Below are 144,179 nucleotides of genomic sequence, written 5' to 3'. Positions count from 1 at the left end.
TTTAGGTTTTCTATTGTTGGAGCACAACGGGTTTTAAAATCCGATTGCTCCTAAAAATCTTCCTCTCGAGTTCAAGGGCACATTGGACTTTAAAGTCCGATGTGCCCTCGAATCCTTTTGTTTTTCCTCCCCCTCTTCCCTTGCCTGCACGTTGGGTTTAAAAAGCTGACATGCAGGCTATTGAGTGGAGATAACTTGTAATGCCCCGCCAGGAACCCCGAAGGAAAACCCACAACAAGGGTAAAACAATTTTTTTTTAAAAATTATAATCATAATAAGTTCATAACACACAACATGCACAATAACACAAGTAGAAGACTAACACCAGAATTCCTTAAGGGTTACCAATGAATAATTAAAACCAAAAGATAAATTCCACAAATAAGGTTAATCCAATAATCCATCATTAACACAATGATCACAAGAAGCCATATTCAATAACAGATTACACCATTCAAAGATTGAAAGGATACAATATAATTTCTCTTCAATAAGCATGCACACATAACATAAAGGAAACTGATAAATAAAATCCCAATCTTAGAAATACATTGCTCTTTCAATACATGGTTTCTCAATATACATATAAAGATACAACTTAACCAATTACAAGGTTACAAAATATCATGATACAATGACCACATAGGTCTCCAAATAACAATAATCTCCAAACATGAGATAAACATGAGCCACGATGCACAGAAACACCTACAAAGCCAATCCTCGCATGAAGGTATGAAAAAGAACATCCGATGGGAAGTGGCACTACCACTCGACCATGTAATTCCCAAAATGGAATCACCCCACCATGCTAGGAGATAGTTGAGGACCCTCAAGCAAGAAAAAGTATGACATGATCGATAAAACAATACGACTCCATGATAGCACAAAGAGACTCCACAATAATCCAAGTGACTCGACATCACAAATACACAAGTGACTCGATATCACAAAACACAAGTGAATCGACATCACACACACAAGTGAACCTAAAGAGAGAGTGTCATCGCATAGCTTAAGATGGATACCATGGTACAGCCTCCATAGGTCCCAGCTCACTATCCTGGTAACCTCTCCTGAACCTCCGGTTCCAACTAAGTCTCATGTGGACCCTACCAGCATTTCATGAAGATAGGTGGTCGGTTTGCCATTCCAAGCCTTCTCTCTACATTATGAGCCTCAATACAAGCACTCACCTATGCACAAGGTACAATATCTTTATTAATGTTTGAGAACTACCCACCTAATCAATTAATTAGATTATCACTTATTACCTTACTTTTGAAGGTTCATCCTGCCAAACTCTTTGGGCGCAGCCCCCATTCGAAAGCCACTCTCTCAAAGGACACTAAACAAACATGATTACTTCACAAGGACCCTATGGCAAAATAGACAGCCATAACACCACTATCTAAAAACAAGTGGTCAAAATAAGGACATATTGACTCTTGGTTAACCATAGGGCAAAGACACTACATGGTTAAGACAATGAAGTCAACATATATCACTTGGTCAAAGGTATCAAATGCGCCACCATGGGATGACTGAACCACAAACCAGAAATAACACCATATAACTCTTGCAAGGAAAGCTAATTTCACTAAGTCCACACTCAGACAATCTTTGAGAAAATCAGCATCATAAGAACTTGTAACATTATTGATTGAAAATTAAATAAAACACTCTTTTACCATTCTCATCTATTCAATTTCCAAATCAATATTCCATCAAGGATAAAATTCACGTCAAATACTCAACTGAATAAAAACATGAATTCCTAACAGGCATTTAATTCATTTCTAGAATATATCCAAATTAACCAATTTGAATTCCTAATTCATGCCTTGATTTCCATAGATAAATTTATTAAACCACATAATAAAAATCACATGAAAAATCATCATTTTCATTTAACACTAAAAACACTTTAAAATATATTTCATTTTATCAAATTTAAGTTCATAGCATAAACCGGTTTGTACCGATAAGGGTACAAGGTCAAACGATGGCCAAGGCCAACCCACAGTAGTGCTGCTGTCGAGGCAACAAACACTACCTATAGGTAGTACCACTACCACTAGTAAAGGGCCTACCAACGGGTAGTGCCGCTACCAACCGGGAGCGGTACTATCATTTGGTAGAACTGCTACCATCGGTGGCAGTTGCTACCGACTGGTAGTACTGCTACCAACTGGTAGCAATGCTGCTGACTAGTAGTACTACTACCTGCGAGTAGCAGACACTACTGACCTACGTGGTGGAGCTAGCCTACCACGGGTTAAGGTAAGGTCTACGAAACATTTAAAAACATGCTTCCAAAGCATTAAAATCTTTTTTAACATGAACACGATTCATTCTCGGATCATTTCACGAGCACACACATACATAGTGTTAAATCCAAATTTCAAATGGATATTTACCAATAAGGCAAGTGGTGAAATAAAATCCCACAAGAACCCCAAAGCTTGGGCAACTAGATACTAGAAAGCACATAGCAAGCTAAATCTAGTTCATTCTATTCCAAATAGAATAGGTAATTCCAGAAGTTGATTTCCATGAACAAATAGCAAACAGCAAAAAGAGAAATGAACCATTTCTTTCCTAAATGCAAACATATGATATAAATTTCACAAAACCAACAATAATAAACACTCTTTCTTCCATTCCAATCGTTCCACAAGAATCTATAGGAAGATTTGCATTTTTTCAACACACAGGAAGCAACTGAAAAAAAAAATCAAATTTAAATTTCAAAACAAGAAGAGGTTATCCAACATTGAAGCAAACTAGCAAGCAAAATGATGGAAGAATCCCAATCCTTGCAACCCAAATCGAACTCCAGCTCCTCCTTCCAGAATGTTTTTCCAAATTTCTCTTCCCAATTTTCTGCCCCCCTCTTCCCATGAATTTCAGGAATATATGAAAAAAAATATTTTCACCTAAACTTTCTAGGTTGAAAGTTTTCTCCACCAATCAGATTACTTTATTTTTAAAGTAAAAAGCAATCAGATTTACTCCTTTTTCCAAAAACAATTCTTTTCCAACAATTAAAATGCAAAAGTCAAACTGGAAAGGTAAAAAGGAAAAGCTTTTATTTTATTTCCTATTTTCCAAAATACTTTCTTTCAACATAATCATTTATCATTTAAATGGCTAGGCAATTATTTATTTCCTTCCACAAAATATATTATTGCAACTTTACACAATGAAATAAGTCATTTAACCATTTAATCTAGCAAATCATTAATTTAATTAAATCAATAATCTCAGAGAATAATAATTAACTAATTACACCAACATAAGATAGCATCATCCATTATAATCATAAAAATTAATGAAAACACACAAAACAAAGATGATCAAATGATGACTCACAAATGACCAAACCAAACCACTATGACTCTCATACCAACCAGACGAGAAAGACAACCGACTGACAACACTCACACGAGTGTAACTATGGGTCAAGTTAGGGTCCAACAACTATCTCCTCCACTCCCATGGGACATATAAGGCACGCTCAAGCCTATGAAACCAGGTGGAGTCGATACCTCATACCTACCCGATACTTGTACTTGCAATGTCTTGCACCAAAGAACCACATGTATATATATATATATATCGATGAAGGAGAATCATGACGTTCCTTGTCTCACTGGAGTGAGTGAAAGAAAATCATCTCCTCGCATCCCATACACATGAAAACACACAACACATAAATAACGCATTGCACATATAAGGTAAAAGTGTCAGTCCATGATAATGATTCATAAAATAACATAAATCATAAGCACTGAGATACTGCATAAAATCACACACCACAAATCCAGATAAAGCATGAAATGACATTGCATAAAATCTGAATCAATATACAATAATGTTCCGCTGAAGTCCATCAAAAACATACAAAAAGAAAGGTGAAACATCTTAAAGTTCACAATTAAAGGGTCCAAGAAAGGTGAAACGTCTTCAGCAACAACTAAGACAGTCACAAAGGAATCAAAACAACAACCTGCTATAGAAACTGAGAAAGAAAATGAGCCAGAAGAAGGTGAAATTCCTCATCAAGAAGAAGCACAGGATGAAGAGCCAACACATCATGGCGAAATCAATGTCCTTGCCACCTCACAGGAACCTAAACATCCAAAGGTTATTATTCATACCATTGAAACTGACTCGGATCAAGAGGACGAGGGATTTGATGATGAAGAGTTAAATTTGGACATGTCACGGTCAGAAGATGCTCAACAATTTTTTGCATTATCCAATTTTTCCAGTTTGGATGATATTCCTTCAACCACCATTGAATCTTCAATGTTGGATTTTCCTAAAGCTATGGATCAAGCATTTGTGGAACAGTAGATGATGACTTTACCTTCTATGATGGTCATCACAAAAATTCCATCTCTGGTAAGCACTGAAATTATTTCCACTATGGCAGTCATAACATAAATTCCACCTTTGATTAGTACCGAAATTATTTCCACTGCACCTTCCACTCTCCCCTTTGTGGTTGTAACTAAAGAAGGGTCAGGATTAGTAGTTGTTACTACATCAGCAGGCATATCACTCGGTACTTCAACATTGATATCGATAACAACATCTACAACCGCTGCAAGTTCAAGCCAGTTTTCTCCTGAAATACCAAGTGATATTCAGCAAGCACCTACTACTCCACCCGCCAATCCAAAATTACCACCTTGGATGGAGGTAGTAGCACCCAAGAGGAAGAAACAGGTAATTTCACCTAATGAGTTTGATTTTGAGCAGTTGGTTCCACCAAATCCCAAAGGAACAAAGAAGTCGAAGACTGTCTCTCAGGTGTTAGTATATCCAACTACTAAAAGGAAATATGTTGAGGTCATGGTACCATTGTCAGATAAGAGTAAAGATAATATGCAACCTGAAGACTATACCATGCAAACTGTAGAGTTGGGAGTAGACACACATGAGAGCGTTAAGCTCGATTCTCAAATGGCTTTTATTTCTTTGTTATGGAGGTTTGATCAAGAGAAGGATGAGAAGAATGAATTAAAATAGAAGTGCGAGTAATTGACCAATGTTCTTCTTAAAGTTACACAATCTTCCCAGGAGATTGAGCCCATAGGTTCTTCAATGGACACTAAATCTCTTAAGAAAGTTAAATAGGTGGGAACCAAAGGACGAGTGGTGGATGAATGGATTGCACGGTTGAAATAAGAAGGACCTCATCTTCTAAGTTCAACAATTGGGTTATTGACTGATATTGAAGTGATCCAAAGTCACATGCAAAGTATCAAGACCTCATTATCTCAAGAAATTAAAAATATTGAGAAGAGCACAACCCTTTGGAGAAACATGGAGGACTCAAAATAGACATCCTCATTGAAAATAAAGTGATTCCCACAAGAGAAAAATATATCCAAATCTTGTCACTATTGTCTCACAAAAAAGAGACAATAAGATTGACGATTGCGAAGCTGGATCGGGAAAGGAAGGAAGGTGATGATGAGATTGATCTTATTTCTGCCATAATTGTTGACCTTCCTTGTTATCTATATAATGACAATCAGAATCTTGTTACCAACGATGCCATCACTTAGGAGTTTCTTTCCTTAATGGATCATTGCACAAGATAGGATTTCTCACTAAGTGCATTCGACAAGTTACTGGAGATCCAATTCAGTTTTGAAGTCCTTGCATCCATGCTGAAAGATGGGAAAAAGAAATATGTGAAGGTTGAAGATGCAATTTCCTGTGTTCGTGTGATCACAAATTATACCCCAATGCTAGACCAAGCAGGGATGGAGGCCATCCTTACTAAGTTCGAATAATTCCACAAATCAAATGAGGAGGAGAAAGATGAACAAACTGTCCCCTTTTGATATTTTATTTTCATGTAGTTGCATTGTTAGATGCTGCAAGTTTCCTCGCAGCTATATAATTTCTTTATGTTGTAGTTGTAGTCAAGTGAGACTGTGTAGTTGAATTAGTCAACTGTGCCCACATTTTTCTCCACTCTTTTCATATATAAGGAGGACCCTCATTTGTATATTTTATCTTTAATTATGCTAAGAAAAACTCTGTCGAATTTTTGCCTCAACTAAGACTTTGAGATTTTGTTATGAAGATTTGATCAAGCAAATAAAGAAAGCAATTTTATTTGATCCCAAACTTTGTGTTGTGTCAAAAATTGTTTATATGAGTTGATGTTCTTACGTTCATGACTTATATATGTTCTTGAATTTCTTGATATTGGAGGTATTGTTAAGTGGGTAAAAGAGCTCTTGAATTGTGAATGTAGACTTTGTGCTCCTTGAATATTTGGGAAATTTTCTATTGTTAATTGATTAGTAGTAGGATTTGTATTGCTACTATTTCTTATAGTTTTAAGGATTAAGGAATTATATGTGACTTTGAGCTGGAAGTTGAATTCCTTACCATTGTGATAATTAGTTTAAGTTAGTGTTATATTCAAGAAAGACTTTGTGCTTCTTGCTTATAAAATTTTGGTATAGTTTGTTGGATTAATTATTTCATTTCCTTAAGTATCAAAGTGATAGGGAAATTGTAACAAAGTGGAGGGAGAATACATAGACTCTGAAAAAAGAGAGTTATATGCTCAAAACTAACCCACAGATTTTAATTTCTTGTTAATTAGAGAAGAAAATTCAAAGGGAACCTCCCCTAGATGAGAGGAGAGATTAATTTATCGACATAGCTATGTGTGAATCATATATTTTGTCATTGGTATGCTAGTGACAAAGTATTCACCCAACAGTCTTTTGGCGACTCTGCTGGGGAGAAATGTGCAACCAGTATTTTCCCTTTGGGTTGCAGTGTGCTTTTCATTGTAATATCCATTTTGCTGATTTTCTCAAAAATCCTAATCTAGCTGATCGAAGTTACACTCGTGGGCAACGATTAGCGAGAGTTGCCGATCCTACTTTTGAGTTTTTATAGCAACAAAATTTTCCTTTTGTGACACCTCCAGGGATGTGTTCTCCTTTGCAATGGACACGGAGTTTTCCTCCTTCTGCATGACGATCTCCCATACCAAGTGAGGCATCAAGTTTGCAAGTCTTATTTGATCCACTTGCAAGTCATTTTGTAATACCGCCATATAATCCATTAAGGATGGTTGTTGCTGGCCCTTGGGGTACCACTTTTGGTCCATTGCGCTTGACTGCACTTTTGCATTAACTTCCCAAAGGCACGCGGAAAAATTTTCCTAAATTCTTGGGGGATGGTTCTCAACATCCAGATGAACACATTGTTGCCTTCTACATCGCATGTGGGGTCCTAGGTGTTGAGCATGAAGATGTTTCGGTGAGATTGTTCATTGAGACTTTGTATGGAGCCATTGTTGATTCGTTCTATCATCTTCTGAACAATTATATCACAAATTGGGCAACTCTCAGAGCACTGTTTGAAGCAAGGTTCAAGTCTGTCCAAGATGATCATGCACTACTGGCGCAGTTAACTCAAATGAAAAAAGAGCCTCAGGAACCTATACGTGAGCTCGTAGCAAAGTTCAACAGATTGCACAATCACATTCCAGTTGCTTCACAACCCACCACTAGAAATTTGAAATGCTTCTTTATCAACGCTCAATTGCCAGAGGTGAGCTTTCTTTTGCAAAGGGATAATCCTAAAGATTTGACCGTTGTGCAACAGATGGCCATATCAATTGAATATGATCTTATCCTCACTGGAAAGATAAGGAGAGATCCTAACAAGGTTAGGAATAATCAAATTGTTGATTCATATTTTTCTTCAACAAATTTTGTTGATCCCATGATATAAAAGTTAGCAAATGAGTTGTTAGCGCTTAAGAAGCAAATTTCCTCACAAGGAAATACTTCTTATCATGATGACCCAAGAAGGACTTATCCAAATAATGCTTTCAATTGTGCCATGTGTAATCAGAATAAATTTCCTCCCGTTCTAGAGAGGCTTGCATTAGAAGCACCACCCCAAAATTCAGCTAAAGGTTATTATGAAGCTGAACAGAATGATCTTCCCCCTTTTGGTGAAGAAGACACCAATTTGCATCAAGAAGATGATGCAAAGTTGGCTGGTGACTCTAATATCAGGTTTATGCAATATCAAGAAGATGATACACTAGACATACGTGATAGGGATGTCTTTACAGTATTCACCTGCTCGCAAGCATAGGCAGCTCAGCCACCTATCATTGCGAAGAGTGATGATTCTATTCAAATCAAGGATTCTCAATGTTTGCCAGTTTCTATTGCTAAGAGTGGGACTCCCGTACCAAATCCTGCAAAAGATAACTCTATCTCAAAGGATGTCACGAAGGATAAAAGTGTAAGTGCTTCTTCGACTGCTGTCAATTTTTCTGCACCTATCAATTCTTCTACACCTGCATCGAAGACCAATGTACCTAATATTTTTCAAAATGAGAACCCAAATCAATATTTGATGAATTCTTTTCAGTCATTTGATATTTTAGACCATGCTAAGAAAACCAAAATACAAATGTCCGAGGTTGAATTTTTGAGATCTAACCCAAATCAATTTGACCATTTGGTCAAGTTTGTTAAAGAAAAATATACTACTCCTAGTAATCTTCCCAAGTCTAACTCACTTCAAAATAACTTAGTGACTTCCCCTTCTCCTGTATAAAAGATAGAACCATTCTATATCTCTTTGTTGATAAATGGCTACAAGCTTAGTAACTATGTAATCGATTCTGGGGCATTTGGTAATGTTATGTCATCAAAAGATGCCAATTCCCTTTGTTTAACTTTGACCAAAACATTTAGAAGATGTTTCTCTATGGATAATAATCAAGTCCCCTTGTTAGGTTAGATCAAGGATGCACACTTTGCTTTTGCTGCATTCCCAGAAAAGAAAATTAAGATGACAATATTGGTAGCTGATGTGTCAGCTTCCTATGGTCTATTGTTGGGAATAATTTTTTGTAGAGACGTGGGAGGTGAGTTAAACATGGATATGACTGAAGCTCATATTCCTGTTAAAGGAGTTATCCAAAAGCTACTTCCAGAAATAGAATCAAAATACACTATTGTCAAGTCTAGTGATCAGCGGACACAGATTCTTTTCGAGTCATCAGGTATGGGTAATTATTTTGTGCATGTTGATGATGGTTTAGAGGTTGTTCCTGAGATTGAAGATGTAATGCCCCACCAGGAAACCCCAAAGGGATAAGCCAAAACACAAGAATAGAGTGCAATAAAAAAAAAAATTTAAAGTTACACCACATTAAGATACAACAAGATATCAAAGATTCAGATTACATAGCGGAAGACTTCAACTAACACCTAAAGAGTTTCCCAACGTGATTACTTAAATTTCACAATTCACTTAACTCACACAATTAATCCAATAAGCTGATCATCTTAATAACGAGATAATTCTTAAACAAGGATAATTACTTTCAGAAGATGGAAATATAAATCACAATCAAAGATTCATCCATTAAGATCTATTCAATAATCTTCATTCAAGCTTTTCATTAAAATACAAGCCATACCTCTAATATTCTAACACACTAGAATTTCATCATAACATATGAGATCTTTTCAAGCATACTTAATTTCCTTAACAACAACTGAATATAATCCATTACTCTAAGTTACATTCTTTCATATTCCAATTTATTGCATTTAAAAGATGATTGCATAAATGCATCTACGATAAATTTCATCTAAACCACTTATGCATTCGATCAAAATGGCATTCAAGAAGGACTGCATAAAAGCATTTAAAGTTAATTCCATCTTATCCACTTATACATTCTAACATAAGCTATTCATACATGATAAAGTTGAAGGGAAACATAAGAGAATAACATCACATAACACCATAATGATCTTGGAGTTCACCCCTAAAGGGCTACATCTCCGGGTCTGCTCAACTGCAAGACCCCTCTGATAATTAATAAAGTTAAGAATACAAGAGGTTACACCATTTACAATCCTGCCATCAAGGCAAAACATAAACAATATACAAATGACTGCATCGGTCAATTAATACATAAACGATCCTTGAAAAGGAAAGGATCCAGCTAAACAAAATCAAAGCTAAAACAAAAGTCCAGAAGAGCATCCACAAAACTAAGCCATCACCACCCAAGGTCTAACATGAAACCGATACTCATGAGGGCAAGAACAATAGGGCGACCCACAAACGTGCTCCTAACAGGACAAAACGACAACACACTAGTGAACGTAGGGACAAGTGTCATCACACAACCTGGTATGGTTACCATGGCAGGTCTTCATAGGTCTCGGCCCCATACACTGGGTTACCCTGGCAACCTAATTTGAGCCTCCAGCCCATCCAAGCCTCATGTGGACCCACACATCCTCTCGTGAAGACAAGGATGATGGTTTGCCATTTCAGGCCTTCTCACAGCATGTCGGGTCTATGTTAGCACTCGACCCATGTGTGAGGCACATTTATCTTACTTAGAGATTACATCCTAATCTACTATTAGATTATCACTTATTAGACTCACTTTCGAAGGGTTACCCAATAGCCACTTTGGGCGCGGCCCCCAATTGAAAGCCACTTTCCCATACGACACTAGACTAAACTCAGACGAACTCAAAACCAAGGAATAGACATGGTTAGACAAACGGAGTTCAAAATGGAGAAATCCACCATTTGGTCAAACATGACTTCATATGAGGTGCACTGACAGACGGTACTCTAACCAGAGACCTAACCAACCATGGTCAAACACGAATCATCATTCGACACCCACATAGAGGATATGACCAAATATGACACTACCACAAACCAACAGTCAACTCGGAACCGAGGACTAGAACAGGTACCCCAAATCAATCCATACAACAGGGTCCTATCAAACAAAGCACGACTTGCCATTACATAGGCAAAAGCGAATACAGAAATTAAACTCGCAAAGGTAATAAACGGAAAAGACAATATCTTCTCATATTGATTAAACCAATAAAGGTCGATCAAGTTTTCTACATGATCTATGTTTCCAAAAATACACTAGCAGGAAATCATCATTGCAAGGTGAATACAATATCACAATTTGCAATAGTACCATTGTCTATTTCTCAAACAGAGGAAAAATATAAATTAACCATTCATTTTGCTAAATGAGAATATCAGTATCTTAACAATTTTCCCAAATGATACTTAATTAAATTTCCAAAGGCATATCGTTTAAATTCCTAATGTCCAATGGTTAAATATTCATTTCTAACATTTCCAGATGGCTTATACCATTAAAATCTTCAAACAATATATATTCGTGAATAAAGTATGTTTTATCTCAAAAAAAAAATTCCAATAAAACAATATTTCATCTTCCCAAAATATACACAATTAAAATTAAATCTTGCATAATAATCCAATTAAGTATTAATCAACATATATACATTTATACTCATTGATAAATATATATTAATATCAATTAATAATTAATTAACCACTTATTAAAAAACAACTTTTAAATTAATAATTTATTTATTTTTTTCTAACAAAAAAAAAATAATAGAAAAAATTGCGAATTAAAAAGGAGGAGGAGGGGTTTCCACGTGGACCCCACGTGGTCCCCATGGGAAAGTACACGCAGCCCCCAAAGGGGAAGCGCTGCTTCCCAAGGGAGCACGCAGCTCTCCCCAAAGGGAGCGCTGCTATTCCCAAAGGAAAGCACGCAGCTTCCCTTGGGGTGCGCAGCTATCCCAATGGGATACGCAGCTCCCACTTTGGGGTTTCCCCAAAAAATTTCACATTTATATTTTTATTTTTTTTTAATTTATTTATTTTTATTTTTTTGTTCCAAAACAATTTACTGTCAAAAATGCACAGTAAAAAAAAAATTACAGTCCCAGACTTAAAAATAAATATTTTTTTTTTCTTTTCTTCATTTACCAAATATCCAGATTTGAGAAGGGAAATCTTTCCAATACCATACCATTCAAGCAAAAAGAGATGGATTTACACAATTTTAACATCACATCTATCAAACCCCAATCTAAATTCCATTTTTAAACTTATATAAGAGAGAATCATTGGAGTTTTAAACGAATTTTTCTCAAGAACAGCCAAACCCCCAAAACTTGGTTTTAATTTTTTTTTTGAAAATCCATTATACAAACAAAATTGCCATCTTGAGGTTTGGAAAGGAAGTAAGGAGAATTTAAGATCCAGAAATTCAAACTACAATTTCTCTATTTCCCAAAAGCATAAGATTTTTAATCTACAACTAGATTTCTACATAAACACCAAAAATGACTTTCTTTAAGCAAGAACCCAAGAAATAATCAGAGGACTACCTGATTCAGCAATCCTAGCAAGATCAGAGGAAAGCCCAATCCTGAGGCTCAAGAAATTTCTCCTCCTCCAAACCCCCAAATTTTCCTCCAAAATCTTTTTTTTTTTTTTTTTTCTAACAAACATTTTTTTTCAAAAATATCAATCCCCAAAATTTTCCAAAAGTCTAGGTTATAAGAAAGAGTTGACCAAAATTTCATTTTTTTGGAATTAAAATTTTTATTTAAAATAATTCCCAAAAATTACTATTTTCCAACTATATCAACAAATTAAATTGTTTTTCCCATTTAAAATTGATTTTCTCACTCAACTGAAATTTAACCTTTCTATTTCAAAAATGCCAAAAGATTAAATTAATTCTATTGCAATTAAATTTAAATCTTTCTTTTTCAACAGCATATACAAAATGCATTTAATATTAAAATTAACCATTTAATTAAACTTACTCCCAATTTAAGACGAGCAATCCAATATCAACGATAATTCATATAAAGAAATCCTGATTAATTTAGTCCATTAATCTTTAATGCACAAACACATATTTAATCAAATTGAATACTAAGGACTAATTAATCAATTTAACCATACACACCAAGCATGCAAACCAAGAAAGTCAACCAGACAGACGACTCGCAAACCCAAACAAAAAGGGAATACCGACGACGACTGATGATGCTCACTTGAGCACGACTAAGGTCAACTAGGGTCTTATGACCACCTAATCCAACTCTAAGGATTAAAGAGGTACACTCAAACCTGCAAATCCAGGTGAAGACGAACCTCGCACTCATACAGCGTTGTACCTGAAATCACCTGCAACCAAGAGTCATACATGCATACATATATAAACTTAATGAAAGCGTTAGCCCGATATTAATACCACGAAATAGGAACACTAAACAACTTGCATACAACTAGTGTGAAAACCACATCAACGGCTATGCATTAAATCAAACATCTGACTATAACATTATATTAAGATAAACTGACCAAGATTAAACCGAGATTAGAAATTGATTAGGGTAGGGGTACTACATTCTCCCCCCCTAGGTTCCGACTTACTCCTGGAAGTCATAAGGCTAGATGGAGAACATGTCGTACGCATTAGCCCTGAAACTCATTCAACAAAGTTCAAATTGCACATAGAAATCTTTCCATAATCCAATGAAATATTACTGCGAAATCCTCTACAAATGCCATTACCCATTGGCAAGATACATCTAAATCCATACATTTCTTATAACATTCTAGAATTTATCCACAATCATAGCAGAGAAACAAGAATTTTCTCCCTTTCATTACACCAAATTAAAGCATTACAAAGAGGTAAACAACAATTACCATAATCATCTATCAAACATGACAAGAAAACATGCCATCAAGATCAATTTCCTTTACCAATCCATCTTTTTTTGTAAAACTTTATCACATAGGACTAGCTTCAAATATCAATTCCTACAACCAAATTAACTTTCATGAAATAAGAGCAACATAAATAACTCAATTGTTTACACTTGCCAAGCATATAAAAACCTTTCCAAAGACTATGTCCCATAACATAGTGACAAGTTAACACAATTTACTCCATGATACAATTAATAACCATCCACATAACTGGAATACATAACTCAAAAGGCCACATGTGAGCATGTCTAATGCTCAGTCAAAGATAACATGCATGATCAACATCTCTATGCCTGATCTCAGAACAACAATATGATCATAAATATCCAATAGCTCACTCAAGGCTTGATGGTGCTAGGCACACCATAGCGGTGCTACCTTCCATACAAGACCTTCGTGAACATCTCTTGTTGAGCAAGGTGGTTAGCCTCCAAGAGATAGTCACCACACATAGGTAGGTAGTGGGTCCTAGCTGCAACACAGCCTCACATACCCCCATCCTCAAGGTTCCTTATGACCACTTCCTCGTACACACTCTACCAAATCCGTATCATACGTCTTTGGAGAGGAATTTCACATTTCAACACAAGACCAGCATACGAAAACAATAAGGATAAACCAGTTTAGCCACCAAAGTACAGATGAATAAAGATAATAAATCATCAATTCCAACAGTAAGGCAAGAAAATAATCCGGAATTGCAACACCAAATCAAAAGTGCAAAAGATCACAAGATCGTGGCTAAACCTTCAAAGTCAAAGTAAAATAAATTGCTGGTCCCCAAAGAAATAATAAGAATATCACAACTGCACATAACATCACTATGTGACTAACATCTAGCCACCAATGAGGAAGGAAGGAACAACTGACTAGCTATTGCAGGAGCTCATCATGTGGTGCAACATGGTCACACTACCCACATGGCATGGCGGTGTGCACCTCGACATCACCCCGCATCACATCGTCACGCGGCATGGCAATACCCCAAGCAGAGAAAACACGCAATGGGCGTATCCCACATGGTAGTGTACCTCACGGAAAAAAGCACGTGCAGGTCACATCCCGCATAGCGACGTAGCTAGAAGGATACTCGCCGTAAGTCAGAGGTATACATGACTAGGGTCCACCCACATGCCCACCAACATGCACTAACTGGCAGCACATGTGAATAAACCTACCTTTCATGAAGACAAGGCAAAGGATCCTCCAAAACACACCATCACTATACACAAGAATCACCATCGCAATGCTCAAATAAAGGAAAGGAATAGGTTGACACATATAAACCTATAAATAGATTCATCAAAAGGGAAAGTATTGAGTACTCCTTTGATACAGTTTAATAGTACAACTATATCATTCCTCGAAGTAGAGAAGCTAAAGTCGCTTCGTGCTGACATTACTCGTATGCCAATCCATACTATTCAAGGAATGGTTACTTCGAATACTACCCCTTAACATACTGAGTTACCCACAACCCGAGGTTTGGTACTCAGTAGGGAAACAATTAATCAACATCACATAAACAGTGTGGTTTCCCATACTCATAAGCAACATATCCTCCATGGTTGATTACTTCACCAATCCATGGGCACATATAATAAGCACTAGTTTATTACAATACACACAATTACACCAGGACTGGTTTAGTCACATATACGGGGAGTACTTTTCAGTACGCTAACATCTATACAAGGAAGATTTTAATTATGCTTTCTATATAAATGACTGAATCAAGTTTACTCTAGATTTAGGTATTGAAATTATTAACAATTCACAACTACATAATGAAATAACATCATTCTTATAGCTTTCTTGAATCTCACTAAGCATTCATAACTAAATTACTAACTATGCAAATTTATTTCTAAAGCTTAAGACTTTCATCTTTCCATAAGAAGCCCAAAAGCAAACATACAATTCCACATGTTTTACAAACATTCTATTTAAATAAATGCATCCTTCGTAGCATTTCAAAAATAAATCTTATGATTAGGCAAAGAGAAGGGGAAGAGAGTTTGATAACCAAACTATTTCCTACAAAGACACAAGATCAACAAAATCACACTATAATATCAAATTTCTCACTATAAGCCTATCATTTAATTGCACGGTTTTCATTTCACTACCGTTTAGAAGGATGACAACTATCCTAACAAAACACTTCCAATAATTATGGTTGCAACGGGAGGTTCAAGTTTTCCAAACAAACAGAGATCAAGATAGGCAATCTTTTCGATAATACCAGACCTCTTGAGAACACTCTCTTATACTTAATACAATACAGACACATGTCATAATTTGCAACCTATTATAGAAATCACATTACGATCAAAAGTAAGCAAGGAGCTATCAACTAAATAATACATCTTAATGCATGCACATCAAACAAGTTTTTCATTCGCACTTTCTAAACACATTAAGGTAATTACATATACCCAAAAGCGAGTTCAATGGAGCATTTGCTAAAATAAATCTTCAATCAAACTGGTTTAATGAAACACATAAAACAATCTTTCGGGGAACACATTAATACTCTCTCGAAGCTACAATAACATGCTCCTATTAATACTTCTTCTACAAACTGAGCAGTTTCACATAATTCAACTATTCACATAGTAATGCACCTTACTAAGATAGAATTTAATTATACTACTCCTACAAAATACACATGGAGAATTCTTTAAACATACACATACAGTTTTCTCCCAATAACCAAAATAAATTTTTAAAACCCATAGCCCTTTAATAATCTAAAAACATAAGCGTCATAAGGCTCACACAAGGGTTCAAGAAGTCACACAAGGGTTCATGAGTTATCCGCTAAAAGCTCATGAGTTGAAGTACTCAGAAATGGAAACGCATCCATTTGTCGTGGTTAAAGTGGTGAAATGTTTCAAGTTTTATATTCTAAACTCACATGTCATCGCTCTTGTTCCTGATGTTGTTGTCAAGTCAATTTTGATGCAACAAGAGTTTGGAACTAAAAGGGGCAACTGGGTTGTTAAGATTCAGAAATATGACATGGAAATCAAGCCCACTAAGTTGGTTCGTGGAAAAGGTCTATGTTAGTTGATAGCTGACAACAAATCAATTGATGAATTGGTGCTAGAAAATGAAGGTATGAATCAAGATCTTCCCAAGGTTCTATTTGTTATCACCACTAATGAGCGGTATTCTAACTTGGCATATCTCTTAACGTATCGAGACTGTCCTGCGCACTTGTCACCTAATAAAAGGCAAACCCTGAAGCTTAAAGCGGTGAATTTTGTCCTATGAGACAATGGTTTGTATAAGAAATGTTTAGATGGCAATTTTTTGCATTGCGTGGACAAACTGTTGGGGTTCCAATAGATACTGAGAGGGGGGGGGGTGAATCAGTATCTAACCGGTATTAAATTTTCTTAAGATAAAACATGTAGAACATAAAGTAACAGTGTATCAGTATGCAAGAATTAATGTAATAAACAGAATCAAAAAAACATCCACATGAAAAGAACACCATAACACAAGATGTTTAACGAGGAAACCTGATGTGAGAAAAACCTCAGTGGGATTTGTGACCCACAATATTCACTTACTAGCCAATAAGAGAATATTACTTACAATAGGGGCCTGCACATGCAGGAAGGCCAACTGCCTAGAGCACACTGCTCAATGAGAAGTCACACTTACTTACAATGAGGATTAAGCTAATCCAATATTCTGTACTACTTTACAATACCATCTTCAATGCCAGATTCAGTACCGGTTCTTGCTCTATTCTTTACATATACCCTTGACCTACAATTCGCACATTAGGTCTGCCTAATAATTTTCTTTTTGCTCACTACATTCTCCTACAAATGTCTACAATGATCTCCTTTATATACAAGAGTCATTTTACAATTTGCCAAGTCGGCTTACAATAATAAACAAAATATTACATATCAAAAATCATGGCGGCCTCTATGTCGGTATACATCTTTTCTTCTGTGTCGGTGCCGGTGCTGGTGTAGAGTGGTCTTGTTGATGTCGGTGCACTATCTTGCTTGAATAATGCTTTGCCGATAGAATGTCTTGCTGGTGCCATAGGATTGCAAGGTTGCCATCAATGACAAAACCTTCAATCACACACAATGTCTCATTGGAGTGTCCATATGCCAACAATCTCCCCCTTTGGCATTGATGGCAACACTCATGAGAAATTTCAAAAAGATGTCCAAAAATGTGTAGACCAAAAAATTTACCAAAAGAAATGAGGGACTCCCCCTGAGCATATGATCCCTGTGTTTTGAATTTTCTCATCCTACTACTCCCCCTTTGGCATCAATGACAAAGGTTGTCAAGATGTTAGTAGAGTTTGTAGTTATACCGGTCCATAACCTCAACCTTGTTGTTGGGTAGTTATTATCTAAAAAAGATCGCCCAAAATTAAGTTTATACTATCCATAAACTTTTTGCTATCTTTTATTGTTGTTTCAGTTCTCTTCACAGTGTCGGTGAGATGCTGCAATTGCTCTGCCGGTGTTTTACTTCCTGGTGTTAATGCCTCTAAGATTTCCTTCCATAGAGATGCTAGATAATCCAATCTTGGACTCAGTTTAGATCTCAAGTATTTTGCCTTATTTATTATTGTCTCTTTCTCTTTCTCCTATTTAAGTAACTCTGTCTCAAAATTTGCTAACTTATCTTCAAAAATAGATAATGAATCCGGTGAGTTGACAAAATTGTCTGCAAGCTTGTTTATCTCTTCCTATGTCTTGCTTATCTTCTTGTCTATATCTACAGTCAGGAAGTTTGTTTTGCATGTGTCTTTGTACAGGTTTTTGTACTCTTTTAACAAACTACACAGTTTCGGTAGAAGTGTGTCAAAATCTCTGTTACACTTCTTAATTTCTTCCTCAAAGAATTTTTGTTTCTCCTTTTCTACAATGTCCTTTACAGATTCTACCTTTATTTGCTCAATATTTCCAAAAATGTATTTACATATTGTATCTAACTGTCCTAAAGAATCTTTATTATCTATATTACAATTAGGAGCGATTGTTTTCAAAATTGGTATTGAATCATCTATTGCTTTGTAAGCTTGTGAGCTATAATCAGTTATTTTCTTGATGGATTCAAGTAATACCTTAGTCACATTTGTTGACCTTGATGGTGACCCAACAAACTGAGTACCGGTGGAAGTGACCATGCTTGTATTGACCTCTGATAGGTTAGTTTGTGTCTGCATTTCCTTTAGCACTGGTTTTCCTGCTTCATTTCTTACTAGTGGCATCTGTTCTGGAGCCTTTAGCTCTGTTGGTTTCTCTATTTGTGCTTCAGATTCCATCTTTTTCCCTGTATCCACTGCCAATTGCTCTGTATTTCTTGTTACCGGAGGCTCTTTGGCTATATCTGATTTTTTACTTGGGTCTTTATCAACTATTATGTTGATCTTTTGGGTATCAACATTTACAGTGAATAGGACTTCAGGATTTGTATTGCTATCCTCTGTATCCATGCTTTTAGCTGACGGTTGGTTTTCAGGGATTGTAATTTTTACAGGTGGAGGTAGGTTATCTTTAACCTTTATGCTTGGAGGTCCACCAATTTTCCCTTTCCCTTTGTCCTTATCCTTCTAATATACCTTAATAGGCTCGGGATTCCTATATTCTTCTTGTTTTTCTTTTTCAACCAAAAATATGTCCCAACCATCTTCTATTTCCTCTGAAACCTCTGTAACTCTACCTGCCATCAGTGAAATTTGCCAGTGTGCAGTGGAAAAAACTATCTGGTTAGCCTGAGCTATCAGATCATCAATTTCTTTTGGGGAGTTTATCGGATATACTGCAAGTAGTTTTTCTATTTTTATTTTCTTGTCCAGTTCAATTACTCCTTGCCTTTTGGCCTCAAGTCTTTTGTATAAGTCATCAGGAATTTCATTTAAGACTTGCATCAAAAACTTTTTAAACATGTCCATGTGTAATATTACACTCTCCTCAACTTGCCCTTTCTCATCAGCCGATAGGGTGTCATAAATTTTCCCTATGTTCTTTAATTTTCCTTCCTCTATGATCTCATTTAACAAAATGTCTAGAGGTGCCAAGTCAGTTTTTGCCTTTTTCTTTTTCTTAGGGGTCAGCTTCTTTTTAGGTGTGACCTTTCTGACCGGAGATCTCACAGCTTGTTGCTTCTGCCTTGTCCTTCTAGGTGAAGGAGTGGTTGCCGGTGAGGGATCTCTTTTCCTAAAAACTCTTTTAAAATTTGCTGGCATATCTCCTTCTAAGGAAGTACCTACCGGTGATAGATGAGCTTCAGGTTGTGGGGCTGCCAACTCATCTTTAGTTATGCCAGTTTTCTTTAATATATCTTCCTTAATGGCTTTTGCTTGTCTAGATCCTTTTCTCACAAATGCTTCTACCTTCTTCATTCTTTTCTTTGATTGAATTTGGCTTTCTATGGTTTCAGCACTACCAAATATTTCTTCTTTAGGTTCATTGGGGGCTTCCAGAAGTGCTTTGGCATAAGTTTCAACTATGTGGTCATCTGTTTCATAGCCCATTTATGTTACCCAGATTGTCCTGGGGATGACTGCTTCCATCCATATTTCATCCTTTTTGATAACAAAGCATATATCATCTTTGTATTTGTCTACAATCTTCTATGATAACCTTGTCCTTTTCTTCAATTTTGTCTTTAGTCCTTGGAAAAAGTCATGAATGATGTTTTCCTTATTCTCGCCCATGGTATTGAACAGTTCTGTCAGTTGCTTTCCTACCGGTATGTCATATCTGAAATCTTTATATCCTATACCAGGAACTTGTTTTGTTATATGAAGCATTAGACACAATAACAGATTTCCAAATCTGAAGGTTCCTTTCTTATCCTTCTTTATCTTTCCAAGGTTGTCTATCAATTCATCCTTTAGCCATTCACAGATGTCAATTTTTGCATTGTTGGTTATTATGTCATAAGCACTCTTGATGCATAAACTTGAAACTGAGTTGAGTCTATTGGCATGAGTGGCTTTGTAACCTAATATCATGCTTATGAATCTCACATTTGTATCCTTTACATCATTGACCCTTAAAGATCTTTTATCAGATGTTGCACCTGTTAGGTCAATGACTAAATCATTTGAAACTTTCTTGTTTTTATCTGGTCTTTTACCGGTGGTCGGTAACCCTGTGACAGCTTTTACCGCTTGCTTGGTGATCTTATGAATTCTATCTAACCAGAAAAATTCTCCATGAACTCTGCTTAATACTATCCTAATCACATCCTTAGGAAATTTAGGAATACTAAGGATTTTTGTGAATCCTAGGGATTCAATGATTTTGTGTTTAGCTTTGATATTGCTGGTATCATCACATATCTCGGTTTTGTACATGGTTTTGATTTCCTCATCTCCTAGCTCTTCAATATTGCAGTGAATATACATTCTAGGGTCTTCAACATATACAACACCTTTAGGGATTTGAGAGAATGCACCTAAGGTATCATCTTTCTTTGCTATTTCGGGGACCAACTGAAATACGAGCCTAGGTCTTTTAATTACTTCCACAACAGTAGGGTTCGCTATGTATTCAATTGTAGAGGAGGATGCCATGATAAAATACCTTTTTCTGTCTTGGATGAATGATTGCTTGGAGTGTGCTTGCTTCTTGCTCGAAATGCCTTAGCTCGGAAATCTTCGCGCTCTCTGAAAGTTTGAAATCACGGTGAAATGAAATGGAGCCAAAACCTTATTTTATAAAGTCTTTTTTGCTACCTGCCACATTAATTGCTTGTCGGTAATGTATTAACTCAACTTTATTTGCCGGTAATGAGTGATTTTCAACTTCTTTTCTCTAACTGAGGGAATAATAGCACATGTGTCATTAGATTGCCAAACCCTCAAGATAATTTTCTTCAATTAGATGAAGAACTTCCTGCCAATGGAGCACTGCTCTGTCCTGCCGGTGGAGCATCACATTGTCTTGCCAGTGGAGCATTTGTTGGTTCTACTGGTGGAGGAGAATTCCCAATATTTAGATCAGCTTTTCTAATCCATTGCTTTGAGAATTCTTGCTTAACCTCTTCAACCTTTTCTTTACCTTTCAAGCTAGTACTTTTGTTGTCTACCAGTGTACCTTTACTTCTACAAAATTTAGCAATATGACCAATCTTGTTACATGCATAACAAGTTACATTATTTTTCTAAATAGCTTTCCCATAACCTATGCCAGTTTGTGTTCTGCATTGATTTGATAAATGTCCAAATCTTCCACAAACATAACATCTTACATTCATTCTGCAGTTTTCAAAGTTATGACCAAATTTGTTGCATTTGGAGCATTGGCCGGTGGGAGGATTGATATTCTGATAATTCCTAGATCTACATTCGTTTGCCCTATGACCATATTTATTACAGTTAAAGCATTTTCCATTGAATTTATAAGTATTAGGAGGTCTTACTGGTTTGTTGTGATCCTGAGTATTTGCAGTACCGGAGCTTTCTCCAACTTCAAATCCAATTCTAGAAGTGTCACCTTTGGGTTTTTGATTCTTCAATAAGGTACCAAGTTCTTCTAAGCTTTTCTTGAATTTTTCTTTGTGTTGATTTGTAGTTTCCAATTCCCTTTCCAAGATTTCTTTTTGTCTCATTAGTTCATTCGAGTCATTCTGAGTATGCATCAGATCTATCTTCAACATGTCATTTTCATAGCTAAGTCTTGTGTTCTCATTTGCTGCATCACTTAGTCTTCTGGTAAATTCTTCTTCATTCTTCTTTCTGTCCTCGATCTCTTTGCAAAATCTCATAGTCATATCCTGCATTTCATTTTTTGTTGTCATGATCTCTTGTTTCAACTTGCTTATCATATCATTAAGTGATTCCTTTTCATCATTCTCATTTTGCAATTTTTCACAAAGTTATATTCTCTTATTTCTTGTAACAGTAAGATTTTCTTGTAGTGCCTGAATGATATCCTGAGCTTCTTTTAAATCATCTTCTAATTTGATATTTTTCAACTTCTCTGTATCATAGTCAGTAAGAGCTCCTTCAAGTTGCTTCATCAGATTTTCCATTTTTACCAGTGTCAAGATCTTCCTCAAGCTATTAGGCTACTGAAAATAGAGGACCAAGCTCTGATACCAATTGTTGGGGTTCCCACAGATACTGAGAGGGGGGGGGTGAATCAGTATCTGACCGGTATTAAATTTTCTTAAGATAAAACATGCAGAACATAAAGTAACAGTGTATTGGTATGCAAGAATTAATGTAATAAACAGAATCAAAAAAACATCCACATGAAAAGAACACCATAACACAAGATGTTGAATGAGGAAACCCAATGTGGGAAAAACCTCGATGGGATTTGTGACCCACAATATTCACTTACTGTCCAATAAGAGAATATTACTTACAATAGGGGCCTGCACATGCAGGAAGGCCAACTGCCTAGAGCACACTGCTCAGTGAGAAGTCACACTTACTTACAATGAGGATTAAGCTAATCCAATATTTTGTACTGCTTTACAATAGCATCTTCAATGCTAGATTCAGTACCGGTTCTTGCTTTGTTCTTTACATATACCCTTGACCTACAATTCGCACATTAGGTCTACCTAATAATTTTCTTTTTGCTTGCTACATTCTCCTACAAATGTCTACAATGATCTCCTTTATATACAAGAGTCATTTTACAATTTGCCAAGTCGGATTACAATAATAAACAAAATATTACATATCAAAAATCATGTCGGCCTCTGTGCCAGTATACATCTTTTCTTCTGTGCCAGTGCCAGTGTAGAGTGGTCTTGTTGATGTCGGTGCACTATCTTGCCTGAATAATGCTTTGCCAGTAGAATGTGTTGCCGGTGCCATAGGATTGCATGGTTGCCATCAATGACAAAACCTTCAATCACACACAATGTCTCATTGGAGTGTCCATATGCCAACACAAACAACAACAAGATTACTTCAAGCTTTTCATGATCTTGCATGTGGTGGACATTTTTCTGCCCCTGTCACTACACATAAAATCTTACGTGCTAGATACTATTGGCTGACATTTTTTAAGGACACATACAGTTGGGTTCACAAATGTGAGTAGTGTCAGCAATTTGTGGGTAAGCCTAAGCTAGCTGCACTCCCTCTTAAGCCAGTTGTAATTGAAGAGCCCTTTCAACAGAGGGGATTGGATTTCATTGGACCTGTCAATCCGACATCTAGTGCAGGTCACATATATACATTCTCACAACAATAAATTACTTCACTAAGTAGGTGGAGGCAATTCCAACTAAGCAAGCTACTTCAGTGGTGGTTTGTCAATTTTTGAAGGAAAACATCGTTTCAAGGTTTGGTGTTCCTCATAAGATAGTAACCAATAATGCTTCATGTTTTTCATCTTATGAGATCATTGAGTTTTGCTTCAATTATGGTATTACCCTTTCACACTCATCTGACTATTATCTGCAAGGAAATGGCTAGGCGGAGTCAAGCAACAAGAATCTGGTTACTATTATGAGGAAGCTTGTTGATGAGAGACAACGGACTTGGCATAAATCTCTTTATGATGCGCTATGGGCGGATCGTATTACTCCAAAAAAAGTGATCAGTATATCACCTTTTCAACTTCTGTATGGATTGAATGCCAAGATTCCTATCACTGTGGAACTTCTAGCATTAAAGCTCGCCAAGGCCGTTGAAGAGAAATGTAAAAGGAAGTTGTACTTCTTGTAAAATTTGAATAGTTTTTTTCTTTTTAGTCTTTTCGTCGCCTAACTCTATAGACCAATGGATCTAGGCACTCGGAGTTCTAGATTCTACAAGCTTCAAGTGGTGTAGCTTGTTCCCCAGTTAGAGCCAGCTATTGTCCTCGATTTCAGCGTGCCCACAATCATGAGGCAACCCTACGAAACTGGTCTGTTTCATACCTCACGACCTCCGAAATAGCTTGATTGACTCCGTTGGTTAGCTCATTTAGCTTTTTGCTTTCTATTTTTATTGTTTTTAAGTTCTTTTAGATTTGCAGTTTTGCTTACAGATTCTTTCCTTTTGAAGGGATTTGCACATCAAACTTTAAAGTCCGATGTTTAGGTAGTTCTTCTCCTACAGATCAAACTTTAAAGTTTGATCTGCAGGGTCTTTGCATCTGCACATCGGACTTTAAAGTCCAATGTGCAGGTTGATTTGGAAATTTCTTGCATGTCAAACTTTAAAGTCCGACTTGCAAGAGTTTTAGTCCTGCATATTGGACTTTAAATTCTGACATGCACGATGCACTTAACAATTAATGAGCACATTTATTGCTAATTTCGAGGTTATTTATTGATTTTTGGGGATTATTTCTTCATTTCGTTTGGTGATTTCCTCTCTTTGCATGCCCTCCTGCTCCTCTTGTCACATTTTCAACCTCAATCACCTCAACAGTTATCTCATTTTTTTTCTTCGACCATGTGATTGAGGTAGGGTTTTGTTATTTTCGAATTTATTTTTTTCTGCCCTTCCTTTTTTCTTCTCCACTATTTCTTTTGGGTTTTCTGTTGTTGGAGCACATCGGATTTTAAAATCCGATTGCTCCTAAAAATCTTCCTCTCGAGTTCGAGGGCACATCGGACTTTAAATTCTGATGTGCCCTTGGATCCTTTTTTTTCTTCTCCCTCTTCCCTCGCTGCACGTCGGGTTTAAAACCCCGACATGCAGGCTAATGAGTGGAGATAACTCTCTACATATTGGACTTTAAAGTCTGATATGCAGGAGGGTTAAACCTAAAATATTAAACTTTAAAGTCTGATATGTGAAGAGATTGTCTGATTGACATATCGGGTTTTAAAACCTGACATGTCAATTGGTTTCCCTTCCCTTACACATCGGACTTTAAAGTCCGATGTGCTGGTCTTATGAATGATTTTTCACTTGCACATCAGACTTTAAAGTTCGATGTGCCGATGACTTTCCCCCATTTTGCACATCGGACTTTAAAAATATGATATGCAAGTAAAGATTTTTTATCCTTGCACATCGGATTTTAAAGTCCGATGTGAAAATTTTGACTCTTAATGTGCAGATTGGACTTTTTTCCCCAACTTGCTAGTTTTGACAATTTTTCTCCCAAGCCTATTCTGAGTCCGATTTTTTTTATCCGGTTGATAAAATTTGGTTTTATTGATGATGGAAACTATCAAAGAAGGTAATCCTTAATGTTGAATGCAGTAATTTGAAAATGTCAAGACCCCCTCACGACAAATCAGAGCCCTCTTCGAGTCAGTTGGAATCTTCACTAGGTAAATCATCAACGAAGAAGATGAAGTACAAGTATGATACATACTTGAATTTGTACCCAGAGAGCTCAGTAGATTAAAACATCAAGGAGATCAAAGATACAGAAATTGCTCATGTTAGTATGTAGGAATTTATTGATCGAGTTGAGAAAGCTCCTTCCCGCCTAACAAACTTGATCAAATCAAAGTTGTATAAATATGCTTCCTTCCCAGTTGCAATTCATGATCCAGATTTTGTACTTGCAGTGGTAGATCACTTTGATCCAAATACAAGACAAGTTAAGGATGCTGATCAAAATGTGGTCATGACTTTGGATAGTGTTTTCTTAAACAGTTTTTTCAAAGGTTCTTCAGTCAAGGAAGTGGCTGACATTTCTCAAGAAAGTGCTCAAGAGTACTATGAGAAAAATGAGGTCAAATGCAAGAAAGTAATTAATACAGTATACCTCTCTGCTGCTATAAACTCTACCACCTTATGATGGCCTAAATACTTCCACAGAAGTGACTTCAATGAGGAGTATAATGATATAGTCACCATGTCTGCATGGGTGAAGGGTTTAAAAGACTCTCATTATTTCCAAACCTGGATGTGCTATTACATGAATATAATCAGGAAAGGGTCTACTAGGATTGATTGGGGTGAACAGATCAATGATGCACTCTGTGCGCAGTTGAAGGAAGTCAAAGTGACATTAAAATTCTATATGACTTCTTACCTAGTATATGAAGTTGCTTCTATGAAACAATATCTAGGTTTATCTACCAAAGGTGACAGGAGGTTAGTACCTATTTGGGAATACTATGATCAACTCACAATCAAGAATCAAGGTAGCCATTTTAGAAGAGTCAATGATGCCTTCTTTGTTGTGTTGAAGTGCATGTTTGATAAAAGCCTGCAGAAGAAAAGATTATCAGAGGCTGCATATAACAGGGTGTCTTATTTTGGATGCATTTTTCTTCAGTTTCCAACATTCACTTACATCTGGATAGGATGTTTCTCAAGTGAACCCTTCATTTTACCAAGGTATCCTTCTGATAAGATCATCCTCATGGAGTTGTGTTGGCAACTGATCTATGTGCATGAAAAGAAATTGCAAGCACATAAGACCGGATTGAAGTTCCCAGAATCTATTGGCAGGTACTCAGTTTTAACTAACCCCAAAGCAAAGAACATGGAGGAAGAGATACAATGGAATATTATGAGAAGATTCAAGGCATAAAATAATTTTGATTTTCTTGGCATGAAGAATAAGCTCAAGAGAAACTCCACCCATGTTTTTAGATTCGAGGATGTGTGGCCAGATTGCCAACATGATGAAGACATAAGAAAAATGGATTTCAGTCGTCTTACCCTAGAGTAGATTGAAAATCAGGATTTGGCAAAAATCCCAATGACCATGGAAGACACTAATGACATAATAGACCTAGTCTATTACGAAAAGAAGATTGCCAACTCTCCACTTCCTCCGGTGCAATGGTCAAAAAAAGGAGAGTAAGTCTAGAACTCAAAGAATCTCTCCCATTCTGGCAAATACCAATGCATGGTTATTGAAAAAGAATCTTAGAATGAAACAGCTTCCTACTAGTTTTGGAGATGATGATAATACTGATGGCCATGTTGGTAAGATAGCTATGGCTGAAACAAGAACCAAGGGTAGAGAAAATCCACAAGTATCATCCTCGGCTCCTGTAATGCAATGTAAGGGGAAATGACCCAAAATCAAGTTCACAATTAAAGGGTCCAAGAAAGGTGAATCATCTTCAGAAGCACCTGAGACAGTCACAAAGGAATCAGAATAGCAGCCTATTATAGAAATTGAGAAAGAAAATGAGTCGGAACAAGGTGAAATTCCTCATCGAGAGGAAGCACAGGATTAAGAGCCAGCACATCATCATGAAATCAATGTCCCTGCCACCTCACAGACACCTACACATCCAGAGGTTATTATTCATTTCATTGAAATTGACTCAAATCAAGAGGATGAGGCATTTGATGATGAAGAGTTAAATTTGGACATGTCACAGTTAGAAGTTGCTCAATAATATTTCGCATTATCCATTTTTTACAGTTTGGATGATATTCCTTCAACCACCATTGAATCTTCCATGTTGGATTTTCCTGAAGCTATGGAGCAAGCATTTGCAGAATAGCAGATGATGACTTTACCTTCTACAGTGGTCATAAAAGAAATTCCATCAATGGTAAGCACTGAAATTATTTCCACTACGACAGTCATAAAAAAAATTCCACTGCACCTTCCACTCTCCCCTCTATGGCTATAACTGAAGAAGGGTCAGCATCAGCAGCTGTTACTACATCAACAGGCATATCTTTGGATACTTCAGCATTGATATCGATAACAACATCTACAACCACTGCAAGTTCAAGCCAGTTTGCTCCTAAAATACCAAGTGATGTTCAGCAAGCAGCTACTACTCCACCCGCCAATCCAAAATTACCACCTTGGATGGAGGTAGTAGCACCCAAGAGGAAGAAACATGTAATTTCACCTGGTGAGTTTTATTTTGAGCAGTTGGTTCCTCCAAAGCCCAAAGGAACAAAGAAGTCAAAGACTATCTCTCAAGTGTTAGTAGATCTTGCTACTAAAAGGAAATATGCTAAGGTCACGATACTGTCATTAGATAAGAGTAAAGATAATATACAACCTAAAGACTAAACCATGCAAACTGTAGAGTTGGGAGTAGAGACACATGAGAGCGTTAAGCTTGATTCTTAAATGACTTTTAATTATTTGTTATGGAGGTTTGATCAAGAGAAGGATGAGAAGAATGAATTAAAATAGAAGTGTGAGCAATTGACCAATGTTCATCTTAAAGTTACATAATCTTCCGAAGAGATTGAGCCCATAGGTTCTTCAATGGACACTGAAGCTCTTAAGAAAGTTGAATAGGTGGGAACCAAAGGACGAGTGGTGGATGAATGGATTGCACAGTTGAAATCAGAAGGATCTCATCTTGTAAGTTTAACAACTGGTATATTGACTTATTTTGAAGTGATCCAAAGTCACATGCAAAGTATCAAGACCTCATGATCTCAAGAAATTGAAAATATTGAGAAGAGTATAACCCTTTGGAGAAAAATGGAGGACTTTAGAATAGACATCCTTGTTGAAAATAAAGTGATTCCCACAAGAAAAAAATATATCCAAATCTTGTCACTATTGTCTCACAAAAAAGAGACAATAAGATTGATGATTGTGGAGCTAGATTGATAAAGGAAGGAAGGTGATGATGAGATTGATCTCATTTCTGTGAGAATTATTGACCTTCCTTGTTATCTATATAATGACAATTAGAATCTCATTACTAGTGATGCCATCATGCAGGAGTTTCTTTCCTTAATGGATCATTGCACGGGACAAGATTTCTCACTAAGTGCATTCAACAAGTTACTGGAGATCCAAGTCAGTTTTGAAGTCCTTGCATTCATGCTGAAAGATGGAAAAAAGAAATATGTGAAGGCTGAAGATGCAATTTCTCGTGTTCGTGTGATCATAGATTATACCCTAATGTCAGACCAAGCAGGGATGGAGGCCATCCTTACTAAGTTTGAAGAATTCCACAAATCAAATGAGGAGGAGAAAGATGAATAAAGTGTCATATTTTGACATTTTCTTTTCATGTAGTTGCATTGTTAGATGCTGCAAGTTTTCTTGCAGCTATATAATTTCTTTCTATTGTAGTTGTAGTCAAGTGGGACTGTGCAGTTGAATTAGTCAACTGTGCCCACATTTTTCTCCACTCTTTTCATATATAAGGAGGACCCTCATTTGTATATTTTATCTTTAATTGTGCTAAGCAAAACTCTGTCGAATTTTTGCCTTCACTGAGACTTTGAGATTTTGTTGTGAAGATTTGATCAAGCAAATAAAGAAAGAAATTTTATTTGATCCCAAACTTTGTGTTGTGTCAAAAATTGTTTATATGAGTTGATGTTCTTACGTTCATGACTTATATATGTTCTTGAATTTCTTGATATGGGAGGTATTGTTAAGTGGGTAAAAGAGCTCTTGAATTGTGAATGTAGACTTTGTGCTCCTTGAATATTTGGGAAATTTTATATTGTTAAGTGATTAGTAGTAGGCTTTGTATTGTTACTATTTCTTATAGTTTTAAGGATTAAGGAGTTATACGTGAAGACTTTGAACTAGAAGTTGAATTCCTTACCATTGTGATAATTAGTTTAAGTTAGTGTTATATTCAAGAAAGACTTTGTGCTTCTTGCTTATAAAATTTTGGTATAGTTTGTTGGATTAATTTGTTCATTTCCTTAAGTATCAAAGTGATAGGGAAATTGTAACAAAGTGGAGGGAGAATACATAGACTTTGAAAAAAGAGAGTTATATGCCCGAAACTAACCCACAGATTTTAATTTCTTGTTAATTAGAGAAGAAATTTCAAAGGGAACCTCCCCTTGATGAGAGGAGAGATTAATTTATTGACATAGTTGTGTGTGAATCATATATTTTGTCATTGGTACGCTAGTGACAAAATATTCACCCAACAGTGTGCATGCCCCCTCGGGAGATTAATCAGAGAAATTTTTGCATAGAATTTTGATATTTTTATGATTTTTTATTTTTTGAATTTTTTTGAATTTTTTGAAGATTTTTCAATTTTTAGGATTTTGAACGATTTATCTCTTGATAAAATGAAGGAATGATGTTGTGCAAAAAATGAATGTGGCAAGTGGAAAATAAAATCCCACTTAAATACCCTTCTTTCCATCCATTAATAGGGTGAATTGAAAAAGTAAATCATTTGGAGTTCACTTGTGCATTTTGATTCTAGAAGTAATTTTAGAGGCAAGATGGTGATCCCCTGCCACAATCACATATTCGAGCGGGTTTGGCGATTCAAGCATCCTCCAATGTATGGACCACCGATATGTACTTTGATACTCTCTCTTCTTATTTAAATTTTGTTAATTTTCGTACTTTTTATTCAATTTTTAGCAATTTTTAGACGTTTTGGCGCATACAATGTTTGTTTTAGCGCATTGGTAGATTGTTTTAGCACATAGGATTTAGGGTTTTTTTAGCACATAGAGCATTTTTTGTAGCAGATAGGATGAGTTTTTCAGAGCATATCTTGTTTTAGAGCATACAATGCGCACATTAGCGCATAGGTTTTTTTTTGTGCATGCATGCATTCTTGTAGCGCATATATAATACATATTAGCGCATGTGTTCTTTTTAGTGCATAGATTGCACAGTTTAGCGCATCTACACCAGAAAGTCAAGAATTTGATTTTTCTTCCTCCTTTTTGAGATTTTTCGATCATTTTTTACTTTTGTCATGTTAATGTATGATAGGATAGATGATTATTAACCTCATGATTAATTAGAGTCAATGATAGGTGCTCAACAAGATTGATTGAAATCTCACATGAGCTGATTAAATTGATAGATAAGTTGATTGATCGAATGTTGAAACATGATATGTCATGATTATAGGAGGATTTGTGAGTACTGCAGTCTCAAGAGTGATACCCAAAGACTTGGCAGATGATACCCCATCTAGTGCAGGCGGATATTGATATTATCAGTGCATGTGGATTGTCTTCCCTATTAGATATGCCCCAGTATAGGATAAATAGGAGTTTATTGACTGCGCTAACTAAGAGGTGGCACAACAACCACAACACATTTCACTTACCCATCGGCGAGATGACATTGACACCTGAGGATGTCTATAGGATTTTGTGGATTCTTGTGATAAGAGAGTTAGTTATGTATGATCAAGCAAAGCAAGGAGGTACTGAGGCCCTTCAGAGAATCTTTCTGGATGCAGAGACTAGTGGATATGAGATCCCTTGTCTGTAGATGCTTCATCGTTACGAGCCATTTCCTTTTTGTTAGTTGGATTTGTTGGAGGTTTTCTATCTCCTGACCATAGGTTGAAGGGACTGTCAGTTGGTTGGGGTCGAGTGCTGGAGAACATGATCATAGAGGGTACTCGATATGCATGGACCTCTTACATGTTAGTGCACTTAATTTGTGACTTACATCAAGTGGTGTACCTTTGTGCTTCTAGTGTATCAGTTGGAGTAACACTGCTTCAGATATGGACATGGGAGCACATAGTTATTACTTGCCCCTTGAATGAGAGGGATAAACCAGTTGGGAGACCCTATGTCTTTGCATATGCAAGTATTGTTGTCCAACATAAGCTAAGCAAATTGGAAAACTAGAGATGGGTCTTGGACGATTTGGACACAATCACATGGAGATCCTACCTGGATTGTGAGCCTTGGCCAAAGGATGATATTGAGATGCCATATATTTTTACTTCTTTCTATCTAATTGGATGGACACCATTTGCTATTTAACGGCTTATTCATACTAGAGTGTTCTGGCAATATGGATGGGTCCAAGGGTTCCCACATGGTGCTACATTGTATGCGTGAAGACAACATGATGTAGCAGACTAGAGTCCCACGATCTCTTATTAGACAACATGTACTAAGTATTTTTCACTTGCAACCCAGGTATGGGATTACTTTCCAGGTATTACACATGGAGGGATGACTCTAGAGTACTCCCATTATTTCACGATGCATCTAGTTCCAAGGTTGTCTTGTCTTGATCTGTCGATGCCTCCATTTAAGGATCATGATAGAACACAACAGAGGGGACCTAGATGGAGGAGGGGTGGAGACGATGGTGGAGATAGTGGAGATAATGGGGGTGATGGTGGGAATGGTGTCAATAGCTCTGGTTAGTATATATAATAGGGGGGCAGCTGAGTGGGTGGGAGACTAGAGTTTGGCGGAGGAGGATATCTTGGAGACCTCCTACACAAGATACAAGTAGGGTAGATGCCCCTAGTAAGGATCCAGTGTAGCAGCAGCCAGCCTAGTAGTAGATTCCTATTAGAGTGCCTTCGCATCAGCAGTAAGCATAGATAGTTTCCTTACAGTCTCTAGTACAATAGTTACAGGGATAGCTTACACAAGCACATGCTCAACTTTCTCAAACATAGGATCATCTCACTCAAGCACAAGCCTAGAGAGATTTAGTGAGGCCCTTACCAATAGATTAGAGAGGATCGTTGTTGGGACAATTACAAGAGAGACTATTCAAGAGATCTAGTACTCAACCAAGGAGTTTGAGTATTATCAGAAGTTATATGAGGATATCATTCATATTGGTCAATGTGCCCCTAGATATGCATAGGTTTCTGGAACAAGATCTGGATGGAGTTGGTCGTGTACAAAGAGAATGGGTGTTATTGGGCCACCTCCCAGAGATCCCTCAGGTAGAGATCCTAATATTGGGCCATCCAAGGGAGCAGTAAGAGGTTCAGCTAGACCGACAGTGTTTGGAGGGACAACTTAGATTCGTGTGTTCTATTTTTTATGTATACACATACTCATTCAGAGACCATATTATTCTTTGTCTTTTTTCATGTATCTCTCATATTATGCGATATCATTATACATTAGACAATGATTATTTTTTGAGTATATGAGATGCAAATGAGACTATTGATGGATGTCCTCTAAATGCTTTATGATGTGGTTGTGCATTATTTACATGATGGATGCATTTACTTTACATGTTTTATTTGACATATTTGATGGTCCTATGATGTGTTGTTTATGATCTTGGATTATGAAATGTATGATGTTCATGCAACCTATGATACCATATGTGATGCACACTTGATGATGAGATGCATGATGATAATTTTTACAATAATGATGATGTAATGATGCAATGTTAATAACCTAATATATGATACATTTTATGATGTGATGATATCATGTATGATATGAGATGTCTCTTAACACTTGATGTTTGATGTTTATGCGTGTATTATTTCATTATATACAATGAGAATAATATGAAATTAATTAAAATATGATGCAATATGATATAATGATTAATTGAATACAATGCCTAATGAATGAAATGTGAAGTGATCTAACGATGTGCATGGTACAATGATAAATGAAATGCAATGTTTTACAAAAATCTGATGATGTATTGGAATGATGTATGAAATATATGGATTAACTGAATGAATGACATAATATACAATGATGAGAGAATATAATGATTTAATGACCTGAAATGAATTAAAATGCAATGATGAGATGATACAATGTAACTAAATGCAACAATTAAATGAATGTGACTATACACAAAAATGATTGATGCAATGTTTAATTAAATGCAACTATATGCAAAGAGAACCTAGTAAAATGATGAATGAAAATGATGATTAATGAAATAAAACACCTATCGTGAATAATTACAATGATGAAATGCAATGGACTAGAAATAAAGTCATATGAAATGGAATGCAATGAAGTGAACACGTTGTTTTTGTTAACGTCCAATGTACTCAATCCCTTAATAAGAGAGACAAAATCATTTTAAAATATCAAGCCTTGGAAAAGTAATGCAAGATATGAATGGCATGCTTATGCAAGACATGATATGAATGCAATCTATCTTAAACATGCAAAAGCTATTAATGCAATGTTGTCATTTGGTCGATCATTTTGTCATACTTTTTTATCATCATTGAACTTTTAAAATGTTGTAAGTTAGTACAAACATTGATGGTATAATTATACCATGATGACCTAAGTACTACCTACATGGATTTGGATATTGCAAGTTAACATAAGCATCGAGGTATAATTGAATCAAGATGACATGAGTATTGCTTGCATAGAATAGACAAGAGTTAATCCTTTTCCTATGCAAATCTTAAATATCCTCGATGATACTTTGTCGATCACATCCTATGACAAATTTTCATAGTACTAATTATAAACTCACAGATAGAAGACAAAGAAAATACCATGCTCCATCATTGCTCCTCTAGTTCAAGACATCCTCAAGTCACTTAGGAGACATGATAACAAAAGTCAAGATACAATAGTTGAACATTCATGCTAAAGTGATCAACCCATGATTCAGAAGAAATCATCCATTGATTTTTGTTTATTGATCTTGATGTTGAGTTTGACAATTATTTTCCCAAAATTTTGATCGATGTTCAATACTGAATTTCGTTATCGTTGTTTTGCGATTGATGTCTTATTGTTATTTGTTTGTTATTTCGAGCTCAATGTAGATTGTCCTAACTAGGTTTAGGATTTTACCCTCAATCCAAAAATCAATCTTTTATTATGGATATATACAATGAACACCAAGCCATGGTGAGGATTTATGTATGATGCCTGAATATGTACAAAAAGGCTTTATTGTGGACATATACAATGATGGTGGATTTGGATGAAAGTGAAAAGATGCATTCACTAATAGATGGAAGAGCTAGTTTACAAATAGAACATGTTTCCAGGTTCTCACTATTAGTTTTATTGCACTTTTTCTCATATTTCAATTTTTTTTGTTTTTTGCTTCTTTTTTTTGTATTTTTTTGCTTTTTTTATTTTTTTGTATTTTTGTGCTTTTTTATTTTTTTTGTATTTTTCTACTAGACATAAAAAAATTTGAGATGCAAGCTATTGATAGGCTCTTTGATCAGATCACCTTCTAGTGTTGATAGTTGGTAAGCACCAGACCCATATGCAGACACAATAAGAAAAGGACCCAGCCAATTCAGTTCAAACTTCCCTTTTTTCTCATAATCTTGTTGATTGCATGGATTTTCCTTCAATACTAGATCTCCAACCTGAAAAATGCTTGGCCTTACTTCATGGTTGTAGCTTCTTGACATCCTTTGTTGATAAGCTTTTAGGTGATCAAAAGCATGCTAATGACGTTCATCTAGCAACTCCAACTCTTGTAGTCTAGATACCTAATATTCTTCATCTAGGATGAGTCATTTCAATGACACTCAGAGTGAAGGTAGCTCGACCTCAATGGATAAGATGGCTTATTATCCACACACAAGGGAATATGGTGTGGGTCCAGTAGGTGTGTGGATGTTGGTACAATAGGCCCACAAAGCAGGATTTAACTAAACATGCAAATCTCGGCCAACATCATTGACTGTCTTTTCAAGATTTTCAAGATAGTTTTATTAGATGCCTCAACTTGACCATTTCCTTGGGGATAGTATGGTGTGGAAACTTTGTGTTGGATATGGAATTTGTCACAAAGTTCTTTTACATCTTGATTCTTGAAACTTCTCTCATTATCAGTGATAATGGTGATAGGAATGCCATAGAGACAAAAGATGTAATTTAGGATAAAAGAGGAAATTTTTTTCCTATGACAATAGTTAAAGGAATGGATTCAATCCATTTTATGAAATATTATGTGGTTGTGATGATGAACTTGTGACTATTATAAGGAGGATGAATCTTGCCCACGAGATCAAGACCCCACTAACAAAAAGGCCGAGAATTTGCAAGTGTTTGCAGCTCCTGAGCTGGTGCATGTATGAGATTACTGTGAATTTGACATTGTTTATATTTCTTAGTAAACTGAAAAGAGTCTTTCTCCATAATTGGCCAATAATATCCCAATCACGTGAGTTTCTTTGCAAGAGTAGGACCACTTTTATGAGTGCCACAAATACATTCATGAATTTCTTGCAAGGCCTTCTTAGATTATTCACGTTCAAGATATCTAAGGAGAGTACCATCCACACCTCGTCGATAAAGTGTATCAGCAATGATGGTATAATGAGAGGATTGTCTAATAAAGTTTCATTTTTTATTTTTTGATAGGTCAAGGGAAGGGTATTGTCTTTCAAGTAGGTATAAATTTGCATATAACAAGAGGAATCGGGTCCCACTAGGTGGCAAATGATTTCAGTATCGGGGCAATCATAGGTAGGATGAAACAATTCTTCCACCAGGAATTCTTAATGAGCTTGGTGTTCCTGGCTCTATAGAAGAGAAGCAATTGTCGCCATAGCATCTGCAGCTTTTTTTTCAGACCTTGAAATTTGTTAAAATGTGATTTTGACAAAGTACTTCTTGAAATCATCAATCATCCTTTTGTAAGGCATCAGCTTGTCATATTTTGTTTGATAATCTTTGTTGACTTGATTAAGTCCCAATTGAGAATCCCCATAAACATGTAGCTCTGTGATATTACATTCAGTAGCCATTTTGATCCCAGTAACTAATGCCTCATATTCTGCCATGTTGTTGGTACAAGGAAACCTCGATGTGTATGACTTTAGGATTATATGTCCTTGTAGTGTTATGAACAATATGCTAGCTCCTGATCCATGTTGAGTATAAGAGCCATCAAAATACAATTTTCATGTCTACTTTATGATTGTGAGAACATCTGCATTTGAAAATTCGTGCAAAGGATTGTTATTATGCAATGGTGCTTCCGCTAGTTGATCCATTATTATCTAACCCTTGATAGCTTTTTTGTCTACATACTCAATATCAATTCACTCAAGATCATAACCCACTTTGCTAATCTCCTTGTTAGCATTTTTTTACTGAGAATATATTTCAATGGATCTATCTTAGCTATCATCTTGACTGAATGTGTCAGCATATAGTATCACATTTTTTGAGATGTGAACACTACAGCTAACATGCTTTTTCAATAAATATATAGTTGAGCTCATACCCAACTAAGATCATGCTGATGTAATAGATAGCTCTTTATTTTCCTTCATGGTCTTGTTGTGCTAAAAGAGCTCCCAATGACACCTTTGTGGTCGATATGTAGAGAAATAGTGGTTTGTCTATGATTGGTGACATTAAAATAGGTAGATTCATCAATATTCTTTCAGTTTGTTGAAAGATTCTTCACACTTGTCATCCCATCTGAATGGAACATTCTTGTATAGTAGATAAGTAAATGGATAACATTGATCTGCTAATTAAGAAATGAATCTTCTAATAGACTATATCTTTCTTTATAGAGACCTTAGTTGATTGATATTCTTGGGTGATTCCATTTCCATAATTGCTTTCACCTTTGTTGGATCCACTTCTATGTTGAGATCTGAAATGATGTATCCTAAAAGTTTGCTAGATGTGACTCCAAAAGCACACTTTATTGGATTGAGACACAACTTGGTTTTTTCTAGATGTTGAAAGATCTTATCTAGAATCTCAAGATGTCCTTCTCTAGCGAATGATTTTTCTAACAGGCCATCAACATAATTATCCATGAATGAATGCATCATGTCATGAAAAATTATCGGCATTGCTCTTTTATATGTTGCACCTATGTTCTTTAGTCCAAAAGGCATGATGTTCTAGCAAAATGTACCCCAAGGACATGTGAAATTTGTCTTCTCCTCATCCTCAAGTGCTATCTTGATTTGATTATATCCCAAAAAACCTTCCACTAAAGAAAACATGGCATGTCCAGTTGTTAAATCCATAATAATGTCTATGTTAGGCAAAGGAAAGTCATCCTTTAGACACGCTTTGTTATGATCCCTAAAATCTGTACATATCCCGAAACTTTTATCTAGCTTAGAGATAGGTATGATGTTTGACACCCATTCTAGATAGGCAACTGATCTTATGAACCCCACATCTAACAATTTCTTTAATTCTACTTTTACAAGTAGAGCTATGTGAGGATGCATTTTTATTAATTTCTACTTCATTGGTTTAACTCCAAGAGAGACATCTAAATGATGCATTATTAGATCGGGATCCAACCCTAGCATATATGCATATGACCAGACAAAGTTTATTTGTCTCTTTCTGAAAAGTTCAATGAAATCTTGTTTCTCTTATTCTGACAATGATTTTGTTGGGTGTAGGCTCTTTGGATTTTCTTTCATGCCAATGTTGACAGGTTATATTGGCTTGATAAATATTGAAGACCTCTCCTAATAATACTCAAGAAGAGTGTCAAGTCTCTCATCCTCTAGCGCCTCAAGGAGGTTTTCACCATTGGATGCATCCTTTCTTTTTACATTTTATTGATCTATTGTTTCCATTAAATGGTTTTCAGCATTAGATCTGATATTTGATTTATTTGTTTTAATTTTGCAACTCAGTGACTTGGCACCCTCTCGACTAGGAGCTACATCATTAAATTCACTAGTGGAAATTTTTTTAGGTACTACGACATTGAGATATTGAGCAATAGAATAGTCATAAGGTATCTATCTCAATGGATTCATTTTGTTCCCAATCAATAAGCTCTCAATGTATCAAAGGTAAAGGATCATTTGATTGGTTAGTCTCAAAGGCGGTAAGGGTCATAATGAAAAGGTTAAAGTTTTATGTGTGAAGGGATCTTCTAAAATTTCCATTTGGAGTTTTTTTGGCTCTGCTAGGGTTTGAGGTTGCATATTCCGTCTTGTGTGTTTCAAACTACATTTACTATGGGATCTTTTGTGTTTATTATGGCTCTGGCCAACTTTAGCCCAGCAATTGATGCTGGTGTTGGAGTTGCTGCAATGGAACCTCATGGCACCTCTGAGAAAATGCCCTCGCAAGTTTGTCTCGAAAGTGTTTCACGAGGTATGTCCTCACCTGATGTTGTACTTCTTGTTTAAGACTTTGACAATGCCTGTGACTGGCTTGAAAAATGTACTCTGATAGGATATTTTGTGGGTAGGATCCCTCCTGAAAGCATGCTTCAGGACTAGGTCACCAAATCCTAGTCTCCTCATGGAGTCAGGATTGATGGTGTCCAAAGTCTCATGAAAGGTTTCTTTTTGTTTCACTTTTCAAACCCTTCCCATGTCGAGGCTATTCTCTCTCATGGTCTGTGGACTATTAGGTCACCCCTTCTGGTCTTCTAGTGCTAGTCTCATGATTTTTCTATTTCAGATGATGAAAAATTGCAAGTTCCAGTCTGGGTTGAGTTCCCTGGTCTTCCTTTGCCTTGTTGGCCCTTCATGCAAACCATTTCTCAATTTGTTGGCAAAGTTGTTTGCCTCGAGCCAGACCATTTTTTTAATGCTCGCCCTCAAAAGAGGGTATGTATTGAGGTCGACCTTTCTCATGACCTAAAAGAAACTATTGATATTCAAGTGGGTGGTACCACCTTCTCCCAGAAGGTGCTTTCTCCGAACCTACCCAACACTTGTTATCGATGCCAATCAGTAGAACACAAGATCAGGGATTGTCCCTTGGCAACTCCAAAATTAAAAAACCCTTACTAAGGAATCTGGCTCTCGGCCAGTGGAGGGAGTCAAGAGAGATGAATGGACCACAGTGGTTCGTAAAGGAAAAACCCATGCGGTTTTGGCCTAAAAGACTCCCGTCAGTTCTAGTTCTCAACTGACAACGGATCCTCCTGTGCAGTCTTTGTCTTTCTAGACAGCTCCCACTCTGATTTCAACCCCTTCTCAACAAGGGAATACTTCTTCTGAGGGTGTTGCTTTCCCTCCTTGGGTGCGCACTCCTTAGGTTGTGTCTATGATTTATGCTCCACACTCTCTACACCGCTCTTGTAGCCCCTCATGACATGCAAAGACTATAGATGGTGGTTCAGAAAAATGGTGAATCATCTCCAATGGTGAACAGGATTTTTTACGCAATAGTTTCTCCTCTCTTGGGGACAAAAATGATATGTTGGTTTTATCATGAATTACATCTCATGGAATGTTTGAGGTCTCACAGACCTCGCCAGAAAGTATTTTGTCCGAGATGTTCATCAACGTATTGTAGGCCTGGATGTTCTTTGCCTCCAGGAAGTTAAAATTGTAGGTTTCATGCTTAATGATGCATGTCATTTTATTTGGCCGGATAGCCTTGTTTTTTCATCCCAGCATGAAGCTAGTTGAGGGGGATTTGTCACTCTCCTTTCACCTCAGTGGTGCTCTATAGTTATTTCTCATAGGATTGATCCCATGCAGCATGTCGTCTGGGTTTTTCTTTCTATTGATAATCATTCCATTGGGATTGTTAATGTTTATGCTCTCAATGATGCGGTTGAAAGATCATACCTCTGGCAATGGATTGCAAATAATCTTACTCCTACCACTTGGGTCATGTGTGGGGACTTCAATAGGGTTGAGGTTCCTTCTGATAAGAAAATTTTTTTGCCTTTCCATTGGACAGCTAGAGAGTGGGAAGTGTGGTATTATATGCACAATCAATTGGATCTTTTTGACCTCAACACCAACCTTTGTCATCCTGGTGGGGTCTAGTGCACTTGGTCAAATTTCAGAGTTGGCTCTGACAAAATTCTTAAAAGGTTTGATCATGCTATGATATCTGCGCAATCTTTTTTCTCTTTTTCTGAAGATCTTGATCTGCCCGTCACTCCTCTTGTTGATGTAACATTGTCAAACCACTTCCCCATAAAGTTTAGCATTGAATGGTGGACAACTAGGCATTGTCCTTCCAAAATGCAATGTTACCTCAACACGTCTCTTCTGCACCATTAGTCCACGATGGCCCACATTCAAAGAGTGTGGAATCTTGAGCCAAGGCCCCGTCATCATACTGGTTGGATTGAGTGGTGGCATGACGCCATTTCCCATTTTGCGAGGTTTCTACGCATTTATGGTAGGCAAATTGCCATCTACCACAAGCGATCGTATGATGTGACCACCAAAGCTCTATGTGCCACCACAGAAGCTTTGGCTTTGAATTCGTTTCATTCTACCCTGCAACTCCGTTTAGCCCAACTCGGACATCAGACACAAGTTGTTGATAGTCACTCTACCAAAGGAGCTCAAATCAAAGCCAGATTACGCTGGCTTAAGGTGGGCGATAGAGCTTCTAAGGAGTTCTTCCTGGCTCTACATACCCACCACACCTCTGTTTGGATTAAGAAAATAAAAGAGGGAGAGACTCTTCTCATCGACTTGTCTGACATTTTGTAAGCCTTTGTCTATCATTATGAGAAGGTGTTCATAGCGCAAGGAGATTCTCCGACCAGAACCCAGGCCTTACAAGATTGCTTAGCTGTTATTCCCAAATGGCTCTCTAACTCGCAATAGGACTTTTGTGATCTCTTACTGACCATTGATGATCTCAAAGAAGCTGGTTTTTCTATGGCAGATGACAAAGCCCCGGGCTATGATGGATTCCCCTGTGAATTCTACAAAGCTCTTTGGCCTTGTGTTGGTCCTTACTTGCATAAGGTCTATCTGGAAGCTTTTTATTCCCGCTCTTTGGGGAAAATGATTAATCAGGGTAACATCAAGTTTATCCCTAAGACTGGGGACCCAGAGGACATTTGCAATTAGCGGCCTATCACCTTGCTTAATGTCTCTTATAAAATCATTGCCAAAGCTTTGGCCCTTAAGATTCGACATCTCCTTCCACTTATTGTCCACCTAGAACAGATTGGATTTATTAAATCCAGGTTTATTCTAGACAACATTATTGTTGTTTGGGAAGGTCTGGATTGGGTCAGACACTCTCAACAGTCGGCAATCTTTCTTAAGATTGACTTTTCTAAAGCATATGATCACATTGAATGGCCTTTTATCTTGGCTATGCTCAAATCCCTAGGCTTTGATCCCCGATTCATCCAGTCTATGCAGATGCCTTTCAGGGATGCCTCATCTTGCATTACCGTCACTAATACATTTGCCCTAAAATTTCGACGATGGTTTCCAACGGAGAAGGTATATTGTGAATAAATTTGATTATTTTTTGAAACATTGCTCACATTCATCGAAATTCCAATGATCATTCAATATATGTTTATGGAAGAGAAGGAATTGGCAATGACGTTTGTGTTTTTTACAAAAAGTGCCCGCATTCGTCGAAATTCCGACAACAGTGGGCATTACTTAAAAAAAAAAAAAGACCAAGACATTTCAAATGATTTCTGTGGCCTCTTCCCATTCTCTTGTTGCCACCCTAGTAGCATATTCCCGCCCATAGTTCCACCTCTATTTGCTATAATCCCCTAGTGTTGCCTCTGCCAATACTCATTTCTTGTTCCTTGTCATAGCTGTTTAGGCAAGAATCACTCATGGTCAAGCGGTTAACTGGTTTTTGTTCGATTTTATGGTGGACTTTTCCTGCAGGAACTGGAACAAAGCATCGCGAAAGGAACTAGTTTTTGTTTGATCTTTCACTCGATCGTCAAAGGAACTCAAACAAGGATTGAAGGCCCCCCACTTTGTGGCCGCAGAAGGAACAATATAGTGACAAACCCCAGCCACGGCCAGTCTTTTCTAAGTAGAGGAAGCAGCATAATATATCATGAATAAGTTGGTCGTCAAAGCATTGTTGGGGGTAATTGCCGAGTCTGAACCCAGCATTCCCCACCCCCCCCCCACTCCCAAGTGGTGGGCATTAGCATTTACCAATAGTGATCATCTAGGCCGACCTCAAAGTGAACATGCAGGGAGAGGTTTTTTCTAATCTTAACACTTTTTGTTTTCATGACATTTGAGTGAAGTAGACCACAGCTGCAATTGTTATGGAACCTGAGAAGCTGCTTGAAATTTCATATTGATCAACCTTGTGAGTAAACCATGGCTCCATTGGGTTTGTCGTAACAATTTCAGCACTATCCATGATTAGTCCATCATCTTTCATGATTAACAGTAGCGAACTTATCCAATGTCACATAACACCATGCAATGAAACTTAAGACATAACTCATTATTCTTTTGTATGAGATTTTTTAACCAAGATTATCATATTTCAGCTTGTGTGATAAGTTTTGGCATGGGAATCAACTAATAGACAACATAGATATTTATCATCAACCTCCTTTTTTTTCACCAAAGGGATAAAAATTTATTAAACACGACGAGAATTACAGAGCAAGAAAGTAGATACATAACCTAATATAATCTCCATTTGCATAACCTAAGAAGGTAGATACAACTAAATAATCTTGAAAGAATTGCATATGAAGGGCACTATTAGAAAAGAACTTATGTACCATGCTAGTCTATGTAGCTACTACTAATTATTACATAGAAATAGATATATGTGTTAGAATGTGTTGAAATAGTAGCTAGCTCGAATAGGACATGCCCTATAAATGTAACTTGTAATTTGGTCTGACCCTAATTGGGTGATGTAACTTGTGGTTTTATATTGAATGTAACTTGTAATTTGGTCTGAATGTAACTAAGGATAAATATTCAAAAAGTATAATAATTACACTAATACATATATGACTCTCATGCCTTCCCTAATTTGATATAAGGTCCCTCTATCTTGTTAATGCATGATAGGCTCAGTAAGATAAATGATTGAATGAGAGATAAATGAAGTCTCTCATTCAATCATCTATCCTATCGATAAACTATGATTAAGACTTCAAGCTATTGTTCCTTCATTTGATCGATGATCATTCTTAAATTTGTATATATTCAACCATACTTGAAAAGTTCAATCAATTCTTAACTACTGATAATCATCAGTTGTAAATCTCATAGCATAGAATACTGATTGGTATCAGTTTACATTAAAACCAATGCACTTTGATTAATATCGGTTAACATATTAACTATGAACACCGATTGTTATCGGGCTTAACCAATGCACTCTGATTAATATCGGTTAATATATTAACTGTGAACATTGATTGTTATCGGGCTTAACTAATACATACTGATTAGTATCGGTTGTCTTGCATATGATAGACACGTCGATTAAGTATCAGGTGGTTTGTTAAGTGATATACACTAATTAGGTTTCTATCCTCCTCCTTTGTTGACATCCCCTCCCCCATCGTCTAATATATCTATGACTTTTCCAACAACTTCTAATATCACAAAAAGAGATAATTTTGTATGAGTTTCTTAAAGACAGATTTATTACTCTCCCCTTGAAAAATTGAAGAAAAAACCATAAACAAAATTAGGACAATCCTTTTTTCAAGCATCATCAACTATTCCAATAATGAATGTCATGAATTGGAGATTAAAATTCAACAACTTATTGTAGTTCTAGTAACATTTAAATAATAGGTGACAATGAGTTATACACTCATCATATCCCTTCTAAATGAAATTTAAATAATAGGTGACAACGAGTAATAGGATCCATCATTGGATCCATTCTTCCTTGTGGATGTTAGTACAGCCTATGTTTGATAAGATTTTGGAATAGTTCCTCTTGAGAACCCAATTGGGTGAGTATTGTTACAAAACAAAGTTGAAGAAATGACATTGTGTCATGGTGAATGATGTGCTTCCCTGTGAGCTCTACATCAATACTCCAGTGACTAAGAACCTCTAATCAGTTTCTTAATTCCCCAAAACTCACCTTCAACAATGAGATGGATAGATAGAGACACAACTAGCTTTAAAAAAAAAAATCCCTCCTCCCCAAAATTGCTTGTTTCCGAGCAATTTCAACTTTTGATGTTGCAAAGGTTGCTCACTCTCTCAAGTAGTATCCTCAACTGGTAAGTTCTTTCACTTCACTAAGTACTCTTTGATAGTCCTCCTCCTAAGAGTATGCTCCTTGACATCAATAATAGCCTCAAGAATAAGAATAAGTTTTCCTTCCTCGCCCAATAGTGGTAACTCAAAAGATGGAACTACATAGTGTTCCAACACTCTCTTGAGGTGAGATACATGAAAAATATTATGCACCTTACTATTTGCTAGTAGCTCCAACTTATAGGACACTTCTCTAATCCTCTTGGAAATCCTAAATGAGCCATAAAACCATGGCTTCAACTTTTTCGATCCACTCTTAAAATTCAACAACTTATTGTAGTTCTAGTAACATTTAAATAATAGGTGACAATGAGTTATACACTCATCATATCCCTTCTAAATGACATTTATAACCTATTATGTTTTTATCTTTCTATATGACATTGGTAGCTTAATTACCTATTAGGGGCTCATTGTCATTCATGTTACTATGATTTCATGTGCAATCATACTTGGGAGGCAACGTAATAGCCTAGTTCTTCTTGTCTCTACATTGTGGAGCAAGAATAATAGTTGTCAATTGTTCCTCTTTTTTAAGGATCCACTTTACCTTTGTTGATTGTTATCTTTTATAACTTGATATCCTTTCTTGCATAGAATTGTCCTGAATCCAAATTCTCTTGTTGCTTGGACACAAAATAGCTAATTGAAACCACTTCATATACACAAAATGTCTCCTTCCACTGATTGAGCCTCAAAAATGTGACACCCTTGTTCAAAAAGGGTTGATACTCTACAACATGATGCCTATCATTCATGAGCTCAAGGTGGTTTCTTTCATGCTCAATAAAAATATGATCAAAACTTTTTGTAGTTTCACCACCATCATAATATCATTTCGCTATTGTTGACATCATACATCCTCATGCTACACTAGAAATTCATTGGACTCTTCAATTTATTCACTCTTTATATGTTAGTGACTACCTTTAACTTATGAACCTTAAAATAAATCATCATAATGACCCCTTCACTATCTTGTGTTGAATGAAAATCCTTCAACTGGACTGCATTGTATAAGAATTTGGTGTGGATCTTTCATTCTTTCCTTGATTTGCCATTTTTTATTGTTCCACCCTACAATCTTGTATTTGAGGTATGTAAAATAGTTGCTCTATAGAGTTTTTTTATCTCTTTGCATTCTTTTGGTTGCCTTCATTTAAATTATGTTTAATGTTTCCATAATATCTCTTTTACAACTATCTCTTCCTTTCTTATAGCAATGAGGCATGTACAAGGATCTTTCTTCCTAGCTTGGAATGCATGTATGTTTATTAAGGGTATCTTCTTGGTGTTGAAGGTGCTTATAGGCCTTGATCGCTATCTACCTTAAGATATCAACCTAGAGGTATGTTGACATCTTAAGGGGAGGAATATGATCTCTCCTCTTTTCTCATGTTAATTCATTTATGTTATATCCTCAAACTAGAAGTGTTGTGGTACATAGCGCCTCCTAGGGCATGGTTATTATTTTTTTGAGATTTGTTACTTGGAATAGCATGGATTAATTCTAGTGTGAGCATTGTTGTTGTTTACACCTTTGCAAGTGTTGATTATTATTGTTGTTTGTGTTTTGTGTCACTACAACAAACATTTTGTAGTAGAGTTTTTGGATTGCCTTGCGAACAAATGGTTTTGTTTGTTAATCTTCTCTATCACAGATCACCTAGCATAACACAACTTGCTAGCCAATGAAATCCATGATGTAACATGAATCACCCAACATTACACAACTTGTTAGCTAGTAGTATTCACGTTTCTTCTATTTTCTCTTATCATATGACTAATAGTAAGCATCTCCTTAGTAGACCTAGAAGACATGTCTCTTCTCCCGTGACAGAGTGTTCAAGTAGAATTGATGGGACTAGGAGGTGCGGATCAACCAGATCCTCCACCTATCAGATGTAGACAAAATGAATGCTTATGATTTTTATGCCATCAAAATTTGAGTTTGATTGTCATCATTTACTTTTCCAAATTCTTCACATGTAACTCCTGAATCAATTTTGTACACACAAAATGATGAAAAAATAGGTTTGTTGATGGGGGCTTTCCTAGGTCAAACCTTGAGTTGTGAATTAACCTTGAAGTATAATGTTTTCCTTTTGAGGGAAAGGATGGATCTAATCTAAAAATGCTTAAAATTGAACATGATACCTTGATGAATCTTTCTTGAATCCTCACACAATGTTTTAGGATGTCATGCAGAATGGTGTGCTTTAACTTGATTCTCCTTCAATTCTTGATGAATTCTTGATTGCTTGTTCACTTGGAATTGAATTGATATTATAATTAAGAGATCACTTGAATTGTAGGTAAACCACTTCAAATGACAGGGTAGGATTCCTTTTATACCTAATATATGTCTTAAAAGCGTTTTATCCTGATGGCTTTAAATTAAAGTACTTTCTCTTCTATCTGGTATTGGTGGAGCAGAGGTTGCATTGCATCGACCTAGGATGCATATTTCCGCAGATACAACACAAGTTAAATGTATCCCAGGTCAATGCAAAGCAACCTCTGCTCCAGAGATCACCAGAAAATAGAGAAATAACTTTAATTTAATGCCATTAGGATAAAAGGCTTTCAAAATAGATAAATGGTATGCAACTATATCTATTTGGAATGCATTACCCAAATAGTGCAATCGATCAGTCGCCTTTGAAAATAAAGTGGTATGATGAAATATTTGGGCATAAAATAGATGAAATGCACTCCATACTACTGCTGCACAATATTTTGGTCAATGATATTTTTAAAATAGTAAAGGAAGGTGTATGGAACTGCCCTACTCTTCTTCTTTTTATGCCATCGAAATTTGAGTTTGATTGTCATCATTTACTTTGCCAAATTCTTCACACGTAACTCCAGAATCAATTTCCTACACACAAAATGACAAAAACAGGTTTGTTGATGGGGGCTATCCTAGGTCAAATAGGTTTGAATATACCTTGAAATGTGCAATATGGAAGGTTTGTATTCTTAATCTCCTGCCCATTTCTTAATTTAAAAGATGATATCTTTATTAAATATCTCCTCTATTTTTGGAGGTAATTTAATGTTCTTTCATATTTTTGTATAGATTCTTTATAATAGCCTATTATAGTGATTTGTTCTATTATGGATAATGTTGTGGGTCAGACGGCTTTGTCGTTGGTGCATGAAAGCATTGTATGAGTTCTACTTTTAAAAATTACATGAAACATTTGTAAATTATTTGATTCAGTGTTATTTGAAAAAAAGTTTATCAATGATGTTTCCTTTCTCCAAGAATTGGATCTAGGATCTTTCCGACAGATAATATGTAACATCCAATGACTAAATATTTTCTTTACAAATGCTTATTTTAATTAATTATCATCTAAGCGTGAATTAAAATTTATATCTGTGCAGAAGCAGAAGATACAAGCTGAAGACTCATGCCCATGTAAATTTTGTAAAAGAAAGCAAGCAAGTATTATCTTGAATGACATGGAAACAAGCTCATCAGTTGCCTAGAAGAGAGCAATTGGAGAAAAGAAGAGGAAAGTGTTAAAGGGTGATAAATACATAGAGAGTATGCAATACAAACAAACAATGTCTGGAGCGTGTGATGTGACGTCTCTAATTTATGTCCGGAGGGACTAACTGGTTTTGGAGTTCCTGGGAAACCTATTGGGCCACGCTTGGAGGAAATCAATGTGTTCATGCAAGGGCCACCTTTTTTCTATTATGAGAATGATGCTTTTCCATCGAAGGATATTTGGAAGGCAATATTTGACAATTTCTATAGTGTGGAATACTTTTGCAAATAAACAAAAAATAACATTGAAACAAATAAATAAAAAATGTTTTATGCAATTTTTAAAAGTAGAACTCGTTCAATGCTTTCATGCACCGACGGAAAAGCCGTCAGACCCACAGTATCTGATACTGTTGGAATTCTACCGACAACTAAATAACATCTGACAAGGATGTTGTATATCCGATGTTACTTCCATGTTGGACTGTCATCGAGGAGAAAATAGGGTATCTGTCAAAATTCCGATGGTAATCTGTGTAATTTTTTGGCCGGGGGAGCAAATATAGCCGTCGTTGGAAGAGTTCATAAAGTCGTCTTAATTTTGATGCCAATGGCATTGTCGGAAAGACCAACGATGATTTTTTGACGGTTAAATTTGTCGAAAGCCTGACGTTTTATCGTTAGACTACCGACAATTGTCCGTCGAAAATTAGGCCCAAATGTACTAGTGCATTAATGGCCAGCAATCTGAGGCTTTTGGCCTTTTCAGATCCATTTGATAGGGGTTCTCTCTGGCTCCCACCTTATATGTTCTTGTAGCTAAATGGTTTGGTTACTTACTTGCTATTGCTATCGTTGTTGGGCGTGTCTGTGGTATCTCCCTACCTGAGTCACCTTCCCAGCTTGTCAATGGCCACTTCGCCAATTATTCCTTTATCACTCTCACTGAGGATGAAGATAATGTGCAGTCCACTCTTCAATGTCCTAACACTTTTTTCTTGGCTTCTAGTTCGGCCATTCAGTGGCACAAGATGCAATGTTACAGCCAGTCCTTTCTTCCTGCTCCACCTTGGATCCTTCAGTATTACTAGAAATGGCTTCAGCATGGCAAAAAAATTGCTTTCTAGGCATTCCTTTCACCTTCGGATCTCTAGCAGGCGGTCTTAAACAGAATCGAGAGAAAACTTGCCAACTGGATCACCAAGCCTCTCTCTTTGGCTGGTAAATTCCAATTATGTTCCAAAGTGTTGGTCGTCACCCATGTTTACTATTCTTCATGTTGGGCTCCTTCAAAGGCCTCTTACAGAAAGTTGGAAAGACTTATGCGGGTCTTTCTTTGGGCCTCAGAGGCTAACCATCATGGTTTTCACAGGGTTTCTTGGGAGTATTGTTGTCTCCCTAAGGAATCTGGAGGACTCGGCCTTATTTCCACCCAGAACCAAGGGCTGGCCTTATGTGATAAATGGGTTATTAGAGCCTTATCTGGAGATGAGGCCTGGAAAATTCTTCTCTGACGTTGCATTTCTTCAAGCTTTCCTTCTAAAAGGCCAGCCTGGAAGGGGATAGGCTTGCAAACCTTTCTCACCGTGACAGACCTTGTTCAGATGCAGGGTTCTTTTGTGGTCAAAAGTATCTAGCGTGCTTGGGAAGCTATCAATCCTTGGCTGCGGTGGGCCAATGATGGCTTTCAAGATGGATTGTCCATGAATCAGCACAACCTCTAGTGGTCCCCTCTTTTTCAGGTGCAAGGGTTACCTTTGGCCAAAATTCAAGGTATCAGTGCTCTATGCTTTCACAAGCGCAGCATTCATACCCCTAAGGATATTTTTTCTAGATCTACTATGAGCCTCTAGTCTTGGGAGGACCTCCAGGTCTAGTTTCGCTTGTCTCAGCCAGATCGGCAGACTTATGACCTTTTGGTTTCGGCCCTTCCCTCAAATTTGCTTCATAATCTCGGTATTTGGTCTATTAGACCTTGGTGGAAAAACTAGAAATGGTATCCTTGGACTCCTTTTACCAACTACAAACCCAAAATGGGTTATCTCTGGTTGGTTCCTCATTTTCCTATGGCTCATACTCTCAATCGACAGTGGCACTTGCAGTCTTCCTGGACTGCCTGGAGATTCAAGTTTTTGGTTGTCTGGTCCACCATCATTGAGCCTAAGATTGCTCACTTTGCTTGGTGTGTTCTCTTTCAAGGTCTCCCTTTGGGTTCCAGAATCAAGCACTTGGGAGTGCCTGACCCTCGATGCCCTTTTTGTGGTTACCCATAAACTTTTATGCACATCTTTTGGTTTTGTAGAAGAGCTCAATAGTATTGGAGTTGGATTCATGACTTTTCCAGCCTTTTCGGCTAGAGCCATTTTCCTGGCACATGGCTCTTCTGGGTGATTCGCCTAGAATCCCCTTTAAATTCTCCCATATATGGTATGCTTTCAGACTAGAGATCCTGTTCACTCTTTGGAAGTATAGAAATGTTGTTATTTTTTCTCACAGCTCCTTGGGTATTAATGTTTCACTTTATGCTAAAGCTTGCCTTTGTAACAATGTTTTAATGCAGATTCAGGTTCAAGCTAACAAGGTGGCCCTTGAGATGGACCACCTTCAGGAACTCCTTCAACATTGGGGTAATGCCCCTTGTGCGATTGCTCGAGTACCGTCGGACTCTGTCTTTGTTGACCGTACTCCACCCCGTTGTTGTCGATGTGGTCGCAGAACCTTTGTCGGCCACTCTCAGACACCGCGGTCCCAACCTCCTCGCCTCCCCATGGGTGGGAGAGATGTTCCTTGGCACCGTCGCTCGCCTTCCCCACCGCAGCATGGCTTGGGCTTAGGGTGGCCCTCTGATGCTCCTGTGGCCTTTTCTCCTCCTACTGCTAATTCTGGGTGGCCCTCTTCCACCACCTCCAAGTTTCCTCATCTGGCCTTGGTGATCTCGCCTCCTAGGCAGGAGGAAGGAGAAATTGAAAGAGATCCTGAAGATGGGTGGTCTATGCCAAACCTGACTCCTAGCCTCACTGATGTATGGGGCAAAAAAGATGACCCTGATCCTCCTCCCTTAGTTGCCACTGCTTTGGTTGCCTTAGGATGTTTTTGATGAATAGCTTGTTGTCATGTTTTTTGTATCCATTCATTGGTCGAGTGACTCTCATGGGGTGATCTTGTATCTCCCGACCTTTTTTGTGAATATGTACGTTAATATTTCTTATTAATAAAGAAGGCCTATTCATAAAAAATATTAAAGTTTTCAATGGTTACTCCTAGGTCTATGATGTTACTCTCCTCATAATGATCTATCTTGATTAGTCTTTGATTGTCCTCACTATAGTCATAATCGATACATTGTGATTATAATTCAAGTGGTCTATACTCTGACGTTTGTCCTACATACGAGTGAACTACATCAACATCGACATATTTTGCATAACACAATTGAGACACAACTTGAATTTTTCTAGACGTTGAAAGATCTTACCAGGATCTCAAGATGTCCTTCTCTAGTGAATTATTTTGCTAATAGGTCATCAACATAGTCCTTCATGAATGAATGCATCATGTCATGAAAAATTGTCATCATTTCTCATTGATATGTTGCACCTGCATTCTTTAGCCCAAAAGGCATGACATTCCAACAAAATGTTCCCCAAGGATATCTGAAAGCTATCTTCTTTTGATCCTCAGGTGCTATCTTTATTTTATTATATCCCAAAAAACCATCCATTAAAGAAAACATAGCATGTTCAACTATTAAAACTACAATAATTTCTATGTTTGGCAAAGGGAAGTCATCCTTTGGACACGCTTTGTTGAGATCCCTAAAATCTGAACATGCCATCTTACTCTTATCTGGCTTAGAGATAGGTACAATGTTTGACACCCATTCTGGATAGGCAACTGATCTTATGAACCCCACATCTAACAGTTTCTTCAATTCTACTTTTATAAGTAGAGCTATGTGGGGGTGCATTTTTCTCAATTTTTGCTTCACTGGTTTAACTCCAAGAGAGACATTTATATGATGCATTATTAGATCAAGATCTAAACCTGGCATATCTACATATGACCACACAAAGTTTATTTGTCTCTTTCTAAAAAATTCAATGAAATCTTTCTTCTCTTGTTCTGACAGTGATGTTGCTAGGTGTATGATCTTTTGATTATCTTTTGTACCAATTTTGATTGATTTTGTTGGCTCGATCAATATTGAAGACCTCTCTTGATAATACTTAGGAAGAGTGTTAAGTCTCTCATTTTCTGGCACCTCAAGGAGGTTTTCACCATCGAATATGTCCTTTCTTTTTACTTTTTCTTAATTTAATGTTGCCATCAACTAGTTTTCAGCATTAGATCTGATATTTGATTTATTTATTTTACTTTTGCGACTAAGAAGCTTGGCACCCCCTTGAATAGGAGTTGTGTCATTAAATTCACTATTGGAAGATGTTTTGGGTTCTACATCATTGAGATATTGAGCAATAGAATAGTCATAAGGAAAGGTATCTATCTCAATGGATTCATTTTGTTCCCAATAGATAAGCTCTAGATATATCAAAGGTAAGGGGTCATTTGATTGATTAGTTTCAAAGGCGGTAAGGGTCATAATGGAAATGTCAAAGTTTTCAATGGTTACTTCTAGGTCTATGATGTTACTCTCCTCAGAATGACCTCTCTCGATTAGTCTCTGATTGTCCTCTCTATAGTCATAATCAATATGATGTGATTCTAATTCAAGTGGTATATACTCTGACGTTTGTCCTACATGCGAGTGAACTACATCAACATCGACATCTTTTGCATAACAGGATGTTTCAAATGATTCTTCAGAATGATAGGAGTCCCACTCCCACTCATTGGAGTCGGTTTCACTAGAAGCTTGTAATCTAAAGATTTGTTCATAGAGATTATTTGTAGCTTCGTCTCTTTTGCGGGAAAGTTCTTCTTGTTTTTTACTATTCTCCTCCTCTTGTTTCTTGTGGACTGCTTCTTCTTCTTGTTTATTGCGGACTGATTCATCTTGTTGTTGTTTCTTGTGAACTTCTTGTTGTTGTTGTTGTTTAGGTGTTGTTTTCCTTTCTTGTTTATGATCCGGTTTGTTCTATCTAAAACCTACTCCCTTCTTATCCTTGACATGTTGGGAAGAAAGTTGTATAGGTTATAGAATGCCATCTTTTCTTTTGCGTTTTGGACCACTGCCATCATATCCCTTTTTCTGTAGGATATGAAATCATTTTCCATATTGTTCTATTGGTATGCTGACATTATTTACTTCTTTTTGGGATTCCTTTTCATCTTTGTATAGCCACGGTAGGATGTCTTTATCTTCAATTTTTTTAGATAGAGTCCCTACTCTAACAAATGATCCATCAAATATTTTAAGTGGTTTTTAAATCAGTTGTTGTTTTAATGTTGATTGTTTCCCATATGATCTAGGAGAAGGTGAAAAATCTGATAGAGAATATTCTCCTATTCCTTTATCCTTCAGCTGCAACTTTTTCTCAAAATTTGCCAAAGTAGATGTAAATGAACTCTCCTTAGATGGTGAACTAGAAGAAGATGCTTCTCTGTTATGTGGAACAATGGCATCTGTTGCGAGTTTGACCATGTTACAATATTGAAAAGGGTTTGAATCTCTAGCAATCGTGAATTATTGGCTATTGAAAGGAAACTTCAAACATTGATGATAAGTTGATGGAATAGCTTGCATATCATGTATCCATGGTCTACCCAAAAGTATTTTGTAAGATAAATTTAAGTCTAAGACTTGACACATTGTATCCTTTTGCATGGGTCCCACTTTGATTGGCAACACCACTATTCATTTAGAAGAACGTTCTTCTTCATCATATGCCTTTATTATGATCCTTTTCTGAAGATCGAATATATTTTCAAAAAATCCTAAAGCATGCACAAGACTTAATTAACAAATGTTTAAACCAACTCCTCCATCTATTAGGACCCCTTTGACTCATGTTTTATGAATGAGGACTTCAATACGAAGAGGAGCATTATGTGGATGTTGTAGAGACATGTCATCATCTTTTGTAAAGGATAAACAATGAGGCATTTTTAAATATCCCACCATGGCTTGGAATTGATCAACACCCAAATCATTAGGGATGATGGTATCCAATAGAGATTTTTCAAGAATTTCTTTATGTGTCAGTGAAAGTTTTAAAATCTCTAATATGGATATTTGCATGGGCGTCTTTTGCAATTGATCCACTATGTTGTATTGTTTAGATATGGATGGTGCATCAATTGTTGGATCCCGCAAAGTTACCTTAGCTTTACTTCTTGTAATTGCATTTGCAGGTTGAGGTTCTTGTTTCTCTTTAACTAAAATGACATTGACCACATTGTCATAAGTGTGAGCATAATTGACATTTTATTTTCCTTTATTATCTTTTGATGTTGATGCTTCACCCTTTTAATAATTTGGAAGTGTAGTTTTAAATGCAACATGTGCCTCATTTGTTTTAGGTCCATCCACAATTATTACTTCATTATCTATCAAGTCCTGAATAACATGTTTCAATCTTTGACAATCATCCATTTTATGCCCCTTACTTCTATGGTAATCACAATAATGATTTTATTTCCACCATGCTAGTTTGACTTAAGGTTTGAAGTCTCTTGCTTCTGGTAATATGATCAATTTATGTGAAAGTGTTTTAAAAGATGAATCAATTAGTTCACCAATAGGTGTAAATTTTCTACAAAAGTTAGTGGAAGGTTGTTTAGGTTTTTTGTTGTCTTGATTAACCACCATTATATGACTTGATAGATTGAAGATGGGTTGTTTTGGTTTTACGTTATTGGCATCAACCACTCCATCATTGACAATACTCCTATTTCTTGACCAAAACTTTCATTTATCATTGTTGTTATTATTGTTGGAAGAATTTTCTCCCTCTTTATAGAGTTTAAATACTCTTCTTTTAACCAAAGCTTCTTCGATATTGATTGCATTTTCGATTAGTTTTTCAAAACTTGATCGACATTGTAATTTGAGTCTATAATTAATTTCACTATTTAGATTATCAATGAAATTGTCCATATTTTCCTTCTTACAGTACGAGGATACCTACCAAACAATTTCCTCCATCTTTGCAAGAATGTAATGAAAGATTCTCCATTTTTCTATTTCGTGTTACATAGATCAAGTATGGTTATTTCATGTTCAATGTTATATGAATACTGAGAGACAAATTTCTCTACCAGTTCTTCGAATGATCTAATACCCGGTGGAAGTTTTGAAAACCATTGCATGGCTTGTCCACCCAAGCTCCTTGGAAATAACATCATTAGATAGGTCTCATTATGTGCAAATTTCATTCTCATTGTACAAAATTCTCTCACATGATCTTATGGATCTGTTTTACCATTATATTTATCATATTTTGGAACTTCACAATTTGGTGAAAAAGGTACTATGTTTAAACTTTTGTCGAATGGATATGGGAAAATATCTTCCAATGAGTATCTCTTTATTGTTCCCCTTTTCATATCTTGGATTTTTTGTTGAAGTGTTTATATTTTTTGTGTGATTGTTAAGAGAGGATTATCTATATTCATTGTTTCTAGTGTTCTTGATCTTATCATCATGAGTTCGAGTGCCATTAGGTTAATTAGTATTGTTTCAAGATTCACTTATCACTTTGGTTTGTCTCAATGTTGTCACATCAAATTCATGAGGTAATTTGACACCCAAGTTTTCTAACATTAGAAAGTATTTTTCTTTGTCAAGTTCCAACAACTTTTCCATGAATTTACCAAACCTAGGATCTTGTTGTGCTTCTTTGATTTTTTCCTCAGATATTTCCTCATCATCATCATCATTTTGATCATGTGGTCTATTTCGGTGAAACATAGGATTTTCTTCCTCCATTGTGGATTTTTGTTTTTGTTTTTGTTTTTGTTGTTTTAGTCTTCTCTTCTGATTTATAGTCAAAACTAGCATACAAGTGGCTAAGGTTTTTAAGCTTTGATATTTATTTCAAGTGCTAATTTGATGTGAGTTAACCAAGTCAAATAGGAAAGATCCTATTGATTAGATTGAGTTGATCTAATTTAAAGCCCTTATTTCATGATAAAGGATGATAGATCTTAATAATGAAACTGTGGTGAAAAATCAGAGATCAAAAATGATAATTATGCACTTAAAATATTTTGATCTAAGCTGTGTTAAAAATATTTCACTTGCAAAGCCAGACTTTCCTAATTTTGAAACTGGTCTTATGAAGATGAACATGACCTCAATTCTAAAAAGGATATTCGAATCTGACTTTTGTTTTTTGTCAAATGTTGGAATTTTCTCTCTGTCTGATATATGAATACATATATGCGCTAAATCAGATTGTGTATGCGCTAAAATTTTTGATCTATGCGCTACTCTATGCTCTAGATGAGCTAATATGTACCTTGGATGTGCTAATTTTTCTAGTCTATGTGTTGTTTTGTGCCTCCAATGCGCTACTTTGTTTGGTATATGTGTTACTATGTAACCTATTATGAGCCAAAATGATGGCTCTATTTTGTCATATTTTGTCATAAAAACTCTTGCTTTGGTCATGTTGTTCACCAAATCTGGTTAACCCAAGTTCACCTGCAATCCTTCTATGAAATGGCCAATTTCAATCTATGAAATACATTAGGACTTGGATAACATAACATAGGACCCTAATTGATCCTCCTACACTTCAAGTTCTGCTAGACCTAGGGGGGACACCCTTTTGATGCATTAAATACAACCAGTTACAAACATATGGCAGCATCAAACAATAAGCAGATAGATCATTCCACAAACCCAACCAATTAGAAACACATTACAAATTAGCTAAATCTGTGTAAATAATAGATGAAACAGAGCTTGGAATGAATATAACACAACCCCTAAACCAAAATGTCTCTTCGCCCAGCCAATGTGGGATAATAGCCTTTTGCCTGGCACTGTATTTTCTTGAAAGTTTCCTGCTGATTGCATCCGCCTGGAAGTTTCTAATGTCTTTCTTTCTTGTTGCATGGGAGGAGAGGATGGTTATACACCTGCCATTTACATTTTCTCTAAGAGATTTTAATTCCCTTCTCCAACACCACGACAGGGAGGACATTTCTTTGCCTGGAGTTTTTAATTCTTTTTCCATCATCACGTTGCCTGCTGCAAACCTACTAATTGCATTTGTTTAAAAGATTTTTTTACCTTTAACGCAACATTTCATTAATTTTAAATTTTAATGGACTTTACCCATAGCGCAAAGGAGGAGAATGGCTGGTTTACACCTATAAGCTTGAAACATTTGATAACTCCCCTCCTCCACCTTCTACGCCACACTCTAGGAGATCTGCACAGGGAGGAGAATATTGGTTCTAAACCAGCCAATTGCATTTACTTTGGAGTGTCTCTGCCATTTCATTTACCATGTAGGTGGGGAGATATTTGTCAGTTTTACTTATGGCAAATACATTTTTAGAAGACTTTAACGCACTTTCAACCACGCAAGGGAGGACATGGGCATTAAAGTTGCCATGTTGCACTTGCTGAGAGTCTACAAAACCTGCTCCATTTCCATCCTGGCATAAAGGGAGGATTATCAATTTACAACATGCCAAAAGCATTTGCTACTAGTTTCAATTTGTTGAAAGTTTCTAATATCTTCCCTCAGTCTACAACCACACAAGGGGATTTCATTTTTTGGCATAGAAAGTCGAAACCAGTGCAAACTATCGGCAATTACAACTTTGGCACATGAATTGCAAAGAGGAGTTGCTGAAGTAATTTGGATGATTGGATTTGCCGGTAGTCTTGGTTAATCAATTTCACCAGCATCAAGTTTCAGATTCCATTCTTATACAACCTCAAATACTATCTTTCCTTGATCATGAATACACCTTCTTATTATATCATGTTCAATGGTATTGCCTCCATGGGTTTTCTCCCACAAACAATGAATGCCTTCTCCAATAGAACCTTGAAAAGGAATACACTTTGGACATTGAGCTCCCATTTTCAAAGGCAATTTGTTCATCTTTTCCCAGCAATTGCCCATCAATAAGCACCTCAGAAGAACTTAGATTTTGAAGCTTTACAATCCTCGAGGCCACATTTCTATATATTCTACAAGAATTTAAAGTAGCGTCATCTTATTTAATCTCCATACCTTTATGCATCATGATGCCACGTACCAAGAACATTTTTGACATAGAACCAACACTGCAAGGGCATGAGCCAGGTCGGGACCCAAAGTGGGTCCGACTAAAAAAAAATTGTTTTCATGCAACTGATCATTGAAAACACCTCAAGAACCTTGAACATGCCTCTGAAATTGATTGGCATGGTTTTCTGATCATTAAACTGAGTTTTGCAACTTTCAAGCACTTGTGCCACATTTTTGCATTTAATCAAAAAGATGTAATTTTTAAACTGGTCAAAACATCTTTCTGGACTTCGCAAACTGACAGGCGTACTGTCTGATATATAAGCATTCACTCTGCCAAGCTATTTCTCAAGATGAATCCCGAGAAGAAATATTAATGGTCAAAGATGACCAACTGGCTCTGTCAACACTGTGAACCTGATAAAATCAATGCACATGGACTTCAAAATGCCTTTCTTAAAAATATCAAATGATCTACGTAGACCTCCAAATCGAGGGCATAGGTACCTTGAAGTAAAGAGAAAACTGTGGAATGCTCAGTTTGGCTGAGAAGCTGATAGGGTGCAAATAGTGTGCTCATAAAAATAGCCACTTAAACTGATGTAGCAATGAAAGTGCAAAAAACTGAATAAAGTGGCTCAAGAAATCATCTTGGAAAACCGATCCAACGGATTGGCAGGAGCTTCAAACTGGAAACATAGCTCATCTTTTATACTAGAAATAGCTCAGAATAAATATTCTAATATGACACTCACTGGGGCATATTTTACACGTGCAAAGCGAGGCTCTGACTAGCTATTGAAACAGGGACTTGTGAAAACAACACAAACTGCAAATGGATTGGGCTTGCCAAACTGAGCAAATGAATTCATACGGACTTGAAATTTTGTATGAAGGCACACTTATATGCATATAATTCAAAGCACTTTGAATTTAAATATGACAATCAACTGGTCAAATTTAATAGGCGCTCAAAGTAAGCCACTTAATAAAATCTGCATTTGCACCTATGATGCACTTTCAGCTCACCCCTTGAAATGGGTAACTGATAAACCGATCCAAACTAAAGTTTGAAAGTTGAAAAACACTTCATAGGTTGAATGAAAGGTGTAGGACACAATTCCCTAGCCTTACCCTTTGATGATTAACTGGCTCCATTTTGCATGCCCTCAAAGTAGGCCTATTAGGTTGATTCATTAGGTGTCATTCTGAAATGCAGAGAAAAATTTTGAAATGGGCCTCTCAAATTGACTCAAAATTTATGAGTCCCAATAGGTCATGTATTTGGATAATGTTTAGGACATAGACCTTCCATGGTTGATGTATTTTTGGTATTATTAGATCTGATTAATCCTAGACCTAAGGTTGTTAACTGATGATCTTTATACTGTCAAACAATGCAAATTATCTGAATTAATCTTAAAATATGGTTTAATTTATGTTATGTTAGCATCAATGGATAAACATGCTTTTGTGCACATTAACGCCATGATGCAGGAATAGCCAAGATGAGAAGATGATTAAGCTGGCAGTTAAGGAGACACATCACTATGTTGATGGATGCAGACCCAATCAAAGTGGAGCAGTATTGAAGGAGTCCATAACCAATTGACCGCTTCCTCAGTAGAGCAATTAGTGGATCATTCATGATTGTTCTTGATGAAGCATAAATCTAGGAAAAGAGGTTGCACTATACTTTCTCAATAGTAGGATAGTTGTTTGTCTTGGCATTTTGATGATGTTGTGATTGTCATTAATGGACACACACTTGCTTTGTGTACACTTTCTTGATGTATGAGTTATGCTCAACTGGTATTTGTTCCAACTGGTATTATGTATTATAGTCTTTAAACTATCGATGTTTTGCAGAAGATGTTTCTCAGTCACAAACTGACTGAAGACCTAAAGCAGTATGAAGACCTCAAGTAGTTCGAGGATCTCAAGCAGTACAAAGGAACAAATTGGTAGTTAACATTTTTCCAGTCTTCACTTTTGACAACCGGTAATCAATAAATTGTATGAATCGGTATTACTCTGTGATGAGTTACCAACCGGTATTTCTGTGATGAGTTATCATCCACCGACACTTTGGCGGTTATTTTTTGTCATGTTACCAAATGTGTCTAGATGCACTAAACCTAGGAACTTGTAATGTAATCCTATTGGAAAGACATGAAATCAGACTCCTTTATAAGGACATCATGTCTAGGGTTTTAGTGGATGAGGTTTTGTATGTGCGATCATAGAAGAGAAGATTAGGTCTGTGTGAAGAGTAGGAGTGTGGAGATATTGAAGACTGAAGTAATGTTGAAATGCATTAACAATGAGCTATCATGGATCTAACCAAGAATACTATACTAGTATCTAGATCACTCACTTGTTGATTACTCACATCTTCGACAAGTCTGAAACCCTTAATCAGGTAGGCCTAGCAAATCCTTTGTAAATCCTCTAACAAGGTGGTTCACAACTATGAATTTGAAATCCTCTCACAAGGTAGTCTCTAACAGGACTTATCTCCTAACAAAGATCTAGATTCCTAATAGGATCTGTTCTGGTGAAGAACATTGTATGACCTTAACCGGTCTGGTTTCTATTCTACAGATAGTTACTTGTGAGTTTCTTCTCACCATGGTTTTTCCCATTTGGGTTTCCATGTCAAAACTTCTTGTGTTATGGTGATTGTGCTCTTGTGGGTGAATGCTTTGTTTTCTATTTGGTTTGCATTTATCTTAACCAGTTTATTTGTAAATATGTCATACCGTTTATCTGCTAAACTATTTAAGTGTTTGAGTTCAATGTTTTTTGGTATACTAATTCACCCCCCCCCCTAGTATTCATCAATTGGTATCAGAGCCAACCTTTCTATAAGTCTAACCACTTGGAAGGAGATATGGGGGAATACACTGTGAGGGAACTTACTCATTGTCTCACTCAGACTGAGAAAGCCTATGATGAACTCAAAGTCAAGTATAAATCCTCTCTGGCAAAAAGAAGAGAGCATGCTGAGAAACTAATGGAGCTTACTGAAAATAGTTCTTCTGATCAAGCAGACATGGATGCCCTAGTTGAAGAAGTTGAAAAATTGAATGAATCCAATGCCAACCTGAGAAGGGAACTGGAAGAACTGACTATCAGAATGTGTCAAGAGCTTGAGAATCAAAGGAAAGCTAAAGATCTGGTAAAAGACAAAGATCATGAGATCTCCAAGATGAAGCAAGAAATTAGTGCCCTTATCACTCATCTCCGAGAGAGTAAAGTGGAAAAATAAGAAATGCAAGGTGAACTAAACATAGCTATTTATGAGAATGCAACCTTTAAGGAATCCAATGCTTCTATTTCCAAGGAACTCACTGAGTCAAAGGAAATACTTGCCAAATTCAATCAGAGTACTGATAAGCTAGAGCAAAAGCTTCAATCAGCAAAACCGGTAAAGAATACCACTGGACTTGGTTTTTTTGATTATGAGGAAGGTGACGTTGGCATTTTTTATGTTTATATTGTGATTGTCATTGATGGACACACACTTGTATTGAGATCCTCTTTATATGTATGAGTTAGAGCACAACCGGTATTTGTTCCAACCGATATGTTGTATTATAGTCTTTAGACTATTGGTGTTCTGCAGAATGTGTTTCCCAGTCTGAAGTGGCATGTTGACCCCAAGTGGTTGGTGGATACCAAGCGGTACGAGGGATTAAAGCGGCATAACACATTTTTACCAGTCTTCATTTTTGTCAAACTGGCAACCGGCATTTTGTATGAACCGGTAATACTCTGTGATGAGTTACCAACCGACATTTTGTGATGAGTTACCATCCACCGATTGTTTAACGGTGCTAACACATTAACGGTGTTTTTTGTGTTGTGTCACCAAGTATGTCCAGGTTCATTGAACCTAGGAAATTATAATGTAATCCTATTGGACCGACATGAAATCAGATTCCTTTATAAGGACATCATGTCTAGGGTTTTAGGTTGTTGATATGGTTGTAGCAAAAGTTTATGTTATGGCTAGGGTTTAAGGTGGTTGAGGAGTTGGAGAGAATATGAATGTGTAGAAGACTGAAGTAATGCAGGAGTGCATTAGGAATGAGCTATCAAGGATCTAACCAAGCAGTTTGTGCTACTAGCTAGATCAAACACTTGTTGATTACTCACATCTTTGACAAGTCTGTAGCCGTTAACTAGGTAGGCCCAAAAGCCTTTTGTAAATCCTCTAACAAGGTGATTCACATCTGTGGATATAAAATCCTCTAGCAAGGTAGTCTTTAATCGAACTTATCTCCTAACAGAGATTGAGATTCCTAATAGGATCTGTTCTAGTAAAGAACATTGTAAGACCTTAACCGGTTTGACCTTTACTAGTCTGGTTCCTATTCTACAGATAGTTACTTGTGAGTTCCATCTCACTGTGGTTTTTCCCATTTGGGTTTCCATGTCAAAATCTCTTGTGTTATGGTGTTTTTGCTTCTATGGGTGAATGCATTATTAGCTATTTGGTTTGCATGTGTGTTAATCAGTTTGTCTGCTAAACTGTTTTATCGGTTTACTATTAGTCTTGCAAAGTGTTTAAGTGTTGAGATTTTTGGCATACTAATTCACCCCCACTCTTAGTATTCATCAATTGGTATCAGAGCCTACCTTTCTATAAGTTTAACCACTTGGAAAGAGATATGGGGGAATACTCTATAAGGGAACTCACTCATCGGCTCACTCAGTCTGAGCAAGTCTATGATGATCTTATGATCAAATACAAGGCATCTCTAGCAAAAAGGAGAGAACATGCAGAAAATTTGATGGAGCTATCTAAAAATAGTTCTTTAGATGAAGTAGACATGGAAGCCCTAATTTCAGAAGTAAATAAGTTGAATGAATCAAACTCCAACCTGAGAAAGGAGTTGGAAGGACTGACTATCCAGATGTGTCAAGAGCTTGAGAACTGGAGGAAAGCTGAAGATCTAATGAAAGAAAGAGATCATGAGATCTCCAAGCTGAAACAAGATATCAGTGCCCTAACTGCTCAACTGCATGCAAGCAAAGTGGAAAAGGAAAACATGCAAGGAGAACTAAACATTGCCATCTCTGAGAATGAAAACCTATTGGAAACAAATGCTACTATTTCCAAAGAACTCTCTGAGTCAAAGGAAATACTTGCTAAGTTCAACAAAAGTACTGTCAAGCTAGAGCAAAAGCTTGAATCTGCCAAACCAGTCAAGAATACCAATGGACTTGGTTATTCCGGTCATGAGGAAGGTGAGACCTCTGGTACAAATGTTGGAACATCAAAGAAACAACTGGCATCAAAGGATAAAGGTAAGCAAAAGTTTAAACCTATTTGCTTTAACTGTCTTAAAGAAGGACATACTGCAAATGTGTGTAGGACTAAGGCTTACAACAATTTTCCTTATTTCCTAAATGATAAGCCTAGATCATATAGATTCAATGGTAACTGTTATGCATGCAACAAGTATGGGCATAGAGCATCTAAATGCAGGTCAGTTATGAAAAACATTAATAGATATCCTTTGAGGACCCAAGGAGCTGGTCTTGAACCTTTTGTGAATCGGAATCACAACCGGTTTAATGACTTCAATCATTAGCAAAGAAGCGGTGGCTATCAAGCGGCAATCAGATGGAGAGAAAACTATATAGTCTATCATGGTCATGGTCACACTGCTACAACATGCAAAAGGAAGAATGGAAACATGAAAAATGGACCTTGGAGAGCACCTGGATTGGTCTGCTATCACTGCAACAAACCGGATCACATTGCCAGATTCTGTAGATCAAGAAAGAAAATATCTGATGATATACCGGTCACTCCAGAAGGAGACATTGATGTTGACACTGTTCAAGCGGACATGAACAAAATCTGGAAGAAGAAACCAATGGTGTTACAAGAGGAACCAGTTTCTGCACCTAGTGTGGAAATCACGGAACCGGCAAACTAAGCTTCAGAAAAGCTTAGGGGAAGCAAACAGTGAAATGTTTCGAACCCCCGGTTTACACCGGTAAAAGACCTTAACCGGTATGTGATACCTATCATTTGGCAGAAGAGTGGAAATGGTTAAAAAAAAAGGCAAATTAGGGTTTACGCCCTAATGGAGGAGCATTAATTATAGTAGGTGAGAAATATGCTTAAAAGGATTTTTCAAATCATTTCTCACTATCATTTTTCGAGTGAAGAAAAGTTTTTTCAAAGAGCAGAGCGACGAAAAGTCGATTTGAGCTGAGATTTTGAGAAATTGAGAAACTGCGAAGGAGATTCAAATTCAAACTGCAAACGGTCAAGTGGAGAACACAAAGCGGTGGTTCAGCAACCGATGGAGTGTGAAGTAAAGGATAATTTGCAAGCCCTAAATTCGCATGTTTTAAAAGGTATTTCTTGAGTTCTTAAAATTTATATCATGGCTTCCGCATCTGATACCAGTTCTAGTGCATCTGTCGAATCTACAAGTTTTATTCAACGAAAGTCTAAGTATAATGCCCTATCACAAGTCCCGACTAGTGTGATAGTAGAAGAGGGAATTTTTGACTACATAGATTGCAAGATTGAAGACCTAGGGTCTCTAGCCATCCACTCCCAGTTAGGTTTATTTTGTGGAAAGGATAAGAAGATCAAACCAGAGTATGATATTTTGGAGAAGAAGAAGCTCCACAATGTTGTTTACTTCCTGGAGGATTTCACAGAGGATCATATAAAGATCATTCTGAGCAGAGTCCATGGTGACAAGATGTACCTAGAAAGAACACATGATATCATGCCGCAGGTAATTCATGTAGTCACTGGTTTCTACAACACAAGGGAAGTTCCAGCCCTAAGGATGGTAAGAAAAACTGAAATGTCCAAGCTCACCGGTTCAATGAGCGACTCACGAGGCATGACAGTCAATTCTATCAAGGATGATCTAGTTAAGTATGCCTACATGGTGATAGGTTACCGGATATTCTCTGCCAGCAGAATTAACTCTATATCTGTTGCAACAGTAAATGTCGCTTACCAGATGATAATGGAGGATGCATCATTTGACCTGTGCACCGGTATGTAGAGACAACTCCTGTTGAATCTGAAGTTGATCAAATAGGATAATGCACTAAGGTTCAAGTTTGGGCAACTACTAGTTGGGTTGTTCTTCTATTTCCAAGGCTACTTTCCAGGAGTAGGAGATGTCCAGTGGTCTGCTGACGAACTGGTGACTAAGCAAATTAAGGAAAGCATTCAAGCAATTGGAACTGGTTACCCAAATGTTCTGAACAAGTATTTTGATGAGTTCAGACAAAAAATGAGCCAAAGAATGAGAATATCTGGTGACATCATCAAGAAATATGAGGACAATATCTGTTTCACCATCAAGGTGGATCAATGGATAATGGAGGTTGTTAAGCCTAGAATGGAAGAAGTAGAGCCAATGGGCTATGAGGTGATGAATGATATGCTGGAAGGGTATGCCTCTACCCTTATTGCCTCACCGCTTGATCCTAAGGCAAAGAGGACCGGAACCTATCTGGAAAGGGTTACACCGATTGAGGAACCCACTGCAAAGAAAGGAAAAGAACCTGTAGTGAAGAAGGCAAAGGCAGTGCCTACACCATCTACACTGGTTACAACAGCGAGTCCAAAAGTGACCAAATGGTCACCGGCCAAGAAGAAACTGAAAGAAGCACCGGCTAAACTCTTCGAGAGGAAAAGGAAGACAAAAAGCACTACACCAGATTCAGAGGAAACTGTGTCTGAGGAGCAGCCCAAGAAGGTGAGACAGACAAGAAAGAAGACAAATAATGAACCAATATCATCTGCACCGGTAAATATTGATATCTCCTCCTATAAACCTTTGACACATTGTCAAAGAACAATAAAGAATATTAGGAGAAAATTGCTTCATGATTTAGTTGAATATTCTGATGACTTTAATGATGATGAAAAGGAAGCGGTCGAAAAGGAAATAATTCAGTATTTATGTGTTAATGACCGGTCACCTTCAAAAATTAGATCTGAAACACCGGATTCTTTATATAAGTCCTTAGACAATAAATGGCGCATTGCCATAGAGCAGGAATAGGAAATGAGAGAAAAAGTTTTTGCTGAACATTTTCCTGATGTATCAAATTCGGAACTATTCGATGTATTGAACAAATACAAAGGTCTTTTCTTCATGAGAAGAAGAAGACTCTTGTTAGTGGAAGGGAAGGATAAGGAAGTGCTCAAAGATACACACACTCATGCTCTACAAGCTCTGAAAATGCATCGAGTGGTTGAAGCCAACTGGCAAGCTAAGAAAGAACCGGTTATAACAAAACCGGATGAAGCGTTTGATGGTGAAGGAAACCCAGTTGATGAACCGGTAGACACTATTGATGTTGATGCCCTGGACGTAGAAGATGTTACTCAGGAAACACCATCTAAGACAACAGGACAGGAGCAACAGGCTGAACAGGTTGATAAGCAAGCCAAGGACAGACAGGAAGTGGCAAAGGAAGAGGCCAAGAAGAAGAAAAAGGATGAAGAAGAGAAGCAAAAAAAGGATGAAGAAGAGCAGAAGAAAAAGGATGAAGAAGAGAAGAAGAAGAAAGATGAAGAGAAGAAAAGGAAAGAAGTAGAGGAGGATAAGGAAGCGGAGAAGAGGAGAGAAGTAGAGAAGAAGAAAGCAGGAGAAGCAGAGAAGAGCACCCAGATGGAGACTCCGAAGGCAACTGGGAGTCAAGCCAAACTGGTTGATCTCACCAGTCCTATCAATCTCCAATCTGCAAGTGAAATGGAGCTAATGCAGAGCATCAAGGTTGCTCAAGAGCACCTTGAAATTATTTGAAGGAAAAAGGAGTAGGATGTAATTCGAGCGGCTGTGGAAACTCTTACCGGTTTGATACCCGGTACAAATCTTCCCAACACCAATTCATCACTAGCTAAACTTAAGCTCCTATGCACAGTAGTGGATGATCAGGTGCAGAGCCTAGAAGAGGCAGCAGAGGCAAATGTCAAGAAGGAGCATCAAAAAGCTCTTAATATAGCTCTGGTGAAGAAGTTGAATGAGCTCTGGTCTGAACTGAAGAAAGAACAAAATGATATAAGGGACACTCTAGATGAGGGGAATCTACTACTCAGCAAGATCTGCCAACCCCATCTATTCTGTGATGATGTGATAGCGCAGAAGCAAAAGCTTCAAACAGACTTGTAGTCCTACATGAGCACATTCAAGCCACCTTATGATTCCTTTACAACTTATGGGCAAACCGTTCACCAATTTCACATCCAGTCAGCCAAAATGGAGCAAGAGATTAGCACCTGATCTAGAGATTTGTAGGAGCTACAACTGGTTCTACTCCCAGGATTGCAAATTCTTCAGAAGTGTTATCTGAACCTGGATGCCTTGATCATTACATAGGAGATGAGCACAATTGATGCCATGGAAGAACAGGTCTCCCAGATGAAGACAGAAAAAGAAGTAGCCACCTCCCTACTTGAGTCCTAGTCTTTGTCGATGAAACAATTCTTGCAGGACTTTAAATCTATTTTTGACAAGTATTATTTCTTATTGTCATAAACTTTTATTATTTTAATATCCAATGAAAACAAGGTTGTTCAGCTGTACTTTGTCATTGTTGGCAAAGGGGGGGGAGAATTCTATTTGGGAGAAGTTTCTGGTAATCAAAATTTTGATATATGCTCTAAATATCTCAATGTTTATGCTCTTTATGCAAAATTGTTATACATTGTATTGCCAAAGGGATAGTGTATATGCTTAGGGGGAGCAATTTTGCTAATGGCATGGTTTTGTTGTAAAACACTTAGATGTCAAAATTTTATTTTCCTAAGTGTTGCCATCAATTCCAAAGGGGGAGATTGTTGGCATTTTTTATGTTTATGTTATGATTATCATTGATGGACACACACTTGCATTGAGATCCTCTTTATATGTATGAGTTAGAGCACAACCGGTATTTGTTCCAACTGGTATGTTGTATTATAGTCTTTAGACTATTGTTGTTCTCTAGAATGTGTTTCTCGATCTGAAGTAGCATGTTGACCCCAAGCGGTTCGTGGATACCAAGCGGTATGAGGGATTAAAGCGGCATAACAAATTTTTACCAGTCTTCATTTTTGTCAAACTGGCAACCGGCATTTTGTATGAACCGGTAATACTCTGTGATGAGTTACCAACCGGAATTTTGTGATGAGTTACCATCCACCGATTGTTTAATAGTGCCGACACATTAACGGTGCTTTTTTGTGTCGTGTTACCAAGTATGTCCAGGTTCATTGAACCTAGGAAATTGTAATGTAATCCTATTGAACCGACATGAAATCAGATTCCTTTATAAGGACATCATGTCTAGGGTTTTAGGTTGTTGATATGGTTGTAGCAAAAGTTTATGTTGTGGCTAGGGTTTAAGGTGGTTGAGGAGTTGGAGAGAATATGAATGTGTAGAAGACTGAAGTAATGCTAGAGTGCATTAGGAATGAGCTATCAAGGATCTAACCAAGCAGTTTGTGCTACTAGCTAGATCAAACACCTGTTGATTACTCACATCTTTGACAAGTATGTAGCCCTTAACCGGTTAGGCCCAAAAGCCTTTTGTAAATCCTATAACAAGGTGATTCACATATGTGGATATAAAATCCTCTAGCAAGGTAGTCTTTAATCAAACTTATCTCCTAACAGAGATTGAGATTCCTAATAGGATCTGTTCTCGTAAAGAACATTGTAAGACCTTAACCAGACTGACCTTAACCGGTATGGTTCCTATTCTGCAGATAGTTACTTGTGAGTTCCATCTCACCATGGTTTTTTCCATTTGGGTTTCCATGTCAAAATCTCTTGTGTTATGGTTTTTTTGCTTCTGTGGGTGAATGCATTATTAGCTATTTGGTTTGCATGTGTGTTAACCGGTTTGTCTGCTAAACTATTTTACCGATTTACTATTAGTCTTGCAAAGTGTTTAAGTGCTGAGATTTTGGGCATACTAATTCACCCCCCCCTCTTAGTATTCATCAGGTGAGACCTCTGGAACAAAAGATGTAGCATCAAAGAAGCAACCAACATCAAAGGATAAAGGTAAGCAAAAGTTTAAACATGTTTGCTTTAATTGTCTCAAGGAAGGATAGACTGCTAATGTGTGTAGAAATAAGGCCTACAATAATTTTTCTTATTTTCTAAACAATAAGCCTAGATCCAATAGATTCAATGGAAACTATTATGCATGCAACAAGTTTGGGAATAGAGCATTTGAATGCAGGTCTGTTGTGCACAACACTGGGAGATACCCTCCAAGGACTCAAGGAGTTATCGCGGAACCCACTGTGAACTGGAATCCAAACTGGTACAATTCCTATGACCATCAGTCAGGTGGTGGTGGCTATCAAGCGGCAACTAGTTGGAGAGCAACCTATTTGATCTGTTATGGTAGTGGTCACACTACTGCAACATGCAGAAGAAAGAATGGTAGAATAAACAATGGACCATGGAGAACACCTAGAATGATATGCTATCATTGCAACGAACTGAGACACCCTACTAGAACGTGCAGAATGAGAAAGAACCTATCAGATGATATACCAATCACTCCAGAAGGGAAGATTGATATTGAAACTATTCAAGCAAGAATGAATAAAACATGGAAAAAGAAACCTGAAGAAGTGTCACAAGATAAACCGGTTTCTGCACCTAGTGTGGAAGTCTTGAAATAGGCAAACTGAGCTTTAAAAAAGCTTAGGGGGAGAATATCAGTGAAATATTTGAACCCCCGGTTTATATCGGTAAAGACCTTAACCGGTATATGTTACCTATCAATTGGCAGAAGATTGTGAAGTGGTAAAAGGTTAAATTAGGGTTTGTACCCTAGCGATGGAGCATTTATTATGGTAGGTGAAGAATTCGTTTAAAAGGAATTTCAAAGTCATTTTCACTTATCAGTTTTTGAGGAAATAATTTTTCAAGTGCAGAGCCATAAAGTGCGATTCAACTTGCGATTTCAAGAGAATTCAAATCTTGTAAGAGAATCCAGAGATATTTTCAAGCTATCAGTGAAGAACTCTAAGCGGTAACCATGCAACCAAAGTGGTGTGTCGTGAGCTACATTGGCAAACCCTAAATTTCAAAATTGTGAAGGTATTTCTCAAAATTCCTGTTAATCATGGCTTCTGCATCGCACTCCAGCTCTAGTGTACCAATGGACTCAGCTGAATTTATTCAAAGGAAAATGAAATACAATGCCCTATCCCAAATACCTACCTGATTCATTGTTGAAGAAGATATTTCAGGGTACATTGACTATAAATTGGAAGGCCTAGGATCCCTAGCAATTCACTCCCAGCTAGGTCATTTCTGCGGGGATGACAAGAAAATCAAACCGGAATACAACATCCTAGAGAGGAAGAAACTACATAATGTTGTTTATTTTCTTGAAGAGTTCACAGAATATCACATCTGCATCATCTTGAGCAGAGTACACGGTGATAAAATGTACCTGGAGCAGACGCATGACATAACACCAGAAGCAATTCATGTAGTCACCGGTTTTTGTAACATTGGTGAGGTGCCTGCTCTTAGGAAAGGCATCAAGGCTGAAATGACTAAGCTCACTAGTTCTCTAAGTGACCAAAGGCGAATGACTATCAATCCCATCAAGGATGACTTGGTTAAGTATGCATGTATGGTGATCTGCTACAGAGTGTTTTATGTGAGCTGAATAAACGCTATCCCTGTTGTTGCAGTGAATGTTTGATACAGAATGATTTAGGAAGATGCCTCTTTTGATTTGTGTACCTGTTTGCAAAAACAACTTCTACTGAGCCTAAAGTCCATCAAATAGGACAGTACTTTGAGGTTTAGATTTGGAAAACTTTTCGTCGGCCTATTTTTCTACTTCCAAGGCTATTTCCCAAGAGTTGGTGATATTCAATGGTCTGCTGACCAACCGGTCACTAAATAAATTAGGGAAAGTCTCCAAGCAGTGGGAACCAGATATCCTGAAGTCTTGAATAAATACTTTGATGAATTCAAGTGGAAGATGAGTCAGAGGATGAGGATATCTAGAGATATTGTTAAGAAATATGAAGAGGACATCTGCTTTACCATAAAAGTAGATGAATGTATAATGGAAGTAGTAGAACCCAGAAAGGAAAAAGTAGAACCTATGGGATATGAGGTGATGTATGACATGTTGGATGGGTATGCCTCTACCCTGATTGCCTCTCCTTTAGATGCAAAGAAAACGTGAACCAGCACCTACTTGGAAAGGGTAACACCGGTTGAAGAACCTTCAGTAAAAAAGGGAAAGGCAATGCCATCGGTATCTGCACCGGTTACCTCAGCCAGCCCAAAAGTGACCAAGCGGTCACCTGCCAAGAAGAAACTGGAAGTTGCACCCGTTAAAGTATTTGAGAGGAAGCGGAAGACCAAAAACAACTCACCAGAGTCCGAGGATACCGAACCAGAAGTGCAACCTAAGAAAACTAGACAATCAAGCAAGAAGGCTAAGTCTACCAGTACTGCACCTGCATCATCAACACCGGTAAATATAGACATCTCTTCTTACAAGCCTCTAACACATTGTCAAAGGGCTTTAAATAATATTAAGAGAAAGGTGCTTGATGACTTGAAAGAGTATTTTGATGATTTTTTTGATAATGAGAAGGAAGAAGTAGAACAGGAAATGATAAAATATATGTGTATGAATGACCGGTCATCATCTAAAATTAGATCGATGACACCTGATTCTTTGTACAATTCTTTGGACAATAAATGGTGCATTTCCATTGAGAAAGAATAGGAAATAAGGGAGAAATTATTTGCTCAGTACTTTCCTAAAGCCTCCAATTTTAAATTATTTAAGATTATGGACAAAAATAAAGGTCTCTTCTTCATGAGAACAAGAAGACTCAGGCTACTAGAAGGTAGAACCTCTGAAGTGGAGAAGGACACTCATCTTCATTCCAAAGTCACTATCCAGTTGCATCAAGTGTCTGAGGCCAACAAGAAGGCCAAACAAGAACCTGACCAATCCTCAGCCAAACCAGATGAGGTATTTGATGGTGAAGGAGAAAGAGTTATAGAATAGGTGGACACTATTGATGTTGATACATTGGATGGTGAAGATGTCACTCTGAATGCAGAGAAGGAAAAACTTGACAAAGAAAAGACTGATGAGGAGAAAGTGGAGAAAGGGGTAGAGAAAAAGAAAGTGAAAGAGAAAGCGAAAGAGGTAGAGAAAAAGAAAGAGGAAGAGAAAAAGAAAGAGGAGGAGAAAAAGAAAGTGAAAGACAAGAGGAAATAAGAAGAGGAGAAGAGGAAAGAAGAGGAGAATAGGAAACAAGAAGAGGAGAAGAGGAAAGAAGAGGAGAAGAGAAAAGAAGAAGAGAAGAAGAAAGAAGAGGAGAAGAGGAAAGAAGAGGAGAAGAAGAAAAAGGAGGAAGAAAAGAAGAAGCGGGAAGAAGAAAAGAAGAAGGAAGAACAAAGGAAAGAAGAAGTAGAATAGAAAAGAGCCGCAGAGAAGGAGGCAACAGAGAAATCAAAACAAGTGGAGACTCCAAAGGCAACCGATGGTCAAGCCAAACCGGTTGACATCACCAGCCCTATCGACCTCCAATTTGCAAATGAATCAGAGTTGTTGCAAAGCATAAAGCTTGCACAAGAAAGATTGGAAACATTGAGGAGGAAAAAGGAACAGGATGTTATTCAAACTGCGGTTGACACTCTCACCAGTTTGATTCCAGGTACTAACCTTCCCAGTACCGATTCCTCTATGTCAAAGTTGAAACTTCTATGTACTATTGTAGAGGACCAGGTTCAATGTCTGGAAGATGTTGCTAAAGAAAATGCTAAGAAGAAGCATCAAAAGGCACTAAACACTACCTTGGTCAAGAAACTAAATGAGCTCCGGTCTCAACTTCAGAAACAACAAAAGGATATAAGAGATGCTATGGATGAGGGCAAACTACTATTGAGCAAAATCAGCCAGCCCCATCTATTTTGCAATGATGTGCTCACACAAAAGGATAAAATCCAATCAGATCTACAGACGCTCATAAGCAACTTCAAGATGCCATATGATTCTTTCACTACATGTGGGAAAATTGTCCACTGGTACCAGCTTCAGTCTTACCAGGATAGAGTTAGAGATTAGCAATCGGTCAAGAGATTTGCAGAAACTTCAACTGGTCTTTTTTCCCAGAATGCAAATTCTTCAGAAGTGTTTTCTCAATATGGGAGCCCTAACGGTAACTCAAGAGATGAGTACTATTGATGCCATGGAAGAACAGGTATCTAAGATGCAAATAGAAAGTAAGGTTGCTACCTCATTACTTGAGTCATGGTCATTAGACATGAAGACTTTTTTGTAGGATTTTAAATCAGTTTTTGACAAGTTTCATTCCTTATTGTCATAAACATTTACTCCATTTTTATGTAATGAGAAACAAGGGTTATTTTGTAGTACTTTATCATTGTTGGCAAAGGGGGAGTAGTCTTTAAACTTTTGGTGAATGTTATGTATACTTTCATGTTACCACTTGAAGGGAGTAGTATACATTGTAATTTCTGCAAAAGGGATAGTGTATATGCTTAGGGGGAGTAATTTTGCATATGGCATATTTTTGTTGTAAAAACACTTAGATGTCAAAATTTTCCTAAGTGTTGCCATCAATGCCAAAGGGGGAGATTGTTGTCATTTTGATGATGTTGTGATTGTCACTGATGGACACACACTTTCTTTGTGTACACTTTCTTGATGTATGAGTTATGCTCAACCGGTATTTGTTCCAACCGGTATTATGTATTATAGTCTTTAAACTATTGGTGTTTTGCAGAAGATTTTTCCCAGTCACAAACTCACTGAAGACCTAAAGTAGTATGTAGACCTCAAGCGGTTCAAGGATCTCAAGTGGTGTGAAGGAACAAAGCGGTAGTTAGCATTTGTCCAGTCTTCACTTTTGACAACCGGTAATCGGTAAATTGTATGAACCGGTATTACTCTGTGATGAGTTACCAACCAATATTTCTATGATGAATTATCATCCGCCGACACTTTGGCGGTGATTTTGTGTTGTGTTACCAAATGTGTCTAGATGCACTGAACCTAGGAACTTGTAATGTAATCCTATTGGACCGACATGAAATCAGACTCCTTTATAAGGACATCATGTCTAGGGTTTTAGTGGATGAGGTTTTGTATGTGCGATCATAGAAGAGAAGATTATGTCTGTGTGAAGAGTAGGACTGTGGAGATATTGAAGACTGAAGGAATGCTGAAATACATTAACAATGAGCTATCATGGATCTAACCAAGCATACTATGCTAGTATATAGATCACTCACTTGTTGATTACTCACATCTTCAAAAAGTCTGAAACCCTTAACCGAGTAAGCCTAGCAAAGCCTTTGTAAATCCTCTAACAAGGTGGTTCACAACTGTGAATCTTAAATCCTCTCACAAGGTAGTCTTTAATAGGACTTATCTCCTAACAGAGATCTAGATTCCTAACAGGATCTATTCTGGTGAAGAACATTGTATGACCATAACCGGTCAGACTAGTTTGGTTTCTATTCTGCAGATAGTTACTTGTGAGTTTCTGCTCACTGTGGTTTTTCCCATTTGGGATTCCATGTCAAAACTTCTTGTGTTATGGTGATTGTGCTCTTGTGGGTGAATGCTTTATTTTCTATTTGGTTTGCATTTATCTTAACTGGTTTATTTGTAAATTTGTCATACCAGTTATCTGCTAAATTGTTTAAGTGTTTGAGTTCAGTGATTTTTGGTATACTAATTCACCCCCCCAATCTTAGTATTCATCAGTTTGTTCTAAATTTATGCGCTAACTTCTTTTAATGTAATAAATCATGCTCGCCTATTCCTTTGGGATGTGGGCTGATTAGTTGAAAGATTGTTATAAGTTTTTATTATAAATAAAGGTCTCTACTTCCTTGCAGGGGTAGAAAATGCAACCATAGGGTTAGTAATATTCTGGTTTTTAAACTTATGTGTACTGAAATCAACTTCTAGTTCATGTGTATTTGTTATATAATTTCCATTTTGTTATAGTTGTTGTTTTGGTGTTTGATTGTTCCTATGTCTGTTCCTACAGCCAAAGCAGACAGAGTAGTTCTTGTCTGCTAACTAGAGTATTGTCATTAGTAGTAGTTTCTTAAGTTGCTTTAAATTGTGAGTTTTGATAAATTGTTAAGTCATTATGATTCTACATATTTCTTTCAAAAACTTTCCTTTTCTTGCAGTAAGATAAAATGGCTTTGACTCGAGCTTAGTGCACATACAATGCCGGCCTATTTCAAGTTTACATCCTTGGTCGATAAAGTAAATAAATATTTTCTATAGGAAAGGTAGCTACTCAGTAAGGATGTCCAATCCCTGAGCTAAGGTTTTAGAACCCAGTTACTACTCCAATTGTGAGGACCAATATTTTTGGCGTCGTTGTCGGGGATGGTGCCAAACTAAGAACCTGTTGTAGCTATTAGTTTTAAGTCTTTCAGTTTGTTTTATGTTTAAAAATAGTTGTTGGAATTCATTCACAAAATTTGCATGTATAGAAGAAGAAGAGATGCATTAGGAATATTTCTTCCCTCATATTCTTCTCATGAAGTAAGTCCAGATCAGGCCCTAGATATAAATCATTTTGTTGATGTTTTTGTGGAAGCTAGAAACCAAGGTGTTTTTTATTTATCGGAAGGAGACCTTGATTTCTTAAAAGAACCCCCTGAACAGAATACTTTACCTTTGGTTCCTTATCAACCATAAATGGCAGCTCCCAGTGGAGGAGGCCCACCTCCTAATCCCACCTTTGAATTCCCTATTCCTGACCAGCAAGATAATGCAAATTTAAAGAATATACCAGCCTCCTCTCCTCCAAAGTTACATGGATTGATCACAGAATATCCAGATACTTTTCTGTTTGAATTTGATATTCTCTGTAGAAGCTATGATTAAACTATTGATTCCCATAAACTCAATCTATTCCCTACTACTCTAAAAGAAGCTTCTATTAGGTGGTTTATGAGTTTAGAGAGAGATACAGTAACTACCTGGGATGAGATGAAGGAAAAATTCTTGGAGAAGTATAAATATTACTACAGAGGAATTGATTGACATGGTGATGATATCTTTTGCATGACAAAAAAAGAAGATGAAAGTCTAGAAGACTATCTTGAGAAGTTTGTGTTCAGTGCCAGGAAATCTAATCATAGCACCTTGAGTGAAGAATCCTTGAAATTGATTTTCCTAAGGGGAATCAATGAGGACTGTATTGAATTGCTCAATCTCATGGGAGGAGGATACATCACTCAAGCTCAATGGGATGAAATCAGGAAGATCTGTCAAAAATACTCCAGGGATTATGCCAAGAAAGGCAGATACTATAGGCCAAGATCTTTAGCAGCAAAGGCATCTTCAACAGTTTCAAGGATGAAGATAACTTATCTGCTAAAGGATTTCAAGGAGGACATTATTTATAACATGGCCATTCAGTTAGATACACTTCAAGAAAAGAAGAAGCATGAAGAAGCAGAAGCAATGTTTGTTAAATTTTGTCCCCATTGTAGGCAAAAGAAAAAGGACTACAAATGTATGCTTCTTGCTAAAATTGGTAGTCACCAAGCTCCTCCAAATTTCAAGCCAATTTATGGAGATGATGAACAACTCTTCTATGTCGCACAATGAAGGCCATGGCCCCCAAGACAAACTAGGACACAAGATCCTTTTTTTTTTGGTCCTTATATGAATTCTTATGCACAAAATATTCAAGGGCAACCTTCATATTCCCAAAACTTTGGGAACTATATACCTCAATCTTGGAATAATTCTCCAAATTCTTGGCCCAATTATCAATTTTTTTCCTTTCAGTGGAAGAAACCACAAGGGAATTGGTCACAAACATAGGGTCCTTGGCAGCCATCCCAGAGTAACTCATAGTAGTCACCTCAATGGAGAGGAGGTCAACAATGGCCAATTCAACCCTCTGGTTTCCTACAGCCACCACAACAGTCCTAATAGCCAGCCTTAATGCCACTAGCTACTAATGCTAATCCACCTAAGTCCACTCAATTCCCAACTTAGCCTATGCCAAATCCTAATAATAAACCTCCACAACAGCAGCAAGTTTATTCGGTTGATCCTAATCAATACCCAGCATATTCTCTTAGTGTAAGTGACATTCCCTTGTGGTCGGGAACAAATTTACCTGCCCCATCTCCTCCAGTTATAACTGAATTACCATCAGAGGATTTTGCATAAGATACTATACCTGACCAGCTTGAAGATCCTAAACAAGTACCTCAATCTGAAACTTCAGGCACACCTCTTGAAACACCCCCATTTCCTCAATGATTGTAGGTAGAAGTGACTAGGCAGCAAGATGACATAGCTTTTGATCTCATTCATTAGTTAAAACATATATGTGTAAAGATTTCACTATTCCAAGCTATTAAGGATATTCTCATATATGGTAAAGCTATTAAGGATATTCTCATATATGGTAAAGCTATTAAGGAGGCATGTCTAAAGAAACCTAGATGAAAGAAAAAGGATCCACAAACAATCCATGTAATGGGGTAATTAGCTGATATTATGTTAGGAAAAGTTATTGTCCCTCAGTATGTTAACCCTAGCAGTCTTGTTGTGAAAGTGGTTATCAATGGAAATCAAATTAATAATTCCCTAATAGATTTAGGAGAAGCTATAAATGTTATGACCAAGGATGTCATGCAGCAACTCAATATTACTAGTCTTAGGTCCACCCCAATAGTCCTACAGCTTGCAGATAGTTCTATTGCCCGACCTGATGGGATGGTTGAGGATATTCTTGTCACCTTAGACTCTTTGGAATATCTAGCTGACTTTAAGATACTCTCTCCTAAAGCAACATTGGGAGGATATCCAATTATTTTGGGAATTCCTTGGCTTGCTACAATTGATGCATACATAGGGTGTAGATCAAGGGATATGACCATTTCATATGGTATCACAACTTAAACACTTGCACTTTATTCACCTGTACAACCTCAACTTGATTGAGAGAAAATAGTGTGGCCAAATGTAGGGGAAGAAGCAGAGGAACTTAATTTTGTTCAACAGCTTATGATGCTAGCCAAGGAACTGTTCATTGAACTCCAGGAGGATGATAAGGTACTTTCTCACATAATGAAAAATCATTATGGGTCAACCCAACAGTTACCTGGTCTACCATCATATCCTTTGTATACTCTTCTTCCATCTACCAATTTTTTGAGTTCTCCTTCAGCCACACATATGCTTCATACCTTGTTGCCACAGGAAATCCAAACCTCTTATTTAAATGAAGTGTCTAAGATTCAGTCAATTACTCAAGTATAAGTTGCTCCAGGAAAATACCCATATATCAATAGTCGGCTTACAACAAATCAAAGATTGCCTTTGATAGAACTACTCAAGACCCATAAATAGGATTTTAGATGGGATTATCATGATATGAAGGGATTAGATCCTAAATTGTGCACTCATAGAATATATATCAATGAAAATTGTAAGCCAGTTAGACAACCTCAGCAAAGGATCAATCATGTATTAAGGGAAATAGTCAAGGAGGAATTGAAAAAGTTTCTCAATGCAAGGTTTATTTATCCTATTTTAGACAATTTATGGGTATCTCCTCCGGTCATAGTTCCTAAGAAGGGAGGTAAATGGAGAGTTTGTGTAGACTATAAGGAGCTCAACATTGCCACTAAAAAGGATCATTTCCCACTTCCTTTCAATGATCAGGTGTTGGATTCTTTAGCAAGAAAATAGTACTTCTCATTTTTGGATGGGTTTAGTGGTTATAATCATATTAGAATTTCTCCAGAAGATCAGGAAAAGACAACCTTCACCTACCCTTGGGGAACATGTGCCTATTCAATTCTTGCATTTGGTTTGTGTAATGCTCCTGCAACCTTTCAGAGGGTGGTCCTTGGTATGTTTTCAGATATTGCCCATGATTGTATGGAAATATATATGGATGACTTTACTGCTTATGGAATTACTTTTGAGAAAGCATTGCACAATCTTGGCAAAGTGTTGCAGCAGTGTGAGGATCATAATTTTTCCCTAAATAGTGAAAAATGCTTCATGATGATGCAAGAGGGGATAGTATTGGGGAATCATATTTCTAAAAAAGGAATTCAAGTCGACGCTACCAAGGTTGAGGTAATAATCAACCTCTCGGCCCCTACAAAACAAAAGGATGACAGGAGTTTCTTTGGCCATGCAGGGTACAATAGAAAGATTTATAAAGGACTTTAGTAAGATGGCAAGCCCTTTGTATTTTGTTTTGACAGAGGATGTTGAGTTTGAATGGACACCAACATGTGAAGAGGCATTTTCCAAACTCAAAGAAGCTTTAACCAAAGCTATGGTGCTCAAAGGACTTGATTGGTTTCTCCCTTTCCACAATCACACTGATGCATCAGATTTTGAAATTGGAGAAGTCTTGGAACAAAAACAAGAAACTCTAGAGAATGTAATTTATTATATCAGAAAAAATTTGCAGGGACCTGAGCTAAACTATATGTGTGAGCTTTAATTTCATCCTCAGAATGTTACCTGTAATAAGTTAGTTTCACAAAATACAATGAAAATGCATACAGGAAATCCAAAATCCACCAATGAAACTACATGAAATACATACTAAAATAAAACATTATTTTACCTTCATGGCTTATGTCTCATTGTGTCCTAACTCCATTGTTCTTGGTTGCAGATGGTGTGCTCTCAGACAATGCATTGTTGGCTTCCAAGATGGCATATGAAGAATGGATCGATAACTTGTAGTTAACTGCCACTATAATATGCAAGTACTACATGATTTATGCTAAAATGATTATGCTAAAATGCTATATGATATTTTCTATTACTATTTGCTATTTGCTTCAAAGACTCACAGATGCATATGATCAATTTGAAGACTAACTTGAAGATTAACTTGAAGATTCTTGAAGATTTTTGAAGATTAACTCTCTCAACTGAAGCTCTTGATTTTATAGACTTTGAGAGGATAAGATGATGTGGCTTAGATCAACGGTCGTGATCAGATCTGCAGATTTGGATGGTTGTCAGCAAAGGTGAAGGTTGAGAGAAAGGGGGAAGGAGAAGACAAGTGTCATTCATCTCACCTTGACTGGGTTGCTGACTGAGGCAATCTAGGGATGGTTGGAGGAAATTTAGGCATGAGAGGACAAGTGGACTCAAGTCCTTCCTAAGATGTAGGGGGTGTTGGAGAGAATATAGGAAATGGTTATGAAATATGTGTATGTACACAATTTTCATTAAATTTGGAAGTTGGAGATAAATGATGAATTAATATTAAGAAATATTAATTTCCTTAGCCATATGTTTGATGATTTGGCAAAGGGAAGATGAAGTGGAGATGGAAGAATGAGTTGGATAAGGGATTAAATGATTTAGGAATTATTTAATATTTGAGACTATAGGATAGGAGAATAACTATTAAATATTGGATATTTAATTGTTTGGAGGAGATAATTAAATATTAGATATTTAATTAACTTGGTTAGAGGAATAATTAAATATTAGATATTTAATTAATTAGAAGAAAAGGATAAATGAGTTAATTAATAAAATATTAATTAATAGAAAGACATGAAAATGAATTAAATTAATTAATCTTTTCAAATTAACTATTTAATAGAAGAATAATTATTAAATAAATATAAAATATTTATTTAATTGCTCATAGCCAATTTTATGTGTATACACTATATTTTTATAAAGAAGGAAATGTTACATGTTATCTATGTTCTCAACAAATTTCGGCACTACGTCATTGGCTATCAGATATTTCTACACACTGATCATGCAACCATCAAATACCTTATGAATAAAAGTTCCATTTCTGGCAAATTGGCACGATGATTGTTGCTTATGCAAGATTTTGATTGTCATGGCAAGAGAGTCTAATGTTTGGATGATAGTGGGGAGAGTGTGGAGATAGTAGGTGTTCAGAGACCTATTTTCCTTCACATGATTTCCACTATGCAGTTGAAGCAATGTGTGTAGCAAGGATGTCAGTTATTTGCAGTTAGAGTGAATGAGTTGGATGAGGAAGGTAATCATGATGATCTCCTTCATTAGCATCCCATTTTTCAAGAGTTTGCAGATGTCTTTCCTAGTGAGATTCCAGGTTTTCCAATGAAGTGAGATTGATTTTTGAAAAGACTTGGTTCCAAGTGCAAAGCCCATATCGAAGTCTCCTTATCAAATGACCATTTAGGAGTTGAGTGAGTTGAGGTTGCAACTTGAGGATTTATTAGCTAAGGGATTTATTCGCCCCAATGTCTCACCATGGGGTGTACCAGTATTGTTTGTGAAGAAGAAGGTGTTGCCAATTTGGAGGAATTGATTATGTTTTGCATTGATGTTTATCATTGATGTCAACACTAGTTGCTTTGGCTATTTACCAGTATCTAGTTGGTCCTGGTAGGATGTTTGGTTTCTGGTTAGTATGATCATGTTAAGCCGGTATGCTCTGGTATAGTTTGGTCTGTGGAATTGGTTTGGATTGGTTATTCATGTGTTCCTGATGTGTATCACATTTAGTTGGTTCAGTATTTGATGATCCAGAAGCTATCACTTGTTCTAGTAAGCCTTTTTGTTACTGGTGAGGGTTTCACTGGCAGAGCTTTATTGAAGATCTTTTGATACTATGCATAAGTGGTGTTGGTGTGGCTTCTAGAAGGTTATCCATATGTTGATGGTTATCATGTTTGTGTTCCAGTTGATCGGTGGTATTTTAGTTAGCACCAGACCTATTCTATTCTAGATTATTCTGCTATCTAGGTTATGGACCAGTTTCTATAACGTGTTGGAGGATGTGCCTAATGCGTTATCGGTGGGATTTAAGGATTGGTTTAAATTGTTTTCAGCCTAAGATGACTTGGTTGATCATTAGATTGCGAGTTTAAGTTATGAATTTATTGTATTATCTTTTAGGTAGCTGACCTAATTGTTTGGGTCTCAGGTTGGTATAAATATGATGTAAGATCTCTTTGTAGATTAGAGGAGATAATGTATGGTATGGGATTATGCGAACAATGTTGTAATCATATGCAGAGGATTTGGTCAATCATAGGTGATCGAGTTGGATTTGTAGAAGAATTTTTAGGCCTCCAGTATTGAGCTTAACCAGAACTGTACTCAAGCATGGGAGATGCTATACTTGTAGTTCAATCTTCATTATAGATTGTTGTCCTATGTTTTTTATAGTCAGTGAGACTCCTTTCTTGATGAGGAGTGTGCTCTAGGTTGTTGGTCTTCCTGCATGTGCGGGCCCCTTATTGTAATATTTATTCATCTGATCAGTGGATAGATATTGTGGGTCTCCAATCCCACCATGGTTTTTCCTCTTTGAGGTTTTCCACATATAAATTTGTGGTGTTATGGTGTTCATCTTTGTGGTTGTATTGTTGCTTATTGTTATATGCTTTTATGTTTACCGGTTTCTTAGTTGTGGTATTAATAAGGTTAAATTTATCTATTTCGATAGAACACTGATTCACCCCCCCCCCCCCCCCGTCCCCCCCCCGCCTCTCAGTGTTATTGAATCCCAACAATTGGTATTAGAGCCTGGTGCCTTAGAGGAAGTCTAACAGCTTGAGGAAGATCATGTATCTAAAATCAATGGAGATAAATTTAAGGAAGGAACTTCAAGTAGCTCTTGAAGATTATGATGATGAAAGATTGAGGAACATGAATATGCAAGATGAGTTGAGATCTATTAAGGAATTCATTTTTACCCTGAAAGAGAGGTTGTCATTTTCTCAAGCTAAAAGGAAGGAACTTTTAAAAAGTTGAGATGATGAAGAGAAGGATGCCCTTAAGGATCAATGTCAGAAGCCGAGTCAAGAGAATATGGTCATGAAGAATGAAATGCAAGCCCTAACTATGAGGATGTCAAAGGAGATTGAAGATCGGAAGAAGAATGAATAAAATCTTGCTATATCTCTGAAAGACAACTCTAACGAATGCATTAGGTTGCTTCATGAGAATGATATGTTAAGAACTGAATTGGTGCAATCACAGAATAATGAGCAAGAATTGGAAAGAATGGTAACAATCCTAAGAGATGATTTGACTATTGCAAATGAATACAAAGATAAGTTCAAGGTTAGTTGTGCTAAGCTTGATGAATTATTGAAGGATTAAAGGGACACTGGAGACACTAGAGGTCTTGGATTTGAGCATGGAGAAAGCTCTGGTACTGCAAATAAAGATCAGAAGAACAATCGGAATCAGAGGACACCAGTAAGGCAGCCCAATGCACATAACTTTAATGGTAAATTATTTGTTTGTAATATATTTGGTCATATGGCTAGACATTGTAGAAATAGAGCAAATCAGAATAATAATGCAATTCTCAGTCAATGTTCAAATTGTAAGAAGTATGGTCATAGGACAAAATATTGTAGAATGAATGTGAAATATCATGCATGTGAAAAATTTGGACATATGGCTAATCAATGCAAGTAAAGGAATGGTCAAGGTTACAATAAGGCAATCTAGAAGAAGAATATCACTTGTTATGCATGCAACAAAGTGGGACAAATTGCTAAATTTTGTAGAAGAAAGAACCCACAGGTAGGAAGTGATAAATCTATTGAGAAGGGAAAGCAGAATGTTGATGACACTTGGAAGGAGCATGAGAAAAAGTGGGTTATGAAGTTTGAGGCTCAACCGGTAGAATCAATTGCCCCAGATGTTCATTTGGTTGAAGGATATAACCCAGTTACTCAACCAGCAGAGAAGAATATTCCTCCACCGGCAAGAAACTCATCTGGCAACTAAGGCATTCGCCTTAGGGGGAGGCAAATTGATGACAGATCTTGCATTGCCCTTGGTAGTGGTCTGAAAGCCTATTTTAAATATTTGGAAGTCAGTTTGAAGGTTAACTGGCAAAGATTTGTTGGATCTTGGATCTAATTTGGTTTATCGATAAGTCACTTTATGAGTTATGGTTTGGTCATACATCTACAATTAAGTATTTCAGAATCCTTGGTAGTAAATGTTATATCAAGAGAGATGATTTCGTTGGCAAGTTTGATCCTAGATGTGATGAAGGAATATTTCTTGTTTATTCTAATGAAAGAAAAGCATATAGATGTTATAACAAAAGATTGCAGAGAATTGTGGAGAGCACTAATGTCAAGGTGGATGAGCAAAATAGAAGTCAAACCGGAGTTTATGAGCAAGAACTGGGAGTGGAAATGATCATAACTGAATCGGTAACACCTTCACTAGAACAGAATGTTGAATCAGTTACTCCAGAAGTATCATAAAGTTCAATAGTAACTGAAGATCGGGGAAGTGGAATAGAAAATCAGAAGACTCCTAGGTATCTAAGGCTAAATCATTAAGTAGATCGGATAATTGGACAAGAAGAAGGTTGGCAGTTGATGAGGTATGCTTAATTTCTTTAATTGTAGCGGCATCAATAACTGAAGCTTGTAAGGTTGAATGTTGGATGAAAGTTATGGAAGAGGAAATGGATTAGTTAGAAAAGGACGACACATGGTCTTGGATGTTATTGGAACTTGGATTGATTGGTTTGCAATGGATATTCTTAGAAGGAAGGAATTGATTATGTTGAATCCTTGCTCCGGTAGCTAGGATTTTTTAGATATTTTCAAGGATTATCTAGTCTAGTTTTTATTTTATGATGACTTTACACTTTGAGCATGCTCATATGCGGATAGGGATAGAGATATAGGTAACTGGATAGGCTCATCTAGTGAAGCCTTCATTCTTGTAAATAATCTTGTTTCATGGATCAGCAGAAGCGGTCATGTACTTTCATATCTACTATTGAAGTTGAGTATGTTGTTGCTGCTACTAAATATACACAAGTTCTATGGATGGGGAATATGCTAAAGAATATAGTGTTGGGTTGTAATGTACTGGTAGTTATTCATTGTAATAACTCTAATTCTATTGACATATCAAAGAATCTGGTATTTCCATCAAGTATAATTTTCTGAAGGAGTGGGTAGAAGCAAATGAAGTTAGATTGGTTTGTGGAATCATTTTGATGCTATTTGGTATTAGTCTAGTATGCATTATTAGAGCTATCATTCATTTTGGATTGATGTGGTGATGCTACTACTCTAGGGGAGTAGTTAGTCTTGTGATTCAGTGGTTTTATGATTTTACTTTGATATTTATGTCAAATTTCTCACATTGATGTCAAAGGGGGAGAGATATTCATGTGAAAAACATAAGAAGTTATATACATTAGGGGGAGAGATATTTATGTAGAAAATAGAGTTTAACAGAGATATTTGTCTAAGGGGGAGATTATTGGCAAAAGGAGGAGGAACTGAATTTCAAATTGGTTGTATCCCATTGGGGGAGTTTGGTTCAGGTCTATGGATGGTTAATTGGTACAGAGTTATTTGATTCAAAATCTCATTGTCATATCATGTTGTGGGAGATTGTTGGTTGTCTTCTATTAGGGGAGACTTGTTTGGCACTTCTTGGCACTTGGATGTTTTTCACATCTAGTATTTCCATCAATGCCAAAGGGGGAGATTGTTGGAAATTTGGAGGAATTGATTATGTGTTGCATTGATGTTTGTCATTGTTGTCAACACTAGCTACTTTGGTTGTTTACTGGTATCTAGTTGGTCCCGGTAGGATGTTTGGTTTCTGGTTGGTATGATCATGTTAATCCAGTATGCTCTGGAATGCTTTGGTCTGTGGAATTCATTTGGATTGGTCATTCATGTGTTCCTGATGTGTATCACATTTAGTTGGTTCAAGATTTGATGATTTGGAAGCTATCACTTGTTCTAGTAAGCCTTTTTTTTACTGGTGAGAGTTTCACCGATAGAGATTTATTGAAGATATTTTGATACTACGTATAAGTGGTGTTGGTGCAGCTTCTAGAAGGTTATCTAGATGCTTATGGTTATCATGTTTGTGGTCTAGTTGATCAGTGGTGTTGCAGTTAGCACCAGACCTATTATATTATAGGTTATTCTGCTATCTAGGTTATGGACCAGTTTCTGTAATGTGTTGGAGGATGTTCCTGATCTGTTATCGGTGAGATTTAAGGATTGGTTTACATTGTTTTCGGCCTAAGATGACTTGGTTGATAATTAGATTGTGAGTATAAGTTATGAATTTATTGTATTGTCTTTTAGGTGGCCGACCTATCCTGGGTTGGTATAAATATGATGTAAGATCTCTTTGTCAATCATAGGAGATAATGTATGGTATGGGATTATGCGAACAATGTTGTAATCATATGCAGAGGATTTGGTCGATCATAAGTGATTGAGTTGGATTTATGGAAGAGGTTTTAGGCCTCCAGTATTGAGCTTAACCGAAACTATACTCAGGCATGGGAGAAGCTATACTTGTAGTTGAATCTTCATTCTGGATTGTTGTCTGATGTTTTCTATAGTTAGTGAGACTCCTTTTATGATGAGCAGTGTGCTCTAGGTTGTTGGCCTTCCTGCATCTGCAGGCCCCTTATTGTAATATTTATTCATCTGATCAGTGGATAGATATTGTGGGTCCCCAATCCCATCGTGCTTTTTCTTATTTGAGGTTTTCCACGTATAAATTTGTGGTGTTATGGTATTTATCATTGTGGTTGAATTGTTGCTTATCATTATATGCTTTTATGTTTGCCGGTTTCTGAGAAGTTGTATTAATAAGCTTAAATTTCTCCATTTCGGTAGAACACTGATTCACCCCCCCTCCCCACTCTTAGTGTTCTTGAATCCCAAAAGAAGGATGGATCTCTTAGGCTATGCATTGATTATAGGAAGCTTAATAATGTGATGGAGAGGAACCGATATCCCTTGCCCAGGATTGATAATTTGTTTGATCAGATTAAGGATGCAAAGGTCTTCTCCAAGATAGACCTTGAGTCAGGGTATCACCAACTGAGGATTCAAGAGGTGAATATTCATTGTACAACTTTTCGCACTAGATATGGTCACTATGAGTTTACAGTGGTGCCTTTTGGTCTTACTAATGTTCCATAAGTTTTTATGAGCTTGATGAAAGGGTTTTTTAGGACATATCTCAACACATTGATTTTCTTGAGGTCAGTAGAAGAGCATGAGCAGCACATGAGATAGGTTTTATAATGTTTGTGAGATAATCAGTTGTATGCCAATGTAGCAAAGAGTGAGTTCTTCCAGTGTGTTGAGCATTGATATTAAATCAATAGAATTCCATGGTTTTAATTGAAGCTATGGAAGTTTTCTATAAAAAAAAAAATCAAGCATGCCCTTAAGAACCCTTAAGAATTTTGATAGAACCCTTGAAACTTCCACCGACATTAGAATCCTAAAAGTTATCGCCCAAACCAAAACCATCATATATACACACTAACCTCTCACCGAAATGTCTAGTTTGACCAAAATGGTACACCTATTGTATCGAAGAAACCTATCGATGTTTCATCGATAAGATGATTTATTGAATAGACTTGGGCCTCGATGAACTTCAAAAAGGACTTATCGAAAGCATTATTTTTCATTGATAGAAGGTATATCGAAGAAACCAAAGGAGGTTTCATCGATGAAACAAGGCTGCCGAAGAAACTATGGTATCGATAGGACATGTAAACAATTCACCGAAGAAGATAGTTCTATCAAAATGATGAGATCGAATAAATTGGGGAATGTTTCATCAATAGGATTTTTTGAGAAAAGAAGGGTGTCGAAGAGATACTAAATTTATTGGCCGACAGTGACAGTTTTATTGAAAGACAAAAGGTCGATAAAACATAAGAGATTTTCATCGATAACATGCCATCGGTAAAAACAAAAGGTCAAAGGAAGATATTCTTCTTTCATCGACATTATGATTTTCATCGATGCCAATGCAAAAGCTGGATAATGAGGAACCATTATTGATAAACTTAAAGATCGATAAGACGGTTGTGAAACGCAGCGACAAAAGGATTCCTATCGAAAATAAGGTTTCGATGAACCGATCAAGGATTACATAGAGACGAACACGTAAGGTAAATCTTTTGATGAAAATGAGGAGATCAATGAAACCACAAGGCTCATTGATGATACTGATGGTTTCATTGAAACAAAGGTAATGTCAATCAAACATGACATTTCAAAGGAAGATAAAGTGATGCCACTGAAGTGAATGATTCCATCAAAACAACAGTGCAGCTATAAAATTAATGAGCGTTGATAGAAAATATGAAGTACTGCTAGATAAATGATTACTTTCTACCATGAATATCAATACAATTCTTAATGAATTCACCTCATCATAAATTCAAATAAATGCCTATGTGATCGTTGTGCAACCGGTAATGTTAACTGATAAGTTCGCCATGAATGCTTGATAAATTGACAAGAAAGGAAACACTTTTGGGCAACGCTTGAAAAATTCACAGTGAACCTCGGAAAGCCAGACGATTCAAAATCAGATTCACAAGAGGTCTACCCAGAATTCAAGTAAGTTTCTCATTCTCAGAGCTCTGTAGTGATAATGGAGGTGTCATCTTCTAAAAAGAGTAGGGTTAGAAAAGCTAAAGAGACCCAGCCCGTAGAGGATAAACCTAAAAGGTATAAAAAGGAAGGGCACTCACTAGCCCAAGACCTAATTGACCAATGTCCTTTTTCAAGCCTTAGATCTAAGAAAATTAAAATAGACGAGGAAGATTTGGAGGATAGGTTTGAGGACCTAGGAGATGTATGGACATAAATAAGAGGTCATGAACTATTTATTTTTGGATATATACGAAGGAATGCACCTGAGCGTATGAATAATTTGTGGAGATTAAATTTGGGGAAACTAGCAGTGGCTAATGTCTTTGTGAATGTTGAACTCATGAAATCCCTAGCCAACAATTATGATCCCAGACCAGGACCATATATGATTATATGGGGAAACCAATATTATCAATTACTAAAGAAATTATCGACACTGTGTTTGATTTGGATTGGGGATTCGAGGAACAGATTGATACCAATAAGTTGGCACAAGAATATTTCAACATAGAAGATATCTATAAGAGATGGAGACTTCCCATCGATAGGCCTAGAGTTGCAGGGTTGATAGTGCCATTGGGCAAAGAAGACAAAGTTCCTTATGATGTGAATTATTTCCATCCTTACTTCAGATATACAAACTATTGTGTTGCTCGGGTTCTGGGAATAGAGGCTCATCCTTTGATAGATATAGAAGCCATGGTTATTTGTGTAGACTTGCAGTCTAAGGATCCCAGGTTATTTGATTTTGCTACTTTTCTTGCTGAAGTCATTAATCACAGTTTAGAGAAACTAAAAGAAGATTTGATTAATGTACATTTTAAGTATTATTCTATTCTTATGCATATGTTGTTGTATGTTGGACAAGACAAAGGGTTGTGGCCAGATGAGTTATGCATCAGGGCATATGATAAGGCTGGGATGAGAAAACCTGTGCAACTGTGGATATCTTCATGGGACTAGAGATATAGTAATAACCGGTACTGGCATTTTGAGGATTTTTTTGTTAAGACATTGTACAAATTGTTGCGATATCCATGTGACCATGCCTTGTCTCCTAAAATTCAAAGATTTTTGAGACCAAAAGAGTATGGCGAAGACACCTCAATTGAACACAATTGGGGAGACTAGTATTGCTTTCTAGATTACACTCAAATAAGAGTTTATGGGTTTCAAGGAAAACCCTATCTATTTCCTGTCATAGTGCCTAATAAAGTGGTGTGCCTTGAGATTGTCAGACAGTTGTCAATAGCAAGTTCCCAACACTTAACAGATCATGGAAAACAATCCATTCTACCTGGGTTGTTGGTGTTCTTAGATTTTATTGTTAAGAGCTCTAAGAGTTATGGATTGTTGTAGAACAAATTAAACTATTATAAAATGGTGGAAGGTGACCCTAGACCAAAATTTGACCCTGGGGGTTACATAAGAGAAGCAAAGGCATCAAAGAAGCTAGGAGCAGGTGATGATGAGCCATTCATGCCAGATGACTTTATAAGAAATTTGGATAGAGAAACAGCCATTGCTAAGACAACACAACATGATAAGGTCTCAAAGGCCTATGCATGGAAACTAAATAGAGGAAAAATTAATGATGATGTCCTATAGGGGATAAATTTCCCCTTGGCTAAAGTGAACAAGCTCATGGAGCATGAACTTGAGATCTTAGAAGGTGTCCCTGCATATGTTTTCAGAGACATAACACAACACATTAGGGATACAGAGCCCTTGCTTCAAATGTCTCCCCAATCCACCTCTGATTTTATTCCAATTGATTCACCTAGGGAAGATTACCCACCTAGTTTTGAAAGTGATGTGCAATTGAATTTGATAACAGGACAATACAATGTCCAGGAGATTGGAGATATAAGACTATTAGAACATGAGGATTTTATTATTGATAATGATTTTATTTCTTCTAAGGAATTCAATACATTTTTGTGCCAACATAAAGGAATGTAAATCAGGGATGTTATGAAGGGAAAAACAAAAGAAGAAAAGATCCATAAATTGCAAGAAGAGGTAGATAGGGCCACGAGGGAGATGACACCTGAAAAGGGGAGACAATTACTCAAGGATGTCAGTGTGTTGATTTATCCTGGAGGGGACATGAGATCCGCATTATTATTTGATAGCTTTCTCAAAAAATAGGATCCAACTAGGCAAGTCATGTCTGATGAAGTTGACAAAATCTTTATGGGTTTGGGGTATGACCTGGATCAAAAGGCTCTCATGTTGTGGGCCTTGTATCCAAAGGAAAAGAGACCTATACTTGTTGACACAGATCAAGATTTTGGCCATTTGATGATCTAGCAAGCTGGAAAGAGTGATCATAGGATCACAGCCAGATTGAACTTGGATGTAGCGAAGTTGAATCAAGATCAAATAGAGTTCTTGGTCAGATAAAATAACACTTACAAGGGTTTGTATGAGAAGGCCACTGAAGAAATCCAAAAGTTACAAAGAATAATTGGTACAACATGCTCCTATTATTTAGAATGATGAATTGGATACGATGCTCCAGACTAACCAAAAGGTTATAGATTCTTTAACAGATGCCATTTATTGGAGAACAAAAAGTAAAAAGCTTGCAAAACAAGTAGATAATGCTAATGTGAGAATTAACAAACTTGCTAATGACATTGTCGAACATAGGTTTAAAGCTATGATGGTACACACAAACCAATATTGGAAGGCCTATACAGGGACTAGAAAATCCTTGGAGGAGCATGAAAGGTTGAAGAAAAGGTTGCAGGATGTAATGAACAATCACGAAGCCATGTCACTAGAAGAGAAAGCTCAAGGAGATCTATATTTAGAAGAATATGACACATATGCAGATGTACTTAATAAACATCTCCAAGCATTGGATGAAGATGGCATTGAAAAAGTGCCAATAATCTACAAGGAAGAAGAGATGATATCATTAGAACAGTGGAAAAATGAGTTTTCTTGTGTTAAGGGAAAAGCTATTGCTGAAATAAACTGAGATGAAGACATGGCGTCATGCATAAATCGGGCAGTGTTTGATTTCTTTTTACTAAAAATAGAGTTGAAGATGAGGATCATTGCCACCAGATGTTACAAGAGTGATAATTACATAATTCGCCTTGGAATGCTTAATTTGTTTATCTTTCACTTTATTAAATAAACACAATCTAGTGTTAGTGTGGAAGAGACATGACTCTTCGTAGGATAGATTTTGCTCTCATATATATATGAGAAGTTTTTTGTAAGAATTAAAAAAAAAAGAAATTATTATAGACTATGGCATAATACTGTACTATTTTGGACCTTTAATACAATCAGTTGTTTTCCTTCGCATATGTGTTGTGAGTTATTTCATTTTCTATAGGCAGTTGTTTGTGATATTATCTCTGAGAAGATAAGGTTACTTATATTCTTGCAATGAAGTTTATGTTCTTATGTTATAAATCTGAATCAAAAGATCTACTAGTGAATTGTCATTGTTCCTTGTAGCTCTTTCTTGAATGGTCCCTTAAGGTTAGGGTTAAATTCATTCAGGCTATCTATAACATAAACATTTGGCATATCTCTTTTAAGAAAAAGTAATTGACAGATTTACCAAAGGGGTAAGTTTAATAGTTATCTCATAAATCATACATTAAGTCCTAGAAGAATATAAGACTTTGTAGCTTGAATAACAGGGAAGACACTGATCATTTACAAATCACAATCTTTACCATATTAATTACCTTTATATTAAAGCAATAGGACTAGTTGAGTAGGACACATAAAACCAATTAGAAATATTATACATACATATAAATTTCAAGTACAAAGATCGAATAGCTTTCACAACAACAATCTTGAACTCATCTAAAAGCCACCTATCCTAGGAACCTATGACATTCTGAGATAGGTAAAAATTTAGATCAAGATACTCAATCTGCTATAAAAAGCATTAGTCATCAAAAGCCACTAGTGAATAGGTATACCCGCCTAGGTGTTGCAGAGCCTAAAGTGAGGGAGTTAGTAACCAAATTGGTTCACTCTATAAGTTGGCCAAGTCAAATTGGAGGGTTTGATCATAGGAGTTGGCATTTCCTTAGAACCTATCCAATCTGTTGATTTGAGCACAAATAGATTGGCGACTCTACTGGGGAGAACATTCATCTAAAATGACTCTATTGTGGGAAAGAACTCATATAAAAAAATATAGAAAAATCCTCTCTAAAGAGAGGTGGCAACTTTGAAGTAAAGAAAAGAAGTTTTATGTGTGGGAGAAGGTCACTAACACAAGGTCATCCTATAGTGCAATTAAACTTTGACCAGAAAATAAATAAGAACAATCCAAAGAAAGAATTAATAGACAATCCAATGGAACACATGAATGACTTCATGAATGAGAGATATAATCAGTATTACTATAAAAAATAACCCACATTCGGTTTGGAACAAACAGAACCATAAAATTCCTTCATGCTCAAGAAGTGAGGACTTGGCAATTGTAGATAAAGAAAGAAAAGGAAAATTCCCTCCTGGTTTTGAAAATCACCGCCCAAATTCAAGAGCAAATACACCAAGTTCCTCAGGCTCAAGAAGGATGGATGCACCAAACTGTTTGGAAAATTTGATGAAACAAATGTTGGATGTAGCTACATAAATGAAAGATACTGGAAGAACATGGGAGTGTATAGAATTATGTGCTAGGCTGGGCATTAACGTCAATGAAAATTATATTGATCATGACCTGAATAAGTACAAAGAGATATGTGAACATGCAATTCAAGGATTAAATAAAGGGAGAACTCATAAAGATGAAACCAATGCAAAGGATAATACCTATAAGATATCTGGAAATCCCTTGTATGATTATGGAAATAACAACTTTGCATACACCAATATACCTCCCGAACATTAGTACAATCATTTTAACAACTTTGCATATCAAAATCAGTTCCAACCCCAAAATCAATTTCCCCCTTATAATAATATGAGTCAGAACTATGGAAATTTCTTCCAGGGAAGATATGGATTGATGAATACATAATGTATCAGACAATTTCACTTTTTCAGGAATGATGGTGTATCCTCGTCCCATTCCAAATGAGATCTGAACTGCAATACCAAAGTTCACTGGGAGCAATGCAATCACAAGAGAGGTACACTACAAAGCCTTTGATATAGTTATGGAAGACTTCTGCCTGCCATATGAGGATGTCAAGATGAAATTATTCATCCAATCTTTTATAGAGGATGTAAGAGATTGGTTAAAAACATTGCCTGATGCCTCAATAAGTAGCCTTGCAGAATTTAAAAGACTCTTCCTCAAACAGTACGGAGATCATAATAGCCCTAAGTTTGCGCTACATGAAATCATAAGTATCAAAAAAGAATCTAATAAAACAATGGTTGACTTCAATAAGAGATTCAACAAAGTTCTGAACAAAATCTTCAACAGGATAAAACTAGTCCCTGAAGTGAGTGTCATGTACTAAATAAATGCTTTTGACAGCAAAACAAATTATGAACTCGGTAACCAGAAGCCCTGCAACTCTCCAAGATGTCATGAAGGCTTCCATAACCATAGAAAATAATAGGAAAGCCGCTGGGAGAATTGGAAAAAGGGATGATGCAAAACTGTTTAACCCAAGGGCACCTAAGAAAATCAAGGACGAAGATAAATTGGATAAAGTGATAAATTTTTTGAAGGATTTGTCTGTGAGGGTGAAAAAAATAGAAAAAAAAAACAATTCTTTCACCATGATAGACTCGAATTACATGATATGCCCTACAACACTGCATGGAAAGACAGAAAACCAGTAGAAAAGAACCAAAAGGACAACACACAACCACCTGATCCCTTGAAGAGAACTATGAATTAAGTGATAGAAGATGATATGTGGTGTTTTGCTTGTGACATGCCACATTCCCCTTACCAATGTGTGGTAGCAAATAAGTTATTGGAAGAAGAAGAAGAAGAAGATTATGAAGGGTATTAGAACAGGAGAATTGAAGATGTTATGAAGTGTTCGATTTCTTTTCACTAGAAACAAAGTTACACTACCAAAGTTCACTGGGAGCAATGCAATCACAGGAGAGGTACACTACAAAGCCTTTGATACAGTTATGGAAGACTTCTGCCTGCCATATGAGGATGTCAAGATGAAATTATTCATGCAATCTTTTATAGAGGATGCAAGAGATTGGTTAAAAACATTGCTTGATGCCTCAATAAGTAGCCTTGCAGAAATATAAAAGACTCTTCCTCGAACAGTATGGAGATCATAATAGCCCTGAGTTTGTGCTACATGAAATCATAAGTATCAAAATAGAAGCTAATGAAATAGTGGTTGATTTTAATAAGAGATTCAACAAAGTTTTGAACAAAATCCTCAACAGTATAAAACCAATCCCTGAAGTGAGTGTCATGTACTAAATAAATGCTTTTGACAGCAAAACAAATTATGAACTCAGTAACTAGAAGCCCTGCAACTCTCCAAGATGTCATGAAGGCTGCTATAACCATAGAAAACAATAGGAAATCCACTGGGAGAATTAGAAAAAGGGATGATGCAAAACTGTTTAACCCAAGGGCACCTAAGAAAATAAAGGACAAAGATAAATTAGATAAAGTGTTAAATTTTTTGAAGGATTTGTCTGTGAGGGTGAAAAAAATAGAAAAACAACAATTCTTTCACCATGGTAGACTCATATTACATGATATGCCCTACAACACTGCATGGAAAGATGGAAAACCAGTAGAAAAGAACTAAAAGGACAACACACAGCCACCAAATCCCTTGAAGAGAACTATGAATCAAGTGATAGAAGATGATATGTGGTGTTTTGCTTGTGACATGCCACATTCCCCTTACCAATGTGTGGTAGCAAATAAGTTATAGGAAGAAGAAGAAGATTATGAAGGGTATTAGAACCTGGTTTTGAAAGTGATGTGCAATTGAATTTGATAACAGGACAATACAATGTCCAGGAGATTGGAGATATAAGACTATTAGAACATGATGATTTTATTGCTGATAATGATTTTATTTCTTCTAAGGAATTCAATACATTTTTGTGCCAACATAAAGGAATGCAAATTAGGGATGTTATGAAGGGAAAAAAAGAAGAAGAAAAGATCCAAAAATTGCAAGAAGAGGTAGATCTGGCCATGAGGGAAATGACACCTGAAAAGGGGAGACAATTACTCAAGGATGTCGGTGTGTTGATTTATTTTGGATGGGACATGAGATCCGCATTATTATTTGATAGATTTCTCAGAAAACAAGATCCAACTAGGCAAGTCATGTCTGATGAAGTTGACAAAATCTTTATGGGTTCGGGGTAAGACCCGAATCAAAAGGCTCTCATGTTGTGGGCCTTGTATGCAAAGGAAAAGAGACCTATACTTGTTGACACAGATCAAGCTTTTGGCCATTTGATGATCCAGCCAGCTGGAAAGACTAATCCTAGGATCACAACCAGATTGAACTTGGATGTAGTGAAGTTGAATCAAGATCAAATAGAGTTCTTGGTCAGAGAAAATAACACTTACAAGGGTTTGTATGAGAAGGCCACTAAAGAAATCCAGAAGTTACAAGAACAATTGCTATAGAAGGCTCCTGTTATTGAGAATGATGAATTGGATACGATGCTCTAGATTGACCGAAAGGTTATAGATGCTTTAACAAATGTCATTTATTGGAGAACAAAATGTAAAAAGCTTGAAAAACAAGTAGATAATGCTAATGTGAGAATTAACAAACTTGCTAATGACATTGTTGAACATAGGTTTAAAGCTATGATGGTATACATAAACGAGTATTGGAAGTCCTATATAAGGACTATAAAAAACTTGGAGGAGAATGAAAGTTTGAAGAAAAGGTTGCAGGATGTAATGAACAATCACGAAGCCATGTCACTAGAAGAGAAAGCTCAAGGAGATCTATATTTAGAAGAACATGATAAATATGTAGATGTACTTAATAAAGATCTCCAAGTATTGGATGAAGATGTCATTGCAAAAGTGCCAACAATCTGCAAGGAAGGAGAGATGATATCATTAGAACAGTGACAAAATGAGTTTGCATGTGTTAAGGGAAAAGCTATTGCTGAAATGAACCGAGATGAAGACATGCCGCCATGCATAAATCGGGTGGTGTTTGATTTCTTTTCACTAGAAACAGAGTTGAAGACGATGATCATTGCCGCCATATGTTACAAGAGTGATAATTACATAAATCACCTTGGAATGCTTAATTTGTTTATCTTTCACTTGTTAAACAAGCACAATCTAGTGTTAGTGTGGAAGAGACATGACTCTTCGTAGGATAGATTTTGCTCTCATATATATATGAGAAGTTTTTGTAAGAATTAAAAAAGGAAGAAATTATTATAGACTCTGGCATAATACTATACTATTTTGGACCTTTAATAGAATCAGTTGTTTTCCTTCGCATGTGTGTTGTGAGTTATTTCATTTTCTATAGGCAATTGTTTGTGATATTATCTCTGAGAAGATAAGGTTACTTGTATTCTTGTAGTGAAGTTTATGTTCTTATGTTATAAATTTGAATCAAAAGATCTACTAGTGTTTTGTCATTGTTCCTTGTAGCTCTTATTTGAATGGTCCCTTAAGGTTAGGGTTAAATTCATTCAGGCTATCTATAACATAAACATTTGACATAACTCTGTTAAGAAATAGTAATTGATAGATTTACCAAAGGGGTAAGTTTAAGAATTGTCTCATAAATCATACATTAAGTCCTAGAAGAATATAAGACTCTGTAGCCCGAATAAAAGGGAAGACATTGGTCATTTACAAATCACAATCTTTACCATATTAAATACCTTTACATTAAAGCAATAGGACTAGTTGAGTAGGACACATAAAACCAATTATAAATAGTATACATACATATAAATTTCAAGTACAAAGATCGAATAGCTTTCACAACAACAATCTTGAACTCATCTAAAAGCTACCTATCTTAGGAACCTTTGCCATTCTTGTGTGTGTGGAAAAGTGAACCTGTAGCTGCAAGCACAACACTTCAATTAAGTCATTATATGCATGGTTAGTAATCAATAATCAATAAGTAATAAACCATAGCAAAGCGACCAATTTCCTTCTAAAAGATGCGAGTATAAGATTGCTCTTAGATTTTTATAAGCAATACCAGTGACTAGACTACACCAAGATGAAGGATTTAATCTATATGATATTAACTATATGGATGCATGATGGACGAATAATTCAAGCAATAATCAATTCAAGCAACAATGGATGCAAGCAATAATGAATGGAAAATGGATGCAAACAATTTTAAAAGCACAATAATCTTCAATGACTCCAGAGCGAAATTAGTGTGATAATAATCTCCAAGCGTGTTCTCAAAAATCTCTGGGGTGAATTGGAATGAGAGCTGAAGACTGAATGTATAGAGAATTGCAAGACAAAAAGCTCAATTTAGGATTAATTGAAAATAATTGAGAAATCATGTTCAGTTAACCTTGAGATAGATTCCAAATATAGTTTAATTGAAATGCATTCAAATTAGAAGTCCAAGTTGCATTGGAAAATAATAATAAATTAATTCCATGCATATCTGATAAAAATAGATAATTCTTTAATTTATTCAAGAAAACGGTCGTTTCAATGCAACTGAACTTCTTTTTCTGAAAAGCTTTGAGTTCCAATTTTAGAGAATAATTCAATAATTCAATTAAATTGCTTTTCTGATTTCAAGTTCTAAATTTAGAAAAAGAAATAATATCTCAAGTTTGATTTCTCTCTCAATTCAATTCTTTTTGTTTTATTTTCAATTCAACTCTTTGTAATAAATTAATTCATCTTTTGTAATAAATTTATCCTTTTTGCATGATTGAATAGCAAATTTATTAATTAATTAAATATGCAAGGATATTCTATAAATTAAAATGGGATAATTGATCAAAATGATATTATTGGAAATGATTTGATTAATTAAATAAATATTTAATTAATATCAAGTATTTGATTTGTGATATTTGATTATTTGAAGAATTAATAATGTGCTCAAGATTGATTTAATTGCCTTTGGTTAGGACCTTGGTGATGTTGTCAAGATTAGGGGCCCATGGTTTAGATGACCATTTTTAGGGTATTACATTTGCCCCTCTTTGAATTAACGTGTGAGCAGCACATTGGTTCAAAGAATGTGTGATGTCTAGGAGACGCCAGTTCTGAACTTGATTGATCACGAACTAGATGAAAAGCAAGGTGTTTAGCTTGATTCAAAGTGACAAAGCTGAATGAAGTCTGATTAAAGCGATACTGATCCTGAACTTGATTGAACTGAGGAACGATAGAAGACAAAAGATACCGAACTTGAACTTGATTTATCAAGAAGCGGATCTTACTGATCTAGAACTTGATTGATCTTAGATGCAGTGAGTGATGATAAAAATCGATCTTGAACTTGATTTATCAAGACACGATGAGTGAAGAATAAACTGTCCAGCTTGATCAAGAAAGGAATACTGAACACCTGCTTAGATTAAGTGTGATCAAAGAAACTCTTTAAACTTTTGATTGAGTTTAAACGAATAATCAGTTTAATTTGAAGCGATGAAACTAATTAATGTTAAGAGATTAATTCAGATGAAAGACAAATATCAGGTTGATTTGAAGCGATGAAACTGATATGCCCCTAGCGATTGATTTGATTCAGATGATCGAGAGATCTCAACTTGATGTGAAGCGATGAAGCTGAGATGCCCCTTAGCAATAAGAATTGATTTTCTTTAGTTGAAAAGATTTTGCTCAACTTTTGATGAAGATTTGAAAAAATTTCTCGACTATGAGGATGTGAGGTCACAAGGTCACAAATATGCCCCCTCAAGAGCGAAATTGAAAGATAATGAGGGTACTTGATTATAGGCGATTTGGTGGCAAAATTAAGTTATTTGAGCACAAATTGATTCTGAGGAATTTTTTTAAAATGTAGGTGTTGATTAATGAGAAATTGAGCGTAGAGTTGATCGAAATGTTGATGTGTAGAATGAAATTGAATTAAGATTCAGCGTTGAAATTGAGCGCAATTTGAAGAAAGAATGACCATTTGATGAAAAGAGCACTAAGTGGTCAAAATTATGAAATTGACTAGCAAAATGATCTCGAATTTCGATTTTGATCCTGAAAATGGAATCAGAGCAGGCAAATTAGCTAAGGGTACAATTTTCATGACCATTGGAGCAAGTTGAAAAATTAGGTTTTAGGCTATATATGGGACGAAAGTGTCATTTTCAAATCATTTTAACCCTCCAAGTTTGAAAATTCAAAAAGCCTTCTGCGAGAAAAATGGTGGTCCCTACTCGTCAGCATCGATTTGAACACCAAAGATGTCACAATCGACCCCGAAACTACGAGCCAACGGTAAGTGATCGATCTTAAGCCTGTTTATGTTTTCAATTTTGAAATTTTGTGTTCATTTTTCACGTTTTTTGCATATTTGGGGTCGAGCATCATGTTTTATCATGCGAGACAGGATCCTGTCTCATACAAGAAACTGGTAAAAAGTCTTTTGTCATGTGAAGCCATTTAAATTGTCGTACAAAGCCCACCCTTGTGTCATACGACAAGTTGGTTAGAAAACCATTTTGTCGTGCGAAGTCTGTTAAATTATCGTTTGAGGCTGTTTTCTCATACAAGAGCCATTCCTGACTCGTACGAGATGTTGCTTGCCTATGTTTTATCATTCGAAAGACCATGATCATTTTTGAAAGTGTAAACATTAAATTTTGGTTTTGCATTTGACTTAGTTGGATTTGTGTGTTGTTTAACTTCTATTGTAGGCTCATTTGGAATGTTTTATGATGCTTGTTGTTGGTTTTTTTTGCAGGTTCGATTACCTCCTGTGCTGTTTAGATGTGTTTATCCTCCCACGATGGCATTAGTGCGCCATTTATCTAAGATTGAGTAGGCTCATGTTGATTTATGCGGCTTGACTCATCTATTGCGATTACCTGATATCCATGTGAACCATGGAATGCTCATGGCATTGGTTGAGCGTTTTCATTCGGAGCAGAATACATTTCATTTGCCAGTTGGGGAGTTGACTATCACTCCCGAGGATGTGTACAGGATCCTTCATATCCCTTTTGCTGGGGATAAGGTGGATTATGATACCACGTTGTTACCTGGACTACAGGCACTTAGGAACGTATTCAGGGACCCAGACATTTTGAATCATTCCATGAGTTGGGACATACTTATGAGCAGGTATAGTGAGGAGTATCCCCTGGCATGTGTTCTAGCAGGGTTCATTGGTTGCTTCTTGATGCCGGATAGAGGGCAGTAGGGTTTCCAAAGCGGATGGGGCCGGATGCTAGAGAGGTTGATAGAGACCCCTCAGAGACTTGGTTGGGGCTCTTGTTTATTGGCCCACATGTATCGGGAGATGCATGAGATTGTTTACAGAGATGGGCGAAGTATGGCTTTGGGTGTATACATTTTACAGGTGTGGGCTTGGGAGCACCTTCTCGTTTGTCATTCGGTTGTAGATGATAGTAGAGAGCTCAGACAGCCGATCATTTACAGGTATGCCGGATATATCATACAGCCCCATATGGGCAAGATAGATTTTGGGCGATGACAGCTCGACGACCTTATAGCAGTTGTTTGGAGACCATATAGAGGCTTGGAGCCCTGGGATGACTGGAAGCTAGTTTGAAAGGATCTGTTTGTTACACACCCACTAATTGGGAGGTCATAGACTGTTGTGGAGTGATTCATCATTTCATGAGTGATGAGGCAGTACGGTCAACGTAAGGGGATCTCACAGGAGTATACAGCCTATGTATGCTATGCTGATGAGGAGAGGCAGGGATTGTCTCCACAGTTGTCATATGCTTTGGCTATGCATGAGCTGACAGGTTTACATCACCTGAGATGGGATTACTTGGAGGATGTAGCGGATGCAGAGGTATTGCCCCAGTATAGGGATTACTTTCAGCAGCATCTGTTCCCTCGATTGTAGATTCGGGAGAGCAAGCTCCTCATATTGAGGATGTGGAGGATGATGCCCCTGCACCAGCATAGGGATAGGGCCATAGGCAGGGATAGGCACAGAGATCAGAGGCTCCACGATGGACTGGTGATGATCCTGGTGCTAGCAGCAGCAGGGTGCCAGCTGATATTGGACAGCAGAGGGATGAGGGTGGATCCCTTGGGAGAGTAGGCATGAGGTTGGGTGGTGGAGAGGGGGTGCGAGCAGCTCCAAGGCAGGTTCAGCAGCGACAGGATGAGCAGGGTGGAGCCACAGGTGGAGATGGTGGTGGAGATGGTGGCGGAGAGCCTGCGAGAGAGTAGGGGCCTAACACGGGATGGTTGATGAGAGCACGTCTTGCAGAGCTGCAGTCATAGTTGACAGTGGCTCAGACTCAGCTGGCAGAGCGAGACTGACAGCAGGCCGAGGTGAGGGCCGAGCGTGATCAGTATATCACAGCATTGAGAGAAAAGTCGAGAGTAGAGATAGAGTCTCTATGATAGGAGGTCCTCCTCCAGAGTAGTAGGGCAGCATATTATGTGGCGGCATATAGTGTCGCAGTTCCTGTTGCACAGCAGGTACAACCCTATTCGCAGTATATGGCACGATCGGAGGGAGCTCGGGCACCGTGCCAGGATCCTGGACATCAGGCTCCTCCTCCTCCACCAGGCAATGAGGGAGAGGGTGCCAGCTAGATGATTCATTTGTAGCTTGGATATTTTTTTTGTAGACACACCCATTTTTTGTGGCCTATACGATTCTTGCTCCGATGGGAGTTTGTATATGTCATTGGACATCATTGTGTACTCTTATACTTCACATTATATATATACACAAGATCCAATTTGACTTCATCGTACGTGTGTTGATTCATTTATGAGATGTCTCTTATATGCTTTATTCTATATGTATCCATTTCTCTTCCATATGAATGTATGTAATGCAAATGATTATGAATGTATATTTTTGTTTCTTTTATATGCAAATAAATGATAATGCAAATGAGTAATAATGAAATGTATGAAGCTATATGAAATGTTATGTATGCAGCTAAAACATCTCAAAACACAAGTACTCAATCGAAGAAATGATGATAAATAGACCACTTAGCATAAGGAATGATGATGCTTTCAGCTCTCATTCAGAAGATAAAGAGATTATTACCATACTAAAATCACTGTAGATTCACAAAAATGCAAAATGATATGCAAAATGATGTGCAAAATGCAACCTAAACCTAGTCATTGGATTTAAAATACTTAAGATTCATCACTGAGCACAACAAACACAACAGGCAGGTTAGAGTTCCTTTCTTTTTCAATGTGCAATATTGATTATCTTGTCCGCAATGACCCTTTTTTCGTTCATATCCTTGGATAGATTTCGCAGGGACCCGAATTGCATCATAAAGAAATTCCCTCAAAACAAAAAAAGAAATGATATGGACCTCCCTGTAGCATACAAATAAGCGGAGTCGAGGTATGTGAGGCAATTTCACCTTGATGTGAAGGCTCTTATCATAGACACCCAGCTAATTTATATGTTTCCAGATCATCGGGATCATTCCTACAAGCAGAAAACAAAGAAAATATTATGCCCCCAATCCTTGCTCCTCTTAGTCACAATAGACTTTCTCGAGTTACTCAGAGGGACAATAATCAAAAATCAATATAAAAGACAGCATACAAAGAAAATTTTCATTCATAGCTCAAATTGTTTAGTGATTGTTTTCTGTTATGTTGTTTTGCTTGTGAACTCAGTGATAAACTCTTTGGTAGTTAGGAGACAAGTGACTAACTCAGAGTGGACGACCAGGTTTCACTGACGAAAGAATGACTTGGTTGACACTGCTTAGCATATGTAATGTGCTATGTCGAGTAACCTAAGACTAGGACATTGATCAATTTCAAGTCATGAGGGTTCCAACAAACTAAGATGTCACAAAAGTGACTGAAAATATGTACAAGTGAAAGAAAAAGATGCATGAAAGCAGGAAATGCCAACATTGCATTGATTTCTTCAAGACTTTTTCTAATTGTTAGGATTTTTCAGGACCTTTTCTGATTTTTAGGATTTCTTCAGGACATTTTCTGATTTTTATGATTTCTTCTCAGCTATACCCATTGATGGTATAGAGAATGCTAAGCAAAGAATTTCTTCAAGTGGATGGTGTTAATCAGTTCACGGAATTGTTCTCCTTCCGAGTTTGAGAGTTGATAGGCACCTGAGCCATATGTTGCAGTAACAATGTAGGGACCCAGCCAATTGGGTTCAAACTTCCCTTTATTATCGCGAAATTGTTGATTTTTTGGATTCTCTTAGAACTAGGTCACCAACTTGAAATTCTCTTTGTCAAACTTTCTTGTTATATCCTCTGGACATTCTCTTCTGATACACTCTAAGATGATCAAATGCGACTTGTCGACGCTCATCCAGCAATTCGAGTTCTTGCAATCTAGATATTCTATGATCTTCATTAGTAACAAGACCTTGCAAAGAAACTCTGAGAGATGGAATTTCTACTTCAATAGGTAATACTGCTTCGGACCCATACACCAAAGAAAAAGGTGTAGCTCCAGTAGGTGTTCTGATACTTGTTCTGTAAGCCCATAGTGTAGGATTGAGCTGCAAATGCCAATCCTTCCCAAACTTGTTCACTATTCTATGCAAGATAGTCAGTAGGTTTTTGTTAGATGCCTCAACTTGTCCATTACCTTGAGGGTAATATACTGATGACCAGTGTTGCGCTATTTTGAATTTCTCACAAAGCTCGTCCAGATCTTTATTCTTGAATTGTCCTCCATTATCAATCACGATGGATGAAGGTATCCCATGCCTACAAATGATATAGTTTAGGATGAACAAGGCGACTTGTTTACCAATTGCTTTGATGAGCGGAACTGCCTCTACCCACTTGGTGAAATGCTCAATGGCAGTTATGATGAATTTATGTCCGTTGGATGAAGTCGAATATATCTGACCAATGAGATCAAAGGCCCATTGCTGAAAAGGCCAGTGTGTTATAAATGGTATGAGGTCCCTTGCTGGGGCATGTATGAGATTTCCATGAAGCTGACATTTCTCACAAGTCTTAGCAAATTTAATGGCATCTTTTTCCATGTCTGGCCAATAGTAGTCAGCCCATAATAGTTTCCAAGCTAAAGTAAAACCATTTGAATGAGATCCACAAATACCTTCATGAACCTCTGATAATGCACGTTTAGATTCTTCAGTTTCTAGATAGCTAAGCAATGTACTGTCCAAACCTCATCTAAATAAATCGTTAGCTATGATAACATACCGCGAAGCATTTTGAGTTAGGTTTCTTTTCTCGTTATGAGTAAGGTTTTCAGGGATAATTTGATCGCATAGATAGGAATAGATGTGGATGTATCGGGATGAGTCATGTCCAATAATAGAACAGACTATTTGGGTCTCAGGAGAATTATAAGCAGGGTAGTATAACTCTTCCACCAGGAAATCAAAGCAAAAATTGGACTCCTGTAGCTTAGGTATACATGCCAAGGTGGCCATAGCATCTGCTGCTCTATTCACTAATCTAGGAATCTGTTGGAATGATACAAAAGCAAAGTACTTCTTGATATCGACCACCATCCTCTTGTAAGGCATCAATTTCTCATCTCGATTCTGATATGTATCATTGATTTGATTGATGACCAGCTGAGAATCTCCATAGATATGTAATTCAGCAACCTTCCATTCAATAGCTAGTTTTATTCCATTTACCAAAGCTTCATATTTTGCAATATTATTTGTGCAAGGAAACAGAATCTTGTAAGACATTGGGATTGAATACTTCTGAGGAGTAATGAATAATATGCCAACACCTGAACCATTTTGAGTAAAGGAACCATCAAAGAACATCTTCCAGGGTTGTTGAGTAAGATGCATTATTAATTCATCTAGGAACTCAATGTGTAGTGGTTGAGTATCCTCAAGTAGAGCTTTAGCAAGTTGATCAGCAATTACCTATCCTTTTATGGCTTTGTGTTCCACATATTCAATGTCAAACTCTGTAAGGATCATGACCCATTTCATCAATCTTCCAGTGAGTGTTGCTTTATTAAGAAGATACTTGAGTGGATCGATTTTGGCCACCAGCTTGACTGAATGTGCTAGCATATAGTGCCTCAGTTTCTGTGATGCAAAGACTAATGCCAAGCATTCTTTTTCTATTATACTGTAGTTCATTTCATAAGACACCAATGTCCTATTGATGTAATAAATAGCCCGTTCCTTTTTGTTGTCATCTTGTTGCGCCAGAAGTGCCCCCAATGATGAATTAGTTGCTGATATGTATAAGATGAATGGTTTACCCTAAATAGGTGGCATCAATATTGGTGGATTAGACAGGTACTCTTTTATCTGTTGAAGATGTTGTTCACACTGCTGATCCCAGTTGTATATTATTCCTTTCCTCAATACCTTCGTGAAACGTTGAGCTTTGTCTGCTAGTTGAGAAATGAATCTTCTAATGGATTGGAGATGTCCCTGTAGACTTCTCATTTGATTGATGTTCTTCGGAGGTGCCATTTCCATTATAGCTTGGACCTTCTCAGGATCAACCTTGATTCCCTTCTTCGAAATGATGTAGCCAAGTAGTTTACCAGATGTCACTCTAAATGCACACTTCTTTGGATTTAATCGGAGCTTGAACTTTTCCATTCTGTCAAGTATAGGAACTAACTCGTGAATATGCGTTGATCTTTTCATAGTCTTCACTAAGGTGTCATCAACATAATCTTCCATAATCTTCCATATTCTTATGCATCATGTCATGAAATATAGTTGTAACTGCTCTTTGATAGGTCGCCCCTACGTTCTTTAACCCAAATGGCATAACATTCTACCAAAAGGTTCCCCACGCACAGGTGAAAGTTGTCTTTTCTTGATCTCCAGGAGTGATTTTAATCTGATTGTAGCCATAAAATCCATCCATTAGTGAGTACATCTCATACCCAGCTATCATGTCGACTATCATATCAATATTTGGCAATGGAAAGTCGTCTTTTGGAGATGCTTTGTTGAGATCTCTAAAATATGTACAAACTTTGATAAATTTATCTGCCTTCGACACAAGCACTATGTTGGAAATCCATTCAGCATAATCTATTACTCTGATAAATTCAGCTTTGACTAGTTTCTCTAGTTTGGCTTTGACCAATAACACTACATGTGGGTGCATCTTGCGGAGTTTTTGCTTAACTGGTTTTACTCCTGGTGTGATTGAAAGGTGATGCATTATGAGATCAAGATCTAAGCCTGGCATATCAGAGTATGTCCATGCAAAGTTTATTTTCTTTTCTAGGAATAGCTGAGTGAAATCCTTCAATTCTTCTGCTGATAGTGATTGAGCTACGTGAATGATTTGTGGTGTCTCTTGACTCCCAATATTCACTGGCTAAGTTGGCTCAATCAATATGGAAGACCACTCCTAGAAATGACTGGGTAGTATACCAAGTATCTCACCTCCAGGTGCCTCAAAGAGGTTTTCACCTTTAGGTAGTTTCCTTTATTTTCTCTTTTTTAGATTCTGATACTGCCACAATGTGGTTTTCGCCATCAGATCTTTTATTTTTATTTTTCCTATATTTGAAACTAAGATACTTGATATCCACTTCAGAAATATTTTCACTCCGTTCAATGGTGGAAGAGTCTATAGGTTCGACTGCATTGAGATAATAAGCTAATGTATAATCATTGGAAAAATTAGGTATATTCATGGGTTGGTTCTGTAAAGTACAGTCAATCAATTTGGGATGTACTAAGGATAAATTTTGGATAGGTTCAAGAGCATTCACAGTATTGTTATCACAGCTGTGGATTGAAAAGTCGAGTTCCAGAATGATATCTTGCGTAAGTGTCTCGAGACTAGGAAGAGTCAAATCATGATTATTAAAGTTCATGTTAATATTTAATCGATCTAATCCAATAGACATACTTGTAACATCGTTCACTACACCAGACTGGACTTCATATCATGGTTTAACCATAATAAGACTAGTAGACAATTTTTTATTGTTTGTATCTGATGATTCAGAATTTGAAGTTGAGTAGATATTGTCTTGAATAGGACTATCATCAGAGGCATCAGATGAAGTTTCCAAACCTTTTACAGGTGATTTAGTAAGCATATGTATGGTATCAATACCAACATCTTTAATACTACAAGTTCCTTCATGTTATGGTTCATTTGTCATTGGTATCTAACACACCTGTTGACATGATCTTGCTTTTTCTGTGACTTGCTATCATCTACTCCATTCAGCTTCTTCTAGACTGATAACTGGCTCTTGTTCTGTAGCTTCTAACTCTTCCTGTGTAGTGCTATAACTGATTTGTTCTATTTTAGGATAAGGGCACATAGATGAGAAGCTTTCTGGTATTCTTCCTTCTTTCAATCCTCGTTCATAATTTGCTTGCCTCTTTTGTCTAATTTCTTGTATTTCCTTCTCTAGTTTTATGTGCATCAGCTCTTGAGTATCATCTACAACACCACTAGATTCTTCTGGAGTTTCTGTAGTGGATGTGTCTGAAAGATAGTCAGGACCCCATTCATACTTGTTTGAATCAGTCTCTGAATCATCTACTTGTTGCCTGCTAGTATATGTGACTGGAACTTTTAATGGTGCAAACAATTCTCTTATTCTTACGACTTCATCTCTTATATCCTCAGGAACCTCAACTTCTTGTATTATCATAGCTGATACCATCAAAGCCTGGGCACTGACTATTTCTTCTTTCTTGACTGTTGATTCCTCTTTCTCTTTTCTACACTCTACTTTTGTTTGTTTAGTGTTTGCTTCATGTAATGTTAAAGGCGATATCTTTTTCGAGCACTTAGACTTAGAAACATGTTTTTAATCTGATGTCTTTTTCAGATTGTATCCCAGTCTAGCCTTATCATTTGTGGATTTGGTTTGTAGCTGAATTGGTTCAGTAATACCTTCCTTTTGTTTACCCAGAGGACCAGTACCTGGGTATCCCATACGTTGAATTATTTTATAGCCAAGACCATATTGGTTTGAGGAAATCTCATAGTGTTGTACCTCCTCATTTGGACTATCTTCCTTAAAGAGCCAGTTAAGCACAGCATCCTCTTCTATTTCATCTGCCAAGGAGGTAGAAGACTGTACAAAGAGACCATCATATATGGTATTTGGAGCCGAAGTTTGTGTTCTCATAGCCTCTGATGGCTTGCCCAACTGTTTTGGTGATGGAGGGAGAGAAACTAATGATAGTATCGGTTCTATCTTGTAGCCATCCATGCTGATATCTGTAATCTTCAATCTCTTTTCTATGTCTTTCATCAATGTTTCTAGATCTTCATTTGGAGAAGCTGCCCTATTACGAGGCACAAAACTATCTGCACCTTTTGTCAATGCATTACAGATGACATTTGTATCAGCAGGAATACTAACTTCAGCTCCGTTATAGGGAAACTATTGGTGATACATTGACGGTACTGCCTTCATTTCATGAATCCACGGCCTGCCCAGTAAAATATTGTATGACAATGGAATATCAAGAACCTGGAAAAGGACTTCTCTCTCTACCGGTCCCACTCTGATTGGTAATGATACCAGACCTTTGGAGGTCCTCTCTTCCTCATTATAGGCTTTAATTGTAATTTTTTTGCCTAGATCAATGATATTTTCAGAGAATCCTAGTTGTGTAAGCAAATGATAAGTACAGATATTCAACCCCGCGCCTCCATCTATCAAAACATGTTTGACTCCGTGTTTGTGGATCACGGCTTCAATATGCAATGGTTGGTTATGTGGATGATTTAATGAGTTGTCATCTTCTTCAGAGAACGTCAAATAATGAGGTGAAGTCAGATGACCCACGATAGACTGAAACCAATCAATATCTAAATCTTTTGGAATGTTGGTAGTGAGCAATGCTTTGTCTAGGATTTCCTTGTGAGCAAATGAGAGTTGTAGCAATTCAAAAATTGAAATTTGAGCATTTTTCCTTTTTAACTATTCAACTACATTGTATCCAGAGAATGATGATGAAGTTAACCTTTTAAATTTGTCCAAGGTTGATTCCTTTTGTTTGTTTGGCAAGGCTGTTGGGTTTGATGTTTCTTGGGCCGGAGTGGAAGAACTAGCTCCTTGGAGAGTGACTTTCTTTTGAGATCGGGTCAGAGCTCTTGCATATCATGATTCATTTGGTTTATCTTGAACTATAATCACATTGCAATATTCTGAGTGTGAAGGCTCAATCATGTTGATAACGTTGTCCTGGTTGGCATAAGTATAATTTACCTTAGCACCTCCTTTGGTCTTTGAGGAATCACCTTGTTCGTAAATAGGCAAAGGGTCCTTAAATGCTTTATGATCAGCATTGGTTGGATGATTCCCAACAACAACTTTACTAGCGTCTATGAGATCTTGAATCTCATGTTTTAACTTCATGCAATTGTTTATGTTATGACCCTTATTCTGATGGAAGTCACAGTATTCATTTTCTCTCCACCATCTTGGTTTGACATCTGGATCATATGGTCTAGAGTTATCTGGTAGTGTTATCAAGTTGTTTGCCAATAGAGTTTTGAAAGCAGATTCATATGATTTTTCAAGAGGAGTAAAATCACGTTTAGGTTTGGAAAGCCAAGGCTTTTCTTTGAACCATTCCTTTGCTTTCTTTGGTGAATTCTCTACGGTAGCCTCAGCAGCTTTAAGTGCTCGTGTACCACTAGCCAAGTTGAATATTGTGGATTTTGAGTTGGTTTTAACAGTGTCTACTACTCCATCGTTAACAACATTCTTATTGGTGTCTTTGCCAAATTTTCAATACTTGTTCTTCTCTTTAGAGCTAGATCCTGTTTGTGTTTCTTTCCAAGGCGTGATATCTCCTTTCTTTATGAGCACATCTTCCATTCGAATGGCATTATCTACCATTTTGTTAAATGATGGGTAAACTTGCATTTTTATACTATATTTCAGTTTGGGGACCAAGTTATTGACAAATATATCCATTTTCTCATAATCTGGAATAGGTCATGGGTACCTAGAGAACATCTTTCTCAAGCGTTGGAGAAAAGTAAGAAGAGGTTCCCCTATTTTCTGTTAAGTATTACAAAGATCGATCATAGTCACAGGATGTCGAATGTTGTATGAGTATTGTTGTTAAAATAGCTAGATTAGTTTTTCAAATGTTTCTATTCCTTTGGGTGGACTTGAGAACCATTCCATTGCTTGACCCCCTAAACTCCTTGGGAAGAGACGCATGAGGTATGTTTGATCATGCATGAACTCCATACAAGCAGCACTAAATTCCCTAACATGATCTTGAGGATCTGAGGTACCATCATATTTGTCAGATTTTGGGATTTCCACTCGTTGAGGAAATGGAGGCATGTGTAGATTCTTGTCAAATGGAAAGGGACGTATTGTTTCCAGAGAATATTGTTTTGGGAACTTGTCCTTATTCTTTAGTTCCTGTGACCTCCATCTGCAAGGCTAGTAATTATTTGTGTACCATGAGTATAGGTGAGTCTTCCTTTTTAGTAACAAGTATCTAGACATCATATCCAAGAGGAAGTTTGGCACCTTGTTTTGCTAGTTCTAAGAAATAGTCTTCCTTCTCTTGGATCATGATAGTTTTCATCATTTTTCTAAAGTCTTTGTCTTTTTTACAGTCAAGGATTTCTTTCTCTGGAGGTTCAGTGTCTTCGTCGGTCTCACTTGATGATGAGGAGTCATTATGATTTTTGGGAATATTACGGTCATTTTTGTTTCCATCATTGTATTATGTCTCATGTATAGTGGGAGATTTCGGTTCATCAAAAATTGGTTTGCCTGATGACGATGACATGTCAGTGAGTGGATCCTTCACATAGAATGGATTATCTTGATAGGTGAAGGTTTGTCCTTTTCCTTTGGCTTCTTTCTTACGATAACTCCTGGTTTGAAAAGGCATTTTTATGGATTAGTGTGACCTAAAGCTGTTTTGTGATGTAGAGGTCAAGATCAATTTCAAAGCTAGTTGTTTTGTTTGGAGTATTTGTTTGGGAGAAACAACTGAGATTCAGTCTGGTTTCAGGAACGATCTATCCTGTATAAGACATTTAGCTAAGTTGATTCTAAGTGTAGTGTAAGATTCGGTCTGGTTTCAGGAACGATCTATCTTGTATAAGACGTTATCTAAGTGACTAAAATTTGATAGGTAGTTGATTGAACTAGCTGAAAGGTGATCGACCAAATCGTGCAACGCAAATGGCAAAGGTATATTGTCTTGGTCTATTTAAGCTCAAGAAAATTGATAACCAGTATTATGTTTGATGTAAGTTGTTTTTAGGCAAGTTTGACTATTCTGTTCTGACAAAACCAGAGACTCGTACGACAGGATTTTCTGGACCGAACGATAATTTAGCAGCTATAGGATGACAATAGTTCTATTTCGTACGAGTTGCTTCCTCATACCGTATGACAAATGGGTATGTGCCAGATGACAAAAGACTTAGAGCAATTTTGTTTCGTACGACACAGGATTTAGAGTCAGACGACAGGATAAAATGACTCATACAACACAGGATGTGATATAGGACGATAAATTATCAGACTTGTACGACTGCTCCCAGGACAGAGACTAGAAATTTTGAGTTTTTCCGATTGCTAAGTATGATAACTGAGTATGACCGATTCTGAGATGGACTGATTTTTTACCAGGATAGACTAGTTTCCGACACGGACAGAGTTTTGACTTGGGATGGACTAGTTTCTGACACGGACAGAGTTTTGACTTAAAATGGACTAGTTTCTAACATGGACAGAGTTTTGACTTAAATGGACTAGTTTCTGACACGTACAGAGTTTCAAAACACTGAGTTGTTTCTGGTCTTCTCCAATTTCGGTATTTCCAATTTTTGTTTCAAGGATGAAAAACACAACAACCAAGTAGTATGTAATAGTGACTCCAATCACAGCATGCAACCCTAAGGAATTTGGTGAGGAAAGAAAACCTTTGCTTGTAGACTCGGGTACACACCCAATAGCTAATCAGAATATGGCCGCTGAGTCTCACGCAATGGATTCTCAACACCGTATTATCTTACTCCAAACGCTAATGGGGGCACGAAATGACAAGTATCTTGGGAGAGTTACTATCTCTCTTGCACAAAGATTATCTCCCTTTCGGAGGTGAACTGGGTAGCTTCTAATTTTGAATTGGATTTAGTCAGCGATCCATTCGATGTGTCGAGGTATAAACTCAATTAAGAGGTCTCCCAACCTTGAAAACCAAGGTTTAATATACCCGAAGGTACGGAGGAGAGCTATTCCTAAGCACTGTCGTTGACTTGATTTTCATCAAAATCATATTTATTTTATAGTGGGTTGGAGTACTTGGCGTTTAGTCGTTCCCACTTAGGTCATTCCCCTCACACCAATCGTAATGGCTTTAAGAGTTTTTCCACCCCTCGAGAGGGCAGGCCTGCTAAAGATGTACAAATCTCAAACAAAGAAAAAGCTTCAAGGGTATGGATTTCTGATTGTCTAGAAAAAGACGAGCATACTCTCCTACCTCTCAGAATCTTCTTAAAGCACAAAAGACAAATTTTTTCTTTAACCAAATAGCAAGTTAGGTTCCTAAAAATGAATTTAAAGAATACACGTTGTTTGGTCGATTCTCCTTAGGCAACCTGCAAAGACAACGAATCAGTAGTCATATTGTCTTTGTGCGACAAGCATTCTGCAAAAACTGATTAGGTTGTGAAAAATTCTAAGATAGACAGATAAATAGTCAGGGTTAGTCGTCAGAATAATCAATAAAAATCATGAAACTTGCCCTTTTTTTTTAACCAGAAAATACAGAGTTGTACGACAGTATAAAAACTCATAATATATAGGATCCTAACTCATACGAGATAGGATTCCCATTCGTTCGACACCTGCAGTTTATCGTACGAGATGTACAGATGAAAAATCAAAAAATCTGAAACCTGGAAAATAACAAAAAAAAAAAAAACAAAGCAGTCAATCTTGGAGGCCGAAAAAATGTAGTCTTCTGCCCCACGGTGGGCGCCAGAAATTTGTGTGTGGAAAAGTGAACCTGTAGCTGCAAGCACAACACTTCAATTAAGTCATTATATGCATGGTTAGTAATCAATAATTAATAAGTAATAAACCATAGCAAAGCGACCAATTGCCTTCTAAAAGATGCGAGTATAAGATTGCTCTCAGATTTTTATAAGCAATACCAGTGACTAGACTACACCAAGATGAAGGATTTAATCTATATGATATTAACTATATGGATGCAAGATGGATGAATAATTCAAGCAATAATCAATTCAAGCAACAATGGATGCAAGCAATAATGATTGGAAAATGGATGCAAACAATCTAAAAAGCACAATAATCTCCAATGACTCCAGAGCGAAATTAGCGTGATAATAATCTCCAAGCGTGTTCTCAAAAATCTATGGGGTGAATTGGAATAAGAGCTGAAGACTGAATTTATAGAGAATTGCAAGAGAAAAAGCTCAATTTAGGATTAATTGAAAATAATTGAGAAATCATGTTCAGTTAACCTTGAGATAGATTCCAATTATAGTTTAATTGAAATGCATTCAAATTAGAAGTCCAAGTTGCATTGAAAAATAATAATAAATTAATTTCATGCATATCTAATAAAAATAGATAATTCTTTAATTTATTCAAGAAAAAGGTGTTTTCAATGCAACTGAACTTCTTTTTCTAAAAAACTTTGAGTTCCAATTTTAGAGAATAATTCAATAATTCAATTAAATTGCTTTTCTGATTTCAAGTTCTAAATTTAGAAAAAGAAATAATATCTCAAGTTTGATTTCTCTCTCAATTCAATTCTTTTTGTTTTATTTACAATTCAACTCTTTGTAATAAATTAATTCATCTTTTGTAATAAATTAATCCTTTTTGCATGATTGAATGGCAAATTTATTAATTAATTAAATATGCAAGGATATTTAATAAATTAAAATGGGATAATTGATCAAAATGATATTATTGGAAATGATTTGATTAATTAAATAAATATTTAATTAATATCAAGTAGTTGATTTGTGATATTTGATGATTTGAAGAATTAATAATGTGCTCAAGATTGATTTAATTGTCTTTGGTTAGGACCTTGGTGATGTTGTCGAGATTAGAGGCCCATGGTTTAGATGACCATTTTTAGGGTATTACAATTTTGAGATAGGTAAAAATTTAGATCAAGATACTCAATCTGCTATAAAAAGCATTAGTCATCGAAAGCCACTAGTGAATAGGTATACCCGTCTAGGTCTAGCAGAGCCTAAAGTAAGGGAGTTAGTAACCAAATTTGTTCACTCTATAAGTTGGGAAAGTCAAATTGGAGGGTTTGATCATAGGAGTTGGCATTTCCTTAGAACCTATCCAATCTATTGATTTGAGCACCAACACAATCAAAAGTGGGATATCTTAAACATGTCATTTTGGGAGAGGGCATTGCAATGGATCCTTCTAAGGTCCAGGCTATTATGGATTGGCTCGCACCCACTAATGTGGGAGAGGTCCGTAGTTTCATGCGTCTAGCAAGATATTATCGCAGATTTGTGCAAGATTTTTCAAGGATTGCTCATCCCATCACTTCTCTTCAGAGTAAAGGGAGAAAATTTGTATGGTCAGATCAGCGTGAGATAGCTTTCAGGATCCTTAAGGAGCATCTGACTAGTGCACCTATTCTTGCAATACTAGATCCTTTAGGTGATTTTGTGGTGTGCACAGATGCGTCCTTGGAGGGTATTAGAGCGATTCTTATGCAGGATGGAAAATTGATAGCATATGAGTCACACAAGCTTAAAAATCATGAGTTGAATTACCCTACTCATGATTTAGAGCTAGCGGTTGTGGTTCATGCTTTGGTTTGTTGGAGGCACTTTCTCCTTGGGCATTGATTAGAGCTGCACAATAATCATCATAGCTTGCATTAAATTTTCACGTAGCCAAATTTGAATGCTAGGCAATGATGTTGGATGGAGTTCTTATGTGAGTATGATTTTCAGGTACATCCAGGGTAAGGAGAATGTGGTGGTAGATGCCTTGAGTCACAGGAGGTACGAGGTTTCAATGGTGTCTCTCAATATTGATTTGAGGAGCATGATTCTTAGTGCCCTTCCTTTAGATAGTTGGTATCAAGAGGTCAGTGTAGAGATTGCATCAGGGAGATACTTGGATGTTAGATATGCATGTTATTCCTTTGAGTTAAATGGTCTTGTTTGACATTTGGGATGCATATATGTTCCACCTTCAGATGATCTTCGAGCCTTGATCTTATCTGAGGCCCATTATGCACCTTACTCAGCACACCCAGGTGTCAAGAATATGCATGCATGTTTGTGATAGTTGTATCATTAGGAAGGTATGAGGAGAGACATAGCTGATTATGTGGCATGTTGCTTAGAGTGTCAGCACGTGAAGATAGAGCACCAGCATCGAACAGCTTTGTTGCAGTCAAACCTACTTCCAGAGTAGAAATGGGACATTATATCTATAGATTTCATTATTGGTTCACCTATGTCTTCATGTCTGCATGAAGTTATTAAGGTCGTCATTGATAGGTTGACCAAGAGTGCACATTTCTTACCAATCAGATCATCCTATATAGAAACGTCAGCATCTCGTATTTTCATGGACCAGATTGTGAGGTTGCATGGTATTCCTTGACGGATCATTACAGATCGTGATCTAGTGTTCACCTCAGTATTGTGGACGGCTCTTCTGCATGATTTGGGAGTATAGCTGAACTTTAGTTTGGCATATCATCTAGAGATAGATGGTCAGACAAAGAGGGTGAATCAGGTGTTGGAGGATATGTTGAGGATGTACATCATGGATCAATAGTCTAGATGGGAGGAGTATATTCATTTAGTGGAGTTTTCTTATAATAATGGGTATCATAGTTTGATTAGCATGTCTCCTTTCTAGGCATTATATGGTAGGCCTTGTCGTACACCCTTGACTTGGGACAGATTGGAGGACAGAGTACTACTTGGTTCAGAGATGTTGTAGGACATGGAGCAATAGGTGATGGGTACCAGAGAGCATTTGGCAGTGGCACGGGATAGACAAAAGAAATATACAAATGCTCACTGTGTGGATAGGCAGTTTATGGTTGGGGATAAGGTGTTTTTGAGAGTGCATCCACAAAAGAGTCCAATCTGTTATAGAAAAGGCTCTAAGTTGGCACCTTGATTTGTAGGACCTGTCCTGTATCCATGATGTATTTCATGTGCCTATTTTGAGGCTTTATCATCATGATATGTCGCATGTTTTGGATTGGCATGCATTGCAAGTTGAGAATGGGAAAATTTCTTCGGAGCTCGTGCGCATTCTTCAGTGTCGAGGTTTGACCCTTTGGGGTCGATTCGTGGAGCAAGTAAGGGTCCAATGGGACCCAAGTGATGATTCTTCAATGACATGAGAGGATGTAGCGTGGATGAGAGAGTTTTACCCCTATTTGTTCTTAGGCTTCCAAGAGTAAGCCTAGGCAAAGTGGGGGAGGATGTAGTGTCCCTCCTAGACTTACATTTTGATTCATGATTCAAAAGACTTATCTAGAGTTATAATGATATTTTGATGGTGAATATGGCCTTATTCCTATGCAGTAGACATTTATGATGTTATATGGACATATGCTATATTGATGACTTTTGATGATCTATGTGATGGATGATATGTTATCATTATTCGATGGATGGTATATCATGATAGACTTATATGTATTCAAGATTTTTATGTGATTTATATGATTTCATGATATATGATGATACTTGTTGATGGGTGTTTTAACACACTCACCAACAGTTAGGTAGTGTATGTGACTACTCACCACCTCTCCTGAAAAGAAATAAGTTTCGAGAAACTAACTACTCCAAGGTCTTTATAGTCGGGTATCGACGCTGATGGGCAACTCAATGGTTGATGCAGCTATACCTGTTAAGGGGCCTGTTGGTTAAACGAATCCCAATAACTTCACTTTTTTTGTATTTTATGATTTGAAACTCTTTTAAAATAAATTGTGAAGGATAGATCAAGGAAACAAGAAAATAACGATGAAACTAATTCAATCACAACTTAATGAACTACTCAATTAGTACCCTACAATCCAACAATCATCAATATTATTCAAACAAGCATTCAATAACAGACCTCCAATAAACCTTGCAAAGTCAGCAGCCTCAAAAATTCATGGCAAGAATATCACCACAATATCGTCTATCTCAGTAATTCTCATACACCACTTACATGCACAGTATGATTCATAAAGCAATAACCATAAGACCAGAACAACTTGTTGATTTCAAACAATAGACATAACCAGACTGCAAAGAACAAATTAATAGAACATGCACATAGATCAGGAAATCTACAAGTTGTTTCTTGTATTAACCTCAAAGAATGTATTACAAAACTATTCTAATTCATAACAATCTACATAAAATAATCTAAAATCTCTAAGTGGACCTCAAATCATCAATTTGTGGACCCTTACAAATGAATCAAACTCTCTAATTTAAGAACTAAAAAGCAAAGAGTTGCAGCTGACATGCAAGTCTTTTCCTTAGACTCCAGTTAACTATTACGAAACTGGGACTGAGAGAGCACTACAAAAAATGGTGCTGCATGAGCTAAGCTTTCATAGTCATGCAAAATTTTCTCAAAACTAAAGTGTAAGTTGGAGGTGCAGTTGAAGTCCTAATGTAGTGTTATGAAAAATTCCTTCAAAAAGTCATGTTATCATTAGCAACCATATGTTTATCTTTCACTTCTTTTTATAGGTCTTGTAGTTTCTAATGATACATGCAATCACTTCAGTAGGAGGGTCAGCAACATGTTTGATTCTGAAATTGTACTTCCTCAAAATCTCCTCTGCATTATTTCTTCCACCTTCCAACTCTTCTACTATTTACGTGGCCTGTTGACACTGAGTTATCAAATACGTATACCTATCCATTAGCGCAACATCAAACTAAGTAGGAGCTGCAAAGTAATATGCCTCATATGCATCCCATTGGCGGAGCACCTTTTCCTCCTCCATATGTCCAGCACTGGTTATATCAAGCCGAAAAACTCCTAACAACTACCCTACAAACTTCTCGTACTTATCTACTACACTGAGAAGGGCAGACCAAATACCTATTATATCCTTCCCATACTATTAAAGCATTTCAACCTTCAAATCCAAAATGTATGTGTAGGATTGAAATTTTTTACAACTATCTCCACCTAAGAGGTTTTCTCTTACTATAACCTCTTCCTTGAGATTCAAAACTTTCTTCAAAACTTGAAGTTATTTTCCAAAAATGTTGAGCTTTCGCTCCCACTACTGAGAACAAGAAGCTAATGCTCCTCCAACCTGCATGGCCTTTTCATATTCTCTCTTGGTGTTTTACAAGAATAATCTAATTTTAGAGGCATTTGTTCGTGCACATGCCTTTGTTGTAGCTACCACCTATCTTACTTCAACCAGTGCTTTTATATCTCCTTCTAGGAGTGATGAGATTGAAGGTAGGTAGTCATATATACATGTATCTAGGGGCTTACCTATCTCTACCAATAGTTTCTTATATTGTTCCAGTTGTGCCTTGACCTTTGAATGGGAGATGTGCTCCTTCTCTATTCGGCCCCAGATGACACTAGTAGCAAGTTCCAATGTATCTATATCTCCCCACTTGGTTTGTTTACCCAATTTGACCTCTAACACTTGGTATTTTAGGGGATCTTGACCTTCAGCTTGTGTTGGAACTGCTACACCAACAATCACTTCACCAAAACCTTTCCTTGACAAATGGTGCACTGTCTTTGCCTTCTTAGTTTTTCATGGTTCCTCAGTGATGGCCTATTGTAGTGTAACCTTTGGTAGCACAAATTTATTCTTCTTCAAGAAGGTGAAGTTTAGCCATTGTGGCATATCCTTATCCTTTTCGCCTTCATGTGGCACGATGTCAGAAGTCACCACATGCACGTTTGATTGCTCTTCTGCCTCATCTTTCTCCTCTCCTTCTTGCTCCTAGGTTTGAATTGATAGTGCTGATACTAAATGTAAGTACAGATGCCAAGCTAATAAGATGAGAGGGGGGGTGAATCATACAAACTTAATCTTCAATATATTCAACAGATTCAACCTCGGTAACATATACTTTAGTAATATACCAAAACTGCTAAACATGCAAACTCATAAACATATAAGATCACAAAACATATAACACCAGATTTAACGTGGAAACCCAAATAGGGAAAAACCACTGTGGGATTTCGAACCCACTAAGAAATATACTCTTCTAGAGTATGCTCGGTTAAAAGCAAATCCTGCTAAAGATTACAAACACATTGCTAGATGTGACCCGGTTAAGGGATTTCCCTCAGATCTGTTAGGATCTTCACCTTGTTAGAAGTGACCTTGTCAAAGGATTTCAAACACTCAATCAGAATGTCACCTTGCTAGAGGGTTTTACAAATAAGATTGTTAAGTCCACTCGGTTAAGAGATTTTCTGTCACTTTACAAAATAACAGTAATAAAAATCTATCTGCAACTTCACATCTAAAATGCTAAAGCAGATTCTTATTTGCTCAATACAATCTAGTCATAGGACTTATCTTGTCCTTCTACTGGGCTTTATACTCTGTTATCAAAATAGGTCTTCAAGCTTCAGTGCGCGGTAATCACTATGTAGCATCCCTGTGCTTACACTTGCCCGCATGCATTGTTTATCAACAGTTCCTTATTTATAAACAATTTGCCAACCGCTTAATCTCCTTGATCACATTTCCCATCATTAATCATAGCCATCAGATCTTCAACCTTGACCAGGTTTAATGTATTCTTTGATCTGAAAATGTTTTACCCTGCCTTGGAACTTGCATACATTTCTTGGAACTTGTGTTAGGGTATTGCGGTTCAATCTAAGCTGTAGATCTTCCTATCGATTTTCCTTTGCCATAGATTCTTTAACAACCTTTATACACGTTGTAATAATCATTTAATCATAACCAACTCATCAGCTTCCTTCATTAAATAATGCTTTTATTCATTCAATGCATTATGTTATTACTCGGTTGCAACTCAATAAATACTAAACTTCACTCGGTAGACATTCCGCCTTCATTAACCGATAGCTATAACCTTAGGGTTTACCGACTAGGTTCCTTAGGGTTTACCGACTAGGTTCTTTGCTCGGTAACATAGTATAGTATTAACCTTACAAACAATAACATATGTAGAATATCAAAACAAGCTAAACATCATGATCTCATCATTGTCTAACTCGGTAATAGTTACCCATTGAATAACTTATTCCTCCCCTTATTCATCACATTCTTTCTGTGTATTTTACCGACATCTTTATACTCGCCAAATCATACTTCTTAAGATATGGCAACATCATACTAAATTAGAAAATCAATTTCTTGACATCAATGACAAAATAATAATATTAAGACAGTGAACATCCTTAATCAGTTATATCCATGATCATCAACAACCTTCTCAATATCCTTATTGAAATTCCAACAGTCTCTCATTGTACTTGGAATGCCAACAATCTCCCTTTGTCTGTTATAACGCCAACAATCTCCCCCTTTGGCATTGATGGAAAAACCAATTGATTTGACCTAATTGATTTGGATTCAGATTACTGTGAGGTTCTGAAATGCTCTCCTCCTGTCATCAGATTTCTCCCCCATGCATTAGTCTTCTCCCCTTTTCTTCACTCTTCTCCCCCTTTGACAACAATGCCAAAAAGTAAAGAACTAAAACATGATTTCTTCCACTGAGAAGTGAATTCCTTGTTGTTATGTGTCAACTCTGTCTCGGTCAGAGCATTTTGTCTACAATTCCTATTCCATGTATTGTTTCCTGTACACCTTTAGAAAACCTCCTAAAGTGTGTAAATCGGCATCAACTCCTAAAAGATATTCTGTCTCGAATTGATGCTTTCACCGAACTCGGTCAGTGAATGGAAGATAGGGGAAGGACCCCTAACTTGCTTCTGAGATACTCAAAAGTGTCCCTTGGTAGTGGCTTGGTGAAGATATCTGCTATTTATTCCTTTGTGCTAACATACTCCAACACCACTTTCTTCTCTTGAACTTCTTCTCTAAGATAATGATATTTGATAGAGATGTGCTTTGTCTTAGAGTGCATAACAGGATTCTTTGAAATGTTAATGGCACTAGTATTGTCACAGAATATAGTTACTAGCTCGGTAACTTTCTCATTTATACCTTCCAATAGTTGTTTAATCCATGCTATATTGGTACAATTCAATGTTGTAGCAACATATTTAGCTTCTGTTGTTGACTATGAAACACATCCTTGTTTCTTGCTAAGCCAACTTACTAGTCTTTCTCCTAAAAAGAAAGCTCCTCCACTTGTGCTTTTCCTATCATCAATGTTGCCTGCCCAATCAGCATGAGTATAAACTTTTAAATCAAAGTCATTTCCTTTCTGATATACTAAGCCATAATCTTCAGTGCCTTTCGGGTATCTGAAAATTCTCTTGATTGCAGTCATGTGTGTTTCCTTGGGATCTGCAGAAAATCTTGCAACTATACCTACTGCATGTGCTATGTTTGGTCTGTTGTGAATAGCATATTGTAGCTTTCCAATCATAAATCGGTAAAGTGTATCATCAACAGATGCAGATTCATCATTCTTTGATAGTTTACAGTTGGTAGTCATAGGAGTACTTACTGGTTTTGAATCCTCCATTCCAAATTTCTTCAAGATTTCCTTTATGTACTTGGATTGAGTAATGAAAATCTCATCTTTCATTCATAGTATTTGTAAACCTATAAAGTACTTTATCTCACTGATTAATGACATCTCAAATTCTTTTCTCATTTCATTTCCAAAATTCTCGCATAAAGAGTCACTTCCACAAAAGATAATATCATCAACAAATATGGTTGAGATCAATATTCCATTTTCATCATTCTTCATGTACATATTGTTATTTTCACTTGTCCTTATAAAACCAATCTTGATTAAATAAGAGTGCAATCTTTCATACCATGCTCTAGGTGCTTGTTTCAAACCATATAAAGCTTTGTTCAATTTGCATACCTGATCTTTATTCTTGTCTTCAACAAATCCTTCAGGTTGTTCAATAAAAACTTCTTCTTCTAATATACCATTCAGAAATGCAGATTTGACATCCATTTGATATACCTTGAAATTTTTGAAAGCAGCATATGCCAACAATGTTCTTACTCCTTCAAGTCTTGCCATAGGTGCAAAAGTCTCACCATAATAAATTCCTTCTTCTTAAGCATAACCTTTGCAAACTAGTCTTGCTTTATTTCGAATGACCTCACCATTTTCATTCAGCTTGTTTCTGAAAATCCACTTAGTACCGATTACATTTTTGTCCTTCGGTCTTGGGACCAGTGTCCATGTGTCATTCTTCTTGATTTGATCAATCTCTTCTATCATAGCATTTATCCAATCTTTATTGTTAAATGCCTCTTTCACTATTCTCGGTTCAAATTCAGATATCAGACATGTGTTCTGTCTCAGTTTGTTCATTGTCATCACTGGATCATCTTTATCTCCTATAATCTAACTTGATGCATGATTCCTTCTGACATACTTGGCTAACACAAGCTCAGTAGTCTCTGTATGATCTTCTTCATCACTCGGTAACTTGATATTCTCTTCATTTCCTTCAGCAGTCTTCTTGGTTGAACATAGACAAATTCTTCATAATCTTCTAGTTCTTTGGAGTTTCCTTCATCATTTCTTTCTGCAAATTCATCAATTTTCACATTTGCACTTTCTACTATTTTGTTAGATGATTTGATCAGACATTTAAATGCTTTACTTCTAGAAGAATAACCTAGAAATGTTCCTTCTTCACTTTTCTGATCAAACTTTCCATTTCTATCATTTTGTGTACATAGCATCTACTCCCAAAGATTTTGAAGTAACTTATATTAGGTTTCTTGTCATACTAGATTTCATATGGTGTCTTCAAAGTTCCTTTCTTCAGTTGTACTCAGTTTAGGGTGTAAACTATTGTGCTTATTACTTCTCTCCAAAATGTTTGTGGCACTTTCTTTTCAATCATCAGGGTTCTGGCACAATCCACAATAGATCTGTTTCTTCTCTTAGCTATCCCATTTTGTTGTGGAGTTCTCGGTGTAGAGACTTGTCTTTTTATACCATGGTCATTGCAAAATAAGTTAAATTCATCAGATGTGAACTCTCCTCCTCTATCTGATCTAAGACATTTCAGTTGTCTTCCTGTTTCATTTTCAACTCTTGCCTTGTACCATTTAAACATTTGAAAAGCTTCTGATTTTTCTTTTAAAAACATAACTGACATCATCCTTGAATAATCATCCACAAATAATATGAAATATTTATCACCATAATAACTTTGAACTTTCATAGGACCACAAAGATCAGTGTGCACAAGATCTAAAATTCCCTTAGAAGTGTAGGACTTACTTGTAAAGCTTGATCTTGTCATCTTTCCCATCCAGCATCCTCGGCACATAGCATTGTCAGGTTTTTCAAGACTCGGTAGACCTCTTACTCGGTGCTTCTTACTTATTTTGATCAGATTATCAAAATTTACATGACAAAAACTTTTATGCCATAACCAGGTATCATCTATACTTGCATAAAGACACTTGTTCCGAGTTGAGTCAAGGTGTAATGTGTTACCTTTTGTTTGTGTCCCGGTAGCAGCTAACTTTCCATGCTTGTCATGAACTTTGGCAATTCCTTTCTGAAATTCTATTCAGTAACCTGTGTTGTTTAGCTGTGCTACACTCAACAAATTGTATTTCAATCCTTCAACCCAATAAACATCATTACATTTAGCATTATCAAGAAGTGTTATGGATCCTTTACCTTTTACCAGACATGGTGCATCATTACCAAATCTTACATAGCCTCCATCATAATCTTCTAACATAACAAACTTGTGTTTATCACCTGTCATGTGATGTGAGCATCCACTATCTATGATCCATGAATCATTTGTATTTATGTGAGATATTAGGGCTTTTTCTTCATACCTTTCTTCATCTTATCCATCTTTGATAGCCACATAAAGTACTTCCTCTGTATCAGTTTCATCTGATTTATCATCATTGGATTCCTCATCAGCTATTAGGCATGACTTTCTATCTCTTCTTCTTAAGTCTCGGTATCCTCTGTAATGATTATTTTTTTGTCTATCATCTTGGTAATCTCTCTTTTCAGTAGAATCTTTGTCAGGATAGTTAGAAGCCATATGTCCTATCTTATCACAATTGAAACATTTCAAAGGTAGTTTTCCTTTATACTTACCTTTGCCTCTCGGTAACCTTCTGGCTAATAGTGCTTCAAACTCTTCTTGCTTTCTGATTTCTTCATAAAGTTTGTGTACTTCTTCCATGTTCTTACGAAATCTTTCACTTTCTCCACTGTGATTCCCTTCAAAATACTTATACTTTCTATCATTGTAATCATCAGATTCATCAAGTTGAAAAGAACTAAATGCATATTCAACTTTATTTACCGAAGACCCACTGTTATCAAAATTGCTTAACTCAAATGCATGTAGCTTACCAATTGTAGCATCTAAAGAAACTGGCATATTGGGTACAAACCTCAATTCATTGATTGCAGAGACTCGGATTGCATAAGCTGGTAGAAGGGTTCTCAATAACTTACTTGTGACGTCCTTTTCTTCAATGATTCCTCCTGTTCCTTTGATTTGATTGACAATCTCCTTTAGTCTTGTACTATACTGGGTTATGTTCTCACCTTCATTCATCCTCATAGATTCAATTTGTCCTCTTAGACTATCCACTTTCTCTCTTTGAACATGTTCATCACTGCCATACACAGATATGAGCTTGTCCCATATTGCCTTGCAATCATTGTAGCCTTCTAGATCATTAAACTCTGAGTCGGTCAATGCAGATGTTATTTCAATCATTTCTTGGATATGTTCTTGCTTTGCCTTTATCTCTTCCATTGTCAATGGATAGGTGCTAGGTGTAATGAAATCATTCTCCAGATAATATACAGCATATTCTCCGACTCCTGATAGGTGCAGCTTCATCCTTTTCTGCCATGTAGAGAAACTTAACTTGTTCAGCTTCGGTGCATCCCTCTTATACATCTTTGGATCTTTTCCTCAAGTACCTTTAAACTTTTTTCTTCCAGAGTCCAAAGCTCTGATACCAATTGATAGTTCTAATACTAAATGCAAGTACAGATGCCAAGCTAACAAGATGAGAGGGGGGGGTGAATCATACAAACTTAATCTTCAATATATTCAACAGATTCAACCTCGGTAACATATACTTCAGTAATATACCAAAACTACTAAACATGCAAACTCATAAACAGATAAGATTACAAAACATATAACACCAGATTTAACATGGAAACCCAAATAGGGAAAAACCACTGTGGGATTTCAGACCCACTAAGAAATATACTCTTCTAGAGTATGCTCGGTTAAAAGCAAATCCTATTAAAGATTACAAACACATTGCTAGATGTGACCCGGTTAAGGGATTTCCCTTAGATCTATGAGGATCTTCACCTTGTTAGAAGTGACCTTGTCAAAGGATTTCAAACACTTAATTGGAATGTCACCTTGCTAGAGGGTTTTACAAATAAGACTGTTAAGTCCACTCGGTTAAGAGATTTTCTGTCACTTTACAAAATAACAGTAATAAAAATCTATCTGCAACTTCACATCTAAAATGGTAAAGCAGATTCTTATTTGCTTAATACAATCTAGTCATAGGACTTATCTTGTCCTTTTGTTGGGCTCTATACTCTATTATCAAAACAGGTCTTCAAGCTTCAGTGCTTGGTAATCACTATGTAGCATCCATGTGCTTACACTTGCCCGCATGCATTATTTATCAACGGTTCCTTATTTATAAACAATTTGCCAACTGGTTAATCTCCTTGATCATATTTCCCATGATCAATCATAGCCATCAAATCTTCAACCTTGACTAGGTTCAATGTATTCTTTGATCTGAAAATGTTTTACCTCGCCTTGGAACTTGCATAAATTTCTTGGAGCTTGTGCTAGGGTATTGCGGTTCAATCTAAGCTGTAGATCTTCCTGCCGATTTTCCTTTGCCATAGATTCTTTAACAACCTTTATACACGTTGTAACAATCATTTAATCATAACCAACTCATCAGCTTCCTTCATTAAATAATTCTTTTATTCATTCAATGCATTCTGTTATTACTCGGTTACAAGTCGGTAAATACTAAACTTCACTCGGTAGACATTCCGCCTTCATTAACTGATAGCGATAACCTTAGGGTTTACCGACTAGGTTCTTTGCTCGGTAACATAGTATTGTATTAACCTTACAAACAATAACATATGTAGGATATCAAAACAATCTAAACATCATGATCTCATCATTGTCTAACTCGGTAATAGTTGCCCATTGAATAACTTATTCCTCCCCTTATTCATCACATTCTTTCTGTGTCTTTTACCGACATCTTTATACTCACCAAATCATACTTCTTAAGATATGCCAACATCATACTGAATTAGAAAATCAATTTCTTGACATCAATGACAAAATAATAATATTAAGACAGTGAACATCCTTAATCAGTTATATCCATGATCATCAACAACCTTCTCAATATCCGTATTGAAATGCCAACAATCTCTCATTGTACTTGGAATGCCAACAATCTCCCTTTGTCTGTTATAATGCCAACAATATCTCGGGTTGATGTAGCCAATGGAATTTGGGCAGTTCGGAGAGTGACATCATTATTCAACTATTGTTGCTTATGCAACTCTCCTAACCTATCACTCATCTCTTCTTCAAACTCCCTACCACCTTTATCTATTTCATCCATACCTTGCTTGGCAACTATCTCTTTTCATAGATCTTCTTGGTCTTGTGGAGTTAAGACCAATCTTTCATCCTGTGAATCCTCGGGCTCATTTTGTTCCCTCTCTCCCCCAAGTGACTACTCAACTAGTAGACCATGTTCATCAATGTTCATGGGGTCAACTGGTGCTTGTTTCTTGAACTTGGTAAACATCTTTTCTTTCTTCTCTTCAGTCCTTCTTTGTACCAAATGTCCCACAAGTTGCTCATCTTCTTGGTCAGAATCTGACTCCATGTTATGAATGCTTACATTTTCTACAACAGGAGTCAATATTGTGGCTACTTGAGGTAATATTATTGATGTTGTTATAAAAATATATCGGATGGTTTTGGCAGAGGGGTTGTAGTGGTTGACATCAAAATTGGAGCCTGTGTGGTTGCTATTGGCAGCGGCTGACTAGATGTACTTGTTGTATCGGGAGGAGGTTGTGTACTTTCATCAATTTTCCCTTGTTCATTTTCCTCCTGAGTGCCCTCCCCTGGCCTTTGACCAATTGTTGTCCTAGCGGGATGTACCTCTGCCAATGGCCCAGCTCCTAACCCTTCTCTTACTCCGAAATCAATAGCCTTCTTCAAAATTTTGGCCTTCCTCATTTTCTTCTTGACTTGCTTCAGAAGTTCTTGAGTACTTTCTTCAGGTTGGGAAGCCTCTTCTAGGTCCATAGACATATTTTTTCTAGAGTTGGACCTTGTCCTACGGGCATACTCTTTATGAGCCCTTGGCTGAGGAACACCAAAGGTTGATTCCTTCTGCTTTCCCTTCAAAGCACTCGACCTAACCCTCAAACTTAGCCATTGCCTAGTTCTATCTATAATAGCTTGAGTTACTATATCTATATCCACCTCTTCATTTCCTGACCATCTGATTGGAGAGAGGGGCTTCTTATCACTTTCTTGTTCCTTGTATGTAGGGTCTAACAAATCACCATCATCCCTTAATTCTTTAGGGAGATTGGTCTCTATTTCAAAATTCCTTATTTGTGGAACTAAGAGTCTAGAATATTTTTTCTCTTTGACTTCAAAACTATCTTGGAGGTTGGCCCAAAAATCCTCCAATCTTGGATTATGCCCATCATATGCCTTTGGCATTATTTGCTTTAGTTTGTCGTATGGGTCATAGTACTCTCAAGCATAATTGAATTATTTTAAATTTAAATCTTGTAACTCCTACTCCACTATCTTGGCCACCTGAATCTTGGAATGAGAAAAGTAACCAATAGAAACTAAAAAATCCACACCTGCCTTATGTTTTGAATACAATAGTGATTGTAACCCAAGCGTTTGTTTGACATATTCTAGTAGTATAATGTGGTCATTGCAGTATCTTGGCAGCAGCATGGGGCTCCCTGTGAATCCACTGACCCTCATATATATGGAACGTTGATTCTAAATGAACCAACATGCCCATTCCCTGATTATGGCCATTGCTTTTGGGCTTATTCTATAACCTATATCACTTGTGAGTTTGATGATGATAGGCAAAAGGAAGGCATCATTTATGCTTTTGTAATGTCCCTTTGCATTGCCTATAGGGAGTTGGGTGTAATACTCCCACACATTCTTTTGTCCTTCCTCATTTCAACAGCTATAGTCTTAAGAGGGAAGCATTCTAGATGGCTTAATATCACTATTGGCTAATATTCAAGCACAGAATTCTTTAATGGACAATGTAAAGGATGCACTCTTTGTCGCTCTCACCGATGCCCAAACCAAGTACAAATCCATTTTTGACCAATTACCACCCCTGAATGGAAATTAAGTTTTTGATGTTTGTCAAAAAGGGGGAGTGATACTATATTTGGGGAGTAATATGTTACAGTACTAGGGGAGTGATAATACAATTTTGAGAGAATGGTATAGTTTTTGGAGTATAGTATATAGGGGGAGTATACCGAGCAGAATAAGCAGAGTATCCAAGAGCAGTGAACCAAGCAGTATACAGAATAGTAAGCAAAGCACAAAAACAGATCACCAAGCATGCAAAATCAGAGTTATGTACAGTATATTGACAAGGGGAGTATATCTGATATATTATTATTGACTCTTGTATATACTGTCAGCATAGTCAAACTTTGCAAGTATATAGATTATTGAGTTATAACTTTGAAAGTAGTTTTTGTCAAACATCTCAACTAATGTCAAAAGGGGAGATTGTTACTACTTATCAGATTGCCATTAGTTTTATGTCAAAGTTATACTATATACTCTAGTCAGTTATCTATTACCGAAATATTCAATCGGTATGTAAAGTCTAGTTGGTTACAGAAGAAAGCAGTCACAGAACGCAGTATACACCGAGCTGTCTACCGAGCAACAAAGATGACACACCGAGTTGATTTACACCGAGTGAAACGTGTTACCAGATTCATTGAACCTGGACATGCATATGAAAATGTGTTACAAGATCAAGGCACCTCTAACCGTTATCACATTGGAAATTGCACTTAAAGATTGTGTATGATTTTGTGGTTATCTAACCAATGAAATATTTTGCATGGTTATTCATTCAATAAATCGTGTTTGTAAGATCGAAGAAATGAATTGGATCACCATCATAAGAGATCTATTTATACAACATGAGTTAAGAGTTAAAGGTGTGTGCAAGAGTGTAAGAAGACTGTTACAGAGACACAGAGGTCACCGAAAAGGTTTTCAGAGAACAGTCGAAGAACAGAGTAAACAAAAGGGTTTACCGAGTTACTATATGGGTTACCGAGGTATGCTATAAGCAAGGTAATTTATTCTAAGCATATAGAATCTGCTATAACATATCAGGTGTAAAGTTGCAGATATTTGTAATGATTTTATTATAATATTGTGAAGTTGTAAGAGAAACCTTTAACAGGGTAAAAGACTCTAATCAAGTCTATAAATTGTAAAGCCTCTAACCAGGTGCAGCATTTAGATGAAGTGTTGTAAAATCCTTTAGCAAGGTAGATCTAACAGATCTTGTTACTCCTAAAAGGGTATGCTATCAGAAATAGCTAAACATGTATCTCTAACCAAGCACTCTTTATTATTGTAGTAGTGAAGTTGTGCGTGCCATCCCCACCGTAGTTTTTCTCTCTAACCAAGAGTTTTTGTGTAATCAAAATATATGTGTTATGGAGTGAATCATGTATGATTGTTATCTATTTGCTTTAGTTTTATATTATGTTACTACACTATTCGGTTTATGCATAACAATAAAGATATTGTTGAAGAAATGTTTTGAAGTACTTATTCACCCCTCCCCTCTCAGTACATTAGCTTTCCATATTGGGCCTAACAATTGGTATCAGAGCTTGAATCTTGGAAAAGGGTTTAACTACCTAAAGAGAAAGATCTTATCTTTGGAAGGCTATAAACAATCTCGGAGGATTGTGTATCTGCAAGAAGAGCTGGATCATGCTAATCAAGTGATTGCAAACATGCAAAGGCAAATGCAAAAATCTCTGAAAGTGAGAAGAAGATTATCTGATGATTTGCAGGACTCTCAAGAGTTAGTGGAACAAATTGAGACATCATCTGAGAACAGTATATCTGAAGAGACTGAAGAAATGATTGGAGTATTGAAAGAAAAGAACAAAGCACTAGCTGATTAACTAAAAGCAAAGAAAAGAGAACATGAACATTTCAGCACATAGATGACTGAAAATCTTGATGCATTGAGAATAGCTGAGGATAAAGTAAGAGATCTAGAAAGAGAGAAACAACAACTTGAAGTCTTGGTATCTGATAAGAATGATGAAATCACAAGGTTAACTAGAATTCAACAAAACCTATCAGATCAACTAGGTTATGCACATCATGAAGCAATTCTGAAGAATGATGAGAATCAAGCATTGAAACTTGAAGTATCAAAGTTGACTGATGAACTTGAAATGGAGAATAAATCCAAAGAAATACTGAAGAAGAGCTATGAAGCATCAAAGATGTTGGATGAGCAACTGAATACAAGAAGACCCAACAAAGATGCAGGACTCGGTTACAAAGGAAAAGTCTCTACCGAGAAAGGAATTCATACTACTGAGAGAGGAGAATCATCAAAGCAAGCTAGAAACAAGAATAACATCAAAAGAAAGAAGCCTATTTGCAACTACTATGGAAATCAAGGTCACACTGCTAACATATGGCAAATCAAAAAAGCTAAGCAACCGAATGCCACTAAGTCCAATGGTTATTGTTACAATTGCAATAAATATGGTCACACATCTAATCAATGTAGGACAAAGTCTGTTGACAATTATCAGAAGGCAAAATTCAAAGGGTTTTGTAAAAACTGCAATAGATATGGACATAGTACCGAGAAGTGTTGGTTTAAGCAAAAGAACTATATGTCGTATGCACACCGAGCAAATGCTAGAGGTTACCAAACTCACACAAATCCTTACCGACAGTATTTTGCAGTACCATGGGATTACAATACAAGGATATGGTGTGAATGTTGTGGAAGATATGCACATATAAGTGCCAACTGTTTTATAAGGTTTGGGATGTACAACCGAAGATCATGGAGAAATCTTGATATGGCATGTTTTCGTTGTCACAAAGTTGGACACTTGGCTGGAGATTGCAGAGATCAACCTAGAAAAGACACTGAGGAAATAAAAGACAAATTAAAAATGATTTGGAAAAAGAAGGAAATTGTGTCAAATGAAGAAAGCACCTTACCTACCGAGTTAGGTGCACATATTCCAAATTAATCGGTAAAGGTATGAAGGGACTGCATTCTCTGAAGGTTAAAATCTTAACAGTTCCTATTCTATTATGTACTTAATTCAAAATCTGCATAGTTAAGATGTAATAGTAAGTTTGAAATTCTATCAAAGTCTTTTGAAGCACTTTATAGGAAACCTGTCAAGTTAGTGAATACAGGAAGCCTGTCAAGTCGGTAAATGAAGGAAGTTTGGTTACTCGGTTAAAATGAAAAAAGAGAGTAAATCGGTTAAAGAGGAACCGAGTGCATTTAATGTTTTGACCTAATCCGCACGGAGCCCGATAAGGTATTTTGTGTACTTAAAAGCATTTTTGCGGTCATTTACACTTACCAAGTTTTCGAGAAAGCAAAGCAAGTGATTCAAAGGCGATCAAACCTCCTACAAAGAAAATTCAAGGTATTTACATGAAATCTCAACACATTGTTAAGCTAGTTTACCGAGCGTATCTAGTTGCCATTATCTACTAAGTATAAAGCGTCTGTCATTTGAAATCCTGAAACCCTAAGGACTCTTTGCTAGTTTTTATCTGAAATCTACAATGGCGCCCAAGATCCAAGATCCCATAGTTGTCAACAATGTAGAGAAGCCCTCACTAAAATACTCGTTGACCCCCAAAGTCGCTTCTAAACCGGATGACAAAACCACCTTTTCACTCATCCCGAACAGAGTGTTGTTAATAGAAGATGTGAGATTCTTCACCAAATGTCGTGTTGAAGAACTCAATCATATGGAAATCAAAGACACCTATGATGAGCTATGTACTGATGGTATATTGAACAACAAGTAAGAGCACATCAAAGTCAAGGGATTAACTGAAGCCCTAACCTATCCTCGTGTGTTCAAACCCCAGTGGGTCAAGTTTGTTCTGAGTAGAGTTCACGATGATTTCATGTGGCTAGAAGAACAACCATTTAAGATTACCAAGGAAATCATTCATCTGATTAGCGATTATCCTATCTATGATCATGCCCGAGCCCAGAAGATGATATCACAGAAGGAATTGATCAATTTAACCAGAGTGGAATCTGATTGCAGAGGATTGAAACTGAATAATGTCACAGATGAAGAATTAAAATTTGCCATTAGAGTAATGGGATACTGTTTCTTCCAATCGGCAAGGGAAAATGGTGTTCCCTATGCAGTAGTAGACTTGGCTTACAAAATTGTGAAAAAGGAAATGAAAATTGACCTATGCGAGGTATTGTTGAAGAACCTATTTGAAAATCTGAACACCATCAGGAAGCCAAAGAAGAACAACTCGGCTAATACTCTAAAGTTTGGATCACTACTGGTATGCATGTTTTTCTTCTTTGAAAAATTCTTTCCATCAGTTGGTAAAGTTGTTTGGGAGCTACACCGACCTATCACCCATCAGATTAATGACTTCATTAAGAAGTTAGGTGATAATTTCAATGATATCATGGATGATTACTTCAGTAAATTTCAAGAGAAAATGCATAACAGATATAGGATTCCACCCCAAATAGTAGAGAAATACAAAAATGATATATGTTTTGAAGTTGACACCGATTACTGTTATGTGAATGTTGTGGAACCGAGGACTCAATCTTTGTCACCAATGGGTTACGAGATTGATTTTGACATCACAAAACAACAAATTGATGCATTTCTTACACTGCCCAGACATGCTACCGAGCTGAGGTATGGTACCTATGAGGAAGTAAAGGAAAAGGTAAAGATGAATATTGTAGTACCCAAAGCTACAAGAAAGGAATCAAAGATGATTAAGGCATTATCTGAGAAATTCGGAGAAGACTCTTCCTCTACACCTGTCAAAGGCACCATTGCCATTACCGAAGAGGAATCTGAATCCCAAGAGGCAGCTATAACACTGAGCACTGAATTGCCTAAGGGTAAAGTGTTAAAGAGAAAGAAACAGGACACATCAAAAGTCTCACCGACTCCACCTCCAGTAAAATGACCTAACACTAGAGCATCTGCAGCTTCACCGACTAAGAAGACAAAGAGTGTTACTATTCCCAAGGTAACAAAGACATACAAGAAATCTACTCAGACACTCATTTTGGCAAAAGAGTCTAGTGATACCGAATCAGAAAATGCAAGCAAATTTCAGATTGTCAAGAGTAAGAAGGTAAATATACATAGTGTTGAAAAATTCTATGCTAATCTGAAAGAATATGGTGGATTTGGAGGATTTAGATATGTCAAGTATGAAACCAGGAACAATGATGAAAAGAGACAAATTGAAGAAGTTGTCATCTGTACACTTCTAAAGTTCTGGTTAACTCCATTGGAACTAGCTAAGTCACTTCCAAATGACTTGTATCTGCATATTGATAATAGGTGGAAGTATGTACTAGACTCAGAGAAACAAATCAGAGAAAGAAGTCTAGTCCATCTCTTTCCTGATATGTCAGTAGCTGAAATAAAGGAACATCTGACAACCTACAATTCAAAGTTTCTTGTCAAACAGAGAGCCTTAAAATTGATGAATGGGCTATATATTGAAGTAGAAAATGAGACAAAAGCAAAGAGGCGGGAAATCTTCAAAATCAAGGATGTCGGTGAGCAAGCTACAGTTGAAATCATTGATGTCACCGAGCACAATCCTGATGTCACCGAGCAAGGTCCTGATGCTACCGAACAAGACCCTGCTGACACCATTCAAATAGATGAAGATGTCATGGATACAGAGGCACCGGAACAGGAAATGATAGAAGGCGCTGCATATGCAAAACTTGTATCTAGTGAATCCATTTTGGAACAAGTTTAGCCTTATCCACCGGTCAAGCAACCTGTCTCAACTGAAACTCCTCAGGATACAGATCAGGGCACTAAAGGTCACAAGTCTACAATAGGAGAAGGTCCTACTCAAGAACAGACATCTCAAGCACCTTCTAACACTGAGAATGTTGCAACTGAAACACCAAGTACCGAGACACCGAAGGACTCTATAGACGCTAAAGGAACCGATCAAAGTGTTGCCTCTACTGAGCAACCTACCGAGGGTAATCAAGCCTCACAAGCAATTATCTTAGTTCCATCAGTGAAAGGTAAAGAAAAGAAAATGAAAAAGCATAGTTCTAAAATTGATTTGTCAAAACCCATAGTGTTGCCCAATGTAGACATAGCAAAATTAAAGGGGCAAGCACTCATTGATTTCGGTGAAATATGCAAAGCAAAGCCTGAACAAGAGAAGCAAATGGCCATTCAAAAGAAAAATAAAGTACTTCAGAAGGTAAAAGCACTCCTAATAGATATGCTACCTAAAGCTACAGTATCAACTGATGCAGCCATCCACATTCAACTGGATGAACTCCTAACAAAGATAGAGACATCTGGAGTAGATGCATCGGCGTATTTGAGCAAGCTGAAAGACAAAGAGCTCACTGCCAAAATGATAGAAGAGGTACAAAAAGCTATAGCTATTGGCAAAGTTAAACTAGTCAAATTTATTGCTGAGTTGACTCCTCAACTCAAGCACATTCATTATTTATTTCAGAAACTCTGCACATTTTCTTTATTCATTAAAGACATTAAAAATAAAACAGAGGCAATTGAGAAAGAGATCACCGATCTCTCAAATAAGTTGACCACTGAGCCAAATTCAGTTCAAAATTTTTATACAAAGTTACAACAGCTCATGGCTCAACAATTGGAATTAAGAAATCATGAACACAAGATCAGGATGGACATATTGACACTTTAGACATTATTCCTTCCTCATCTTTCATCAGTCCAAGAATAGATCAACCGAGCCACATACTTATCTACTACTCAAGAGGGAAGCACTCTAGATGGCTTAATATCACTATTGGCTGATATTCAAGCACAGAATTCTTTAATGGATAGTATAAAGGATGCACTCTCTGTCTCTCTCACCGACACCCAGACCAAGTACAAATCCATTTTTGACCAGTTACCGCCCCCGAATGGAAATTAAGTTTTTGATGTTTGTCAAAAAGGGGGAGTGATACTATATTTGGGGAGTAATATGTTACAGTACTAGGGGAGTGATAATACAGTTTTGAGAGAATGGTATAGTTTTCGGAGTATAGTATACAGGGGGAGTATACCGAGCAGAATAAGTAGAGTATCCAAGAGCAGTGAACCGAGCAGTATACAGAATAGTAAGCAAAGCACAAAAATAGATCACCAAGCATGCAAAATCAGAGTTATGTACAGTATATTGACAAGGGGAGTATATCTAATATATTATTATTAACTATTGTATATACTGTCAGCAAAGTCAAATTTTGCAAGTATATAGATTATTGAGTTATAATTTTGAAAGTAGTTTTTGTCAAACATCTCAACTAATGTCAAAAGGGGAGATTGTTACTAATTATCAGATTGCCATTAGTTTTATGTCAAAGTTATACTATATACTCTAGTCAGTTATCTATTACCGAAATATTCAGTCGGTATGTACAGTCTAGTCAGTTACAGAAGAAAGCAGTCACAAAACGCAGTATACACCAAGCTGTCTACCAAGTATCTTTACATGTCTACTGAGTAGCAAAGATGACACACCGATTTGATTTACACCGAGTGAAACGTGTTACTAGATTCATTGAACCCGGACATGCATATGAAAATGTGTTACAAGATCAAGGCACATCTAACCATTATCACATTGGAAATTGCACTTAAAGATTGTGTATGATTTTGAGGTTATCTAACCAATGAAATATTTTGCATGGTTATTCATTCAATAAATCATGTTTGTAAGATCGAAGCAATGAATTGGATCACCGCCATAAGAGATCTATTTATACAGCATGAGTTAAGAGTTAAATGTGTGTGCAAGAGTGTAAGAAGACTGTTACAGAGACACAGTAGTCGCCGAAAAGGTTTTCAGAGAACAGTCAAAGAATAGAGTAAATAGAAGGGTTTACCAAGTTACTATATGGGTTACCAAGGTATGCTATAAGCAAGGTAATCTATTCTAAGCACATAGAATCTGCTATAACATTCTAGATGTAAAGTTGCAGATATTTGTAATGATTTTATTGTAATATTGTGAAGTTGTAAGAGAAACCTTTAACAGGGTAAAAGACTCTAATCAAATCTATAAATTGTAAAGCCTCTAACCAGGTGCAGCATTTAGATGAAGTGTTGTAAAATCCTTTAGCAAGGTAAATCTAACAGATCTTGTTACTCCTAACAGGGTATGCTATCAGAAATAGCTAAACATATAGCTCTAACCGAGCACTCTTTATTATTGCAGTAGTGAAGTTGTGGGTGCCATCCCCACCGCAGTTTTTCTCTCTAACCAAGAGTTTCTGCGTAATCAAAATATATGTGTTATGGAGTGAATCATGTATGATTGTTATCTATTTGTTTTAGTTTTATATTGTGTTACTGCACTATTCGGTTTATGCATAACAGTAAAGATATTGTTGAAGAAATGTTTTTAAGTACTAATTCACCCCTCCCCTCTCAGTACATTAGCTTTCCATATTGGGCCTAACAGTCCCACCTCTGTGTCAGTTACCCATTTGATTTGATCATCCAATTTTGAAACATAAACCTACCCCTGATAATGGCACTTCATGGTTACGGGGAGTTTATCCAATTCCTTGCCTCTCTTGTTGGAGGTTGAGTCCATCTAGTTGCTCTGATTTGCAAGAAAGAAACACAAATTATCCTCACATCATCAAATTTATCAATTAATTTCACCCACCTCGGGACTCCGGGGCTCCGGGGTTCCAAACTCTTTTTCAAACAATTGACCTTGGAACTCTGGGGTTCTGAGGTAAGGATGGGCTAAAATAACATGGCCCAGAACTTCAGAGTTCTGAGGTTCCAGGGTGGACGAAAACAATGAAGCTCGTAACTCCGGTGTTTCGGAGTAGGACAAGATCAAAACAATAAACCCAGAACTCCAGGGTTGACTAAGCTCAAAATAATAAACCTGAAAGTTTGGAGTTTCGAGGTGGACTAAGTTAGCACAACTCATTCGAGACTGCAGGGTTCCAAAATCCTGGGGTAGTTTGAATGACAACCCAAAAGATGTTCCAAAACTCTGGGACTCCGAGACTCCGGGGTTCCAATTTAAAATAGTGGCCTAAGAGAAAAGAACTTCAGAACTTCAAGATTTAAGGGTTCTGAGGTGAGTAGTTAATTTGATGGGTCAAAAGGGATGGTCCAGAACTCTGAGGTTTTGAGTTAAAAGTACAACCCAAAAAAGATCAACCTCAGGACTTTAGGGTTCTAGGGTTTCAAGGTTGATTAGAACTACAGAGCCCAGAACTCTGGGGTTCTGGGGTTTGAAAACCCTAAGGGACGTGGGAGGTGTGAGGCCCTACCCCAACCCATCCTATCTCTTCAGTTATTTTCATTTTGGAACTATTTTGGATACTAGTTTGGACACACTATGGATATAGAACTTTTCATGATTCCGCGATTTTGGTAACATTGATATATGTGGATGCTTCATTTCTATGCCTTGTGGATTATAGAATATTATATGATTCTAGATTAGGGTAATGTTGTGATGATGCAGGTTATTATCTGAATTTCAGGATTTGATATAATGTTTGGAAAATGTTTGCATATGTTGTAGATGGATCAAATTTTGAGGATTATGAGGAAATTGCTTTGAATTGTGACAAATTATATTTCATAATGTCAAGTCTTTGTAGAATGAATGTATTGTATTCTGATTATGTGATTTTATATATTATATGAGGCTATTTGGGAAGTACTAATGTTTAAATTGAGATGTGCAGGAAAATATCCATGTGACCATGGAAATATTAGGGAGAATCAAGCCTAGGCCAATGTGCGTTAGTAAAACCAGGGGTTGTCTATTTGGAGAGACAACACCCCGTATGTACTGTATTTTATTCGTAAATGTAAAATGTTGCATGAGTGTAATTTGTATTTATTGGAATATTTAAATTGTTTAAGGGACAATTGCCATGTGTTTATTGTGATGTGGAATTATGTTGTAGTGTCACTTGACACCTATGTAGTATGTTGTGTTGGCAATTTGTCATGTCACCTTTTTGAAAGTTTTATTTTGTTAATAGTTATATCCCCTAATTATCCTTGAAGGAACCAAGAAATCTAGGTTAGAGAGCCACAAGGAAGGTCAACTCAGAGTTGACCCGTAGGTTAACTTCAGGTGGACTTTCTGAAGGTCAAATCAACTCCTAGAGTCAATTTTAGAGCTTTTCTATTAGGCCTCATGGGGTACCTATGGGTGAAGGCCAAAATTGGCCATGTGTCTTTCCCTTAGGACTTGTTTAACCACCCAAAAAAGTGGTTTTCCCAAGATGGACGAATTCCATCTATAGGAGTGCCCTCCTTGGTAGGATAACCTTCTTGGAGAGAGTAATCCCTCTTCCCCATTCCATTTCCCTTCTCTAGGCACCTAGGTTAGGGAGTGTGTAAGACCTAGGGAAGACCAACCCAATGGGAGATCACTCACTCTATCCAAGAGGTTGGAAGGAGTGAGAGAGGCCTTCTTAGGCTAAGAATGGAAGCTTAGTGAGTTAATCACCCACTCTCCACTTTTGGAGATTTTTTTTTGGAAAAATTGGAAAGGAAAAACCAGTTTTAGAAAATTTTAGAGGAATTTGGTGGCCAAGATTTGCAGAAAGTTGTGTGGATTGGGCAGCTCATCTCCAACCAAGTTTAGAATACCTATTGGCAGAATAAGGTTGGTTGTTATCTCCTCTTGTTTATGTTGTCTATGTTAGTTATGTTGTTTTGTTGAAGGAAAGATTTGCTTGTAAAGAAAGTGTGTATGTGAATTGTTGTTGAAGAAAATAATGTGTAGTTTTATTTCTATGTTTTTCTGTTTTGTGTTTTTTGTTTTGGGAGTGTCCAAGATCTCCTACTCTTGGGAGAGTAGGATGATCTTGGGGTGGAAGAAGCATGACAGCCTTGGGTGAGAGGCTCTCCTTAAGGAGAGTGATCTCAAGGGTGTCCTTTGTGACCCTTGCTGCATAGCCTTGTGTATGCATTTGGGGGTCATAAGGGGAGAGAAATGGCTTTGAGCCTTTGGGGGGGCATAAGGTGGTTGGGATGAATTCTGATTGAGTATTTTGTGTTGCCATGAGGTGGCTTGTGATATATATTTTTTTTTTTGCTGCAGTCTCCCCAATGGTACTTGGTCCACTTCCACCCATAGATTGATCTCCACAAATGTGGTGATAGTGTAGCTTGGGATGGGAAAGTGTATGTGTTGTGTGTTTTCCCTATTGTTGTGTTGTATTGCCTGATTGTAACCCGTCTAGGTCTTGGTCCTCCTAGCTCGGGGGTGGCTTCTGGTAAGCCTAGGCTGGGAGGTGAGCATCCCATGGTCACAGTCCTAAAATTTACTTGCAGGTGGCTTGGGAAAAAGACTAGGAGTTGCAGATTTTGTGTTGCAGACTTCTATTTCAGATCTCTGATTTTTATTTAAATGCAGAAAAGAAGAAAGAAATGTAACCTTAGGATTTGTAGCAAAAAAGAAAGTGCAGATGTAAATATAGGACTTAAAATGATTCTGTTTTCTGTTTAAATAGATGTAATTAATATTTTCTGTGTAAAAGATTAGAGAAAAAAAGGACTGTTAGACTATTTACCCATTTTTCATATTTGGGTTATTGTAACTATCATTCTGAAAAAAAAAAAAACAATGTAAATGTGACTTTTATTATATTTGATGACTATTGTGTTTGTTGTAGTCTACATTTAAATCTGGTTTGTAACATGTTATTTACTGCAATATTAAAGAAAAGAAAACAAAAAAAAAAGGATGCATTAGGAGTTCTTATTCAATATTTACTAGTTTTATTTACTGCAAATGTTAAAGAAAGAAAAAAAAGAAGAAATGCAGTAGGGTTATTATTTACTTGCATGGTGTAAATTCTGTAATTTTATGACTGTTTTAAAAAGAAAAGAGAGAACTAGTATTGTCTTTATTTCTCACTATTAATTTGCACAATTTAGATTTCTGTTATTTTATGACTGAAAAAAAAAAGATAAAAAGGGGGTAAACAGAATTTGTTTTATTTCTGTAGAAAACTTTAAATAAAAGAAATAAATAAATAGATCTATTCTAAATGCTGTTAGAAGACTAAAAACGGAATGTAGAGGGTTAAAAACCTCAGATCAATATAAGGGTTTTAACCCTATTACTTCAACATCTAGTTATATATATCTTTGTATGTATATAAGTATATATATTGAAAATATATACCTATATAGATATAAAATATATATATATATAAGCTTCATGTAATGTGCATACCCCTGTAACAACAAAATAAAAGATGCTTTTTGAACTTGTGCATCTCTGTTTCAAACATATAAAATATAATGCAGAATAAACCCTTTAATCATATATATATATATATATATATATATATATATATATATATATATATATATATATATTCTGCAATCTAAAATCATACTCTGTGGATGCCTGTAGAAGAAAATATCTTCAAATTCATAACTGATATTGTGCATATTATATATATATATATATATATATATATATATAAAACATACATTGATATTCAAAAATAAACACAACACATAAACTATGCCCCACGAAATATTTAAACGAATAACAAAAAAAAATCTTGTAATAACATTGTTGGCCGAACCACTGTGTGTAAACACAGTGGACGGCTCTCGGGCCGCGCCACTGTGTTTACCCACAGTGGACGGCACGGCAAGGCCGAGCCACTGTGTGTAAACACAGTGGGCGGCGCTCGGGCCGCGCCACTGTGCTTACCCACAGTGGACGGCACGGAGGGTGCCGCCACTGTGTGTAAGCACAGTGGACGGTCCGCGGCCGCCACTGTGCTTATACACAGTGGACGGCAACCGCCGTCACTGTGTATAAACACAGTGGCGACCGGGAGAGCCCCGCGCCGCCTCCTCTTTGCGAAACCCTCCGCCGTGCCCTAGCTTGCCGTACCTGCAACCTCCAAAAAAACCACAAAAAAAAGGGACACTCAATAAAATATAGACGTTTAATAAACCCTAACCCATTTCGGGTTAGGGTATAAAAGGATAAAAAAATAAAATAGGTCAAGTGTAAATTATAAAAATGCAACCCTAACCCAATTTCGGGTTAGGGTTAGCATTATAAGAATTATATATATATATATATATATATATATATATATATATATATATATATATATATACATATACAAATAAATGTATTTATATATATATGTATATATATATAAGTAAGAGAATTAAAGTAGAGCATCATAATTAATTTTGAAATTATAATGAGGGTTAGTATTTAAAAATATATATATATGAATTTATATATATATATATATAAGGAATTTAAATGGGGATTTTTAAACATTGATTTTAATATATATATATATTTTGGGGGCAATTCAATAATGGGATTTTCTTTTATATGACCATTTAGATTGGAGTTTTAAACTTGGTTTTAATATATGAAATGGGGTTAATTAATGATAGGATTATTATACGTCCATTTACTCCTTAGGAGATTTGAAATTTTAAAAAAGGGATTTAAGAATGAAGGGGTTATCAAAATCGGAAACACCATACATCAACTCGATTAATTTAATTAATTAATCAATAGACTTCCCTAATTATATTTGGGGTATTAGGAAAATTTAAAAAGGGGAATTTGTAGAACCAATTTTATGGACCATAAACCCTTTGGGGGTAAGCTTGGGCCAAATTTAATTTAATCGACAAATTAAGAAGTTAGGGAAAATTAGAATTGGCCTTAGCTTATTGTCGGTTTTAGTGGACAAACGACATTGTAGTAATTCGAACCCTCATCAGTTGGATGTATATAATAATTTCGCAGGTGTATCAATTAATCAATAACATTATCCTTATATGGATTGGGAATGATTTAATACCTTAAGGTAACCAATTATTCCTTGGTTTAATTAGCGACAACTTGTCTTAGGTAATTGAGCTAGCTAACTAATCGGCAATGCAAATTAATCTTCACCAATCAAGTCACTCGCTCGAGTTGGTTATTTAACTTAACCTTAGTAAGTAAGTTAATTACATCCTAGATAAGACAAAACTTTAAATACAGTCGTTATGTGTTAGGATTTATAGCGAGTTCATGACGTCAAAAAAAAATTTGTTGTTCCGTTTTTGTGCCCTAAAGTTTGGGCACGACATCTTGGTATCAGAGCAAGGTTTCCAACACTAGGAACCTTTCTCCATTACGTTTCGCTTTAATTATCTAAATTAATCAAATATTTTCTTAAA

The sequence above is a fragment of the Cryptomeria japonica genome, chromosome 8, assembly GCF_030272615.1.
Source record: "Cryptomeria japonica chromosome 8, Sugi_1.0, whole genome shotgun sequence".
In the NCBI taxonomy this organism is placed as follows: domain Eukaryota; kingdom Viridiplantae; phylum Streptophyta; class Pinopsida; order Cupressales; family Cupressaceae; genus Cryptomeria; species Cryptomeria japonica.
This window is presented reverse-complemented; position numbering follows the sequence as displayed.